We start from the raw sequence: 144,179 nt of genomic DNA on the forward strand, positions 1-144,179 counted from the left end.
TCAATGTATATAAACTCTGCAAATCCAGAGTATACAAAATGCATTTTTCTGTGTCAAGAGCAATACTTTCCAGTTTATTAATGAATTCACCCGTATCCTTAATGAATGAGGACAATTCTCAACATAGGGTTGCAAAATTCTATCCAAAAATTTAGAAATGTTTGCTGCCTGGGATTTTCATGCTATTACTTTGGCAGAGTATTTCAAAGTTAAAAGAATACCAAGAGGACTAAGGATGAGTACCAGTCCTACCCTCTTAAAACATTATAAGGACTACTGCGACAAATTTGAAAAGATTTTAAATAAATGCTCCTATGATTTGATTGTGTTTATGGTTGAATTCCTACAGAAGGAGATTGAATCTCAACAACAGCTGATTGGCGAAATCAAAGATGAGCTGAAAAAAATCGATGTCAGTTGGTGCATACAATAAAATAATTAATGATACAGATGAAATTATTACCGCCCTGAAAACGGAACTCCAAGAGGGGAAGAAGAAAAAGTTTGCTCGTGATGGGCTAGATTACTCACAGGGAAGAGTTTACCAGTGGCGCAGTGCCGATACCGGAAGTTGGAATAACGTCACTTCCAGTTACAGCAGGAGGAGAGCTGACAGGAGACACTGTCATGGTGCTGAGTCAGCTAGTGATACCGGTTCTTCTGGTGAGTCTTTTTCCGACAGCACCAACTCAGGAGGCAACACCATGGGGGCCACAGCAACAGAGCGGGGAGCCACAAGAAGAGGGGTGCCTCACGCTCCGGGATGAACACCCACAATTGGCGACAGTTGGAGAGGAGGTAAAGGATCAACAGGCATTAGTTATTAATGCCTCACAGGTAGAACTGAGCCCTTTTGAACTGCAATTGCTTGAGAGGGGCCTATCATTCTGCCCCATATAAACAATTGATTTATTTGAGTTGTAGAAGGACTTGCATTGTTTTTGTAGGGCTTTAAGACTAAAAAGCTTATTTGCTGATTCTGTAGAGAGTACTAATGGCTAAGGTGATAATTAGTATCCTAAATTTATGGCCAAAGGGTGGGCCTTAGAATTAAGAGTAAATTGATGCCACCTCACACTAATGATTCTGTTCAAACATTTATTAAATTAATGTTTAAAGATTTTGAAATAATGAAACATCGGTTATGTCAACAGTCTGTTAAGGGTAATAAATTTATTGAGCATAATTTGAAACAGGAGGAGTTTAATGCAATCTCTACCCTTAAGGATAAGAAAGATAAAATTGTGTTGAAAACTGCCGATATGGGTGGGGCTAACATTGTATTAAATAAGAGTGACTATATGAGGAAATGTCATAGACAACTGGGTGACTCTGTTGTATATAGTGTACTTAATAGGGATCAAAAATTTAAGATCCAACAGGATAATAATTAGATTATTGGTATTTGCTGAAAGAAATTGTTTGATAAATAAAGATCTTAAGAAATTTTTGGTAATTGATTACCCAATTACTCCAATTTTTGATACCCTTCCTAAAGTCCACAAGAACATCAAGTGTCCCCCTGGCCATCCCATTGTGGCTAGCACTGAATCAAACATTTCTAAATTTTTGGATAGAATTTTGCAACCCTATGTTGAGAATTTGTCCTCATTCATTAAGGATACGGGTGACTTCATTAATAAACTGAAAAGTATTGCTCTTGACACAGAAAAAATGCATTTTGTATACTCTGGATGTGTAGAGTTTATATACATCGATAAAGCATGAGAGTGGCATTGCCAGTGTCAAGAAGTTATTGTACAATACTGGGAGATATAATATGCAACAATTAGTATTTATGGAAGAACTTTTGAGACTAGTTCTGTTTAACAACTATTTTTTATTTCAAGATACATGGTACATCCAGAACCAGGGGACTGCAATGGATTCTAATGTTGCCCCCTCATATGCAAACATATTTATGGGTAATTTTGAAGATAAGTATGTATATGAGAATCCATTATATATAAAATTTGGAGCCACATGGTGGTGTTTTATTGATGATAAGTTTGTAGCTGAATTGAATTTGGTAGTTAAGGGTATTAAATTTACCCTTACGTGGCATGAGACTACTGTTGCCTTCTTAGATACTAGAGTTGTGAAGGAAGGTTGTAATATGCGATGTGATATGCATACTAAAACCACAGATAGAAATAATTTACTCCGCTACCATAGTTTTCACCCAGAAGTACTTCTTAACTCCTTACCCAGAAGTCAGGTAATTAGGGTTAAGCATATTGTTAGCTAGGATGGCATCATACAAAACAGATTAAGAGAAATGGGGAACAAATTCTTGGATAGGGCCTATCCGAAAACCCTTTTTGATAAAGAAATTGCAGTAGTAAGTAATATTGATAGGGCTTCCTTGCTTGTCAGAAACAAGGATAAAAAGGAGAGAAATAAAGAAGATAGATTGTTCCTTGTTTCTAAATACAGTAAAAATAGTAGAGAGATTAAAAACATGGTTTACAGACATTGGTATATCCTGAAAGATTGTAATCTGAATATTAGTAGTTTTTAACATATCCCTATGATGGCCTACAAAAGAAATTGTAACCATAAAGATATGCTTGTGCAGACAGACATAGGTACTAATAAAAAGTCTACCCAGAGTTATATAACAGAGAAAAACCTGGGTTGTTGCCCTTGTCTGGGCTGTAATAGCTGCAATTCAATGATTAAGGGGGCCACGTTTGCCCATCCCAGATCTGGTAAAATGTATAGGATAAGGGATCATTTTACTTGTAATTCCACCTTTATAATTTATTTAATCAAATGCCCATGTTCTAAAATTTACATTTGGGAGACCACCAGAAAGGCTGGTGATCTAATAAGGGAACATAAATCTAATATTAGGTGTGGGGATAAGGATGCACCAGTGTCATCCCATTTTCTTGAAGCTAAACATTCCAGCAGCCAATTAAGGTGGCAAGTAATAGATCAGATAAAATGCCCAGGAGGGGGGAGATAGGGAATTATTATTAAAGAGAAGGGAGTTATATTGGATTTTTATGTTGAATGCCCTTAGACTACAGGGAATGAACAAGGCATAGCATATGATATGTCTTTTTACATTTAACATCGGTATATGTGATTGGCTTTTTAAGAGATACAAGTAAATGTTATAGTCACTAAGTACAATTTAATAAGCAAATTCAATACTGTCTCAATGATTATTTCTGTTCTGTTTTCACAAAAGATTGTGAAGATTGAATGTCTATATTAAAGGGATGCTACTTTGCTACAAAAAATGGAAATGAGCTTAGCACTAATCTTTTTACAGAGAATGAGGTTTTGTTGGCATTATCAAAAATAAATATAAAAAAGTGAGTGGGTCCTGATAATATTCATCCAAGGGTTTTAAAGGTACTTTGATGAGTGCTAACTGTTCATTTTTCTTTTTAATCAGTCACAATTGACAGGAGTTGTTCCAGATGATTAGAGCATAGTAAATGTAGTACCTCTTTATAAAAAGGGTGGAGGGGAAGAATCTGGTAACTACATGCCAGTTAGTTTAACTTCAGTAGCAGAAAAATTAATGGAAAGTCTCTTAAAAGAACAAATTATGACTTTCATAAAGACAAACAATTTAGATGACTAAAATCAGCATGGTTTTTCTTCAGGAAGATCATGTCAGACTAATCTGATTGACTTATTTGATTATGTAACAAAAGTATTAGACCAGGGTGAAGCAGTTGATGTAGCATATCTAGATTTCAGCAAAGCATTTGATACCGTCCCACACAACAAACTCCTTCACAGACAATCTCCTTGGTCTAGACTCAAAAATTGTGAACTGGGTAGAATGCTGGCTTAAAGATAGAAAAAAGAGAGTCTTAGTAAATGGAGTACCTTCAACAGAGGGGGCTGTTACTAGTGGTGTTTCTCAGGGGTCAGTTCTGGGGCTTGTTTTGTTTAACATATTATCAGATATATCAGATATATCAGCAAAGGGCTACAGATATATATCAGATATATCAGCAAAGGGCTACAGGGATAGTATGTCTGTTTGCAAATGATAAAAAAATGTGTAATAGAGTAGATGTTCCAGGGGGGATATGAGAAGTGATAAACAACAATTGGAGGATTGGACAAATGACTGAGATCTAAACACTGCAAATGGCAAAATTTTGCATTTAGGGAAGAAAAATTCAAACGGTAATAATAGACTCAATGGCACGTTACTGCCTGGGGAACGGGACATGGTAATTATAATTTTAGATGATGTAACATGTTGTAACAATGTTGTATTGCAGAGTAAGTCCAGTGGAATGCTTGAATGTATTGGTAGAGGTATTTGCAGCAGAAATAGAAAGGTTCTTATACCACTTTACACATCATTAGCTAGGCCTCACCTTGAGTATTGTGTGCAGTTCTGGAGGCTATGGGCCCCATGTACTAAAGGTCGAGGGGAAAAGCTTCTCAACTCAAGAAGTTGTCCGCTCACCTTTGCAATGTACGGGCAGCTGACGAACAGGATCCGCTGCCCGTAAATATATCATAACACACACATGTGAGCGTGTAATGCCCGCCCCTTCTCTCGCGTGAGAGAAGGCACTGTAAATTACCGAGAGCAAGCAAGCTCTCAGTGACTTCCGCTCGCCACATCAGAGGTGGTGCAGAGTGTAAGAAGCAGCGGTCTTATGACCGCTGTTTCTTACATTGCGGGAAGCACTCTCGCATATGCGAACCTGCCCTGCAAGAGCTCCGAAGCAGCTTTTGCTGCTTAGTACATGAAGCCCTATATTTCCAGAAGGATATAAACAAACTGGAATCTGTGCAAAGGAGGGCTACCAAAATGGTACATGGTCTAAAAAATAAAATGTACCAGGAAAGGCTCAATGACCTAAGTATGTATAGCTTAGAGGAGAGAAGGGAAAAAGGGTATATGATAGCAGCTTTAAAATATAATAAAAGGATTAGTAAAGCTGAGACTGTGAGTATTTTTCATAATCATGATCTCAAGCTGAAGGTTAGTAGATTCAGAAGTAATTTTTGGAAGCACTTATTTACAGAAAGGGTGATTGATTCATGGAATAAACTTGGTAATCACAAACACTTTTTGGGATTTAAGAATAACATAAGGCTATCCTACAGACTAGATAAGTTTATACTTTTAGGAAATAATTGGGGCAGACATGCTGTGCCTATGGCTCTTATCTGCCATAAAAGTCTATCGGCTAGATTACGAGTTTTGCGTTTTGAGTGGCTCAGTGCTAACTTGCAAGTTATTTCCACCGCTCACCTCCCTATAGAGCTGTTATTACAGGTTTGCAAAAACCCGGCGTTATCAGGCAATATGTCAGCATTGAGCTCCATACTGCACACAAATACCAGCGCTGCTTTAAGCTGTTTTTTACGTGCTCATGCACAATTTCCCCATAGACATCAATGAGGAGAGCCGGCTGAAAAAAAGCCTAACACCTGCAATAAAGGAGTGTAAAGCTCCGTAACGCAGCCCCATTGATTCCTATGGGGAAAGAAATTTTATGTTTACACCTAACACCCTAACATAAACCCAGAGTCTAAACAACCCTAATCTGCTGCCCCCAACATCGCTGCCACCTACATTACAGTTATTAACCCCTAATATGCAGCCCCCCCAATGTCGCTGCCATCTACATTACACTTATTAACCCCTAATCTGCTGCCCTTAATGTTGCCACTACCTACACTTATTAACCCCTAATCTGCCGCCCCCAACATCGCAGCAACTATACTAAAGTTATTAACCAATAAACCTAACCCTAAGTCTAACCCTAACACCCACTAACTTTAATATAATTAAAATAAATCTAAATACAAATTACTATCATTAACTAAATAATTCCTATTTAAGACTAAATACTAAAATAAACCCCAAGGTAGCTATAATATATCTAATAGTTACATTGTAGCTATCTTAGGTTTTATTTTTATTTCACAGGCAAGTTTGTATTTATTTTAACTAGGTAGACTAGTTATTAAATAGTTATTAACTATTTACTAGCTACCTAGTTAAAATAAATACAAATTTACCTGCAAGATAAAACCTAACCTGTCTTACACAACTAACCTTACACTACAATTAAATAAATTACATTAATTAAATACAATTAACTAAATTACAAAATAAAAACACACTAAATTACACAAAATAATTATCAAATATTTAAACTAATTACACCTAATCTAATAGCCCTATCAAAATAAAAAAGCCCCCCCTAAATAAAAAAAAACCCTAGCCTAAACTAAACTGCCAATAGCCCTTAAAAGTGCCTTTTGCGGGGCATTGACCCAAAGAAATCAGCTCTTTTACCTGTAAAAAAAATACAAACAACCCCCCCAACAGTAAAAACCACCACCCACACAACCACCACCCCCCCAAATAAAATCCTATATAAAAAAAACCTAAGCTCCCCATTGCCCTGAAAAGGGCATTTGGATGGGCATTGCCCTTTTTCAGCCCAAACCTTAATCTAAAAATAAAACCCACCCAATAAACCCTTATAAAAACCTAACACTAACCCCCGCAGATCCACTTACAGTTTTTGAAGACTGGACATCCATCCTCATCCAGCCAGGAGAAGTCTTCATCCAAGCGGCAAGAAGTCCTCAATGAAGCCAGGAGAAGTCTTCATCCAAGCAGCAAGAAGTGGTCCTCCAGATGGGCAGAAGTCTTCATCCAGACGGCATCTTCTCTCTTTATTCTTCCGACGCGGGGCGGCTCCATCTTCAAGACATCCGATGTGGAGCATCCTCTTCTTTCGACGTCTACTGAAGATTGAAGGTTACTTTAAGGGACATCATCCAAGATGGCGTCCCTTGAATTCTGATTGGCTCATAGAATTCTATTAGGCAATTCGAATTAAAGTTGAAAAAATCCTGAGCTTCAATCATATTGGCTGATCCAATCAGTCAATAGTTTTGAGCTTGCCTTGTATTTGCTGATTAAAATGCATGATTAACAGTGACAGGGAGAAGGCTGAGATACTAAACCAGTTTTTTTCTTCAGTATACACAAGAGAGGAATCATTGGATGATACTTTGGAACAAAATAGAACATACCATTAATTGGGTTATGTATAGAGGGTATCAGGAACAAATTGGATAATTTTAAAGTAAATAAAACTCCAGGCCCAGATGGAATACACCCAAGGGTGTTAAGGGAACTTAGCACTGTTATAGACAAACCTCTACTCAGGCATGGTACCCAAGGATTGGCGTAAAGCTGATGTGGTGCCACTCTTCAACAAGGGAAGTAGGGATGATCCAGGAAGCTATAAACCATTTAGTCTGAAATCTATAGTGGGGAAGATATTTGAAGGGATTGTAAGGGATTATATTGATGAGCATATTCGTGTAAACAAGATTCTGACTTCTAATCAGCATGGTTTTATGAGAAATAGATCATGTCAAACTAATCTAATTTGATTCTACGAGGAAGTAAGTAAAAATATAGATAAAGGGGAATCAGTTGATGTGATATACTTAGATTTTGCAAAGGCGTTTGATACAGTGCCACATGAGAGATTAATGCACAAAATTAAGGAACTGGGAATAGCTGAAAATGTTAGTTTATGGATAAATAACTGGATAAAAGATAGGGAGCAATGAGTAGTAGTAAATGGATCATACTCAGACTGGACAAAGGTAGTCAGTGGAGTACCCCAGGGATCAGTGCTGGGCCCTATTCTTTTTAAATTTTTTATAAATGACTTGGAGCTAGTATTAAATAGCGACATCTCTATTTTTGCAGATGATACTAAGTAAGGTTATTAGGTCAGCGCAGGATGAACTTTCGTTACAAAGGGACCCGCAAAAATTAGAAGTATGGGCAGGTAAATAGAAAATGAGATTTAATACGGGAAAATGCAAGGTTCTACATTTTGGAAGTAAAAATAAGCAGGCAACGTATTATTTAAATGGGACAAGATTTAGCCAAACACAGGAGGAAAGGGATTTGGGGGTAGTAATAGATAACAAGCTAAAGATGGGTGCACAATGCAGGGCAGCAGCTTCAAAGGCTAATAAGAAACTAGCATGTATTAAAAGAGGCATTGATTCAAGGAAGGAAAGCATAATTATGTCACTATATAAAGCCCTGGTAAGACCTCACCTTGAGTATGGAGTGCAGTTCTGGGGACCAATCGCAAAAAAAGATATTGCAGAACTAGAAAAAGTTCAGAGAAGGGCCACAAAGCTAATAAGGGGATTGGAGAATTTAACCTATGAGGAGAGGCTAGCCAAACTGGGTCTGTTTTCTTTAGAAAAAAGGCACTTAAAAGGTGACATGATTACTTTATATAAATATATTCAAGGCCCATATACAGAGATGACAGAAACTCTGTTTATTACAAGAAAATTGTTTGTGACCAGAGGTCACAATTTAACGTTGGAGGAAAGGAGATTTAATCTCCTGCAATGGAAACGTTTTTTCACTGTAAGAGCAATAAAATTGTGGAACTCATTACCAAAGGAAGTAGTGAATGCCAATACCCTAGATATATTTAAAAATTGTTTGGATACATTTATGTCAATAAACAAAATTCATAGATATGATTGCTAGTATTAAATGGTTAACCTTTTAGTGGGATTATTTAAGCTTAACTGGAGCTTTTTGTATATATTTTAGATTTGTATAGGTTGAACTCGATGGACTTCGTTTTTTTTTCAACCTCATCTACTATGTTACTATGTTACTATTGGCTGATTGCATCAGCCAATAGGATTTTTTCAGCTTTAATTCCGATTGGCTCATAGAATTCTATCAGCCAATCGGAATTCAAGGGACGCCATCTTGGATGACGTCCCTTAAAGGATCCTTCATTCTTTGGTAGACGTCGAAAGAAGAGGATGTTCTGCGCCGGATGTCTTGAAGATGGAGCCGCTCCATGTCAGAAGGATAAAGATAGAAGATGCCGTCTGGATGAAGACTTCTGCCCGTCTGCAGGACCACTTCTTGCCGCTTGGATGAAGACTTCTCATGGCTTCGTTGATGACTTCTTGCCGCTTGGATGAAGACTTCTCATGGCTTTGTTGAGGATGGATGTCCAGTCTTCAAAAGCTGTAAGTGGATCTTCTGGGGTTAGTGTTATGTTTTTTAAGGGTTTATTGGGTGGGTTTTATTTTTAGCTTAGGGTTTGGACTGAAAAAGAGCTAAATGCCCTTTTAAGAGCAATGCCCATCCAAATGCCCTTTTCAGGGCAATGGGGAGCTTAGGTTTTTTTAGATAGGATTTTATTTGGGGGGGTTGGTTGTGTGGGTGGTGTATTTTACTGTTGGGGGTTGTTTGTATTTTTTTTAACAGGTAAAAGAGCTGATTTCTTTGGGCCTGGCAAAAGGCCCTTTTAAGGGCTATTGGCAGTTTAGTTTAGGCTAGGTTTTTTTTTATTTGGGGAGGGGGGCTTTTTTATTTTGATAGGGCTATTAGATTAGGTGTAAGTAGTTTAAATATTTGATAATTTCTTTTTTATTTTGTGTCAGTGTTTTTTATTTTTTGTAATTTAGTTAATTGTATTTAATTAAGGTAATTGATTTAATTGTAGTGTAATGTTAAGTGTTAGTGTAACTCAGGTTAGGTTTTATTTTACAGGTAAATTTGTATTTATTTTAACTAGGTAACTAGTAAATAGTTAATAACTATTTACTAACTAGTCTACCTAGTTAAAATAAATACAAATTTAGCTGTAAAATAAAAATAAAACCTAAGCTAGATACAATATAACTGTTAGTTATATTGTAACTAGCTTAGGGTTTATTTTACAGGTATTTAGTTTTAAATAGGAATTATTTAGGTATTAATTGTAATTTTTATTTAGATTTATTTTAATTATGTTAAAGTTAGTGGGTATTAGGGTTAGACTTAGGGTTAGATTTAGGGGTTAATAACTTTAGTATAGTGGCGGCGATTTCGGGGGCAGCAGATTAGGGGTTAATAACAGTAATGTAGGTTGCGGCGATGTTAGGGACAGCAGATTAGGGGTTAATAATATTTAACTAGTGTTTGCGAATCAGGAGTACGGCAGTTTAGGGGTTGATATGTTTATTATAGTGGCAGCGATGTCGGGAGCGGCAGATTAGGGGTTAATAATTTTATTTTAGTGTTTGCGATGCAGGAGGGCCTTGGTTTAAGGGTTAATAGGTAGTTTATGGGTGTTAGTGTACTTTGTAGCACTTTAGTTATGAGTTTTATGGTACAGCTTTGTAGCGTAAAACCCATAACTACTGATTTTCAGTTTACGGTATGGATCTTGACGGTATAGGCTGTAGCGCTCACTTTTTGGCCGGATAGGCAAACTCGTAATACCGGCGCAAGGGAAGTCTCATTGAAAAAGGACTTTTTGAAATCTGCGGTAGTTACGTTGCGTTACAGACAAAAAAGTGTGCGGTGTACCTATACCTGCAAACTCGTAAAAGCGGTAGTGAAAAAGCAGCGTTATGAGGCTTTTCCACTCATAACGCAAAACTCGTAATCTAGCCGTTTGTTTCTATGTTTTTGAGCATATATAAACTGAAAACAGTAAAAAAAACAACATATATAAAACAGTTCAATCTAACAGAGTATGTAGAAAAAACTTTTAAAAGAAAGCTAAAGAAAACTAACAAAAAAAAATCTAGCCTTGAAATAGATTGTAAGACAAGATATTTTACATGGGCACAGTCTTTACAAATTCAGTATGCTTGGTGTTAGTCTAGGAGAAAAATCCTGACCACACCTTCGGAATGCCAACAGTTGGCCCCTTGTTTGTGTGAAGAGGTCTCTAAGATACCTTCTGTTCTACCTTACAAGACTACTTTTTTTTAATCACAAAATGGACATGTAAATAATTTATCCTCACAAACTTTTTTATTTGCTATGTTTCAAGCTTGTTTAAACTTTAAATTGGTTTTCAATATTTTTATGTATTAGGCACTAATACAACTAACAATACTAATGACAGGAATCCTCACTAAAAAAATGATGTGAATGATGTGATCACTATGAAAAAGATTTATAAATGCATTTTTACCTACCACTTATTTAACACGAAAATGCGTCTTATGCTATGTCATATGTTGTGTCCTATACTAAAGTTACCTTATAACATCATACAATCATAATCATTACCAATATTCAAATATCCCAATGTATTAATAATTTTTATAACGTAATTAATAGTTTAATTCATTTTATTTTAAGAAAAATTATAATGCAAAAATGAAGTTCTGTTTTCTTAGTGTATGTAATTTTTGCATTATTAACCCTATATTCCTATAACTAGTTCTCACATCACCTATCACCATCACTGCAGACTATACAAAGGGATCAATAATATACAGGCGATGTAATCAATAAACCCATAATAGCGCTATTTTATTTGTCTTTAATAGTATATAAAAAAAAAAATATTGGAAGATTTATGAAAAAAATTATGATTTTGTGGTTTTTTTTGGCTGGTAACTATCTCCTGCTTAAAGGGTATTAATGGCAGAAGCATTTTGTAATAGTAATTGCTGGAAAAACAAATTTATAATACCATCTGACATTCAGAAATCATTATCTGCTAAAAACAAGCAACATTTGGGATAACCCCCTATAAGTTTAACCCCCACCAAAGCAAAGTAGAGTTCAGATGTGGCGGTCTCCAGTCACTGGGGCCTATTTATTAAATACGCTCTCCGCATTCAGCATTGCACCAGCAGATCTTGTGAACTGCTGGTGCAACACCGCCCCCAGCAGGGGGTATCAATCAACCCGATCGTATTCGATTAGGTTGATTTCAAGAGAGTTCTGTTCGCCTCCTCAGAGCAGGCGGACAGGTTATGGAGCAACGGTCTTTAGACCGCTGCTTCATAACTGGTGTTTCTGACGAGTCTGAAGGCTCGCCAGAAACACGGCCCTTCAAGCTCCATATGGAGCTTGATAAATGGGCCCCACTGGCTTTACCCTCATTGGTAGTTACCTATCGCATAGATTACGAGTTTTATGGTAACAGGGGTGCGGTGCTAACGAGCAGTTTCTGCTCACTGCTCACCTACAGACAACGCAGCGTTAGCCGCAGAAAAGTGAGCGGAGAGCAAAATTTTGCTCCATATCTCACCTCAATACCAGCGCTGCTTACGGTAGCGGTGAACTGGCAAAACGTGCTCGTGCACGATTTCCCCATAGGAATCAATGGGGGAGAGCTGGCTGAAAAAAAACCTAACACCTGCAAAAAAGCAGCGTAAAGCTCCTAACGCAGCCCCATTGATTCCTATGGGGAAATAACAGTTATGTCTACACTTAACACCCTAACATTAACCCCGAGTCTAAACACGCCTAATCTTACACTTATTAACTCCTAATCTGCCGCCCCTGACATCGCTGACACCTGCATTATATTATTAACCCCTAATCTGCTGCTCCGGACACCACCGCCACCTACATTATACTTATGAACCCCTAATCTGCTGCCCCCAACATCGCCGACACCTACATTATATTTGTTAACCCCTTATCTGCCACCCCCAATGTCGCCGCAACCTACCTACATTTATTAACCCCTAATCTGCCGCCCCCAACGTCGCCGCCACTAAACCCGCTCTAGCTACAATATAACTAATAGTTACATTGTATCTATCTTAGAATTTATTTTTATTTTACAGACAACTTTGTATTTATTTGAACTAGGTAGAATAGTTATTAAATAGTTATTAACTATTTAATAACTACCTAGTTAAAATAAAGACAAATAAAGACTAAGTTACAATTACACCTAACACTATACTACAATTAAATTAATTCCCTAAATTAACTACAATTAATAAAATTATCTAAAGTACGAAAAAAACAAACACTAAATTACAGAAAATAATAAAATAATTACAAGTTTTTAAACTAATTAAACCTAATCTAATCCCCCTAATAAAATAAAAAAGCCCCCTAAAATAATAAAAAGCCCTACCCTATACTAAATTACATATAGCCTTTTGCGGGGCATTGCCCCAAAGTAATCAGCACTTTTACCCGTAAAAAAAAGTACGGAGTTCAGGATGAAAGTACATGTCTTTGGAAACAGCCCTTCTCCAGCCATAGCCATTTATGGTCTAAGACAAATAGCAAGGCAAGGAAAAAGTGAGTATGGCGATGATGTAGAACAGTTTATCTTGAGGAATTTCTATGTAGATGATGGACTCGCATCTGTGCCTACTGAAGCTGAAGCAGTCAGTCTCCTGCAGAGGGCTAAGGACATGCTTGCAGGATCAAATCTCAAGCTACATAAGGTGGCGTCCATCAAAAGTTCAGTAATGGAAGCATTTCCCGCAGATGACAGAGCTAAAGATCTTAAGGACCTTGTTTTAGGTGTCGATCCTCTACTCCTTCAAAGGAGCTTAGGAGTAAGTTGGAACCTACAGACCGACAGTTTCACTTTTCAAGTGTCTAAAGAGGTAAAAACGTTCAGACAGAGATGTATCCTGGCTACAGTAAACAGTCTTTATGACCCACTTGGGTTTGCTCCAATCACTATGCAAGGTAAATCTTTAGTCAGAGAACTCTCAACAGATCAATGTGACTGGGATTCCCCACTCTCACCAGAAGCTGAATGGAGAGCAGGGACAGAAGACTTGATCCATCTTGAAGATCTTAGTATTCCCAGACCCTATGTGCCGGTGTCACTATCATCCACAGTGAGAAAGGAGGTATGTGTTTTTTCTGATGCTTCTACTGTAGCGATAGCAGCTGTGGCATATCTCCGAGTCATAGACAGTAATGGTCAATGTCATGTAGGCTTTATTATGTGCAAATCTAGACTAGCTCCAAGACCAGCCCATACAGTGCCATGTTTAGAATTACGTGCAGCTGTTTTGTCAGTGGAACTAGCTAAACCTATTACTGAAGAAGTGGACTTTGAACTTTATGCCGTTAAATATTACACTGCCAGCAAAATTCTGTTAGGTTATATTCACAATACTTGTAGGAGATTTCATGTATATGTCTCAAACAGAATAATTTGTATTAGAAAATCTACTAATCCAGATCAGTGGCATTATATTAACACCAGTCAGAATCCAGCAGATCATGGTACTAGACCAATTCAGGCAGCTCACCAAAAACATACCAACTGGTTCTCAGGTCCAGATTTCTTACGTCAGGCAGATACAAGTGATCAATCTGAAGCTAAAGTATTTGACCTCATTGAACCAGATTCTGACAGTTATATCAGACCTGAAGTTACAGCTATAATGAACGCTAGACCATTGGTTTCCATTTCAACAGAGCCTGAGAGACCTAAAATTCTTACACCAGCAATGCTCTTGACTCACAAGGCTTGTGCAACATCAGCTCCACCTGGTAAGTTCACCTTGAAAGAACTTTACACGTTTCATTGGAAGCAAGTTCAGAATCTTGCTGATACCTTTTGGAAACATTGGAGGCAAGAGTACCTGTCATCAATCCAAACAAGAAGAAAGTGGAAAGAGGAAAAACCAAATGTTCAAGAAGGAGATCTTGTATTGTTGAAAGACTCTCAAGTAAAGCGCAATGAATGGCCAATGGGTCTTATTGTAAAAGCCATTCCTGGTGGTGATGGTAAAATTTGCAGGGAGAGGTCAAAATTATTAAACAAGGGACTGCTAAAGTATATCTCAGACCTGTGTCAGATTTGATTGTTCTTTTTTCAAAGTAAAGAGTTATCTGGTTAAATGTAATAGTAATTTATAGATCATGTAGTAGTGGTATATGTTTATACCAGGCAGGGAGTGTTCTGTCTAGTATATGGTTATTATGTTGATGACATCTGGTGGTTTTTTATTGCAATTACACTTTAGTTCCTCTCAAGAATGAAACAGGAAGTGTTAATAAAGTTTGTTAATAAAGTTTCACAGCGCTTAATATTTGTCTCTAGATATACATATACATTTAAGTTATTTATTGTTGGCTAAGAGTGCCTTGTACATTTGAATTGCATTGTTATTTTGCTCTAAGGTTTCTCTGTATTAGAAACATGTGTAAGTACATATTGTAATTTCAACTTTTCTTATTGTATTGCAGTTTTACAAAATAACTATTCAGAAGTAAAATCAGTTTGGAATAAACACAAGGCTATTTATGTCTGTTTTGTTAACTAGCTGTCTAGCTATCAGTAGTGAGGACAGTATACCAACAAACACACGTATCCACGATACCAATAATGCCATAGTTAAAATCTCAACAATCCTAACAATTTCCAGCATGAGGGGTATTAATGACAGACGTATTTAAAGATTATGATTACTAGAAAAACATGTTGATTGTACTGTCTGACTAGTGATATCGCGAACCTAAAATTTTGTGTTCGCGAACAGCGAACTTCCACAACTGTTCACGAACGGGCGAACCAGGCGAACCGCCATAGACTTCAATAGGCAGGCGAATTTTAAAACCCACAGGGACTCTTTCTGGCCACAATAGTGATGGAAAAGTTGTTTCAAGGGTACTAACACCTGGACTGTGGCATGCCGGAGGAGGATCCATGGCAAAACTCCCATGGAAAATTACATAGTTGATGCAGAGTCTGGTTTTAATCCATAAAGGGCATAAACCACCTAACATTCCTAAATTGTTTGGAATAACGTGCTTTAAAACATCAGGTATGTACACTACTGTTACACCACATATGAGTTGCACTGGGGTGAGACTGTGCCCTGGCAGGCAGGCACTTAAACGCACACATGTGAAGGAAACTGACTGCTATTATTTAACACAGTCAAAAAAGTATTATTATTTTTTAAATCTACACTACTGTTACACCACATATGAGTTACACTGGGGTGACACTGTGCCCTGGCAGGCAGGCACTTAAACGCACACGTGTGAAGGAAATTGACTGCTATTATTTAACACAGTCAAAAAAGTGTTGTTTTTTTTAAATCTACACTACTGTTACACCACATATGAGTTGCACTGGGGTGACACTGTGCCCTGAAACGTACACGTGTGAAGGAAACTGACTGCTATTATTTAACACAGTCAAAAAAGTTTTTTTTTTTTTAAATGTACACTACTGTTACACCAGATATGACTGGTGGCACTGGGCAAGTGGGCACAGTATACACTGTGAGCCTGACACACACGCTGGCAGGCAGGCAACTGCAATTAGATTACACAGGAAAAAAAAAAAAAGCAGACTGATGTTCTAGCCCTAAAAAGGGCTTTTTGGGGTGCTGTCCTTACAGCAGAGATCAGATGAGTCCTTCAGGACTGTAGTGGACACTGAATACACTAGCCTAGCTATAGATTTCCCTATTCAATCAGCAGCAGCTACACTGTCCCTCCTCTCACTAACAATGCAGCTTCCGAATGAATCTAAAATGGATGCTGTCCAGGAGGTAGGAGGGTCTGGGAGGGAGGGTCTGCTGCTGATTGGCTGGAATGTGCCTGCTGACTGTGAGGTACAGGGTCAAAGTATTACTCAATGATGACGAATAAGGGGCGGATCGAACATCGCATATGTTCGCCCGCTGCAGCGAACACGAACATGCTATGTTCGCTGGGAAATATTCGCCGGCGAACAATTCGCGACATCACTATGTCTGACATTCAGAAATCATTATCTACTGAAAACAAGCACAAGATTGTGATCAACTCCATGGTTATGTACGTATCTAACAATTAGGAGCATGTTATTTTGCATGTGATTGTCCCTTTAAACACAATTGCTTGTAAATATGCTTGCATACAAATTAAAGGGACATTAAACCCAAAAATGTTCTTTCATGATTCACATAGAGAATACCATTTTAAACCACATTCCAATTTATTTATATTATCTAATTTGCTTTATTCTTTAGATATAATTTGTTGAAGAAATAGCAATGCACATGGGTGAGCCAATCACACAAGGCATCTATGTGCAGCAGCCAATTAGCAGCTACTGAGCCTATCTCGATATGCTTTTTAGCAAAGCATATCAAGAAAATAAAGCAAATTAGATAATAGAAGTAAATTAGAAAGTTGTTTACAACTGCATGCTCTTTCCAAATCATGAAATAAAAAATGTGGGTTTTATGTCCCTTTAAGAAAAAGAAAAAGGGCATCCTTACAAACATATCACTGCCAAGGGCCAGGGTGGGCATAACCATCAATCAGTTCCTGGATAAATACTGAAATTGCAGTTGAATAAAAATTATTATTGTTTTAAGCCTCTTTAAATGAAAAAGTTGAAGCAAAACAGATATATTATTTAGTCTCAAATCATACATGTCGCTGGGTAAAGGCATCAAACATCCAAACTAAAAAGCTACTAAGATTTCTTCTAATAAATCAAATACATTTAATGCATGCATTATAAATTAGGCTGCTAATTAAAACTTTCATTTAGTTAATAGAAGGGAATGGCAGGTTGAAATGATAGGTCTTCCTTGAGGGTCATATGTGAATTTATAGCTTTTATGGAAGTCTGCACACTGGCAACAGTCATGAATTCTAAATTATAAAATGCTCTTCTAGGGGATTTTTGTATGGAAAAGTACTTTGTCATTCAGCATATTTAGTAAAAATGAATCTGGTGCACAGACTATAAACAAACTAGAAAGCACTAGGTTGACATCTGTATTTTCATTGTAGCTATAGTGACACAATTCACTTACACATAGTAACATATTAAGTGATTTAAAAAGGATGTCCTTTTAGTTCTCTGCTTTTGTATGCAAATAGTTGCCAGTTTACTTCATTTCTTTCCACTTCCCCTTTACAAAAAAATATAAGTAGAAAATTACTTTCTTCATGGGTCACCTCCTAACATGTGACAGCTAAAATAACAATCGCCTAGATTTAGAGTTCTACGTCAGCCGTCAAAACCAGCGTTAAGGGGTCCTAACGCTGCTATATACCGCTCGCTGGTATTTAGAGTCAGTCAGGAAAGGGTCTAACGCTCACTTTCCAGCCGCGACTTTTCCATACCGCAAATCCCCTTATGCCAATTGCGTATCCTATCTTTTCAATGGGATCTTCCTAACGCCGGTATTTAGAGTCTTGGCTGAAGTGAGTGGTAGACCCTCTACTGACAAGACTCCATCCGCAGAAAAAAATCAGGAGTTAAGAGCTTTATGGGCTAACGCTGGTTTATAAAGCTCTTAACTACTGTGCTCTAAAGTACACTAACACCCATAAAGTACCTATGTACCCCTAAACCGAGGTCCCCCCACATCGCCGCCACTATAATAAAAAATTTTAACCCCTAATCTGCCGAACGCACACCGCCGCCACCTACATTATCCCTATGAACCCCTAATCTGCTGCCCCTAACATCGCTGACACCTTCATAATATTTATTAACCCCTAATCTGCCCCCCCCAACGTCGACGCTACCTTACCTACATTTATTAACCCCTAATCTGACGACCGGAACTCGCCGCCACTATAATAAATGTATTAACCACTAAACCGCCTCACTCGCGCCTCGCAAACCCTATAATAAATAGTTTTAACCCCTAATCTGCCCTCCCTAACATCTGCGACACCTAACTTCAAGTATTAACCTCTAATCTGCCGACCAGACCTTGCCGCTACTCTAATAAATGTATTAACCCCTAAAGCTAAGTCTAACCCTAACCCTAACAAATAAATTATTTCTTATTAAAAAAAATGTATCCTATTTAAAGCTAAATACTTACCTGTAAAATAAACCCTAATATAGCTACAATATAAATAATAATTACATTGTAGCTATTTTAGGATTTATATTTATTTTACAGGCAACTTTGTATTTACTTTAACTAGGTACAATATCTATTAAATAGTTATATACTATTTAATAGCTACCTAGTTAAAATAATTACAAAATTACCTGTAAAATAAATCCTAACCTAAGTTACAATTAAACCTAACACTACACTATCAATAAATTAATTAACTAAACTACCTACAATTACCTACAATTAAATCAACTAAACTACAAAAAAAAAACCCACTAAATTACAAAAAAAAAAAGATTACAAGAATTTTAAACTAATTACACCTACTCTAAGCCCTCTAATAAAATAACAAAGCCCCCCAAAATAAAAAAATGCCCTACCCTATTCTAAAATAAAAAGTTAGTTTCCTACATTAATTCCGATTGGCTGATAGAATCCTATCAGCCAATCGGAATTCGAGGGACGCCATCTTGGATGACATCATTGAAAGGAACCTTCATTCGGTGTTAGGACAGTGGAAGAAGAGGATGGATCCGCGCCGGCTGCTTCAAGATGGACCCGTTCCGCTCCGGATGGAAGAAGATAGAAGATGCCGTCTGGATGAAAACTTCGGACCCTCTGGAGGACCTCTTCAGGCCGGATAGGATGAAGACTTCGGACCCTCTTCTGGACAGATCGGATGGTACCCGGCTGGGTGAAGACAAGGTAGGAAGATCTTCAGGGGCTTAGTGTTAGGTTTTTAAGGGGGGTTTGGGTGGGTTAGATTATGAGTATGTGGGTGGTGGGTTGTAATGTTGGGGGGGTATTGTATGCTTTTTTTACAGGCAAAAGAGCTGATTTCTTGAGGGCATGCCCCGTAAAAAGCCCTTTTAAGGGCTGGTAAGGTAATAGAGCTGTTAACTTTTTATTTTAGAATAGGGTAGGGCATTTTTTTTTATTTTGGGGGCTTTGTTATTTTATTAGGGGGCTTAGAGTTGGTGTAATTAGTTTAAAATTCTTGTAATCTTTTTTTTTTTTTTGCAATTTAGTGTTTTTTTTTTTGTAATTTAGTTTAGTTGATTTAATTGTAGGTAATTGTAGGTAGTTTAGTTAATTAATTTATTGATAGTGTAGTGTCAGGTTTAATTGTAACTTAGGTTAGGATTTATTTTACAGGTAATTTTGTAATTATTTTAACTAGGTAGCTATTAAATAGTAAATAACTATGTAATAGCTATTGTACCTAGTTAAAATAAATACAAAGTTGCCTGTAAAATAAATATAAATCCTAAAATAGCTACAATGTAATTATTATTTATATTGTAGCTATATAAGGGTTTATTTTACAGGTAAGTATTTAGCTTTAAATAGGATTAATTTTTTAATAAGAAATAATTTATTTCGTTAGAATAAAAATATATTTAACTTAGGGGGGTGTTAGGGTTAGGGTTAGACTTAGCTTTAGGGGTTACTACATTTATTAGAGTGGCGGCGAGGTCCGGTTGGCAGATTAGTGGTTAATACTTGAAGTTAGGTGTCGCAGATGTTAGGGAGGGCAGATTAGGGGTTAATACTATTTATTATAGGGTTTGCGAGGCGGGAGTGCGGCGGTTTAGGGGTTAATACATTTATTAGAGTAGCGGCGACGACCAGTCGGCAGATTAGGGGTTAATAAGTGTAGGTAAGGTAGCGGCGATGTTGGGGGGGCAGATTAGGGGTTAATAAATATAATATAGGGGTTGGCGATGTTGTGGGCAGCAGATTAGGGGTACATAGGTATAATGTAGGTTGCGGTGGTGTCTGGAGCGGCACATTAGGGGTTAATAATATAATGCAGGGGTCAGCGATAGCGGGTCAGCAGATTAGAGGTTAATAAGTGTAAGGTTAGGGGTGTTTAGACTCGGGGTACATATGCCTGAACGCTCCCTTTTTGGAGCCTAACACAGCCCTTCAGAGAACTCTAAATACCAGCGTTATTTAATAGGTGCGGGGGGATAAAAACACGCGTAGCTAATGCACCCCTTTGGCCGCAAAACTCTAAATCTAGCCGAATGTAAAAAGCAGGCAAGGTTTTCAGTGGTTATGTGTTCTCCCCTTGTCTGCCCTTACTGTGATAACTATATATATATTTATTTTGAACATGTGGTCCTGTTGCCTGTATCCATAACACAAATAATAATCACCTAGATTACGAGTTTTGCGCTAAACAGGGTGCGAAAATAACAGCAAAAAATTTGCGTTATTACACTCTCCATAGCGCTGCCATTACGAATTACTGAAAAACCTCCTTGTGCTGTGGGTTATGGTGCGTTAAGCTCCATCCCGCACAAAAGTCAAGGGCTGAATTTACGTGCTCGTGCACGCTTTCCCCCATAGACACCTGCGATCAAGGAATGGCAAATCAGCCATAACGCAACCCCATTAATGTCTATGGGGGAAAGAAAGTTAAGTTTAAACCTAACACCCTAACATAAACCCCTAGTCTAAACACCCCTAACCTGCCACGCCCCAACAATGCCAACACTAATAAAAGTTATTAACCCCTAATCTGCCGCTCCCCAACATCGCTGACACTAATAAAAGTTTTTAACCCCTATCCGCCGCTCCCTAGCATCGCCGACACTAATAAAAGTTATTAACCCCAATCCGCCGCCCACCAACATCGCTGACACCTAAATAAGCCTATTAAACCTTAAACTGCCCCCCCCCCACATTGCCAACACCATCATAAAGTATTAACCCCTAAACCTCCAGCCCCCCACATCTTAACTACTAAACTAAACCTATTAACCACTAATCCGCTGGCCCCCCACATCGCAAAACACTACATTAAACTATTAACCCCTAAACCTAACACCCCCTTAACTTTAAATTAAAATTACAATGTAACTATCTTTAAAAAAATAAAAACTTTGTTTAAACTATAAATTAACCTAACATTACTATTCTAATAAAATAAAATAAAATACCAATTAAAAACCTAAATTTAAAATTTAAGAAAACCTAACACTGTGAAAAAATTTTTAAAATCTAACATTACGAAAAATAAAAGATTACAAAAAAATAATCACAAAATTATTAAGAATAAAAAAAATTGCACCTCATCTAATAGCCCTATAAAAATAAAAAAGTCCCCCAAAATAACCCCCAACCTACAATAAACTACCAATAGCCCTTAAAAGGGCCTTTTGTAGGGCATTGCCCTAAGTTAAACAGCTATTTTACCTTAAAAAATTACTAAGTCCTCCCTAAAAGTAAACCCACCACCCAACCAACCCCCCCAAAATAAAAAATCAGCCAATCGGATTTCAGACGCTCTCATTTCAGAAGTTCTCATCCTATTGGCTGATTTGAATTTGAAGAATCAAATCAGCCAATAGGAATGCAAGGCACGCCATTTTGAAATGGGTACCTTGCATTCAACTTCAGTGTACGGGGGTGACCGTATGAAGAGGAAGCTTCGCACAGGATGTCATAGCCCTCCAGGATAGCTCCGCTCCGTGCCCCCGGAATGAAGATAGAAGATGTCCCGAGATGGATGAAGGTGTCACCGCCTGGATAAAGACTTCTCAACACCTGGATGAAGATGGATGTCCGGCCTTCAGGAACCATGAGTAGATTTTATGGGGTTAGTGTTTGTTTAAAAAAACTTTTGGGGGTTTTTATTTTTAGATTAGGGATGGGCACTTGTAAAAGAGCTGAATGCCCTCTTAAGGGCAGTAAAAGAGCTGAATGTCCTTTTAAGGGCAATGCCCATACAAATGACCCTTTAGGGGCAATGGGTATCTTAGGATTTTTTAGATTTAGGTTTTTATTTTGGTTGGGTGGAGGGGCATTACTTTTAGGGGGGACTTAGCAATTTTTTAAGATAAAAGAGCTGTTTAACTTAACCTTTTAAGGGCTATTGGTAGTTTATTGTAGGTTAGGGGGTGTTTTTATTTTGGGGGGCTTTTTATTTTTATAGGGCTATTCGATTAGTTGTAATTATTTTTATTTTTGATAATTTTGTTTATTATTATTTTTTGTAATTTAGGGTTTTTTATTTGTTTTCGTAGTATTCGTTTTGTTTTTTTTTTAATTTAGGTTTTTAATTGGTAGATGTTAGTTGTTAGGTTAATTTATAGTTTAACCCCTTAACGACTGAGGACGTGCAGGGTACATCCTCAGAAAAAAGGCAGTTAACGCCTGAGAACGTACCCTGCACGTCCTCAGTGTGGAAAGCAGCTGGAAGCGATCCTGCTCACTTCCAGATGCTTTCCGGTTATTGCAGTGATGCCTCGATATGGAGGCATCCTGCAATAACCTTTGTAAGCCATCCGGTGCAGAGAGAGCCACTCTGTGGCGCTCTCTGCACCGGAGATCGGTGGCTTACTGCGTTGGTGGGTGGGAGCCGGACCGGGAGGCGGGTGGCGGCCATCGATGGCCCTGGTTGTGTGAAGGGGGGCGGGATCGTGGGCGGGGGTGGCTGGGGGCGCGCACTGGCGCGCGCGCGTGCACGGGAGGGTGGGGGCGGGCGCGTGCACGGGGAGGGAGCGGGTGGGAACCGCTACACTACAGAAAATGCTGAAATAAAAAATAGAAAAAAAAATATAAATAATGTAAAAAAAAAAACGATCAGCAAGGTGGTGGGGGTTTGTCTGTGTGTGGGGGGGGGGGGTAAGCTACAAAGCTACACTACAGAAAAAAACAAAAAACAAAAAAAAAGCACTTTTTATTGCAAACTGGGTACTGGCAGACAGCTGCCAGTACCCAGGATGGCCCCCAATAAGGCAGAGGGGAGGGTTAGAGAGCGGTTTTGGGGGGGATCAGGGAGGTTGGGGGCTAAGGGGGGGATCCTACACAGTAGCATATGTAAATATGCTAAAAAAAATGTATTTATTTTTTTAAAACCCTTTTATTTTAGTACTGGCAGACTTTCTGCCAGTACTTAAGATGGCGGGGACAATTGTGGGGTGGGGGAGGGAAGGGAGCTGTTTGGGAGGGATCAGGGGGTGGGATGTGTCAGATGGGAGGCTGATCTCTACACTAAAGCTAAAATTAACCCTGCAAGCTCCCTACAAACTCCCTAATTAACCCCTTCACTGCTAGCCATAATACACGTGTGAGGCGCAGCAGGATTTAGCGGCCTTCTAATTACCAGAAAGCAACGCCAAAGTCATATATGTCTGCTATTTCTGAACAAAGGGGATCCCAGACAAGCATTTACAACCATTTGTGCCATAATTGCACAAGCTGTTTGTAAATGATTTCAGTGAGAAACCTAAAATTGTGAAAAAATTTACGTTTTTTTTAATTTGATCGCATTTGGCGGTGAAATGGTGGCATGAAATATACCAAAATGTGCCTAGATCAATACTTGGGGTTGTCTACTACACTACACTAAAGCTAAAATTAACCCTACAAGCTCCCTAAAAGCTCCCTAATTAACCCCTTAACTGCTGGGCATAATATACTTGTGGTGCGCAGTGGCATTTAGCGGCCTTCTAATTACCAAAAAGCAACGCCAAAGCCATATATGTCTGCTATTTCTGAACAAAGGGGATCCCAGAGAAGAATTTACAACCATTTATGCCATAATTGCACAAGTTGTTTGTAAATAATTTCAGTGAGAAACCGAAGGTTTGTGAAAAAGTGAACGATTTTTTGTATTTGATCGCATTTGGCGGTGAAATGGTGGTATGAAATATACCAAAATGGGCCTAGATCAATACTTTGGGATGTCTACTAAAATAAAATATATACATGTCAAGGGATATTCAGGGATTCCTGAAAGATATTAGTGTTCTAATGTAACTAGCGCTAATTTTGGAAAAAAATGGTTTGGAAATAGCAAAGTGCTACTTGTATTTATGGCCCTATAACTTGCAAAAAAGCAAAGAACATGTAAACATTGGGTATTTCTAAACTCAGGACAAAATTTAGAAACTATTTAGCATGGGTGTTTTTTGGTGGTTGTAGATATGTAACAGATTTTGGGGCTCAAAGTTAGAAAAAGTGTGTTTTTTTCCATTTTTCCTCATATTTTATCATTTTTTTTATAGTAAATTATAAGATATGATGAAAATAATGGTATCTTTAGAAAGTCCATTTAATGGCGAGCTAAACACAAACACCGCAAAAATGTAAAAATAGCCTTGGTCCCAAACGGACAGAAAATGGAAAAGTGCTGTGGTCATTAAGGGGTTAATGTTATTTTTTTTTTATTTCACAGGTAAGATTTTATTTATTTAGAGATAGTTATATTGTAATTTTAATTTAAAGTTAGGGGGTTGTTAGGTTTAGGGGTTAATATTTTAATTTAGTGTTTTGTGATGTAGGTGGACAGCGGTTTAGGGGTTAATAGGTTTAGTTTAGTAGTTACAATGTGGGGGGCTGTAGGTTTAGGGGTTAATACTTTATTATAGTGTTGGCGATGTGTGGGGCTGGTGGTTTAGGGGTTAATAGGTTTAGTTTAGTAGTTACAATGTGGGGGGCTGTAGGTTTAGGGGTTAATACTTTATTATAGTGTTGGCGATGTGTGGGGCTGGTGGTTTAGGGGTTAATAGGTTTAGTTTAGTAGTTACAATGTGGGGGGCTGTAGGTTTAGGGGTTAATACTTTATTATAGTGTTGGCGATGTGTGGGGCTGGTGGTTTAGGGGTTAATAGGTTTATTTAGTGTCGGCGATGTCGGGGCAGCAGATTAGGGGTTAATAGGTTTATTTAATAGTCACAATGTGGGTGGACGGAAGACTAGGGGTTAATAAGTTTAATATAGTGTTTGCGATGCGGGAGGGTGGCTGTTTAGGCGTTAATAGGTAGTTTATGGGTGTTAGTGTACTTTGTAATATTTTAGTTATGAGTTTTGTGAAACATTTTTGTTTTACAAAATCCATAACTACTGCTCTCAGATGGCGGAATGAATTGTGTTGGTATAAGCTGGTATAGGACCACACAACCTGTTATATGGGCGCAATGAAAATCCCGCACTCAAACGTCTTTTTTTGAGTGCGGAAAGAATGTTACGTTACAGCAGGCTAAAAAATAATATAGCTATACCGCCGCAACTCGTAATATGCGTTCCTGGCCATTCCACGTGCAATGGCCAATTTTTCAGCAGTGTAGCCTACCGCAAAACTCGTAATCTAGCCGAATGGTAATTTTTGCGGTTCTTATTTAACAGATTTGATTCAAAAGTGTATGTGTGTTCCAATTGGCCATGTCATGTGATCATTAATGTCATAATTTATAAAAGCAACTTATTGGCTGATTACATATGTTTCTATGTATGTTTTACATGGAGACAACATATTTCTAAAATTCCTGGCTATAATAGTATTCTAAGTGCTGCATAACTTTCCAATATTCTATATCGGTCATTGACTGGATAGTTACTGACTGTATTAGGGAGATATAATGATGCTTGATAACATTTTCTAATGTCTACATTTAAAAAAAAAAAAAAAAAAAAGATTCAGTTAATTCAGTCTCAACAAAATCCCAAAAATAAAATTTATTTATCAAATGCAGCAGTGTTTATCAGGGAAAACTAGGATTTCTTTAATATATGTTTTAAAGCTAAACTTATTACATAAATATTCTATTGTGCACTCAAATTGGTGTCTTGATGATGTTGGGACAGGAAACATTGACACCCGGCACCGCTTTAATGAAACAATGGTTAGATTTTTTTACACGTGTGAGACTGAGGATTATCTTGTAGGGAAGTAAAGGTCATGTTCAAAATTCACCTGTATTTTCTACAGCTTTCTTAGTGGGCATTCAAGTTATTAACATCTCAGATTGAGCAAGGAGCTCAAAATATGATATCTCACGGTGAAACAAGAATCTATTGCCAAGTGATTAAGACAATAAAAAACACATTAACTTCAGAAACACACTTGAAAGACATTTTTTTTTTAAATCTTTTATTGAGGTTGTCAGTAGTTATAACAATAAAGTAGACAAGTTACAGAAATAATATATGGTATAATTGGCATACAATTGTCATGGCACTGGTAAATATAAGCATTTTCATCCAACTCAAGTAACTAAATATTATATCTGCGCTTGACAATATAAATTGGAACCTCGTTTTAATATTTTTAATTCCTCAGTCTCTTTTTATTACCAGTCCGGCCCTGCCTCTTACACTTCAAAGGGTCAATCTTGTACCCCTGTAAACTAAAAACACGCTTAGAGGAAATTTAGTGATGAAGACTTGATATAATAAAACTAGATAGTGAGTTTACATATCTGCTCTTAGATAACAATAGATGAACAATGGGTCAGCTCAATTTATATGTGGGAGGACCTTCAAATATAATAGATAAATGTGTATATATAGTTGTTGGCTCCTTAAATAGAGATATTGTGATAAGATTCTCTGGTTTAGACTTTCCATGTATTCTTTCATATCAGAACATAGCACTATGATATCTAATTTTAAATAAGATTAGAATACCTCCCATACTAAACAGGGTCACTCTTATACCCAGGTGAGGGAAAATGAAACTGGGGATGATCTCGAATGACAGTTAAACACACTTATGGGAACCACATATGCTATCTATACAATAATAAATAAAATACCAATAATTTAGGTGGTTATAGTGATACAGCACTTGAGAAGAAGACTGGCATGAGGTGTTCTAGTATAACATAGGGAGTGAGAATCCCATGTAACTACAGATGTCTCTTGGATCTTACATTGCTGACCTGTATTGTATAATGCAGTCTGGCAGGTCTAAAGGGCCTCTCTGTGGACCAATTATGTAACGGTTTAATATTGGTTATACACCTTAGTGTAAGTAAATATTATAAGACAGGATGGAGATATAGGTAACTGTATCTGTTTCTACATAGGTTCATGAAGTAGGAGGGTAGGCATACCTAAGTTATTGTAACGGACATGCATAAATTTCAAAGCTAAATATAATGATGTGCTACTATAAGTAGGCGTGTATATCCTCTCGCTCCAAAGCAATTATGAAACAGATATATAGCTAAAGAAGCACATAGTATGTTTACAAGGGCTTGTGCTGTTCAAATGTTTCATTCTCCCTAAAAGTACAACTATGTAAAATAACTGATCTATGCATGCTACATCAAACTTGAGTGTAGGCTTAGGAGTGGCACCCTAGCCTCATGATGAACTGTGGGATGAGGAACAATTAAAGAGGCTTTCTCATTTGTCAGCACAGCGGGTTTTCCTTTTAGAAAACATATTAAAAAACAGAGGGTGCAAAATTATCTGATTGTCTATCGCCATACCTATTGGCAACACACCCCTAGAATAGAAAACAAAAAGCAATATAGTATGAAGATCTAATAGCTTCTAAGAGACACTTAATACCCTTTTATAGATTAGAAGTAAATAATATAAAAATTAAAAAGGTACAGCTCTGGTGTATAAGCTTCAGTTAAACAGTGTCTTTTGGATTGTGTTCTTAAGGACTCTTTACGGTCCATGCTAGAGCAGATTGGTAGTACTGGACCGTTCCTCAGAGTATTGTTTGACAGTCCCATGTTAACCCACACCACAATCATCGAAGTTGCACTGTTGCATTAGTACCTTCTCGTACCGCTAATATGCTGTATGTGCATGGCTAGGAACCGGGAGATTTCTTCTGCAGAGCAGCATTCAACCTGAATCAGTGAGGCTCCAGTGGGAGCGCCTTTAGTTCTCTATGGCCCGTTGAACTGAGCTACAGATTCTTTAGGTAGATGTTGTCTTTTATGGGACCTAGGAGCTGTAAATATGTAAAAAGATCCTTAGCAATCCTCTGTCTGATAGTGAGCCAAACGCGCCCCTTGCTCCAGCGGACCAGCTGGATACTCCGGAGCATGGGTCAACAGAGAGTAAGAGGATCCTTCAGTGTCACACTGATTTGGTATTGCTAAAGAATCTGGAAGATGAAAGAAACAAGAGAGGCGCCTGTGTGTACCAGTAGATAACCAAATGATAATTTTCAAAGAGCCCTAATCAGGGTACTCAGATTTGCAAAGAGCACTCAGACAGTGCTATTGGAAACAGGCTGGATGTTTGTCAGCAACCCAGCTCACTGATTGCAGAAAAAAAATTACATCAAATCTGGAGAAGATAAGATAAAACAGGGCGCCTGTGTGTACCAGTAATAGACCAAAAAGATATGTAGATTCTCATTCAGTATACTAACATTTGTGAAGAGCACTCAGACAGTGCTATTAGGCACAATCTGGATATTTAGCAGCAAACCAGCTTACTGATATGATAATAACACAGGCACTGGAACACAGGGACACAGGGACACAGGGACACAGGTACTCCAAAATATATAGAAAAGTCTCAAAGGATAGAGACTATAAACTAAAACTGCAGAATAGACTGCAACAAATGCAGCCTATAACTCCCTAAGGAGTAACAGTTAGGTAGGAAAGGCACGGTTCCAATGTATAATGAACAACATTTAAAATTGATTTATTGTAAATAAAAAAATTCAAAAAATACAGATAAAAATATAAAACAATGGAACCAGAAGGCAGGGGTTGCTAGCTACCCTCCTTCAAATATGCAACACGTTTCTCAGTGCTTTACCACATTGTTTCATCAGGCATATAAACTGAGCTGTGAATAGCCTTTAAATATCTTTCCTAACTAAACTATACTAACAAATTTGAATCCTGTACAAATTAACACACACACCTGTGATTAACCCCTCCTTCCATGGGGTGTTCCACAGGATTTTTAACCCTTTGTATGTTGTGTATGTTTCATCCTCCATAAACGATTCATAAATGGTCAGATATTGTTAATCATATTGTTGTTTACATATAAGTGTAAAAAAGGTTTTGAATAAAAAACTAAATAAAAAGTAAACTAAAATTAATTAATGGGACTCTCAAAAAATCTTTGCTTAAAGGGACACTGAACCCAAATTTTTTCTTTCATGATTCAGATAGAGCAGCCATTTTAAGCAACTTTCTAATTTACTCCTATTATGAATTTTTCTTCATTCTCTTGCTATCGTTATTTGAAAAAGAATGCATCTAAGTGTTTTTTTTTTGGTTCAGACTCTGGACAGCACTATTTTATTGGTGGATTCATTTATCCACCAATCAGCAAGAACAACCCAGTTTGTTCAACAAAAATGGGTGGGCATTTAAACTTATATTCTTGCATTTCAAATAAAGATACCAAGAGAATGAAGAAAATTTGATAATAGGAGTAAATTAGAAAGTTGCTTAAAATGTCATGCTGTATCTGAATCACAAAAGAAAACATTTGGTTTCAGTGTCCCTTTAATAAAGATTACATCTCAACTTTAAATATACACCTATGCACAGAGTCTCAAGGTAATTATATCAACACTCATGCAAGGGAATTATTTATTATTTCCAAAAACTCCCCACCTTTTTAACCCTATGATGTTGTCTGGGGTTCCATTCCTAATAAATATTGTTTTAAATGTGTTATTCAAACAGCCACGCTCCCATGGCTCTATTTTGTGTTGCAGAAAAACAATCACAAATATTTGATTATCTTATCTGTTGTGATCTTTATTAATATAGTTTTAGATACATTAGAAACATTCTTACTGTAAACCTGTCTCAATGTAAAGACAAATGGATCACTCATAAACTCTAAATGTAACATAAAATTACTGAACAAAATTAGCAGTGACTAACCAATCTGTGTAAAGATAGGGCGTGTGTCGTGTATGTACTAAAATCATTGGATTCTGGCAGTTAATATTAACCCTAAGAAACTAAATACAACTCACCAGCAGTAAACGCTATATTGTATTAGAATAAAGTTGTGTTTACACAAATACCACCTTGATAAGAGATACTAGCACTTAATATCAAATATTAATTTTAATAAATAAATAAATAAATATATTATTGGTGTAAGGATGTGCAGATTATCGCCTAGATTTAGAGTTCTGCGGCCAAAGGGGTGCGTTAGCTACGCGTGCTTTTTTCCCCCCGCACCTTTTAAATACCGCTGGTATTTAGAGTTCACAGAATGGCTGGGTTTTCAGTGCGTTAGGCTCCAAAAAGGGAGCGTAGAGCATAATTTAACGCCACTGCAACTCTAGATACCAGCGGTGCTTACGGACGCGGCCAGCTTCAAAAACGTGCTCGTGCACGATATCCCCATAGAAAACAATGGGGCAGTTTGAGCTGAAAAAAAACCTAACACCTGCAAAAAAGCAGCGTTCAGCTCCTAACGCAGCCCCATTGTTTTCTATGGGGAAACACTTCCTACGTCTGCACCTAACACTCTAACATGTACCCGAGTCTAAACACCCCTAACCTTACACTTATTAACCCCTATTCTGCCACCCCCGCTATCGCTGACACCTGCATATTTTTTTAACCCCTAATCTGCCGCTCCATAAACCGCCGCTACCTATATTATCCCTATGTACCCATAATCTGCTGCCCCTAACACCGCTGACCCCTATATTATATTTATTAACCCCTAATCTGCCCCTCACAACGTCGCCTCCACCTGCCTACACTTATTAACCCCTAATCCGCCTCACTCCCGCCTCAATAACCCTATAATAAATAGTATTAACCCCTAATCTGCCCTCCCTAACATCGCCGACACCTAACTTCAATTATTAACCCCTAATCTGCCGACCGAATCTCGCCGCTACTGTAATAAATGGATGAACCCCTAAAGCTAAGTCTAACCCTAACACTAACACCCCCCTAAATTAAATATAATTTTTATCTAACGAAATAAATTAACTCTTATTAAATAAATTATTCCTATTTAAAGCTAAATACTTACCTGTAAAATAAACCCTAATATAGCTACAATATAAATTATAATTATATTATAGCTATTTTAGGATTAATATTTATTTTACAGGCAACTTTGTATTTATTTTAACCAGGTACAATAGCTATTAAATAGTTAAGAACTATTTAATAGCTAAAATAGTTAAAATAATTACAAAATTACCTGTAAAATAAATCCTAACCTAAATTACAATTAAACCTAACACTACACTATCAATAAATTAATTAAATACAATACCTACAAATAAATACAATGAAATAAACTAACTAAAGTACAAAAAATAAAAAAGAACTAAGTTAAAAAAAATAAAAAAATATTTACAAACATTAGAAAAATATTACAACAATTTTAAACTAATTACACCTACTCTAAGCCCCCTAATAAAATAACAAAGCCCCCCAAAATAAAAAAATGCCCTACCCTATTCTAAATTAAAAAAGTTCAAAGCTCTTTTACTTTACCAGCCCTGAAAAGGGCCCTTTGCGGGGCATGCCCCAAAGAATTCAGCTCTTTTGCATGGAAAAAAAAACATACAATACCCCCCCCCAACATTACAACCCACCACCCACATACCCCTAATCTAACCCAAACCCCCCTTAAATAAACCTAACACTAAGCCCCTGAAGATCTCCCTACCTTGTCTTCACCTCACCGGGTCCCGATCTGTCCAAAAGAGGGTCCGAAGTCTTGATCCAAGCCCAAGCGGGGGGCTGAAGAGTGACGTCTATCCTCGGGCTGAAGTCTGGATCCAAGCGGCGGCTGAAGAACTCCATCACCGGGCTGAAGTCGGAAGTCCATCATCAGGATGAAGTCTTCTATCAAGCCGCATCTTCAATCTTCTTTCTTCCGGAGCGGAGCGGAGCCATCTTCTTCCAAGCCAACGCGGAACATCCTCTTCAACCGACGCCTACTCGCCGAATGACGGTTCTTTTAAATGACGTCATCCAAGATGGCGTCCCTCGAATTCCGATTGGCTGATAGGATTCTATCAGCCAATCGGAATTAAGGTAGGAATATTCTGATTGGCTGATGGAATCAGCCAATCAGATTCAAGTTCAATCCGATTGGCTGATCCAATGAGCCAATCAGATTGAGCTTGCATTCTATTGGCTGATCGGAACAGCCAATAGAATGCGAGCTTAATCTGATTGGCTGATCCAATCAGCCAATCGGATTGAACTTGAATCTGATTGGCTTATTCCATCAGCCAATCAGAATATTTCTACCTTAATTCCGATTGGCTGATAGAATCCTATCAGCCAATCGGAATTCGAGGGACGCCATCTTGGATGACGTCATTTAAAGGAACTGTCATTCGGAGAGTAGGCGTCGGTTGAAGAGAATGTTCTGCGTCGGCTTGGAAGAAGATGGCTCCGCTCCGCTCCGGAAGAAAGAAGATTGAAGATGCGGCTTGATAAAAGACTTCATCCCGATGATGGACTTCCGACTTCAGCCCGATGATGGATTTCTTCAGCCGCCGCTTGGATCCAGACTTCAGCCCGAGGATGGACGTCACTCTTCAGCCCCCCGCTTGGGCTTGGATCAAGACTTCGGACCCTCTTCTGGACAGATCGGGACCCAGTGAGGTGAAGACAAGGTAGGGAGATCTTCAGGGGCTTAGTTTTAGGTTTATTTAAGGGGAGTTTGGGTTTGATTAGGGGTATGTGGGTGGTGGGTTGTAATGTTGGGGGGGGTATTGTATGTGTTTTTTTTACAGGCAAAAGAGCTGAATTCTTTGGGGCATGCCCCGCAAAGGGCCCTTTTCAGGGCTGGTAAGGTAAAAGAGCTTTGAACTTTTTTATTTTAGAATAGGGTAGGGCATTTTTTTATTTTGGGGGGCTTTGTTATTTTATTAGGGGGCTTAGAGTAGGTGTAATTAGTTTAAAATTGTTGTAATATTTTTCTAATGTTTGTAAATATTTTTTTATTTTTTGTAACTTAGTTCTTTTTTATTTTTTGTACTTTAGTTAGTTTATTTAATTGTATTTATTTGTAGTTATTGTATTTAATTAATTTATTGATAGTGTAGTGTTAGGTTTAATTGTATTTATTTGTAGGTATTTTATTTAATTTATTTATTGATAGTGTAGTGTTAGGTTTAATTGTAACTTAGGTTAGGATTTATTTTACAGGTAATTTTGTAATTATTTTAACTATTTTAGCTATTAAATAGTTCTTAACTATTTAATAGCCATTGCACCTGGTTAAAATAAATACAAAGTTGCCTGTAAAATAAATATTAATCCTAAAATAGCTACAATATAATTATAATTTATATTGTAGCTATATTAGGGTTTATTTTACAGGTAAGTATTTAGCTTTAAATAGGAATAATTTATTTAATAAGAGTTAATTTATTTCGTTAGAATAAAATTATATTTAACTTAGGGGGGTGTTAGGGTTAGGGTTAGACTTAGCTTTAGGGGTTAAAAAATTTATTAGAGTAGCGGTGAACTCCGATCGGCAGATTAGGGGTTAATACTTGAAGTTAGGTGTCGGCGATGTTAGGGAGGGCAGATTAGGGGTTAATACTATTTATTATAGGGTTATTGAGGCGGGAGTGAGGCGGATTAGGGGTTAATAACGTTATTATAGTAGCGGTGCGGTCCGCTCGGCAGATTAGAGGTTAATAAGTGTAGGCAGGTGGAGGCGACGGTGAGGGGGGCAGATTAGGGGTTAATAAATATAATATAGGGGTCGGCGGTGTTAGGCGCAGCAGATTAGGGGTACATAGCTATAATGTAGGTGGCAGCGGTGTACGGAGCGGCAGATTAGGGGTTAATAATAATATGCAGGGGTCAGCGATAGCGGGGGCGTCAGATTAGGGGTTAATAAATATAATATAGGGGTCGGCGGTGTTAGGGGCAGCAGATTAGGGGTTCATAGGGATAATGTAGGTGGCAGCGGCGTGCGGTCGGCAGATTAGGGGTTAAAAAATTTTAATAGAGTGGCGGCGATGTGGGGGGACCTCGGTTTAGGGGTACATAGGTAGTTTATGGGTGTTAGTGAACTTTAGAGCAAAGTAGTTAAGAGCTTTATAAACCGGCGTTAGCACAAAAAGCTCTTAACTACTGACTTTTTTCTGCGGCTGGTGTCTTGTCGTTAGAATTCTAACGCTCACTTCAGACACGACTCTAAATACCGGCGTTAGAAAGATCCCATTGAAAAGATAGGATACGTAATTGACTTAAGGGGATCTGCAGTATGGAAAAGTCGCGGCTGGAAAGTGAGCGTTAGACCCTTTAATGACTGGCTCCAAATACCAGAGGGCGGTAAAAACCAGCGTTAGGAGCCTCTAACGCTGGTTTTGACGGCTACCGCCCAACTCTAAATCTAGGCCTAAGGAAGCCATAAAAGTGTGTACATATACCAGTGGGGAAATATAGTGACCCAAATCTCACAATTGAGATCTCCTATTAATAAGTGCTATGGTCTCAACTGAATTTGGAAACTGCAAAACTTTGTGCATACATACATAATATATATATATATATATATAGTCCATGTAAAAAACAAGGTAACAGCACCACAGCACACAATCTTCTTTTAAAGGTGAAAAATCTTTATTTGAGGTTTAGCAACCAGTAAAAAGCGACGTTTCGGACCTACATAGTCCTTAATCATGCATGATTAAGGACTATGTAGGTCCGAAACGTCGCTTTTTACTGGTTGCTAAACCTCAAATAAAGATTTTTCACCTTTAAAAGAAGATTGTGTGCTGTGGTGCTGTTACCTTGTTTTTTACATGGACTGTATACACTGGAGTTTGGCTGATACTCCTTGGTAACGTGCACACAGGTGGGAAAGAAATTTTACTAAAACCTATGGTGCTGGATTCAACTCACTTACTTCTTATATATATATATATATATATATATATATATATATATATATATATATATATAATATAATAATCACCTCATATATCTATATTCTATTATGGGAAATTCCAAAAGTAGGACTAAATAAAAAAATAATAGTGACTACAACGCAGGGGAGATTGAAACAACAACCCATATACATGAAGATGCACATACATCAATCGTAAATAAATACATCCGTATGAATTGTCCGTGTAGATACCTAGCCTGACTAAAATCAGATAATAATAACTAATAACTTAAAAAGGTGAAAAAATTGAAACAACAACCCATATACATAAAGATGTGCAAACATACACAAAAAATATATAATATAATAAGCACCTCATATATCTATATTCTATTATGGAAAATTCCAAAAGTAGGGGAAAAAAAAAAAAAAATAATTTAAAAACGTTTTAATTTTTTTTTAAAAAGAGTTTTGTTAAAAGATGGGGATGAAACATACACAATCATACTCCAGTGTACATGTGAGTACCTATATTAAAATAAATAGAGACGGAGTTAATTAAAATGCAGCAGAGTCAATAACTTAATTTAGACCTATGGGATATAGGGATTGGAATTTATATATCCAGAATGTTTCTCTATGTCTGAGTTTAGTGTACCAATTGGTGTAATATTGGTGTAATATTGAAACTACAAGGTTCTCCATAATGAGTCTGCACATGATGTCTGGGTACACTATGGAGAAGAGATTTTTTCTTAATATTACGTAAATGTTAACTCCATCTCCTGCAAATTTTTCGGGTCGTGAGACCCAAATATTGAAGGCCACATTTACTATACAGAACATAAACCACAAAAGCTGTATTACATGTAATTCTACTCTCAATCTTAAGCGTTTCTCCTGTGGTGGTTGCAGTTATAGTAGTCGCCCTATTATTGGCATAGTTTACACATGGGTGTCCGCATTTATAAATTCCAGGGGAGGAAGTCTGCAATGTCTTCTTAACACCCAATCTTTTGGACATCACAACCTTCCTAGGTGCAAGTTTTTAAGAGTGGGAGCTCTCCTGAAAGTTATTAAAGGCTGGGAATCTGTTTCAGAATGGGATTTTTTTTGCAAAATATACCAATGATTAGTCATAGATTTCTTAATAGCTCTATAATTTGAATTGTATTGTGTTATAAACCGAGGTTGTGAGATATGTCCAAATCATTTCCCAAATTGGGGTTTTTAGGTTGACCCTTTAATTGTCCTGAAAATGGCATTTGGATGGGCATTGCCCTTAAAAGGGCATTTAGCTCTATTGTTGTCCAAATCCCTAACCTTAAAAATAAAACCCACCCAATACACCCTTAAAAAATCCTAACACTAACCCCGAAGATTCACTTACCGGGAGATGTCTTCATCCAAGCGGCAAGATGTCCTCAACGAAGCCGGCAGAAGTGGTCTTCCAGATGGGCAGAACTGATCCTCCAGATGGGCAGAAGTCTTCATCCAGACGGCATCTTCTATCTTCATCCATCCGGCGCGGAGCAGCTCCAACTTCAAGACATCTGGCGTGGAGAATCCTCTTCTTCCTATGTCTTCTTCTGGAATGACAGTACCTTTAAGTGACGTCATCTAAAATGGCATCCCTTAGATTCCGTTTGGCTGATAGAATTCTATCAGCCAATCGGAATCTAAGGGACGCCATCTTGGATTACGTCATTTAAAGGTACCTTCATTCATCAAGAGGACGTCGTTGGAAGAGGATGCTCCGCGCCAGATGTCTTAAAGATGTAGCCGCTCCGCGCCGGATGGATGAAGATAGAAGATGCCGTCTGGATGAAGACTTCTGCCCGTCTGGAGGACCACTTCTGCCCATCTGGAGGACCACTTCTGCCGGCTTTGTTAAGGACATCTTGCCGCTTGGATGAAGACTTCTCCCGGTAAGTGAATCTTCGGGGTTAGTGTTAGGATTTTTTAAGGGTGTATTGGGTGGGTTTTATTTTTAGGTTAGGGCTTTGGGCCGCAATAGAGCTAAATGCCCATTTAAGGGCAATGCCCATACAAATGCCCTTTTCAAGACAATGGGGAGCTTAGGTTTTTTAGTTAGGCTTTTATTAGGGGGGGTTGGTGTTGTGGGTGGTGGCTTTTACTGTTGAGGGGTATTTTGTATTTTTTTTACAGGTGAAAGAGCTGATTTCTTTGGGGCAGTGCCCCGCAAAAGGCCCTTTTAAGGGTTATTGGTAGTTAAGTTTAGGCTAGGGTTTTTTTTTATTTTGGGGGGGCTTTTTTATTTTGATAGGGCTATTAGATTAGGTGTAATTAGTTTAAAGATCTTGTAATTTGTTTTTTATTTTCTGTAATTTAGTGTTTTGTTTTTTTTGTAATTTATTTAATTTTATTTAATTTATTTAATTGTATTTAATATAGGGAATTTATTTAATTGTAGTGTAGTGTTAGGTGTTATTGTAACATAGGTTAGGTTTTATTTTACAGGTCAATTTGTATTTATTTTAATTAGGTAGTTATTAAATAGTTAACCCCTTAATGAACGCAACACTTTTCCATTTTCTGTGCGTTTGGGACCAAGGTTATTTTTACATTTTTGCAGTGTTTGTGTTTAGCTGCAATTTTCCTCTTACTCATTTACTGTACCCACACATATTATATACCATTTTTCTTGCCATTAAATGGACTTTCTAAAGATACCATTATTTTTATCATATCTCATAATTTACTATAAAAAAAATTAAAATATGAGGAAACAATTGAAAAAAAACACACTTTTTCTAACTTTGACCCCCAAAATCTGTTACACATCTACAACCACCAAAAAAACACTGATGCTAAATAGTTTTTAAATTTTGTCCTGAGTTTATAAATACCCAATGTTTACATGTTCTTTGCTTTGTTTGCAAGTTATAGGGCCATAAATACAAGTAGCACTTTGCTATTTCCAAACCACTTTTTTTCAAAATTAGCGCTAGTTACATTGGAACACTGATATCTTTCAGAAATCCCTGAATATCCTTTGACAGGTATATATATATTTTTAGAAGACATCCCAAAGTATTGATCTAGGCCCATTTTGGTATATTTCATGCCACCATTTCACAGCGGCCATAGTACACCAAGTTACGCACCCAGCTTGAGCCATAAATATATTGTTCTTCAAATGCTCCCATATACAAGTTAGCAAAGCTGGGTGCGAACCTCGTGCCCATGGCCGTCCCTCTGGTCTGCAAATACTATTCATTCTAAGAATTGAAAATAATTTAAAATAATTATGTTTTAAAATAAACTGGATCACCGTAATCAAGAATTCCCTTCGTACAGATGGCATATATGTCTTGATTTAATTTGGTATTGCAGTGGTGACCCTGTTCACAATCTGTGAGTGAACGTAAGTATTCTGTACATCCTGCTGCCGCTCAGCAAAAGTCTCCTGCTATGTAAAAGGAATGTTGATGTTATCCTATCTTGCATCTGGAGAGCTGATGCAAGTTAAGAGCTGATTAAATCTGGTTGCCATCAACTTCTCAAAATCTTCTTAAAGGGACTTTACTGTTTCAAGGTCTTCCCTTCTGCCACCAGAAAAGCCAGATTATAAATAGGCGATAGTAGGAAGATAGTTGATTCTTACTCCTGTGAGCAGTTGAACAGATACTTTCTTTCTGCTTTACCCGGAGAGCCGGGAGGGGGGGGGGATGTTGGAGTCAGCAAGTTAGGCTGCCACCTAAGGTCCAACGGCTCAGATCAGTTCATGAGAGTTATAATGCATCAAACAATATATTTCCTGGTTTAGAGCAGTTTCATGAGTCTGGATATATTATTGCTCTGGGTGGATTACAGAGTATTCCGGTGATAAATGGCTGATTATCTTGGGGACTCTCAGAGCTTCAATTTTTTTCTGTCTTTCATGGCTGCCACCTGGACATGCCCCCCTTGAAAGACATGTTTGCATGATTGCTATGTTATATAAAAGTAGTCTCACTATGTAATGGCATGAATAAGGTGCTAACCATGGGTATTCCTACTGCTTTGGCACGATTTTCAACTACATTAACACCAAACATGTTGAATTCATGAAGACTGTATTGACCTGTGAAGTATCTCAACTTACAGTTGTGGTTCACTATCTAAAAGCTAATGAGCCGTAGACTATTTTATACAGAATGTTTTTTTTTCTGTTTTTATTTATTTGTTCAGTAACAATTTGATGGTGTTTTTACAATGCCTTCACATTGGATTTTGTTCTACACACCAGGCAGTTACAAGATAGATGCTGCTTCATTGATTATAATGGAGACATGATCACAATTTGTGAATGTGACGAGGGGTAGGCATCTTTTTGAACCCTGCAATTTTTTAATTGTGATGTTGCAAGTGTCTTTCCATGAGATATGTTTCATGTGGTTTATTTAATCTGACCAATGTTTCCCAACTTTTTTATTTGTATTATTTTATATATATATATATATATATATATATATATATATATATATATATATATAAAAATATATATATATATATATATATATATATATATATATATATATATATATATATAAACAAAAAATTAGAATGTCTGATGGCAAAAAAAGTCACCTGACAAGCCCGAAAAGCGCTCACACTTACAGTAGTCCCATTCTGTGGTATATAGATTCTATTATTTATTTATAATATATACCCATACAGAAAGCACTATGCAGCCAGTCTCAAAAAGTTTATGGCAAGTTCCTCAGACTTGTCAGAGAGATAATGATACAAAGGATGTGAGATGGCGTGATAATGATACAAAGGAATATATATATATATATATATATATATATATATATATATATATATATATTTAAATTGGGGTTTAAGAAATTACAAAATATTAGGTGTGCTCATTACGCATACAGAGAGAAGATGATATGACAAGTTCAGATACATGACTACATCAATGTACATGAACAACATTAGGTTTTTACAGACACATTCATTTGTCACAGTACAAAATAAACCACTCATCAAATATTTAAAGAGCCCCCATGAACACCCCTCTTTTTTGCCCTCATTAACAACTGAGGCAACATTTGGACCCCAAGTATCATAGCTCTTTAAAATGAGGGTTTTTAGGTGACGCAGGCCACTTTTGGACCTGCACATTTTCTATATATAGCTAACAGGTATAAAAGTTATAGAACTATAGATAGTAGAATAAAATAGCCATGGCAGATATATTAAGATATAGTATAATTATAAAATATATATCTCCAAAACAACTAAAGCCACTTTTGGGCTTCTGGTAATATTAAGACAACTCAGTAGGACAGTGTTTTTCAACCAGTGTGCCGTGGCACACTAGTGTGCCGCGAGAGATCCTCAGGTGTGCCACGGCAGACTGACAACAGTGCGGGGGTTGTCCCTCTTTCAAATTTTGAATTATTGGGAGTTATGTGACAGGCTCATCAGGCATCATTTACAACCATGACATTGACATTCATTCACAGACAAATGTATATGTATATATATATATATATATATATATATATATATATATATACTGTATATATATCCTGTATTAGGCTACAATGTGTGATTTTGTAAAATTTTGGGATGGTGGTGTACCACAGGATTTTTTAATGTAAAAAAGTGTGCCATGGAAAAAAAAGGTTGCAAATCACTGCAGTAGGAGATACAGTTTCTAGCTCACAGGCCACTTTTGGACCTCAGTAAATATGATGCTCTACAACTGCTTGATAAATTACATATTCAGATAAACAGATATATAAGCGTTTAAATAAGGAAATGAGTAACCCCAAATGAAAAATACAGCCTCTCTTGGGCTGTGTAAGGCAGTAACTCACTGAGAGAGAGGAGTTTCAGAAGAAAAATAATGATGGGACCACTCTTAGGTCCTGAGATATGATATATATCAGCTAAATGGACAAATAATCTTATCTGCGCTTACAGGAGGAAAATGTAAATGGACACCTAACAGTTAAGTATACCAAGGTTAAAGTGTGAACTGCCCTAAGCACCCTTTTTCTTAGTAGTCTAGAAACTATAAATTAATTATTAGCAGAAAAAGCTGGTAAATAATGTCAGGATCTATGTATTCCCTTATATAGGTACTAAGGGCTATAAACTGCTTCTAAGCACAGATGTACTAGCCACATAATAGCACCCTCACAAATTAAGTATTTGACAAAAAATATCCCCAAGAGACAGCATCTTACCAAGGGCCTCATAGGGGAATTATGGGTAGTCATTAAATACATTTAGACATATCCTGTTGTTTTATAATACCATAAAAACAATTGCATGAGACTCACATTAAAGATTTACAATTCATAAACCCTCACAATAAGTGTTAAGTCAAATGTGATGAAATTCTTGTTGTGCCATTGATACCAGTAGTAAGCAGTTAATATGTACTATTAAGTGTAACTATGATGTTTGGCTATTATTACTATAACCAGCTGTAAATGTGACACCATAAGCTTATGCAAAATCTACATTAGACACAAACACACCAGTTGCATTAAGCATTTTGGAAAAGAGAAACAGTACATAAATAAAAATAAATGCAAAACAAAAAATATTGAGTATACATGGATAACTTATTACAGTTAAACTGCTAACCGAATAATATTATCAAGGTGAAATTTTTCATCCCACTAACTAAATGAAAAAGCACAGTTGTAAAATTGCCTGTCAGATCCCAAGATCGTCATTTATATGAGCAAAAGAATTTGCAAAAACTCCCTCAGGATTTCAACAACACAGATACAGTTTACCCAACACCAATCCGGGTGTCAGCTTCAAAGAGGTCCCTGAAGCATGAACAGCTATCAAAGCATTTAGGGAGGAAACAGCATGAGGCATAAACATCTGACAGATAAATGTTCCTTTGCACTGTGTGACGCAGGCTAGTATTATCTTTGAGCACTCCTTGCTCCCTCCAGTCCCACAGGGGTAATAAACAGATTTAAGTGTCCAGATAGAAATTAACACTCACGGTTGTCATCTTATTTTCATGGGGGCATTTGGGATGTGGGAAAACATTGATTTGCTGATCAAAGTTCCAATTATCATTTTGTATGTCCCTTCTACCTGAGACTTCACCCTGGATGTGTAAATGTTGTTGTTCCTTTAATGCAGGGCCGGCCGGATCCCAACAGTCAGGTCCACAACGATACGGATCCAGACTGGATGGTCATGCAGACAGCAAATATATATAAATTGATCTCTTCATCTTGAGATAATACACCAGAATATATACTTGAGGACTGTTGATGCTGTCAAATTCCGCAGATAACCGGCGGATTAGCAGAATCTTGATACCAGTCTCAGATATTGCGACCTGCTAAGGTCACCGCCCAGACACGCCCCCCTTTATTTGTATTTTTGATTTTTATTTTATTGATATATCAAATGTTCTCATAAAAAGGTGGTTATCAATTGTGTGCATTTGGCTCCAACTTTAAAAATCTTTACTCATTCTCTTAGGATGTTTGCTCCTCCCTAGATAATGCATTGGAAGTAGTGATGTCCCGAACGCGTTTGTGGGCGAACACATGGCGATGTTCGATCCGCCCCTATGTGTCATCATTGTGGAAACTTTGACCCTTTATGTCACAGCCGCCTGACACATTAGAGCCAATCAACATCAGACACTCCCTCACAGACACTCCCAGCTACTCGGAATCCGCCATTTTAGACTCATAACGACCTTGCTTTTTTAATGATAGGACGTGTTATGTTTTTGCTCCTGACATTCATAGGAAAAACATAGCTAGGCTAGTGTATTTACAGTACAGAAGGACTCCACTCATCTCTGCTGCAAGCACAGCACCCCAAAAAGCCCTTTTTAGGGCTATATTTCGTGCCGTTTTTTTTTTATTTCTTTTTTTTTATTATTAGCATTTGCCTGGCTTTCAGCTGTGTGTTTAAGACTCACAGCATATGCTGTGACTACTGCCACCACTGATATCTCCCTAACAACATTAGTTTAAATTTAACTAACCCAAAAATATAATTATTTTTCTAGTGTAATTTTTTTTCATTTTCTATCAGGCCAGTGTCACACAGCATATACTCTGGTTCATTGCTCTGTGCCAGCCAGCAGCCAGCAGTGTTAATATCCATTTATAACATTATTTTTAATTTAAAAAAAATATTTTTCTAGTGTAATCTAATTACATTTACTATCATGCCTGTGTCTGTCAGGCTCACACAGCATTAATATACCTCTTTTTTTTCAGTGTTTTGGTTAATTGGTCTGTGCCAGGCAGCCACCCAGCACTCATATCTATTTTTCTTTCACCTTAATTTTAATATAAAAAAAAAAAGTTTAAATTTGTTTGCTAGTGTAATCAAATCTAATTTTCTATCCGGCCTGTGTGTTTTGCTGACATAGGCCTAGATTTGGAGTTTGGCGGTAAAAGGGCTGTTAACGCTCCGCGGGCTTTTTTCTGGCCGCACCATAAATTTAACTCTGGTATCGAGAGTTTAATCAAATGCTGCGTTAGGCTCCAAAAAAGGAGCGTAGAGCATTTTTACCGCAAATGCAACTCTCGATACCAGAGTTGCTTACGGACGCGGCCGGCCTCAAAAACGTGCTCGTGCACGATTCTCCCATAGGAAACAATGGGGCTGTTTGAGCTGAAAAAAAACCTAACACCTGCAAAAAAGCAGCGTTCAGCTCCTAACGCAGCCCCATTGTTTCCTATGGGGAAACACTTCCTACGTCTGCACCTAACACTCTAACATGTACCCCAAGTCTAAACACCCCTAACCTTACACTTATTAACCCCTAATCTGCCGCCCCCGCTATCGCTGACACCTGCATATTTTTTTTAACCCCTAATCTGCCGCTCCGTAAACCGCCGCAACCTACGTTATCCCTATGTACCCCTAATCTGCTGCCCTAACATCGCCGACCCCTATATTATATTTATTAACCCCTAATCTGCCCCCCTCAACGTCGCCGACACCTGCCTACACTTATTAACTCCTAATCTGCCGAGCGGACCTGAGCGCTACTATAATAAAGTTATTAACCCCTAATCCGCCTCACTAACCCTATCATAAATAGTATTAACCCCTAATCTGCCCTCCCTAACATCGCCGACACCTAACTTCAATTATTAACCCCTAATCTGACGACCGGAGCTCACCGCTACTATAATAAATGGATTAACCCCTAAAGCTAAGTCTAACCCTAACACCCCCCTAAATTAAATATAATTTACATCTAACGAAATTAATTAACTCTTATTAAATAAATTATTCCTATTTAAAGCTAAATACTTACCTGTAAAATAAATCCTAATATAGCTACAATATAAATTATAATTATATTATAGCTATTTTAGGATTAATATTTATTTTACAGGCAACTTTTTAATTATTTTAACCAGGTACAATAGCTATTAAATAGTTAAGAACTATTTAATAGTTACCTAGTTAAAATAATAACAAATTTACCTGTAAAATAAATCCTAACCTAAGATATAATTAAACCTAACACTACCCTATCAATAAATTAATTAAATAAACTACCTACAATTACCTACAATTAACCTAACACTACACTATCAATAAATTAATTAAACACAATTCCTACAAATAAATACAATTAAATAAACTAGCTAAAGTACAAAAAATAAAAAAGAACTAAGTTACAAAAAATAATAAAATATTTACAAACATAAGAAAAATATTACAACAATTTTACACCTACTCTAAGCCCCCTAATAAAATAACAAAGCCCCCCAAAATAAAAAATTCCCTACCCTATTCTAAATTAAAAAAGTTACAAGCTCTTTTACCTTACCAGCCCTGAACAGGGCCCTTTGCAGGGCATGCCCCAAGGATTTCAGCTCTTTTGCCTGTAAAAAAAAACATACCATACCCCCCCCCCAACATTACAACCCACCACCCACATACCCCTAATCTAACCCAAACCCCCCTTAAATAAACCTAACACTAAGCCCCTGAAGATCTTCCTACCTTGTCTTCACCATACCAGGTTCACCGATCCGTCCTGGCTCCAACATCTTCATCCAACCCAAGCAGGGGTTGGAGATCCATCATCCGGTGCTGAAGAGGTCCAGAAGAGGCTCCAAAGTCTTCCTCCTATCCGGCAAGAAGAGGACATCCGGACCGGCAAACATCTTCTCCAAGCGGCATCTTCAATCTTCTTCCATCCGGTGCGGAGCGGGTCCATCTTGAAGCAGGCGACGCGGATCCATCCCCTTCTTCCGTTGTCTCCCGACGAATGAAGGTTCCTTTAAGGGACGTCATCCAAGATGGCGTCCCTCGAATTCCGATTGGCTGATAGGATTCTATCAGCCAATCGGAATTAAGGTAGGAATTTTCTGATTGGCTGATGGAATCAGCCAATCAGAATCAAGTTCAATCCGATTGGCTGATCCAATCAGCCAATCAGATTGAGCTCGCATTCTATTGGCTGATCGGAACAGTCCGGATGTCCTCTTCTTGCCGGATAGGAGGAAGACTTTGGAGCCTCTTCTGGACCTCTTCAGCACCGGATGATGGATCGCCAACCCCCGCTTGGGTTGGATGAAGATGTTGGAGCCAGGACGGATCGGTGAACCTGGTATGGTGAAGACAAGGTAGGAAGATCTTCAGGGGCTTAGTGTTAGGTTTATTTAAGGGGGGTTTGGGTTAGATTAGGGGTATGTGGGTGGTGGGTTGTAATGTTGGGGGGGGGGGGTATGGTATGTTTTTTTTTACAGGCAAAAGAGCTGAAATCCTTGGGGCATGCCCCGCAAAGGGCCCTGTTCAGGGCTGGTAAGGTAAAAGAGCTTGTAACTTTTTTAATTTAGAATAGGGTATGGAATTTTTTATTTTGGGGGGCTTTGTTATTTTATTAGGGGGCTTAGAGTAGGTGTAATTAGTTTAAAATTGTTGTAATATTTTTCTTATGTTTGTAAATATTTTATTATTTTTTGTAACTTAGTTCTTTTTTATTTTTTGTACTTTAGCTAGTTTATTTAATTGTATTTATTTGTAGGAATTGTGTTTAATTAATTTATTGATAGTGTAGTGTTAGGTTAATTGTAGGTAATTGTAGGTAGTTTATTTAATTAATTTATTGATAGGGTAGTGTTAGGTTTAATTATATCTTAGGTTAGGATTTATTTTACAGGTAAATTTGTTATTATTTTAACTAGGTAACTATTAAATAGTTCTTAACTATTTAATAGCTATTGTACCTGGTTATTATAATTATAATTTATATTGTAGCTATATTAGGATTTATTTTACAGGTAAGTATTTAGCTTTAAATAGGAATCATTTATTTAATAAGAGTTAATTAATTTCGTTAGATGTAAATTATATTTAAGTTAGGGGGGTGTTAGTGTTAGGGTTAGACTTAGCTTTAGGGGTTAATACATTTATTAGAATAGCGGTGAGCTCCGGTCGTCAGATTAGGGGTTAATAATTGAAAGTAGGTGTCGGCGATGTTAGGGAGGGCAGATTAGGGGTTAATACTATTTATGATAGGGTTAGTGAGGCGGGTTAGGGGTTAATAACTTTATTATAGTAGCGCTCAGGTCCGCTCGGCAGATTAGGGGTTAATAAGTGTAGGCAGGTGTCGGCGACGTTGAGGGGGGCAGATTAGGGGTTAATAAATATAATATAGGGGTCGGCGGTGTTAGGGGTAGCAGATTAGGGGTACATAGGGATAACGTAGGTGGCGGCGCTTTGCGGTCGGAAGATTAGGGGTTAATTATTTTAAGTAGCTGGCGGCGACGTTGTGGGGGGCAGGTTAGGGGTTAATAAATGTAATACAGGGGTCGGCGGGGTTAGGGGCAGCAGATTAGGGGTACATAAGTATAACGTAGGTGGCGGTCGGCAGATTAGGGGTTAAAAATTTTAATCGAGTGGCGGCGATGTGGGGGGAGCTCGGTTTAGGGGTACATAGGTAGTTTATGGGTGTTAGTGTACTTTAGGGTACAGTAGTTAAGAGCTTTATGAACCGGCGTTAGCCAGAAAGCTCTTAACTCCTGCTATTTTCAGGCGGCTGGAATTTTGTCGTTAGAGCTCTAACGTTCACTTCAGAAACGACTCTAAATACCAGCGTTAGAAAGATCCCATTGAAAAGATAGGATACGCAAATGGCGTAGGGGGATCTGCGGTATGGAAAAGTCGCGGCTGAAAAGTGAGCGTTAGACCCTTTAATCACTGACTCCAAATACCAGCGGGCGGCCAAAACCAGCGTTAGGAGCCTCTAACGCTGGTTTTGACGGCTACCGCCGAACTCCAAATCTAGGCCATAGAGAGCCTACTGTGTTTACTTGCTGCCCTCCCTAGTCTATGAGCCACGACTCATATGTGTTTAACCTTTTTTTTAATTTCCCCCCCAAAAAATAATTTCAATCATTTTTCTAGTGTAATCTAATAGTATTTTCTATCAGGCGTGTGTGTATCCGACATACATAGCCTACTGTTTTTAATAGCTGCCCTTCCAAGGCTATCAGCCACGACTCATATGTATGTGCTTAACCTTTTTCTTAAAATTTCCAAAAAAAAGTCTTTAAATCATTATGCTAGTGTAATCTAATTGTATTTTCTATCAGGCCTGTGTCTAACTGTCTATCTGACTTACACAGCATACTGTTGTTATAATTGCTGCCCTACGTAGCAGCCAGCCAGTGCGACCACTCATAGAGTCATATGTGCATTGCACTTCTTAACATAATTTTAATATTAAAATCTAAAATTTTAAAATATTTTGCTAGTGTAATGTAACTTAATTTTCTATCAGTCCTGTGTTTTTGTCACTTACACAGCATACTGTGTTAAATTACTGCCCTACCTACCATCCACGACTCATATCTGCCAGCCTGTCTGCCAGGCCCAAGTAGCCAATTAGTGGCACCAATCACAATTCTTGTAACAGTAATAAAAAAAACAAAACCATAATTTTTTGGACTGCAAATATTCAGTCTCCTAGGGCCATTGAATTTCATTTACCTCCTGCCTGCCACTGCCAGCCTTTTGTGCCAGGCCATCTAGCCAACTATTTACACCAATCATAATTGTTGTCACAGTCAGACAGTATAGTTATTAATTTAAATAAAAAATTTTTTTAGTGTTGATCTTAACCCTCAGTTTGCTCGTGCCTTTGAATTTCACTTTTCTACAGCCTTCCAAGCCTGTGTGCCAGGCCTACTTAAAAAATATTTACACCAATCATATTTGTTGTGACAGTATTCTAATAATTAAAAATTAAAATTTTTGGTAATAGTTGCTGTGATTTGAATCCTCAGTTTGCTGGTGCCATTGAATAGCACTTTCCTCCTGCCTTGCAGCCTGCTGTGAGCCAAGCCCACCTAGCCAATTGTTGTCAGCAATCATATTTCTGTTAACAGTATTGCAAAAATTGTCAATCATCACTGTTTACACTGTCAGTAATCAGTCTCCTAGTGTCCTTGAATTGCATCTCCCTCCTGCCTGCCATGCTTTTGTGCCAGGCCGTCTTGCCAACTATTTACACCAATCCTAATTTTTTGTCACAGTATAGTTACTAATTAAAATTAAAAAAATCTTTATTGTTGATGATCTTAACCCTCAGTTTGCTCGTGCCTTTGAATTGCACTTTTCTACAGCCTTCCAAGCCTGTGTGCCAGGCCTACTTAAAAAATATTTACACCAATCATATTTGTTGTGACAGTATTCTAATAATTAAAAATTAAAATTTTTGGTAATAGTTGCTGTGATTTGAATCGTCAGTTTGCTTGTGCCATTGAATAACACTTTCCTCCTGCCTTGCAGCCTGCTGTGAGCCAGGCCTACCTAGCCAATTGTTGTCAGCAATCATATTTCTGTTAACAGTATTTCAAAAATTGTCAATCATCACTGTTTAGACTGTCAGTAATCAGTCTCCTAGTTTCCTTGAATTGCATCTCCCTCCTGCCTGCCATCCTTTTGTGCCAGGCCGTCTTGCCAACTATTTACACCAATCCAAATTTTTTGTCACAGTATAGTTACTAATTACAATTAATAAAATCTTTATCGTTGATGATCTTAACCCTCAGTTTGTTCGTGCCTTTGAATTGCACTTTTCTACACGCTTCCAAGCCTGTGTGCCAGACCTACTTAAAAAATATTTACACCAATCATATTTGTTGTGACAGTATTCTAATAATTAAAAATTAAAATTTTTGGTAATAGTTGCTGTGATTTGAATCATCAGTTTGCTGGTGCCATTGAATAGCACTTTCCTCCTGCCTTGCAGCCTGCTGTGAGCCAGGCCCACCTAGCCAATTGTTGTCAGCAATCATATTTCTGTTAACAGTATTGCAAAAATTGTCAATCATCACTGTTTACACTGTCAGTAATCAGTCTCCTAGTGTCCTTGAATTGCATCTCCCTCCTGCCTGCCATGCTTTTGTGCCAGGCCGTCTTGCCAACTATTTACACCAATCCTAATTTTTTGTCACAGTATAGTTACTAATTAAAATTAAAAAAATCTTTATTGTTGATGATCTTAACCCTCAGTTTGCTCGTGCCTTTGAATTGCACTTTTCTACAGCCTTCCAAGCCTGTGTGCCAGGCCTACTTAAAAAATATTTACACCAATCATATTTGTTGTGACAGTATTCTAATAATTAAAAATTAAAATTTTTGGTAATAGTTGCTGTGATTTGAATCGTCAGTTTGCTTGTGCCATTGAATAGCACTTTCCTCCTGCCTTGCAGCCTGCTGTGAGCCAGGCCTACCTAGCCAATTGTTGTCAGCAATCATATTTCTGTTAACAGTATTTCAAAAATTGTCAATCATCACTGTTTAGACTGTCAGTAATCAGTCTCCTAGTTTCCTTGAATTGCATCTCCCTCCTGCCTGCCATCCTTTTGTGCCAGGCCGTCTTGCCAACTATTTACACCAATCCAAATTTTTTTGTCACAGTATAGTTACTAATTACAATTAATAAAATCTTTATCGTTGATGATCTTAACCCTCAGTTTGCTCGTGCCTTTGAATTGCACTTTTCTACACGCTTCCAAGCCTGTGTGCCAGGCCTACTTAAAAAATATTTACACCAATCATATTTGTTGTGACAGTATTCTAATAATAAAAAATTAAAATTTTTGGTAATAGTTGCTGTGATTTGAATCATCAGTTTGCTGGTGCCATTGAATAGCACTTTCCTCCTGCCTTGCAGCCTGCTGTGAGCCAGGCCCACCTAGCCAATTGTTGTCAGCAATCATATTTCTGTTAACAGTATTGCAAAAATTGTCAATCATCACTGTTTACACTGTCAGTAATCAGTCTCCTAGTGTCCTTGAATTGCATCTCCCTCCTGCCTGCCATGCTTTTGTGCCAGGCCGTCTTGCCAACTATTTACACCAATCCTAATTTTTTGTCACAGTATAGTTACTAATTAAAATTAAAAAAATCTTTATTGTTGATGATCTTAACCCTCAGTTTGCTCGTGCCTTTGAATTGCACTTTTCTACAGCCTTCCAAGCCTGTGTGCCAGGCCTACTTAAAAAATATTTACACCAATCATATTTGTTGTGACAGTATTCTAATAATTAAAAATTAAAATTTTTGGTAATAGTTGCTGTGATTTGAATCCTCAGTTTGCTGGTGCCATTGAATAGCACTTTCCTCCTGCCTTGCAGCCTGCTGTGAGCCAGGCCCACCTAGCCAATTGTTGTCAGCAATCATATTTCTGTTAACAGTATTGCAAAAATTGTCAATCATCACTGTTTACACTGTCAGTAATCAGTCTCCTAGTGTCCTTGAATTGCATCTCCTTCCTGCCTGCCATGCTTTTGTGCCAGGCCGTCTTGCCAACTATTTACACCAATCCTAATTTTTTGTCACAGTATAGTTACTAATTAAAATTAAAAAAATCTTTATTGTTGATGATCTTAACCCTCAGTTTGCTCGTGCCTTTGAATTGCACTTTTCTACAGCCTTCCAAGCCTGTGTGCCAGGCCTACTTAAAAAATATTTACACCAATCATATTTGTTGTGACAGTATTCTAATAATTAAAAATTAAAATTTTTGGTAATAGTTGCTGTGATTTGAATCGTCAGTTTGCTGGTGCCATTGAATAGCACTTTCCTCCTGCCTTGCAGCCTGCTGTGAGCCAGGCCTACCTAGCCAATTGTTGTCAGCAATCATATTTCTGTTAACAGTATTTCAAAAATTGTCAATCATCACTGTTTAGACTGTCAGTAATCAGTCTCCTAGTTTCCTTGAATTGCATCTCCCTCCTGCCTGCCATCCTTTTGTGCCAGGCCGTCTTGCCAACTATTTACACCAATCCAAATTTTTTGTCACAGTATAGTTACTAATTACAATTAATAAAATCTTTATCGTTGATGATCTTAACCCTCAGTTTGCTCGTGCCTTTGAATCGCACTTTTCTACAGCCTTCCAAGCCTGTGTGCCAGGCCTACTTAAAAAATATTTACACCAATCATATTTGTTGTGACAGTATTCTAATAATTAAAAATTAAAATTTTTGGTAATAGTTGCTGTGATTTGAATCGTCAGTTTGCTGGTGCCATTGAATAGCACTTTCCTCCTGCCTTGCAGCCTGCTGTGAGCCAGGCCCACCTAGCCAATTGTTGTCAGCAATCATATTTCTGTTAACAGTATTGCAAAAATTGTCAATCATCACTGTTTAGACTGTCAGTAATCAGTCTCCTAGTTTCCTTAAATTGCATCTCCCTCCTGCCTGCCATCCTTTTGTGCCAGGCCGTCTTGCCAACTATTTACACCAATCCAAATTTTTTGTCACAGTATAGTTACTAATTAAAATTAAAAAAATCTTTATTGTTGATGATCTTAATACTCAGTTTGCTCGTGCTTTTGAATTTCACTTTTCTACAGCCTTCCAAGCCTGTGTGCCAGGCCTACTTAAAAAATATTTACACCAATCATATTTGTTGGGACAGTATTCTAATTATTAAAAATTAAAATTTTTGGTAATAGTTGCTGTGATTTGAATCGTCAGTTTGCTGGTGCCATTGAATAGCACTTTCCTCCTGCCTTGCAGCCTGCTGTGAGCCAGGCCTACCTAGCCAATTGTTGTCAGCAATCATATTTCTGTTAACAGTATTTCAAAAATTGTCAATCATCACTGTTTAGACTGTCAGTAATCAGTCTCCTAGTTTCCTTGAATTGCATCTCCCTCCTGCCTGCCATCCTTTTGTGCCAGGCCGTCTTGCCAACTATTTACACCAATCCAAATTTTTTGTCACAGTATAGTTACTAATTACAATTAATAAAATCTTTATCGTTGATGATCTTAACCCTCAGTTTGCTTGTGCCTTTGAATCGCACTTTTCTACAGCCTTCCAAGTCTGTGTGCCAGGCCTACTTAAAAAATATTTACACCAATCATATTTGTTGTGACAGTATTCTAATAATTAAAAATTAAAATTTTTGGTAATAGTTGCTGTGATTTGAATCGTCAGTTTGCTGGTGCCATTGAATAGCACTTTCCTCCTGCCTTGCAGCCTGCTGTGAGCCAGGCCCACCTAGCCAATTGTTGTCAGCAATCATATTTCTGTTAACAGTATTGCAAAAATTGTCAATCATCACTGTTTAGACTGTCAGTAATCAGTCTCCTAGTTTCCTTAAATTGCATCTCCCTCCTGCCTGCCATCCTTTTGTGCCAGGCCGTCTTGCCAACTATTTACACCAATCCAAATTTTTTGTCACAGTATAGTTACTAATTAAAATTAAAAAAATCTTTATTGTTGATGATCTTAATACTCAGTTTGCTCGTGCTTTTGAATTTCACTTTTCTACAGCCTTCCAAGCCTGTGTGCCAGGCCTACTTAAAAAATATTTACACCAATCATATTTGTTGGGACAGTATTCTAATTATTAAAAATTAAAATTTTTGGTAATAGTTGCTGTGATTTGAATCCTCAGTTTGCTGGTGCCATTAAATAGCACTTTCCTCCTGCCTTGCAGCCTGCTGTGAGCCAGGCCCACCTAGCCAATTGTTGTCAGCAATCATATTTCTGTTAACAGTATTTCAAAAATTGTCAATCATCACTGTTTAGACTGTCAGTAATCAGTCTCCTAGTGTCCTTGAATTGCATCTCCCTCCTGCCTGCCATCCTTTTGTGCCAGGCTGTCTTGCCAACTATTTACACCAATCCAAATTTTTTGTCACAGTATAGTTACTAATTACAATTAAAAAAAATCTTTTTTGTTGATGATCTTAACCCTCAGTTTGCTCGTGCTTTTGAATTGCACTTTTCTACAGCTTTCCAAGCCTGTGTGCCAGGCCTACTTAAAAATATTTACACCAATCATATTTGTTGTGACAGTATTCTAATAATTAAAAATTAAAATTTTTGGTAATAGTTGCTGTGATTTGAATCGTCAGTTTGCTGGTGCCATTGAATAGCACTTTCCTCCTGCCTTGCAGCCTGCTGTGAGCCAGGCCCACCTAGCCAATTGTTGTCAGCAATCATATTTCTGTTAACAGTATTGCAAAAATTGTCAATCATCACTGTTTAGACTGTCAGTAATCAGTCTCCTAGTTTCCTTGAATTGCATCTCCCTCCTGCCTGCCATCCTTTTGTGCCAGGCCGTCTTGCCAACTATTTACACCAATCCAAATTTTTGGTCACAGTATAGTTACTAATTACAATTAAAAAAATCTTTATTGTTGATGATCTTAATCCTCAGTTTGCTCGTGCCTTTGAATTTCACTTTTCTACAGCCTTCCAAGCCTGTGTGCCAGGCCTACTTAAAAAATATTTACACCAATCATATTTGTTGTGACAGTATTCTAATAATTAAAAATTAAATTTTTTGGTAATAGTTGCTGTGATTTGAATCGTCAGTTTGCTGGTGCCATTGAATAGCACTTTCCTCCTGCCTTGCAGCCTGCTGTGAGCCAGGCCCACCTAGCCAATTGTTGTCAGCAATCATATTTCTGTTAACAGTATTGCAAAAATTGTCAATCATCACTGTTTACACTGTCAGTAATCAGTCTCCTAGTGTCCTTGAATTGCATCTCCCTCCTGCCTGCCATGCTTTTGTGCCAGGCCATCTTGCCAACTATTTACACCAATCCTAATTTTTTGTCACAGTATAGTTACTAATTAAAATTAAAAAAATCTTTATTGTTGATGATCTTAACCCTCAGTTTGCTCGTGCCTTTGAATTGCACTTATCTACAGCCTTCCAAGCCTGTGTGCCAGGCCTACTTAAAAAATATTTACACCAATCATATTTGTTGTGACAGTATTCTAATAATTAAAAATTAAAATTTTTGGTAATAGTTGCTGTGATTTGAATCGTCAGTTTGCTGGTGCCATTGAATAGCACTTTCCTCCTGCCTTGCAGCCTGCTGTGAGCCAGGCCTACCTAGCCAATTGTTGTCAGCAATCATATTTCTGTTAACAGTATTTCAAAAATTGTCAATCATCACTGTTTAGACTGTCAGTAATCAGTCTCCTAGTTTCCTTGAATTGCATCTCCCTCCTGCCTGCCATCCTTTTGTGCCAGGCCGTCTTGCCAACTATTTACACCAATCCACATTTTTTGTCACAGTATAGTTACTAATTACAATTAATAAAATCTTTATCGTTGATGATCTTAACCCTCAGTTTGCTCGTGCCTTTGAATCGCACTTTTCTACAGCCTTCCAAGCCTGTGTGCCAGGCCTACTTAAAAAATATTTACACCAATCATATTTGTTGTGACAGTATTCTAATAATTAAAAATTAAAATTTTTGGTAATAGTTGCTGTGATTTGAATCGTCAGTTTGCTGGTGCCATTGAATAGCACTTTCCTCCTGCCTTGCAGCCTGCTGTGAGCCAGGCCCACCTAGCCAATTGTTGTCAGCAATCATATTTCTGTTAACAGTATTGCAAAAATTGTCAATCATCACTGTTTAGACTGTCAGTAATCAGTCTCCTAGTTTCCTTAAATTGCATCTCCCTCCTGCCTGCCATCCTTTTGTGCCAGGCCGTCTTGCCAACTATTTACACCAATCCAAATTTTTTGTCACAGTATAGTTACTAATTAAAATTAAAAAAATCTTTATTGTTGATGATCTTAATACTCAGTTTGCTCGTGCTTTTGAATTGCACTTTTCTACAGCCTTCCAAGCCTGTGTGCCAGGCCTACTTAAAAAATATTTACACCAATCATATTTGTTGGGACAGTATTCTAATTATTAAAAATTTAAATTTTTGGTAATAGTTGCTGTGATTTGAATCCTCAGTTTGCTGGTGCCATTAAATAGCACTTTCCTCCTGCCTTGCAGCCTGCTGTGAGCCAGGCCCACCTAGCCAATTGTTGTCAGCAATCATATTTCTGTTAACAGTATTTCAAAAATTGTCAATCATCACTGTTTAGACTGTCAGTAATCAGTCTCCTAGTGTCCTTGAATTGCATCTCCCTCCTGCCTGCCATCCTTTTGTGCCAGGCCGTCTTGCCAACTATTTACACCAATCCAAATTTTTTGTCACAGTATAGTTACTAATTACAATTAAAAAAATCTTTATTGTTGATGATCTTAACCCTCAGTTTGCTCGTGCCTTTGAATTGCACTTTTCTACAGCCTTCCAAGCCTGTGTGCCAGGCCTACTTAAAAATATTTACACCAATCATATTTGTTGTGACAGTATTCTAATAATTAAAAATTAAAATTTTTGGTAATAGTTGCTGTGATTTGAATCGTCAGTTTGCTGGTGCCATTGAATAGCACTTTCCTCCTGCCTTGCAGTCTGCTGTGAGCCAGGCCCACCTAGCCAATTGTTGTCAGCAATCATATTTCTGTTAACAGTATTGCAAAAATTGTCAATCATCACTGTTTAGACTGTCAGTAATCAGTCTCCTAGTTTCCTTGAATTGCATCTCCCTCCTGCCTGCCATCCTTTTGTGCCAGGCCGTCTTGCCAACTATTTACACCAATCCAAATTTTTGGTCACAGTATAGTTACTAATTACAATTAAAAAAATCTTTATTGTTGATGATCTTAATCCTCAGTTTGCTCGTGCCTTTGAATTTCACTTTTCTACAGCCTTCCAAGCCTGTGTGCCAGGCCTACTTAAAAAATATTTACACCAATCATATTTGTTGTGACAGTATTCTAATAATTAAAAATTAAAATTTTTGGTAATAGTTGCTGTGATTTGAATCGTCAGTTTGCTGGTGCCATTGAATAGCACTTTCCTCCTGCCTTGCAGCCTGCTGTGAGCCAGGCCCACCTAGCCAATTGTTGTCAGCAATCATATTTCTGTTAACAGTATTGCAAAAATTGTCAATCATCACTGTTTAGACTGTCAGTAATCAGTCTCCTAGTTTCCTTAAATTGCATCTCCCTCCTGCCTGCCATCCTTTTGTGCCAGGCCGTCTTGCCAACTATTTACACCAATCCAAATTTTTTGTCACAGTATAGTTACTAATTAAAATTAAAAAAATCTTTATTGTTGATGATCTTAATACTCAGTTTGCTCGTGCTTTTGAATTTCACTTTTCTACAGCCTTCCAAGCCTGTGTGCCAGGCCTACTTAAAAAATATTTACACCAATCATATTTGTTGGGACAGTATTCTAATTATTAAAAATTAAAATTTTTGGTAATAGTTGCTGTGATTTGAATCCTCAGTTTGCTGGTGCCATTAAATAGCACTTTCCTCCTGCCTTGCAGCCTGCTGTGAGCCAGGCCCACCTAGCCAATTGTTGTCAGCAATCATATTTCTGTTAACAGTATTTCAAAAATTGTCAATCATCACTGTTTAGACTGTCAGTAATCAGTCTCCTAGTGTCCTTGAATTGCATCTCCCTCCTGCCTGCCATCCTTTTGTGCCAGGCTGTCTTGCCAACTATTTACACCAATCCAAATTTTTTGTCACAGTATAGTTACTAATTACAATTAAGAAAAATCTTTTTTGTTGATGATCTTAACCCTCAGTTTGCTCGTGCTTTTGAATTGCACTTTTCTACAGCTTTCCAAGCCTGTGTGCCAGGCCTACTTAAAAATATTTACACCAATCATATTTGTTGTGACAGTATTCTAATAATTAAAAATTAAAATTTTTGGTAATAGTTGCTGTGATTTGAATCGTCAGTTTGCTGGTGCCATTGAATAGCACTTTCCTCCTGCCTTGCAGCCTGCTGTGAGCCAGGCCCACCTAGCCAATTGTTGTCAGCAATCATATTTCTGTTAACAGTATTGCAAAAATTGTCAATCATCACTGTTTAGACTGTCAGTAATCAGTCTCCTAGTTTCCTTGAATTGCATCTCCCTCCTGCCTGCCATCCTTTTGTGCCAGGCCGTCTTGCCAACTATTTACACCAATCCAAATTTTTGGTCACAGTATAGTTACTAATTACAATTAAAAAAATCTTTATTGTTGATGATCTTAATCCTCAGTTTGCTCGTGCCTTTGAATTTCACTTTTCTACAGCCTTCCAAGCCTGTGTGCCAGGCCTACTTAAAAAATATTTACACCAATCATATTTGTTGTGACAGTATTCTAATAATTAAAAATTAAAATTTTTGGTAATAGTTGCTGTGATTTGAATCGTCAGTTTGCTGGTGCCATTGAATAGCACTTTCCTCCTGCCTTGCAGCCTGCTGTGAGCCAGGCCCACCTAGCCAATTGTTGTCAGCAATCATATTTCTGTTAACAGTATTGCAAAAATTGTCAATCATCACTGTTTACACTGTCAGTAATCAGTCTCCTAGTGTCCTTGAATTGCATCTCCCTCCTGCCTGCCATGCTTTTGTGCCAGGCCGTCTTGCCAACTATTTACACCAATCCTAATTTTTTGTCACAGTATAGTTACTAATTAAAATTAAAAAAATCTTTATTGTTGATGATCTTAACCCTCAGTTTGCTCGTGCCTTTGAATTGCACTTCTCTACAGCCTTCCAAGCCTGTGTGCCAGGCCTACTTAAAAAATATTTACACCAATCATATTTGTTGTGACAGTATTCTAATAATTAAAAATTAAAATTTTTGGTAATAGTTGCTGTGATTTGAATCGTCAGTTTGCTGGTGCCATTGAATAGCACTTTCCTCCTGCCTTGCAGCCTGCTGTGAGCCAGGCCTACCTAGCCAATTGTTGTCAGCAATCATATTTCTGTTAACAGTATTTCAAAAATTGTCAATCATCACTGTTTAGACTGTCAGTAATCAGTCTCCTAGTTTCCTTGAATTGCATCTCCCTCCTGCCTGCCATCCTTTTGTGCCAGGCCGTCTTGCCAACTATTTACACCAATCCACATTTTTTGTCACAGTATAGTTACTAATTACAATTAATAAAATCTTTATCGTTGATGATCTTAACCCTCAGTTTGCTCGTGCCTTTGAATCGCACTTTTCTACAGCCTTCCAAGCCTGTGTGCCAGGCCTACTTAAAAAATATTTACACCAATCATATTTGTTGTGACAGTATTCTAATAATTAAAAATTAAAATTTTTGGTAATAGTTGCTGTGATTTGAATCGTCAGTTTGCTGGTGCCATTGAATAGCACTTTCCTCCTGCCTTGCAGCCTGCTGTGAGCCAGGCCCACCTAGCCAATTGTTGTCAGCAATCATATTTCTGTTAACAGTATTGCAAAAATTGTCAATCATCACTGTTTAGACTGTCAGTAATCAGTCTCCTAGTTTCATTGAATTGCATCTCCCTCCTGCCTGCCATCCTTTTGTGCCAGGCCGTCTTGCCAACTATTTACACCAATCCAAATTTTTTGTCACAGTATAGTTACTAATTAAAATTAAAAAAATCTTTATTGTTGATGATCTTAATACTCAGTTTGCTCGTGCTTTTGAATTGCACTTTTCTACAGCCTTCCAAGCCTGTGTGCCAGGCCTACTTAACAAATATTTACACCAATCATATTTGTTGGGACAGTATTCTAATTATTAAAAATTTAAATTTTTGGTAATAGTTGCTGTGATTTGAATCCTCAGTTTGCTGGTGCCATTAAATAGCACTTTCCTCCTGCCTTGCAGCCTGCTGTGAGCCAGGCCCACCTAGCCAATTGTTGTCAGCAATCATATTTCTGTTAACAGTATTTCAAAAATTGTCAATCATCACTGTTTAGACTGTCAGTAATCAGTCTCCTAGTGTCCTTGAATTGCATCTCCCTCCTGCCTGCCATCCTTTTGTGCCAGGCCGTCTTGCCAACTATTTACACCAATCCAAATTTTTTGTCACAGTATAGTTACTAATTACAATTAAAAAAAATCTTTATTGTTGATGATCTTAACCCTCAGTTTGCTCGTGCCTTTGAATTGCACTTTTCTACAGCCTTCCAAGCCTGTGTGCCAGGCCTACTTAAAAATATTTACACCAATCATATTTGTTGTGACAGTATTCTAATAATTAAAAATTAAAATTTTTGGTAATAGTTGCTGTGATTTGAATCGTCAGTTTGCTGGTGCCATTGAATAGCACTTTCCTCCTGCCTTGCAGCCTGCTGTGAGCCAGGCCCACCTAGCCAATTGTTGTCAGCAATCATATTTCTGTTAACAGTATTGCAAAAATTGTCAATCATCACTGTTTAGACTGTCAGTAATCAGTCTCCTAGTTTCCTTGAATTGCATCTCCCTCCTGCCTGCCATCCTTTTGTGCCAGGCCGTCTTGCCAACTATTTACACCAATCCAAATTTTTGGTCACAGTATAGTTACTAATTACAATTAAAAAAATCTTTATTGTTGATGATCTTAATCCTCAGTTTGCTCGTGCCTTTGAATTTCACTTTTCTACAGCCTTCCAAGCCTGTGTGCCAGGCCTACTTAAAAAATATTTACACCAATCATATTTGTTGTGACAGTATTCTAATAATTAAAAATTAAAATTTTTGGTAATAGTTGCTGTGATTTGAATCGTCAGTTTGCTGGTGCCATTGAATAGCACTTTCCTCCTGCCTTGCAGCCTGCTGTGAGCCAGGCCCACCTAGCCAATTGTTGTCAGCAATCATATTTCTGTTAACAGTATTGCAAAAATTGTCAATCATCACTGTTTAGACTGTCAGTAATCAGTCTCCTAGTTTCCTTAAATTGCATCTCCCTCCTGCCTGCCATCCTTTTGTGCCAGGCCGTCTTGCCAACTATTTACACCAATCCAAATTTTTTGTCACAGTATAGTTACTAATTAAAATTAAAAAAATCTTTATTGTTGATGATCTTAATACTCAGTTTGCTCGTGCTTTTGAATTGCACTTTTCTACAGCCTTCCAAGCCTGTGTGCCAGGCCTACTTAAAAAATATTTACACCAATCATATTTGTTGGGACAGTATTCTAATTATTAAAAATTAAAATTTTTGGTAATAGTTGCTGTGATTTGAATCCTCAGTTTGCTGGTGCCATTAAATAGCACTTTCCTCCTGCCTTGCAGCCTGCTGTGAGCCAGGCCCACCTAGCCAATTGTTGTCAGCAATCATATTTCTGTTAACAGTATTTCAAAAATTGTCAATCATCACTGTTTAGACTGTCAGTAATCAGTCTCCTAGTGTCCTTGAATTGCATCTCCCTCCTGCCTGCCATCCTTTTGTGCCAGGCCGTCTTGCCAACTATTTACACCAATCCAAATTTTTTGTCACAGTATAGTTACTAATTACAATTAAAAAAAATCTTTATTGTTGATGATCTTAACCCTCAGTTTGCTCGTGCCTTTGAATTGCACTTTTCTACAGCCTTCCAAGCCTGTGTGCCAGGCCTACTTAAAAATATTTACACCAATCATATTTGTTGTGACAGTATTCTAATAATTAAAAATTAAAATTTTTGGTAATAGTTGCTGTGATTTGAATCGTCAGTTTGCTGGTGCCATTGAATAGCACTTTCCTCCTGCCTTGCAGCCTGCTGTGAGCCAGGCCCACCTAGCCAATTGTTGTCAGCAATCATATTTCTGTTAACAGTATTGCAAAAATTGTCAATCATCACTGTTTAGACTGTCAGTAATCAGTCTCCTAGTTTCCTTGAATTGCATCTCCCTCCTGCCTGCCATCCTTTTGTGCCAGGCCGTCTTGCCAACTATTTACACCAATCCAAATTTTTGGTCACAGTATAGTTACTAATTACAATTAAAAAAATCTTTATTGTTGATGATCTTAATCCTCAGTTTGCTCGTGCCTTTGAATTTCACTTTTCTACAGCCTTCCAAGCCTGTGTGCCAGGCCTACTTAAAAAATATTTACACCAATCATATTTGTTGTGACAGTATTCTAATAATTAAAAATTAAAATTTTTGGTAATAGTTGCTGTGATTTGAATCCTCAGTTTGCTGGTGCCATTGAATAGCACTTTCCTCCTGCCTTGCAGCCTGCTGTGAGCCAGGCCCACCTAGCCAATTGTTGTCAGCAATCATATTTCTGTTAACAGTATTGCAAAAATTGTCAATCATCACTGTTTACACTGTCAGTAATCAGTCTCCTAGTGTCCTTGAATTGCATCTCCTTCCTGCCTGCCATGCTTTTGTGCCAGGCCGTCTTGCCAACTATTTACACCAATCCTAATTTTTTGTCACAGTATAGTTACTAATTAAAATTAAAAAAATCTTTATTGTTGATGATCTTAACCCTCAGTTTGCTCGTGCCTTTGAATTGCACTTTTCTACAGCCTTCCAAGCCTGTGTGCCAGGCCTACTTAAAAAATATTTACACCAATCATATTTGTTGTGACAGTATTCTAATAATTAAAAATTAAAATTTTTGGTAATAGTTGCTGTGATTTGAATCGTCAGTTTGCTGGTGCCATTGAATAGCACTTTCCTCCTGCCTTGCAGCCTGCTGTGAGCCAGGCCTACCTAGCCAATTGTTGTCAGCAATCATATTTCTGTTAACAGTATTTCAAAAATTGTCAATCATCACTGTTTAGACTGTCAGTAATCAGTCTCCTAGTTTCCTTGAATTGCATCTCCCTCCTGCCTGCCATCCTTTTGTGCCAGGCCGTCTTGCCAACTATTTACACCAATCCACATTTTTTGTCACAGTATAGTTACTAATTACAATTAATAAAATCTTTATCGTTGATGATCTTAACCCTCAGTTTGCTCGTGCCTTTGAATCGCACTTTTCTACAGCCTTCCAAGCCTGTGTGCCAGGCCTACTTAAAAAATATTTACACCAATCATATTTGTTGTGACAGTATTCTAATAATTAAAAATTAAAATTTTTGGTAATAGTTGCTGTGATTTGAATCGTCAGTTTGCTGGTGCCATTGAATAGCACTTTCCTCCTGCCTTGCAGCCTGCTGTGAGCCAGGCCCACCTAGCCAATTGTTGTCAGCAATCATATTTCTGTTAACAGTATTGCAAAAATTGTCAATCATCACTGTTTAGACTGTCAGTAATCAGTCTCCTAGTTTCCTTAAATTGCATCTCCCTCCTGCCTGCCATCCTTTTGTGCCAGGCCGTCTTGCCAACTATTTACACCAATCCAAATTTTTTGTCACAGTATAGTTACTAATTAAAATTAAAAAAATCTTTATTGTTGATGATCTTAATACTCAGTTTGCTCGTGCTTTTGAATTTCACTTTTCTACAGCCTTCCAAGCCTGTGTGCCAGGCCTACTTAAAAAATATTTACACCAATCATATTTGTTGGGACAGTATTCTAATTATTAAAAATTAAAATTTTTGGTAATAGTTGCTGTGATTTGAATCGTCAGTTTGCTGGTGCCATTGAATAGCACTTTCCTCCTGCCTTGCAGCCTGCTGTGAGCCAGGCCTACCTAGCCAATTGTTGTCAGCAATCATATTTCTGTTAACAGTATTTCAAAAATTGTCAATCATCACTGTTTAGACTGTCAGTAATCAGTCTCCTAGTTTCCTTGAATTGCATCTCCCTCCTGCCTGCCATCCTTTTGTGCCAGGCCGTCTTGCCAACTATTTACACCAATCCAAATTTTTTGTCACAGTATAGTTACTAATTACAATTAATAAAATCTTTATCGTTGATGATCTTAACCCTCAGTTTGCTCGTGCCTTTGAATCGCACTTTTCTACAGCCTTCCAAGCCTGTGTGCCAGGCCTACTTAAAAAATATTTACACCAATCATATTTGTTGTGACAGTATTCTAATAATTAAAAATTAAAATTTTTGGTAATAGTTGCTGTGATTTGAATCGTCAGTTTGCTGGTGCCATTGAATAGCACTTTCCTCCTGCCTTGCAGCCTGCTGTGAGCCAGGCCCACCTAGCCAATTGTTGTCAGCAATCATATTTCTGTTAACAGTATTGCAAAAATTGTCAATCATCACTGTTTAGACTGTCAGTAATCAGTCTCCTAGTTTCCTTAAATTGCATCTCCCTCCTGCCTGCCATCCTTTTGTGCCAGGCCGTCTTGCCAACTATTTACACCAATCCAAATTTTTGGTCACAGTATAGTTACTAATTAAAATTAAAAAAATCTTTATTGTTGATGATCTTAATACTCAGTTTGCTCGTGCTTTTGAATTTCACTTTTCTACAGCCTTCCAAGCCTGTGTGCCAGGCCTACTTAAAAAATATTTACACCAATCATATTTGTTGGGACAGTATTCTAATTATTAAAAATTAAAATTTTTGGTAATAGTTGCTGTGATTTGAATCCTCAGTTTGCTGGTGCCATTAAATAGCACTTTCCTCCTGCCTTGCAGCCTGCTGTGAGCCAGGCCCACCTAGCCAATTGTTGTCAGCAATCATATTTCTGTTAACAGTATTTCAAAAATTGTCAATCATCACTGTTTAGACTGTCAGTAATCAGTCTCCTAGTGCCCTTGAATTGCATCTCCCTCCTGCCTGCCATCCTTTTGTGCCAGGCTGTCTTGCCAACTATTTACACCAATCCAAATTTTTTGTCACAGTATAGTTACTAATTACAATTAAAAAAAATCTTTTTTGTTGATGATCTTAACCCTCAGTTTGCTCGTGCCTTTGAATTGCACTTTTCTACAGCCTTCCAAGCCTGTGTGCCAGGCCTACTTAAAAATATTTACACCAATCATATTTGTTGTGACAGTATTCTAATAATTAAAAATTAAAATTTTTGGTAATAGTTGCTGTGATTTGAATCGTCAGTTTGCTGGTGCCATTGAATAGCACTTTCCTCCTGCCTTGCAGCCTGCTGTGAGCCAGGCCCACCTAGCCAATTGTTGTCAGCAATCATATTTCTGTTAACAGTATTGCAAAAATTGTCAATCATCACTGTTTAGACTGTCAGTAATCAGTCTCCTAGTTTCCTTGAATTGCATCTCCCTCCTGCCTGCCATCCTTTTGTGCCAGGCCGTCTTGCCAACTATTTACACCAATCCAAATTTTTGGTCACAGTATAGTTACTAATTACAATTAAAAAAATCTTTATTGTTGATGATCTTAATCCTCAGTTTGCTCGTGCCTTTGAATTTCACTTTTCTACAGCCTTCCAAGCCTGTGTGCCAGGCCTACTTAAAAAATATTTACACCAATCATATTTGTTGTGACAGTATTCTAATAATTAAAAATTAAATTTTTTGGTAATAGTTGCTGTGATTTGAATCGTCAGTTTGCTGGTGCCATTGAATAGCACTTTCCTCCTGCCTTGCAGCCTGCTGTGAGCCAGGCCCACCTAGCCAATTGTTGTCAGCAATCATATTTCTGTTAACAGTATTGCAAAAATTGTCAATCATCACTGTTTACACTGTCAGTAATCAGTCTCCTAGTGTCCTTGAATTGCATCTCCCTCCTGCCTGCCATGCTTTTGTGCCAGGCCGTCTTGCCAACTATTTACACCAATCCTAATTTTTTGTCACAGTATAGTTACTAATTAAAATTAAAAAAATCTTTATTGTTGATGATCTTAACCCTCAGTTTGCTCGTGCCTTTGAATTGCACTTATCTACAGCCTTCCAAGCCTGTGTGCCAGGCCTACTTAAAAAATATTTACACCAATCATATTTGTTGTGACAGTATTCTAATAATTAAAAATTAAAATTTTTGGTAATAGTTGCTGTGATTTGAATCGTCAGTTTGCTGGTGCCATTGAATAGCACTTTCCTCCTGCCTTGCAGCCTGCTGTGAGCCAGGCCAACCTAGCCAATTGTTGTCAGCAATCATATTTCTGTTAACAGTATTTCAAAAATTGTCAATCATCACTGTTTAGACTGTCAGTAATCAGTCTCCTAGTTTCCTTGAATTGCATCTCCCTCCTGCCTGCCATCCTTTTGTGCCAGGCCGTCTTGCCAACTATTTACACCAATCCAAATTTTTTGTCACAGTATAGTTACTAATTACAATTAATAAAATCTTTATCGTTGATGATCTTAACCCTCAGTTTGCTCGTGCCTTTGAATCGCACTTTTCTACAGCCTTCCAAGCCTGTGTGCCAGGCCTACTTAAAAAATATTTACACCAATCATATTTGTTGTGACAGTATTCTAATAATTAAAAATTAAAATTTTTGGTAATAGTTGCTGTGATTTGAATCGTCAGTTTGCTGGTGCCATTGAATAGCACTTTCCTCCTGCCTTGCAGCCTGCTGTGAGCCAGGCCCACCTAGCCAATTGTTGTCAGCAATCATATTTCTGTTAACAGTATTGCAAAAATTGTCAATCATCACTGTTTAGACTGTCAGTAATCAGTCTCCTAGTTTCCTTAAATTGCATCTCCCTCCTGCCTGCCATCCTTTTGTGCCAGGCCGTCTTGCCAACTATTTACACCAATCCAAATTTTTTGTCACAGTATAGTTACTAATTAAAATTAAAAAAATCTTTATTGTTGATGATCTTAATACTCAGTTTGCTCGTGCTTTTGAATTGCACTTTTCTACAGCCTTCCAAGCCTGTGTGCCAGGCCTACTTAAAAAATATTTACACCAATCATATTTGTTGGGACAGTATTCTAATTATTAAAAATTAAAATTTTTGGTAATAGTTGCTGTGATTTGAATCCTCAGTTTGCTGGTGCCATTGAATAGCACTTTCCTCCTGCCTTGCAGCCTGCTGTGAGCCAGGCCTACCTAGCCAATTGTTGTCAGCAATCATATTTCTGTTAACAGTATTTCAAAAATTGTCAATCATCACTGTTTAGACTGTCAGTAATCAGTCTCCTAGTTTCCTTGAATTGCATCTCCCTCCTGCCTGCCATCCTTTTGTGCCAGGCCGTCTTGCCAACTATTTACACCAATCCAAATTTTTTGTCACAGTATAGTTACTAATTACAATTAATAAAATCTTTATCGTTGATGATCTTAACCCTCAGTTTGCTCGTGCCTTTGAATCGCACTTTTCTACAGCCTTCCAAGCCTGTGTGCCAGGCCTACTTAAAAAATATTTACACCAATCATATTTGTTGTGACAGTATTCTAATAATTAAAAATTAAAATTTTTGGTAATAGTTGCTGTGATTTGAATCGTCAGTTTGCTGGTGCCATTGAATAGCACTTTCCTCCTGCCTTGCAGCCTGCTGTGAGCCAGGCCCACCTAGCCAATTGTTGTCAGCAATCATATTTCTGTTAACAGTATTGCAAAAATTGTCAATCATCACTGTTTAGACTGTCAGTAATCAGTCTCCTAGTTTCCTTAAATTGCATCTCCCTCCTGCCTGCCATCCTTTTGTGCCAGGCCGTCTTGCCAACTATTTACACCAATCCAAATTTTTTGTCACAGTATAGTTACTAATTAAAATTAAAAAAATCTTTATTGTTGATGATCTTAATACTCAGTTTGCTCGTGCTTTTGAATTGCACTTTTCTACAGCCTTCCAAGCCTGTGTGCCAGGCCTACTTAAAAAATATTTACACCAATCATATTTGTTGGGACAGTATTCTAATTATTAAAAATTAAAATTTTTGGTAATAGTTGCTGTGATTTGAATCCTCAGTTTGCTGGTGCCATTAAATAGCACTTTCCTCCTGCCTTGCAGCCTGCTGTGAGCCAGGCCCACCTAGCCAATTGTTGTCAGCAATCATATTTCTGTTAACAGTATTTCAAAAATTGTCAATCATCACTGTTTAGACTGTCAGTAATCAGTCTCCTAGTGTCCTTGAATTGCATCTCCCTCCTGCCTGCCATCCTTTTGTGCCAGGCCGTCTTGCCAACTATTTACACCAATCCAAATTTTTTGTCACAGTATAGTTACTAATTACAATTAAAAAAAATCTTTATTGTTGATGATCTTAACCCTCAGTTTGCTCGTGCCTTTGAATTGCACTTTTCTACAGCCTTTCAAGCCTGTGTGCCAGGCCTACTTAAAAATATTTACACCAATCATATTTGTTGTGACAGTATTCTAATAATTAAAAATTAAAATTTTTGGTAATAGTTGCTGTGATTTGAATCGTCAGTTTGCTGGTGCCATTGAATAGCACTTTCCTCCTGCCTTGCAGCCTGCTGTGAGCCAGGCCCACCTAGCCAATTGTTGTCAGCAATCATATTTCTGTTAACAGTATTGCAAAAATTGTCAATCATCACTGTTTAGACTGTCAGTAATCAGTCTCCTAGTTTCCTTGAATTGCATCTCCCTCCTGCCTGCCATCCTTTTGTGCCAGGCCGTCTTGCCAACTATTTACACCAATCCAAATTTTTGGTCACAGTATAGTTACTAATTACAATTAAAAAAATCTTTATTGTTGATGATCTTAATCCTCAGTTTGCTCGTGCCTTTGAATTTCACTTTTCTACAGCCTTCCAAGCCTGTGTGCCAGGCCTACTTAAAAAATATTTACACCAATCATATTTGTTGTGACAGTATTCTAATAATTAAAAATTAAAATTTTTGGTAATAGTTGCTGTGATTTGAATCGTCAGTTTGCTGGTGCCATTGAATAGCACTTTCCTCCTGCCTTGCAGCCTGCTGTGAGCCAGGCCCACCTAGCCAATTGTTGTCAGCAATCATATTTCTGTTAACAGTATTGCAAAAATTGTCAATCATCACTGTTTAGACTATCAGTAATCAGTCTCCTAGTGTCCTTGAATTGCATCTCCCTCCTGCCTGCCATCCTTTTGTGCCAGGCCGTCTTGCCAACTATTTACACCAATCCAAATATTTTGTCACAGTATAGTTACTAATTACAATTAAAAAAATCTTTATTGTTGATGATCTTAACCCTCAGTTTGCTCATGCCTTTGAATTGCACTTTTCTACAGCCTTCCAAGCCTGTGTGCCAGGCCTACTTAAAAAATATTTACACCAATCATATTTGTTGTGACAGTATTCTAATAATTAAAAATTAAAATTTTTGGTAATAGTTGATGTGATTTGAATCGTCAGTTTGCTGGTGCCATTGAATAGCACTTTCCTCCTGCCTTGCAGCCTGCTGTGAGCCAGGCCCACCTAGCCAATTGTTGTCAGCAATCATATTTCTGTTAACATTATTGCAAAAATTGTCAATCATCACTGTTTAGACTGTCAGTAATCAGTCTCCTAGTGTCCTTGAATTGCATCTCCCTCCTGCCTGCCATCCTTTTGTGCCAGGCCGTCTTGCCAACTATTTACACCAATCCAAATATTTTGTCACAGTATAGTTACTAATTACAATAAAAAAAATCTTTATTGTTGATGATCTTAACCCTCAGTTTGCTCGTGCCTTTGAATTGCACTTTTCTACAGCCTTCCAAGCCTGTGTGCCAGGCCTACTTAAAAAATATTTGCACCAATCATATTTGTTGTGACAGTATTCTAATAATTAAATATTAAAACATTTTTTAATAGTTGCTGTGATTTGAATCGTCAGTTTGCTGGTGCCATTGAATAACACTCTCCTCCTGCCTTGCAGCCTGCTGTGAGCCAGGCCCACCTAGCCAATTGTTGTCAGCAATCATATTTCTGTTAACAGTATTGCAAAAATTGTCAATCATCACTGTTTAGACTGTCAGTAATCAGTCTCCTAGTGTCCTTGAATTGCATCTCCCTCCTGCCTGCCATCCTTTTGTGCCAGGCCGTCTTGCCAACTATTTACACCAATCCTAATTTTTTTGTCACAGTATAGTCACTAATTACAATTAAAAAAATCTTTATTGTTGATGATCTTAATCCTTAGTTTGCTCGTGCCCTAGAATAGCACTTTTCTACAGCCTTCCAAGCCTGTGTGCCAGGCCTACTTAAAAAATATTTACACCAATCATATTTGTTGTGACAGTATTCTAATAATTAAAAATTAAAATTTTTGGTAATAGTTGATGTGATTTGAAACCTCAGTTTGCTGGTGCCATTGAATAGCACTTTCCTCCTGCCTTGCAGCCTGCTGTGAGCCAGGCCCACCTAGCCAATTGTTGTCAGCACTCATATTTCTTTTAACAGTATTGCAAAAATTGTCAATCATCACTGTTTTGACTGTCATTAATAAGTCTCCTAGTGTCCTTGAATTGCATCTCCCTCCTGCCTGCCATCCTTTTGTGCCAGGCCGTCTTGCCAACTATTTACACCAATCCTAATTGTTGTCACAGTATAGTTACTAATTAAAATAAAAAAAATCTTGATGGTTGATCTTAATCCTCATTTTGCTTGTGCCATTGAATTGCACTTTTCTACAGCCTGCCAGCCTGTGTGCCAGGCCCAACTATCCAATTAGTGCTAGCAATCATATTTCTTTTAACAGTATTGCAAAATTTGTCAATCAACACTGTTTTGACTGTCAATCTGCAGTCTACTAGTGCCCTTGAATTGCATTTTCCTCCTGCCTGCCTGCCTGTGTGCCAGTTCCAACTATCCAATTAGTGCCACCACTCATATTTATTGTAACAGGATTGGAATTTTTGTTAATCATAACTGTTTTGACTGTGATTCTTCAGTCTCCTAGTGCCATTGAATTGCAGTTTCCTTTCTCCCAGCGTGTGTGCCAGACAGGCTCATTTGCCAAATAGTGCCAAACAATCATATTTGTTGCCACAGTACTAGTAATATTTCAAAAAATTAACAATTTGTGATTTTTAAAACATCTGTCTTTTATGTTGTTGTCAGTCTCACAGCGTATACTGTGCCCACTTTCACAGTGCCACCACTCAATTGGTGTAATAGTATTGTTAGTGTCCATTTAAAAAAAAATGACAGGCAGAGGCAGGACACCCCGCAGGTTCCGTGGTCGTGGTCGTGGTGCTGTGATTCCTTTAGACCCTACAAATATGCACATTGTTCAGACGCCGGGTGCCAGGGGGGATGCAAAAACTTCTGAGGAGGACCTAGTTGAATGGCTAACACAGGAAACCCAATCTTCTTCAGCTTCCGCTGCTAGTCCTCCTAACCTTGACGCACCATCTAAGTCCAGCTGTGCTTTGGGCAGGTCTCAAGTGACCAGTGACACTCCGCCGCCTGTCGCCACCACCAACACTAGCACCACAGCCGCTTCACTTGATCTGTCACAGGAGTTATTGACACATCATTTTGAAGAAATGAGTGATGCGCAACCATCATTGACAGAGGATGTAGATAATAGTGATCAGTCTCAGTCAGGCAGCATTACCGACATGGAGGTACGGTGTGATGATGATGGTGATGTTGTACCCGCTGCTGCTTCCTTTCTTGATGTTTCAGATACAAGTGAAGCGGTTGATGATGATGTGTCGGTGGATGTCACGTGGGTGCCTGCTAGAAGAGAAGAAGAAGAGGGGGAAAGTTCAGATGGGGAGACAGAGAGGAGGAGGAGACGATTTGGAAGCACGGGGAGGTCGTCTCAAGGAGCTAGTGGCACAGTCAGACAGCATGCATCGTCACCAGGGGTCAGCCAGACAGCCCGCCGACGCCCATCAACGCATGCTGTTGCCACCACCAGAATGCCGTCATCGCAGAGCTCAGCAGTGTGGCATTTTTTTGTGTGTCTGCCTCTGACAACAGCGATGCCATTTGCAACCTGTGCCAAAAGAAACTGAGTCGTGGGAAGTCCAACAGCCACCTAGGTACAACTGCTTTGCGAAGGCACATAGTCTCCCATCACAAAGGCCGATGGGAAGAACACATGAGTAGAAGCAGCACAGAAAGTGAAAGCCGCCCTCCTCCTCCTGCTCCAGCATCTTCAGCCACGTCAACCAGTGCTGTCATCCTTGCCCCCTCTCAACCATCCTCCACTCAGTCTCTCTTACGTAGCAGTTCCTGGTCATCTGCCCACAGTCAGGTGTCTGTCAAGGACATGTTTGAGCGTAAGAAGCCAATTTCTCAAAGTCACCCCCTTGCCCGGCGTCTGACAGCTGGCTTGTCTGAACTCTTAGCCCGCCAGCTTTTACCATACAAGCTGGTGGAGTCTGATGCTTTCAAAAAATTTGTATCTATTGGGACACCGCAGTGGAAGGTACCTGGCAGAAATTTCTTTTCACAAAAGGCAATCCCAAACCTGTACTCTGTTGTGAGAAAGGAAGTTATGGCATGTCTGGCACACAGCGTTGGGGCAAGGGTCCATATGACCACGGATAGCTGGTCTGCAAAGCATGGTCAGGGCAGGTATATCACCTACACTGTGCATTGGGTAAACCTGCTGACTTCTGACAAGCATGGAATGCGTGGCTCTGCAGAAGAGTTGGTGACACCGCCACGACTTGCAGGCAGGCCTGCTGCTACATCCTCTACTCCTCCTACTCCATCCTCTTCCATAACCTCTTCCTCGGCTGAGTCCTCTTCAACTTCTGCGTCTTGCTCCACATCTATGGCACCCCCCCAGCTAACCAGGTACTGTGCTACATCCCGGGTACGGCAGTGTCACGCCGTCTTGGGGTTGACTTGCCTGAAAGCGGAGAGTCACACCGCACCAGCACTCCTGACAGCCCTGAACGCACAGGTGGATCAGTGGCTGACTCCGCACCAACTGGAGATTGGCAAGGTTGTTTCTGACAATGGAAGTAATTTGGTGGCGGCATTGAAATTGGGCAAGTTGACACATGTGCCGTGCATGGCACATGTGTGTAATCTGATTGTACAACGATTTGTCCATAAGTACCCAGGCTTACAGGACGTCCTGAAGCAGGCCAGGAAGGTGTGTGGCCATTTCAGGCGTTCCTACACGGCCATGGCACACTTGTCTGATATCCAGCGTCGAAACAACCTGCCAGTGAGGCGCTTGATTTGCGACAGCCCAACACGGTGGAATTCAACACTCCTAATGTTTGACCGCCTGCTCCAACAAGAAAAAGCTGTTAATGAGTATTTGTATGACCGGTGCTAGGACAGCCTCTGGGGAGCTGGGGATATTTTTGCCAAATTACTGGACGCTCATACGCAATGCCTGTAGGCTCATGCGTCCTTTAGAGGAGGTGACAAACCTTGTCAGTCGCACCGAAGGCACCATCAGCGACATCATACCATTTGTTTTCTTCCTGGAGCGTGCCCTGCGAAGAGTGCTGGATCAGGCAGTAGATGAGCATGAAGAGGAAGAGTTGTGGTGTCCATAACCCCCACAAACAGCCAAATCAGCATCGCTTGCTGGACCTGCGGCAACGCAGGAAGAGGATTGTGAGGAAGAGGAGTCAGAGGAGGAATATGGCTTTGAGGAGGAGGAGGAAGACCGAGCACAAAAGGCATCCCAGGGTGCTCGTTGTTGTCACCTCTCTGGTACCCGTGGTGTTGTACGTGGCTGGGGGGAAGAAGATACCATCAGTGAGATCAGTGAGGAGGAGGAACGCGACATGATTAGCTCAGCATCCAACCTTGTTCAAATGGGTTTTTTCATGCTGTCGTGCCTGTTGAGGGACCCTCGTATAAAAAAGCTGAAGGAGAACGACCTGTACTGGGTGTCCACGCTCCTCGACCCCTGGTATAAGCATAAAGTGCCTGAAATGTTACCAAATTCCCGCAAGTCGGAAAGGATGGAGCATTTTCATAATAAATTAAAAACTATGCTTTACACAGCGTATAAGGGTGATGTCACAGCACCACGGGAATGTAACAGGGGAAGAGATGAAATTAATCCTCCTCCTCCCACAACCACGGCGGCAAGGACCGGGCGCTTTCCTGACGTTTTGTTGATAGAGGACATGCGTACCTTTTTAACTCCCATGCACCATCAGAGCCTTTCGGGATCCAGCCTTAGAGAAAGACTCAACCGACAGGTAGCAGACTACCTAGCTTTAACTGCGGATCTCGACACTCTCAGGAGCGATGGACCCCTTGACTACTGGGTGTGCAGGCTGGACTTGTGGCCTGAGCTATCCCAATTTGCAATGGAACTTCTGGCCTGCCCCGCTTCAAGTGTCCTGTCCGAAAGGACTTTTAGTGCAGCAGGAGGTTTTGTCACTGAGAAGAGAAGTCGCCTAGGTCAAAAAAGCCTTGACTATCTCACTTTTATAAAAATGAATGAGGGCTGGATCCCGAAGGGACTGACATTGGGCGATACATTTGAATAAAAAACTACTGATGATGATATGAGCTGCCTTGGGCTACAACTGGTACACAGGCTGGCCTTTTTTTTTTGGTTATAAAGACGGAGGACTTGCTTGACTTATCCGCCAACAACTAGTGTTCAAGCCACAAGCTTTTAGGGCACTTTATAAATGTTTTACAAACATCGATTTTTCTGGCCGCTGCTACAGCAGTTGCTCCAACAATACCCCAATGTTTCAGTCATTTGTACATTCCTAATTTTTCTGTCCTCTGCTGCATCTCTGTGGGTACAAAACTCAAATAAAAAAATAAGACACATAACACTAATGATTAAACTGTTACGAATTGTACAACTTTACACACCACTCATATCCGGTGGACCATTCAATTGAACGCAAAATGCAACAAATTTGAAAGAGTAGGACCGAACAAGCATCTTTATCAGTCTCTTGGTTGCTCTAAATTATCTCCGTGTTCCATCTATGACATACCTGTACTCTATTGTGCAAAAGGGTGGCATATGTTTTGTTTCATGCTGTTGTGCCTGTTGCGGGTCGTGGCCCATGATATAAAAAGGCTGAAGGAGAATGACCTGTAGTAATGGTTGCCCCATCCAGTTTTTATAAAAATGTTCATGGTTCCTCTCAATTATCTTTGGGTTTCTAAAATGGATGCCATACCTGTACTCGCTTGTGCAAAAGGATGGCATATGTGGTGGTGTTTCCTGCAGTTGTTTCTGTTGAGGGTGCTGGACCCTCTTATAAAAAAGCTGAAGGAGAACGACCTGGAGTGGGAGTCCAAGCATGGTTTTTGGTGCTATTTCACTTTTACAAACAATTATCTGTGGGTTTCACAAATCAATGCCGTACCAGTACTCTATTGTTCCAAAGTATGCCATATGTTCTCTTTCCTGCTGGTATTTTGTTTGAGGGTCCTGGACACTCTTATAAAAAGGCCTAAGGTGAAAGAGGTGTACTGGGTGTCCACTCATTTTTATTTTCTATTTCTCATTTGACCAAAATTATCTCTGGTTTTGTAAAATCAATGCCGTACCTGTACTCTATTGTTCAAAAGGATGCCATACGTCCTCTTTCCTGCTGGTGTTTTTTTTGAGTGTCCAGGACCATCTTATAAAAAGGCCTAAGGAGAAAGAGGTGTACTGGTTGGCCACTCATTTTTATTTTTCTATTTAACATTTGACCAAAATGATCTCTGGGTTTGTAAAATCAATGCTGTACCTGTACTCTATTGTTCAAAAGGATGCCATATGTCCTCTTTCCTGCTGGTGTTTTTTTTGAGGGTCCAGGACCCTCTTATAAAAAGGCCTAAGGAGAAAGAGGTGTACTGGCTGTCCATCGAATCATTTTTTTTATTCAAATTTCCATTTTAAAAAAAATTCTATGGGTTTCTAAAATCTATGCCTTTCCTGTACTCTATTGTTCAAAAGTATGCCATATGTCCTCTTTCCTGCTGGTTTTTTGTTTGAGGGTCCTGGACCCTCTTATAAAAAGGCCTTATGGATAAAGAATTGTACCTGGTGTCCATCCAATAATTTTTTTTAATTAAAATTCACGGTTGCAACAAATTATCCCCGGGTTTCTAAAATCAATGCCTTTCCTATAATCTTTTTTTCACAAAGGATGCCATATGTCCTCTTTCCTACTGCTGGTTTTGTTGAGTGTCCTGGAGCCTCTGCTAAAAAGGCCGAAGGATAAAGAAGTGTACTGGGTGTCTATTCAATGTTTTTTTAGATTTCCCAGTTGTAACTTATTTTTTCTGTCTTTCAAAAATCAATGCCTTTCCTGTAATCTATTTTTCAAAAGGATGCCATATGTCCTATTTCATGCTGTTCTTTCTGTTGAGGCTCCGGGACACTCTTTTAAAAAGGCCTAAGGATAAAGAAGTGTACTGGGTGTCTAATTTATTATTTTTTTTTCTATTTCCCGGGTCATATAACTGATCTCTGTGTTTCTAAAATCAATGCCTTTCCTGTAATCTAATTTTCAAAAGTATGCCATATGTCCTCTTTCCTGCTGGTGTTTTTTTTGAGGGTCCAGGACCCTCTTATAAAAAGGCCTAAGGAGAAAGTAGTGTACTGGGTGTCCATCGAATCATTTTTTTGATCCAAATTTACATTTGCAAAAAATTATCTATGGGTTTCTAAAATCAATGCCTTTCCTGTACTCTTACTCTATTGTTAAAAAGTATGCCATATGTCCCCTTTCCTGCTGGTGTTTTGTTTGAGGGTCCTGGACCCTCTTATAAAAAGGCCTAGGGAGAAAGAATTGTACTGGGTGTCCATCCAACCATTTTTTTTATTCAAATTCACGGTTGCAACAAATTATCCCCGGGTTTCTAAAATCAATGCCTTTCCTATAATCTTTTATTCACAAAGGATGCCATATGTCCTCTTTCCTACTGCTGTTTTTGTTGAGTGTCCTGGAGCCTCTGCTAAAAAGGCCGAAGGATAAAGAAGTGTACTGGGTGTCTATTCAATGTTTTTTTAGATTTCCCAGTTGTAACTTATTTTTTCTGTCTTTCAAAAATCAATGCCTTTCCTGTAATCTATTTTTCAAAAGGATGCCATATGTCCTATTTCATGCTGTTCTTTCTGTTGAGGCTCTGGGACACTCTTTTAAAAAGGCCTAAGGATAAAGAAGTGTACTGGGTGTCCAATCAATGTTTTTTTTTCTATTTCCCGGGTCATATAACTGATCTCTGTGTTTTTAAAATCAATGCCTTTCCTGTAATCTAATTTTCAAAAGTATGCCATATGTCATCTTTCCTGCTGGTGTTTTTTTTGAGGGTCCAGGACCCTCTTATAAAAAGGCCTAAGGAGAAAGTTGTGTACTGGGTGTCCATCGAATTATTTTTTTGATTCAAATTTACATTTGCAAAAAATTATCTATGGGTTTCTAAAATCAATGCCTTTCCTGTACTCTTACTCTATTGTTAAAAAGTATGCCATATGTCCCCTTTCCTGCTGGTGTTTTGTTTGAGGGTCCTGGACCCTCTTATAAAAAGGCCTAGGGAGAAAGAATTGTACTGGGTGTCCATCCAACCATTTTTTTTATTCAAATTCACGGTTGCAACAAATTATCCCCGGGTTTCTAAAATCAATGCCTTTCCTATAATCTTTTTTCACAAAGGATGCCATATGTCCTCTTTCCTACTGCTGGTTTTGTTGAGTGTCCCGGAGCCTCTGCTAAAAAGGCCGAAGGATAAAGAAGTGTACTGGGTGTCTATTCAATGTTTTTTTAGATTTCCCGTTTGTAACAATTTTTTTCTGTCTTTCTAAAATCAATGCCTTTCCTGTAATCTATTTTTCAAAAGGATGCCATATGTCCTCTTTCATGCTGTTCTTTCTGTTGAGGCTCCGGGACACTCTTATAAAAAGGCCTAAGGATAAATAAGTGTACTGGGTGTATAATCTATGTTTTTTTAGATTTCACGGTTGCAACTAATGATCTCTGTGTTTCTAAAATCAATGCCTTTCCTGTAATCTAATTTTCTAAAGTATGCCATATGTCCTCTTTCATGCTGCTGGTTTTGTGGAGGGTCCTGGAGCCTCTGCTAAAAAGGCCTAAGGATAAATAAGTGTACTTGGTGTGTAATCAAAGTTTTTTGTGATTTCACAGTTGCAACTAATGATCTCTGTGTTTCTAAAATCAATGCCTTTCCTGTAATCTAATTTTCTAAAGGATGCCATATGTCCTCTTTCATGCTGCTGGTTTTGTGGAGGGTCCTGGAGCCTCTGCTAAAAAGGCCTAAGGATAAATAAGTGTACTTGGTGTATAATCGAAGTTTTTTGTGATTTCACGGTTGCAACTAATGATCTCTGTGTTTCTAAAATCAATGCCTTTCCTGTAATCTAAGTTTCTAAAGGATGCCATATGTCCTCTTTCAAGCTGATGGTTTTGTGGAGGGTCCTGGAGCCTCTGCTAAAAAGGCCTAAGGATAAAGAAGTGTACTGGGTGTATAATCTATGTTTTTTTAGATTCCACGTTTGCAAAAAATTATCCACGGGTTTCTAAAATCAATGCCTTTCCAGTAATCTATTATTCACAAGGATGCCATATGTACTTTTTGATGCTGTTGTTTCGGTTGAGGCTCCAGGAGCCTCTTATTAAAAAGGCCTAATGAAAAATAAGTGTACTGGGTGTCTAATCAATGTTTTTTTCGATTTACCGTTTGCAACTAATGATCTCTGTGTTTCTGAAATCAATGCCTTTCCTATAATCATTTTTTCCAAAGGATGCCATATGTCCTCTTTCCTGCTGCTGGTTTTGTCGAGGGTCCTGGAGCCTCTGCTGCGCATAATAAAGAAAAAAAAAATTAATTTAACTTGACTTAATAACTGAAGCATGACTTCAGGAGTCAGGTGTGGTCGTAGGTAGTGGTTGTTGTTAGCAGATTATTTTTATTGCAAATTGCGATTGCCACAGCGTGCATAAAATGTGCGTCACTAGTCCAAATTTAAATTTTTTTTTTTCATTCATGATTAGTTTGGGGTACGGCGCAATATTGGAAAGGCAAAAAACAGGTCTCGGTACCCGTTGATATAAGGGGTGACTACTAGTGCTTTTACCAGGCTCCTCTTGGATAGCCCCAGAAAGTGTGAGTATGAATCCCAAAAAGAAAATTAAATTAAGGTTGAAAAATTACTCCTAAGTAAATTGTAAGACCTGGAGCTCCTCAAACACACGTCCTACCGCAACAGGTATAGGCTCCGCCCACCCAAATCTTACCTTTTTAATGCCAATTGATATTGCCACAGCTGGAATAACAGTAACTAACATGTGCGTCACCACAGTCTCCGAATCTATTGTCGGATGTATACAAAAACAACAATAAAGAATTCCTTTTGGGGCGCAAAGAGATGGCTACCGGAACACTCCAGGAACTTCACAAAAGTGGCTGTCTTGTGTTTCTGGTGATGTTGTAGACATCTGGGTAGTGTACAGGGAGGGCAAAAATCCTCTCCATCTCTGTGCACCACAGGACAGGACGTCCTTGTCATCCATAAGCACATGAAATTGCTGGCATTTTCGTTGCTTCAAGAAGTTCAGTTTTTGTGGTGATAGTACAGAATTAAATAAACTTTGGTTTCCTACCATACTCAAGACAATCTTGTAGTTCAAGCTTCGGACTTGCTGTGGGAAACAGTGGGCTGTCCATAGCAGGAAGATGATTTAGACAGAAGTAACGGGCTCTGCTTGCAGGTGACACATGTTTATCGTCAATCATCAAAGGGGTTGCGTGCAGAATATGGCTGATGGCCCCTTATTCACATGTTTGTCCAGAGCAACAACATTTGCAAACAGCCAGAAGAGACGGTTGCAACTAATGATCTCTGTGTTTCTAAAATCAATGCCTTTCCTATAATCATTTTTTTCAAAAGGATGCCATATGTCCTCTTTCCTGCTGCTGGTTTTGTCGAGGGTCCTGGAGCCTCTGCTGTGCATAATAAAGAAAAAAAAATTAATTTAACTTGACTTAATAACTGAAGCATGACTTCAGGAGTCAGGTGTGGTCGTAGGTAGTGGTTGTTGTTAGCAGATTATTTTTATTGCAAATTGCAATTGCCACAGCGTGCATAAAATGTGCGTCACTAGTCCAAATTTTAATTTTTTTTTTTCATTCAGGATTAGTTTGGGGTACGGCGCAATATTGGAAACGCAAAAAACAGGTCTCCGTACCCGTTGATATAAGGGGTGACTACTACTGCTTTTACCAGGCTCCTCTTGGATAGCCCCAGAAAGTGTGACTATGAATCCCAAAAAGAAAATTAAATTACGGTTGAAAACTAACTCCAAAGTAACTTGTAAGACCTGGAGCTCCTCAAACACACGTCCTACCTTAACAGCTATAGGCTCCCCAACCCACAAATCTTAACTTTTTCATGCCAATTGATATTGCCACAGCTGGAATAACAGTAAATAACATGTGCGTCACCACAGTCTCCGTAGCTGTTGTCGGATGTATACAAAAACACTGATAAAGTATTCCTTTAGGAGCGAAAAGAGATGGCTACCGGAACACCAGGAACTTCACAAGAGTGGCTGTATTGTGTTTCTGGTGATGTTTGAGACATCTGGGTAGTGTACAGGGAGGGCAAAAATCGTCTCCATCTCTGTGCACCAAAGGACATGACGTCCTTGTCATCCATAAGCACATGAAATTGCTGGCATTTTTGTTGCTTCAAGAAGTTCATTTTTTGTGGTGATAGATAGTACTGAATTCAAAATTCGTACTTGCTGTGGGAAACAGTGGCCTGTCCATACCAGGAAGATGATTTAGACAGAAGTAACGAGCTCTGCTTGCAGGTGACACATGTTTATCGTCAATCATCAAAGGGGTTGCGTGCAGAATATGGCTGATGGCCCCTTATTCACATGTTTGTCCAGAGCCACAACATTTGCAAACAGCCAGAAGAAAGGTCGTTTCTCACCAGCCTAAGTTGAGCTTCATTTACCAAATGCTGATATTCAAAAAAATAGACAAACAGTGCCTTAAATAACACATTTGCGATATGGATTCACCAGAGCAAGGTCATTGCAAGTACTAAGTTCCCACGATAACAAAATTAAAATGCCACAACTATGCAATCTTCACCTTCAGATTATTATTGTCACACTCCATTGTACTCCTATGCCCAGCTCCCTGCTCTTGTTTTTGTTGAGGGTCCTGGAGCCTCTGCTGAAAAGGCCTATGGATAATAAAGTGTACTGGGTGTCTGTTCAATTTTTTTTTTATTTCCCGGTTGCAAGTAATTATCTCAGTGTTTCTAAAATCAATGCCTTTCCTGTAATCTATAATTCAAAAAGATTGACATATGTCCTCTTTCATGCTGTTGTTTCAGTTGCGGCTCCGGGACCCTCGTATTAACAAGGCCTGAGGATAAATAAGTGTAACCGGTGTCTAATGAATGTTTTTTTCTATTACACGGGTCATATAAATGATCTGTGGGTTTCTAAAATCAATGCCTTTCCTGTAATCTTTTATTCAAAAGTATGACATATCTCCTCTTTCATGCTGTTGTTTCGGTTGAGGCTCCGGGACCATCGTATTAAAAAGGCCTGAGCATAAATAAGTGTCACGGGTGTGTAATCAATTCTTTTTTCTAATTTCACGGTTGCAAATAATGATCTGTGGGTTTCTAAAATCAATGCCTTTCCTGTAATCTTTTATTCAAAAGGATGACATATCTCCTCTTTCATGCTGTTGTTTCGGTTGAGCCTCCGGGACCCTCGTATTAAAAAGGCCTGAGCATAAATAAGTGTCACGGCTGTGTAATCAATGTTTTTTTCTAAATTCACGGTTGCAAATAATGATCTGTGGGTTTCTAAAATCAATGCCTTTCCTGTAATCTTTTGTTCAAAAGGATGACATATCTCCTCTTTCATGCTGTTGTTTCGGTTGAGGCTCCGGGACCCTCGTATTAAAAAGGCCTGAGCATAAATAAGTGTCACGGCTGTGTAATCAATGTTTTTTTCTAATTTCACGGTTGCAAATAATGATCTGTGGGTTTCTAAAATCAATGCCTTTCCTGTAATCTTTTATTCAAAAGTATGACATATCTCCTCTTTCATGCTGTTGTTTCGGTTGAGGCTCCGGGACCCTCGTATTAAAAAGGCCGGAGCATAAATAAGTGTCACGGGTGTGTAATCAATGTTTTTTTCTAATTTCACGGTTGCAAATAATGATCTGTGGGTTTCTAAAATCAATGCCTTTCCTGTAATCTTTTATTCAAAAGGATGACATATCTCCTCTTTCATGCTGTTGTTTCGGTTGAGGCTCCGGCACCCTCGTATTAAAAAGGCCTGAGCATAAATAAGTGTCACGGCTGTGTAATCAATTTTTTTTTCTAAATTCACGGTTGCAAATAATGATCTGTGGGTTTCTAAAATCAATGCCTTTCCTGTAATCTTTTATTCAAAAGGATGACATATCTCCTCTTTCATGCTGTTGTTTCGGTTGAGGCTCCGGGGCCCTTGTATTAAAAAGGCCTGAGCATAAATAAGTGTCACGGCTGTCTAATCAATGTTTTTTTCTAATTTCACGGTTGCAAATAATGATCTGTGGGTTTCTAAAATCAATGCCTTTCCTGTAATCTTTTGTTCAAAAGGATGACATATCTCCTCTTTCATGCTGTTGTTTCGGTTGAGGCTCCGGGACCCTCGTATTAAAAAGGCCTGAGCATAAATAAGTGTCACGGCTGTGTAATCAATGTTTTTTTCTAATTTCACAGTTGCAAATAATGATCTGTGGGTTTCTAAAATCAATGCCTTTCCTGTAATCTTTTATTCAAAAGGATGACATATCTCCTCTTTCATGCTGTTGTTTCGGTTGAGGATCCGGGACCCTCGTATTAAAAAGGCCTGAGCATAAATAAGTGTCACGGCTGTCTAATCAATGTTTTTTTCTAATTTCACGGTTGCAAATAATGATCTGTGGGTTTCTAAAATCAATGCCTTTCCTGTAATCTTTTATTCAAAAGGATGACATATCTCCTCTTTCATGCTGTTGTTTCGGTTGAGGCTCCGGGACCCTCGTATTAAAAAGGCCTGAGCATAAATAAGTGTCACGGCTGTGTAATCAATGTTTTTTTCTAATTTCACGGTTGCAAATAATGATCTGTGGGTTTCTAAAATCAATGCCTTTCCTGTAATATTTTATTCAAAAGGATGACATATCTCCTCTTTCATGCTGTTGTTTCAGTTGAGGCTCCGGGACCCTCGTATTAAAAAGGCCTGAGCATAAATAAGTGTCACGGCTGTGTAATCAATGTTTTTTTCTAATTTCACGGTTGCAAATAATGATCTGTGGGTTTCTAAAATCAATGCCTTTCCTGTAATCTTTTATTCAAATGGATGACATATCTCCTCTTTCATGCTGTTGTTTCGGTTGAGGCTCCGGGACCCTCGTATTAAAAAGGCCTGAGCATAAATAAGTGTCACGGCTGTGTAATCAATTTTTTTCTAAATTCACGGTTGCAAATAATGATCTGTGGGTTTCTAAAATCAATGCCTTTACTGTAATCTTTTATTCAAAAGGATGACATATCTCCTCTTTCATGCTGTTGTTTCGGTTGAGCCTCCGGGACCCTCGTATTAAAAAGGCCTGAGCATAAATAAGTGTCACGGCTGTCTAATCAATGTTTTTGTCTAATTTCACGGTTGCAAATAATGATCTGTGGGTTTCTAAAATCAATGCCTTTCCTGTAATCTTTTATTCAAAAGGATGACATATCTCCTCTTTCATGCTGTTGTTTCGGTTGAGGCTCCGGGACCCTCGTATTAAAAAGGCCTGAGCATAAATAAGTGTGACAGGTGTGTAATCAATTTTTTTTGCTAAATTCACGGTTGCAAATAATGATCTGTGGGTTTCTAAAATCAAATCCTTTACTGTAATCTTTTATTCAAAAGGATGACAGTACTACCAAAATACAGCCAATGAAGGGCCTTAGGAAGACTGAGCCAAGGTTGGATTGTAGTATTTGGTTAGGCTAATCATGATGGCCATGTAGACCACCACCACCGAGAGTCCTGGAAGTAACAGGGATGATTAGATGAAAGAGCTAAGAATAGTAGAACTTGAAACAACAGAGTTAGCCATGGGTGTTAGTGCAAAACCGCTTGGCTTTTTTTTGGCTTTGGGTGTGGCTATTCATGCAGGCCATATAGAGCTGACAACATTCGGTGTCGTATCAGCTATTAAACTAATAAGAACAGTACTACCAAAATACAGCCAATGAAGGGCCTTAGGAAGACTGGGCCAAGGTTGGATTGTAGTATTTGGTTAGGCTAATCATGATGGCCATGTAGACCACCACCACCGAGAGTCCTGGAAGTAACAGGGATGATGAGATGAAAGAGCTAAGAATAGTAGAACTTGAAACAACAGAGTTAGCCATGGGTGTTAGTGCAAAACCGCTTGGCTTTTTTTTGGCTTTGGGTGCGGCTATTCATGCAGGCCATATAGAGCTGACAACATTCGGTGTCATATCAGCTATTAAACTAATAAGAACAGTACTACCAAAATACAGTCAATGAAGGGCCTTAGGAAGACTGAGCCAAGGTTGTTTGTAGTATTTGGTTAGGCTAATCATGATGGCCATGTAGACCACCATGTAGTAATAAGAACAGTACTACCAAAATACAGCCAATGAAGGGCCTTAGGAAGACTGAGCCAAGGTTGGATTGTAGTATTTGGTTAGGCTAATCATGATGGCCATGTAGACCACCACCACCGAGAGTCCTGGAAGTAACAGGGATGATGAGATGAAAGTGCTAAGAATAGTACTACTTGAAACAACAGAGTTAGACATGGGTGTTAATCCAAGACCGCTTGGATTTATTTTTGTAATTGGGTGCAGCTAATCATGCAGGCCATATAGAGCTGACAACATTCGGTGTTGTATCAGCTATAAAAATAATAAGAACTGTACTATCAAAATACAGACAATGAAGGGCCTATGAAGACTGAGCAAAGGTTGGATTGTAGTATTTTGTTCGGCTAATCATGATGGCCATGTAGACCACCCGTAACAGGGATGAAAGTGCTAAGAATAGTACTAATTGAAACAACAGAGTTAGCCATGGGTGTTAGTCTAAGACCACTCTGCTTTTTTTGGGGTTTGGGTGCAGCTAATCATGAAGGACAGATAGACCTGCCACCATTTGGTGTTGTAACAGGTATGAAAATGCAAAGAACAGTACTACATAACACAACCTACTTACCATGGGTCCCAGAACATATGTTTGGTTGTTATATTTTGTAAGGGTAATCATGCAGGCCATATAGACCTCCACCGATAGGGTGAGTATGAGTAACAGCTATTAAAATGCGAAGGACATTACTAATTAACACAACATAGTTACCATGGGTCGCAGACCAAGAGCAGATGTCTTATTATTATATTTTGTATGGGTAATCATCCAGGCCGTATAGACCTCGCCAAATAGGGGGAGTTACAGAGATTAAAGTGCTAAGAATGGTAGTACTTAAAACACAACCTCGTTAAAATAGGTAGCAGACCACATGTCTTATTATTATAATTTTTCAGGGTAATCTGGCAGGCCATATAGAACTCCCCCGATATGGGGGGGGGGGAACAGGGATTAAAGTGCAAAGAAAAGTACTAATTGACACAAGCTAGTTGGGTCCAAGAACGCATGTTTGATTATTAGAATTTATTAGGGTAATTATATATCTATCAAATCTATCTATTTCTCTTCTATCGATTCTATCTAACTATCAATCTATGTATATCTATCTATCCTATCTATCACTATCAATCTATCTTCTGTCCGGGATGTTTTGAGACAGCCACTTTGGGAATGTTAGTTGATTTAGACCCATTATGGCTTAAAAGCAGACTCTGCATCAACTATGTAATTTTCCATGGGAGTTTTGCCAGGGATCCCCCTCCAGCATGCAACAGTCCAGGTGTTAGTACCCTTGAAACAACTTTTCCATCACTATTGTGGCCAGAAAGAGTCCTTGTAGGTTTTAAAGTTCGCCTGCCTATTGAATTCAATGGTGGTTCGCGCGGTTCGCGAACCGAAAATGTTAGGTTCGCGACATCACTAATTGGAAGTGGACTTTGTATCGTCATTACTGACAAAAATATGGTATTTTATGGCTTGTTATATTTAAAATGTGTCAAATTGGTCAATGCATAGCAAATAATGCTTCATTTTGTTTGCAAAATCAAAAGTAAGTGGTCAAATGTATTATTCTTAAGTATGGGTGAGTTTTCAATGGGTATAGTGTATCACGCTTTAGCATGTATATTTATATGCAGATATCTTTTGAAAAGGACCATTATTTGTTTATTAATACATTTTATCTTATATTTTATTTTACATTTTTCTTTCCATTCTACTTCTTATCCTATTTACTAATAATCATCTTAAAACAAAGGAATATTACTAGATGAATCCTATTTCTAATAGATTCAATTAACAGATAAGAGCTAACCAACACTACAATCCATAAGAGTGGGAAAAATATATCAAATAAAAATATTTCTATGAGATAAGATGCTAATCCTCCAAAATAACAATTAAATTACACATAAAGACAAAGTAGGGGGGCTTACAGCACTGTTCCCTATTAATAAAACATAGTCTTTATCAATAAATTAAAATCATTGACAGAAGGTAATATCACATCTAATCACCCTGCTCACATACCATCCTTCCACTGGGTAAGGTTATATAATACAGAAAAAAGAAGAGAAAAAATAAACAGAAAAAGTTAGAAAAGAAAGCATCACACTAATCCCAAAGAGTCCTGGCTGATATACTAGAACCTCGGCATAGGGTAGGATAGTGGAGAGGCAAGTTAGAAAACATAGGCCTAGATTTAGAGTTTGGCGGTAGCCGTGAAAACCAGCGTTAGAGGCTCCTAACGCTGGTTTTAGGCTACCGCCGGTATTTGGAGTCAGTCAGGAAAGGGTCTAACGCTCACTTTTCAGCCGCGACTTTTCCATACCGCAGATCCCCTTACGTCAATTGCGTATCCTATCTTTTCAATGGGATCTTTCTAACTCCGGTATTTAGAGTCGTGGCTGAAGTGAGCGTTAGAAATCTAACGACAAAACTCCAGCCGCAGAAAAAAGTCAGTAGTTAAGAGCTTTCTGGGCTAACGCCGGTTTATAAAGCTCTTAACTACTGTGCTCTAAAGTACACTAACACCCATAAACTACCAATGTACCCCTAAACCGAGGTCCCTCCACATCGCCGACACTCGATTAAATTTTTTTAACCCCTAATCTGCCGACCGCCACCTACGTTATCCTTATGTACTTCTAATCTGCTGCCCCTAACACCGCTGACCCCTATATTATATTTATTAACCCCTAACCTGCCCCCCACAACGTCACCACCAGCTACCTACAATAATTAACCCCTAATCTGCCGACCGCAAAGCGCCGCTACTTACGTTATTCTTATGTACCCCTAATCTGCTGCCCCTAACACCGCCGACCCCTATATTATATTTATTAGCCCCTAATCTGCCCCCCTCAACGTCGCCTCCACCTGCCTACACTTATTAACCCCTAATCTGCCGAGCGGATCTCACCACTACTACAATAAATTTATTAACCCCTAATCCTCCTCACTCCCGCCTCAATAACCCTATAATAAATAGTATTAACCCCTAATCTGCCCTCCCTAACATCGCCGACACCTAACTTCAAGTATTAACCCCTAATCTGCTGACTGGAGCTCACCGCTATTCTAATAAATTTATTAACCCCTAAAGCTAAGTCTAACCCTAACACTAACACCCCCCTAAATTAAATATAATTTAAATCTAACGAAATAAATTAACTCTTATTAAATAAATTATTCCTATTTAAAGCTAAATACTTACCTGTAAAATAAACCCTAATATAGCTACAATATAAATTATATTTATATTATAGCTATTTTAGGATTTATATTTATTTTACAGGTAACTTTGTATTTATTTTAACCAGGTACAATAGCTATTAAATAGTTAAGAACTATTTAATAGCTAAAATAGTTAAAATAATTACAAAATTACCTGTAAAATAAATCCTAACCTAAGTTACTATTAAACCTAACACTACACTATCAATAAATTAATTAAATAAAATACCTACAATTACCTACAATTAAACCTAACACTACACTATCAATACATTAATTAAATACAATATCTACAAATAAATACAATGAAATAAACTAACTAAAGTACAAAAAATAAAAAAGAACTAAGTTACAAAAAATAAAAAAATATTTACAAACATCAGAAAAATATTACAACAATTTTAAACTAATTACACCTACTCTAAGCCCCCTAATAAAATAACAAAGACCCCCAAAATAAAAAAATGCCCTACCCTATTCTAAATTACAAAAGTTCAAAGCTCTTTTACCTTACCAGCCCTGAAAAGGGCCCTTTGCGGGGCATGCCCCAAAGAATTCAGCTCTTTTGCCTGTAAAAAAAACACATACAATACCCCCCCCCAACATTACAACCCACCACCCACATACCCCTAATCTAACCCAAACCCCCCTTAAATAAACCTAACACTAAGCCCCTAAAGATCTTCCTACCTTATCTTCACCATACCAGCTTCACCGATCGATCCAGAAGAGCTCCTCCGATGTCTTGATCCAAGCCCAAGCGTGGGGCTGAAGAGGTCCATGATCCGGCTGAAGTCTTCATCCAAGCGGGAGCTGAAGAGGTCCATGATCCGGCTTAAGTCTTCTATCAACGGCATCTTCAATCTTCTTTCTTCCGGATACCATGTTCATCCCGCCGACGCAGAACATCCATCTTCACCGACGACTTGCCGACGAATGACGGTTCCTTTAAGGGACGTCATCCAAGATGGCGTCCCTTGAATTCCGATTGGGGGGGGGGTATGGTATGTTTTTTTTTACAGGCAAAAGAGCTGAATTCTTTGGGGCATGCCCCGCAAAGGGCCCTGTTCAGGGCTGGTAAAGTAAAAGAGCTTTGAACTTTAGTAATTTAGAATAGGGTAGGGCATTTTTTTATTTTGGGGTCTTTGTTATTTTATTAGGGGGCTTAGAGTAGGTGTAATTAGTTTAAAATTGTTGTAATATTTTTCTGATATTTGTAAATATTTTTTTATTTTTTGTAACTTAGTTCTTTTTTATTTTTTGTACTTTAGTTAGTTTATTTCATTGTATTTATTTGTAGATATTGTATTTAATTAATGTATTGATAGTGTTGTGTTAGGTTTAATTGTAGGTAATTGTAGGTATTTTATTTAATTAATTTATTGATAGTGTAGTGTTAGGTTTAATTGTAACTTAGGTTAGGATTTATTTTACAGGTAATTTTGTAATTATTTTAACTATTTTAGCTATTAAATAGTTCTTAACTATTTAATAGCTATTGTACCTGGTTAAAATAAATACAAAGTTACCTGTAAAATAAATATAAATCCTAAAATAGCTATAATATAATTATAATTTATATTGTAGCTATATTAGGGTTTATTTTACAGGTATTTAGCTTTAAATAGGAATAATTTATTTAATAAGAGTTAATTAATTTCGTTAGATTTAAATTATATTTAATTTAGGGGGGTGTTAGGGTTAAAGTTAGACTTAGCTTTAGGGGTTAATAAATTTATTAGAGTAGTGGTGAGCTCCTGTCGGCAGATTAGGGGTTAATACTTGAAGTTAGGTGTCGGCAATGTTAGGGAGGGCAGATTAGGGGTTAATACTATTTATTATAGGGTTATTGAGGCGGGAGTGAGGCGGATTAGGGGTTAATACATTTATTATAGTAGTGCTCAGGTCCGGTCGGTAGATTAGGGGTTAATAAGTGTAGTTAGGTGGAGGCGACATTGGGGGCGGCAGATTAGGGGTTAATAAATATAATATAGGGGTCGGCGATGTTAGGGCAGCAGATTAGGGGTACATAGGGATAATGTCGGTGGCGGGGGTGTACGGAGCGGCAGATTAGGGGTTAAAAATAATATGCAGGGGTCAGCGATAGCGGGGGCGGCAGATTAGGGGTTAATAAGTGTAAGGTTAGGGGTGTTTAGACTCGGGGTACATGTTAGAGTGTTAGGTGCAGACGTAGGAAGTGTTTCCCCATAGGAAACAATGGGGCTGCGTTAGGAGCTGAACGCAGCTTTTTTGCAGGTGTTTGGGTTTTTTTCAGCTCAAACAGCCCCATTGTTTTCTATGGGGGAATCGTGCACGAGCACGTTTTTGAAGCTGGCCGCGTCCGTAAGCAACTCTGGTATCGAGAGTTGCAGTGGTGGTAAATATGCCTGTACGCTCCCTTTTTGGAGCCTAACGCAGCCATTCTGTGAACTCTCAATACCAGCGGTATTTAAAAGGTGCGGCCAGAAAAAAGCCAGCGTTAGCTACGCGGGTCGTTACCGACAAAACTCTAAATCTAGGCCTATGTGCAGCAAACAAGTTTCGGCCATTCACAGCCTTTTTCAATGCTAAAATCAACCAGATTGCTCTCCTAATCTGCTATAAATAAAATATATATATATATACCAGATTGCTCTCCTAATCTGCTATAAATAAAATATATATATTTTGTGTGCTCCCCCCCCCCTCTTTTGTGCTATCTCCCCCCTTTTTTGTGCACTCTTCCCCATCTTTTGTGCTCTCTCCCCCTCTCTTTTGTGCTCTCTCCCCCCTCTCTTTTGTGCTCTCTCCCCCCTCTCTTTTGTGCTCTCTCCCCCTCTTTTGTGCTCTCTCCCCCTTCTTTTTATGCTCTATCCCCCCACTCTTTTGTACTCTCTCCCCCCTCTCTTTTGTGCTCTCTCCCCCCTCTTTTGTGCTCTCTCCCCCTCTCTTTTGTGCTCTCTCCCCCCCTCTCTTTTGTGCTCTCTCCCCCCTCTATTTTGTGCTCTCTCTCCCCCCTCTCTTTTGTGCTCTCTCCCCCTCTCTTTTGTGCACTCTCCCCCCTCTCTTTTGTGCACTCTCCCCCCTCTCTTTTGTGCACTCTCCCCCCTCTCTTTTGTGCACTCTCCCCCCTCTCTTTTGTGCACTCCCCCCTCTCTTTTGTGCTGTCTCTCTCCCTCTCTTTATCCCCCTTCTTCTGCTCTCTCTATCCCCCCTCGTCTTTAGAGCTCTCTGTTGGCCCGGCATCTGGCCCCGCCCGTGTCATGCCCGGCCCCGCCCGCGTCACGCCCGGTCATGCCCACTCCACCACACGCCAGGTCAGTTGGAAGGCCAGGTGTGTTTGTCCTTGCATGCATTCTCTACTGCGCATGACAGCTTCGGACAAACACACTTGGCTGTTTATTATGTAGGATATATATGATCATATCTCCATGACATCTTGTAAATTAAATCAGAATTATGTGTAAGTGTCATCTCGATCATATTGAATATATATTACTCATTTTGTCCCTTCAAATGGGCTGACTCTAATGCACATCAAGTGCCAATCCACAAACAGACATCCCAATCATAATATGTGTTTACGGAGACAGAATTGGTTGCTATGTGTAAGTGTTGTCTTGATTATATTGAATATACATGACCCATTTTGTCCCTTTAAATGGGTTGACCCTGACACACATCAAGTGCCACCCGCCACCAACACACCTATCAGTCATAAAGTGTTTATGGTGATAAAACTAGGTGCTTTTCAGAATATTATATTGATATTGTATAATAAGAGACAGATAAAAAAAAAATCTCTATTCATTATTAGTAAGGTAAAAAACTTTACCCATAAAATATATATTTATTTATTAGAATATCTCCATGACATCATGTAAATTAAGTAAGTTTTATGTATAAGTGTTGTCTCGATCATATTGGATATATATGACCCATTTTGTCCCTTCAAATGTGCTGACCCTGATGCACATCAAGTGCCAGTCCACCAACATACATATCAGTCATAACCTGTGTTTATGGAGATAAAATTAGGTGCTATTCAGAGTTATATTTCCACTTGTAGATCGTAATGATGTCATTTCAGACCTGTTAAAACACCTAAGATATTGCCTCCTACAGGCCGATCTCACTATTAAATAGTGACTATAAATTGTTCATGTATATTATAGCAACAAGAATAAAAGCAGTTCTTGGACCACTTATACTTAAAGATCAAGTAGGCTTTATGCCAGAAAGGAACTCTACACGTAATCTTCATAAATTACAAAAAACCACCTAAAAATAGATCCAATAATTGTTAAATTCATTCATACAATATGTATGTACTGTATTCATTATGTATGTCTACTTAGATTCCTTTTTTAACAGTCTTGGTTCAGGGTCACCTCCCTATATACCTATTTTTACTTTTTCCAGACCCCAACATTTAAATTTGTTGGTATTTGAGTTGTGCATCTGCATGAAATGTCTGGCCACCAATGAGATGACCCTCCATTGTCTATATCATCCTGGGCATTGCAAATATTACCTATATGTTCTAAAATTCTAGTAACCATGTTTCTGGTAGACATTCCTATATAAAAAAAATCCACATTCACAAGTTAGGCAGTATACTATACGTTTAGTTTTACAATGAATGAATTAATTGATTTTCTTGTTATGCCCAAAGTGATTAGTTACTTGAGTTTTCACCATATATTGGCATGCTTTACAGTGCCCACATGCCAATGATCCCTGGAGAATATGTTTCTTTTTTGCATTGGGATTGAAATTGCTTTAAGTTAGGAGATCTTTTAAATTATTAGATCTCCTATATGTAAATTGAGGCTTTGATATGATCAAGGTTTTCAATTCCAAATTGATGAATGTGCCAATGTTTGTTAAGAATCGCACAAATCTTAACTGAATGTTGTGAATATGTGGATATAAATCTGGTAACAGATTCTGCAGATATGGACCGTGGTTTAAGTAAGTCTCTCTTTGCTCAATACTTTATTATAAGTTCTAGCTAGCAATTTACGGGAATAACCACGTTGTAAAAGTCAGGATCTTAATTTGTTAGCTTTTTCTTTAAAAGATAGAAAGGTGGTGCAACTGTGCCTGGTTCTAATAGATTCAAGTATTTTGAAGCAAAAAAATAAATAAAAAACTACAAAACCTTTTTTTATTACCAATCTATACAATATTAGAGTCACGTTGATTGGAGTAGCGGTATTAGTCCAAAGATTTAGATATCAAAATAACAAGAGTATTGCATTGAACAATGATACTTTTTATTGGACTAACTATACATTTATAAGTTGACAAGCTTTCAGAAAAGTTCCTTCCTTTATCAAGTCTGAAGCAATACTGACAAATTTAATGGAATTTACAGATTATATCTTAAAACACAGAATAGCTAAGAAGACAGAAAGTGCAGGGAGAGGAGGAGGTGTCGTAAAAATCATGAGGGGGGCTTAGGTTACAGGCAGACAGTGCCCAGTGTAGGAGAACAGACAGGGGAAATATATAGCTTTACATAGAGCATATACTGACATAAAGTTATATATCAACATTGAATCAATATCTATAAAGATGTGAAATTGTATATACAGGGGGAATACAAAAGTTAAAAAAAGTCAAAAGTGTGGACATAGGCTTACCTGTGTACCTATGTATAAAGAATGTGGAATATACAATGTAGTCCAGAATTAAACAGGTTAAAGTGCATTATCATTTTAATTTCAAAGGTTTTTCTTTCCAATTTTGTTTTTGAAGTTGCCTCTGAGAATTTTGATTTTGAGGTTTTGGATGGATTGGTCAGGTTGGGTGAAATGGTGACCAACAGGGGTGCAGTATTTTGTTTCACAGTGATTTTTGATTGAGTGTCTGTGTAAGTTCATCCGAAGGTGCAGTTTTTGGCTTGTTTCTCCAATATAGCATCCCTCTTCACATGCAGTGCAATGTATCATGTATACCACATTTGCAGATATACATGAATATGCCCCTTTAATGTTATAAGATTTATTATTGTGATTTGCTGTGCTGCTTTCACAAACGTGTTGACACATATATAATCTGTAAATTCCATTGAATTTGTCAGTATTGCTTCAGACTTGATAAAGGAAGGAACTCTTCCGAAAGCTTGTCATCTTATAAATGTATAGTTAGTCCAATAAAAAAGTATCATTGCTCAATGCAATACTCTTGTATAAGGAGGAAGTGGATGGGTATATACACTTCAATAAACCAGCAATGTCGTTAGGTAGGCAGGGTTCTTTATACTTAGGGAATTCTCCTGAGAAAGATATTAAAGGTGGAATTGATGGTAAAGGTAGGCATGTCTGATAAGGTGGAAGGATACATGACAGGTTCTAACTTTGTGTGGCAAAAGCTGGGGAAAGCTATTTCTTGTTCCATCATGACTCTACCCCTGTGTACAAAGGGAGGTCCATGAAGACATAGGGGGTGAATTATCAAGCGGCGGGCGGACATGATTCCCTGTGGCAACATCGCTAAATGCCGACAGTATTTCTGGTGAAATGCTTGTGCAATGCTGCCCCCCTGCACATTCCTGCCCAATCGGCCGTTAGCAGGGAGTGTCAATCAATCATCCCGATCGTATCTGATCGGGATGATTGCTGTTCACCACCTTAGTTAGAGAGCGAGTGAGACTTTCAGACAGTATTTATGTGGCTCGCTTCAGACACAAGTATTCTGCGCACCACTGCGCTGCACTGCACGTGTAAAGTGGTGGCAGTTTGGTCTCTAGCCCTGGGTGTGTCAGTGCGGCTCTGAACAACTCCGCCCTTCTCAATAAGGATTCATTGCAAGTCAGTCAGTGTCGGACAGAGTGTGAGTGAGGACGCAAGAGGAAATGGAATCCTTGCTTCATCTCTCAGTGGAGTCTGAGTAAGTCAGTAAGTGACTATGTGATCTGAAGCTGATCTAGTGTATGTGTGTGTGGGGGGTGTGGCGGCCGCCAGTAGCCATCCATGGAAAAGGCTGCTCGGCCGGGAGATATCTTGTTTATGTTATGTAAGGGAAAGCAGCAAGCAGGGAATCAGAAGGAGGAAGCTCAGGCAGTGCCGGTCACGGTGCTCTGCTGGCAATCAGGAAGTGTGTGAGTGTCAGTACTGACTCTGAGTAAGTTGAACTTGGTACACTAAGGGTGACCGGAAGGGAGGAGGTGCTGCTTTGACTGAGGCTGCAGTGCATGAGAGTGGGTTTCACTTGCGGTTTGGCAATAATTATCTAGTTCACGTGATGTGCCAGTGTTGCTGAGCTGGGGAAATTAAAATAAATATTTTTTAGCACAACAGCTCAGCAGGGGTGTCCTTGACTCACTGACAAGGCAGTGCGCTGAGTACACATAGGGTAGAGCTGCATATGTGATTACAATACAGTGGCATGTGAAACAATAACATATAGAAATATAGTGTATATTTTTGCAGAGCATCACTTCAGTGTTTTATCTTCTAACTAAAATAAAGGGTTAACATTGTTTAATTTAATATGAAGGAGTCTCACTTAAGAGACTTATAGCTACAAGGAGATTTAAAATGACATGTTGGTAATATGTAGCCTAAAGAGAAGCTGTTAATCATTTTGTAGAACAAAAAAAAAAATGAATGATGTATACTTCATTATTTCCAGCCCTGGGTATACACGGACTAGGAAACCCCTCCATAAATCTGGCAAGATAAAATGTTTATTAAAAGGGCATTCTAAAGTAAAAAAAAAATCCCTCTTATACTATTTGTTTATTTAACTCCCACAAAGGGGTTAAACCTATATATATAGAAAGGAAAAGGGTTAAATTTGCACGGGATGAAACGGACTATGCCAACAACAGAGTGTATCAGTGGTCACATGACCAGACGTCACGACGCGAGGGCCCACGCTGGAGGAGACAGCCGAGAATTACAGCAGCGCAAGAAAAGGAAGACAGCTCATCATCCGGCGAGAGTTTTTTAGACACAGGCTCAGAAGGCGACACCGGAGGGGAGGGCGGAAGCACCGCCGATCAAAGGGAGTACAAGATGCACACACGGAGTTCCTGGAACCAGCAAGGGCAGCCGCAGCGGTCACGGAGAGGAGCCAGACATCGCAGGGGTATGAGAAAACAACAATAGAGGTAAAAAAGTTGCCGGTTGTTAACCCCTTACTGTTTAACAAAAATGAACTGCCTGTTACTAACTTTATAAAGGGAAATGAACGGAACGAACTGTCTAATATTGCTAGTACTCCAGTGTTATCTGAAAATCCACTTGAGGGAAATGAACTGCCTGAGATTAACCTCTTAGAGTGTGGTATAATAAGGGGAAATGAACTGCCTGAAATTAACTCCCTAGAGTGTGACATAGTAGATAGTACACTGTCTGAGTTTATACCTGTGATACCCAATGCTAGTCCACAGGCAAATGTTGAAACTAATCTGGTTATTAATATTTCGAAATATAAGCTTACAGATAATGAGCATAGCTTATTAATGAAGGGCTTGTCATACTGTCCAGTGAAAGATTGTGATGAGTTTGAAATTGACAAAGATCTATACAAATTTTTCAGACTTCTAAGGTTGAAATCAATATATGGTGGTAAAAATGTAGCCAATGTAAGTGAAACTAATGCAATAAATGAAGATGATATGCAGAGTGAATGTTTGAATTTGAAAAAGTTAAATCTGCACAAAAAATCTTCATATGTACCTCCAACAAGCAACTCAGGTGTAGAAACATTTGTTAAATTTGTTCAACAAGATGTTGCTAATCTAATGAAAAAAACTAGATTAAATCCTTACACAAAACAACATAACCTCACAAAAGGGGAATGGGAGGCTATATCTACTTTGAAAAATAACAAAAATATCACCATAAAAAATGCTGACAAGGGCGGAGCAATAATAGTGTTAGACACTGACTATTATGTGCAGGAGATATTACAACAGCTGTCAGATGGAGGGGTTTATGAAATATTGGATCATGATCCTCTTAAAGAAATACAAAGAGAGCTTAAGGGCATATTAGATAGAGCTTTGACTCATAACATTATTTCTAAACAGGTCTATGATTTTCTGTATAATAAATACCCCATAACACCAATTTTTTATACATTACCCAAAGTCCATAAAAGCTTATTACATCCACCAGGACGCCCTATTGTGGCCTGTACCGATTCTATTTTTTCTAATATCTCTATCTTTCTGGACAAAGTCCTCTTTCCATTTGTCAAACAGCAAAAATCCTTTATTAAGGATACAAATGATTTTCTTTCAAAACTTATGGGGATTGAAATAGAGGATACTTGGTTAATTTTTTCACTGGATGTGGTAAATCTATATACCTCTATTCCCCATGAGGCAGGTCTATTGACTGTGAAAAGTTTTTTGAGTGACAGTGGCTTATATAATCTATCCCAGATTGACTTTTTTGATGACATGTTGAGACTTGTCCTATATTGCAATTATTTTCTCTTTCAAGACACTTACTACATGCAAAAGCGGGGAACAGCCATGGGCTCCAATGTAGCCCCCTCATATGCCAATTTGTTCATGAGTGGCTTTGAGAACAAATTTGTCTACACTAATCAGCCATTCATCAGCCATTGTAAGCTGTGGCTAAGGTATATAGATGATATTTTTGGCATATGGGGGGGCTCATTGGAGTCCCTGATACAGTTTGTTGAGGATATTAATGCCTCTATGACAGGTCTAAGATTTACCCTTACTTACTCTATCCAAAAGATTAACTTTTTGGATACAACTGTATATCGACATGGAAATACATTAAGTACAGATCTATATGTAAAACCCACAGATAGAAATACTCTGCTGCGATATGAAAGTTTCCACCCTGATACTGTTTTTAAATCCATACCCAGGAGTCAACTTTTGCGTACTAAAAGAATAGTTAGAGATCAAAAAGTATTGCCAGAAAGACTAGTGTCTATGGGCAATAAATTTATCCAAAGAGGATATCCAAAAGAAAATATCGCTAAAAACATTCAGGATTTGGATAGAGTACATGATAAAAAACCAACAGAGAAAGGAACAGATAGATTAGTGCTTTCTATGGAATACAGTGACAAGAGCAATGACATCTTTAGAATAGTAAGAAAACACTGGCATCTTTTGTCAAAATATAATCCAGAGATAGAATCATTTAAACTCCCCCCTATGCCATCATATAGAAGGGTAAAAAATCTTAGGGATCACATAGTAAAAGCTGATATAGGTACATCTAAAATGTCTGATGTAAATTATCTAACTACCCCTAATAAAGGCTGTTACCCCTGCTTACACTGTGCTCAATGTAATTCAGTTATTAAAGGGAAATTCTTAGCACAAAATGACAAAAGAAAGCAATATACAATCAATGGGTTATATACATGCCAAACCAACTATGCAATCTACCTACTTAAATGCCCATGTGGTCTTTGTTACATTGGCGAGACCACCCAAGCCGCCAGGGATAGGTTTAGTCAACATAAAGCATCCATTAAATCAAAAGATATGTCACTTCCAGTATCAGCACATTTTACAAATATGGGTCATACAGTAAGCCAGCTTCGCTTTCAAGTGATTGACCATATCCCCCATCATAGAAGAGGGGGTAATAGGGAACTAAAATTAAAACAGAAAGAAGTATGGTGGATTAAACGTCTGAACACATTACATCCATATGGTCTGAATAGAGATTATGATTTGTATTTGTTTTTATAATGGTTTTAAATGATGGAACATATTCTGGTACCACTAGAGGTCACTGTGTTGTTGAAATTTACAAACCTGGATAGGTATGGGTTAAACCAATTAACACTGAGAATTGAAGCATGATTGGTCCAGATACCCTTTTTAAAGTCAGTTTGTTTGATTGTAACTTATGCATGATTAAGGACTATGTAGGTCCGAAACGTCGCTTTTTACTGGTTGCTAAACCTCAAATAAAGATTTTTCACCTTTAAAAGAAGATTGTGTGCTGTGGTGCTGTTACCTTGTTTTTTACATGGACTGTATACACTGGAGTTTGGCTGATACTCCTTGGTAACGTGCACACAGGTGGGAAAGAAATTTTACTAAAACCTATGGTGCTGGATTCAACTCACTTACTTCTTGTTCATGGAATCAGCAGAGTCACAAGCACCTGTAGTGAGTGAAAACACAATGGAGGACAAGCAGCCTTCTACTTTCTCCTATTCAGACATAGATGCAGCACGCATCACCTCACTGGCCCTGGGATCAAGGAATTTTTTAAGGGTCACTGCAGAAGCAGACACTAAAAAAGAGTATGAGAGAACAAAAAGAAAATTGATATCTCTGGAACTGCATTCTGTGACACTTGCAGAATACTACCGTATTAAAAGGATCCCCAGAGGCTTAAGAGTTAAACTGAGGCCCACCATTCTATCTAACAATGAAATGTATAAAAGTAAATTTGAGAGCATTCTGAATAAGTGCTCATTTGACCTTATCGTCTTGACCGTGGAGTGCCTACAACTGGAAATTGAGAAACAGAAAAAAACCGTATCAGAAGTGGAAAGAATGATGGAAACTAAACTCACCCTGGATATGCTGAAAACTACTAAAGAAGAAGTAGATGCATTACTTGCACAATACCGTTCAGACCTGGAAGAAAGGAAAAGGGTTAAATTTGCACGGGATGAAACGGACTATGCCAACAACAGAGTGTATCAGTGGTCACATGACCAGACGTCACGACGCGAGGGCCCACGCTGGAGGAGACAGCCGAGAATTACAGCAGCGCAAGAAAAGGAAGACAGCTCATCATCCGGCGAGAGTTTTTTAGACACAGGCTCAGAAGGCGACACCGGAGGGGAGGGCGGAAGCACCGCCGATCAAAGGGAGTACAAGATGCACACACGGAGTTCCTGGAACCAGCAAGGGCAGCCGCAGCGGTCACGGAGAGGAGCCAGACATCGCAGGGGTATGAGAAAACAACAATAGAGGTAAAAAAGTTGCCGGTTGTTAACCCCTTACTGTTTAACAAAAATGAACTGCCTGTTACTAACTTTATAAAGGGAAATGAACGGAACGAACTGTCTAATATTGCTAGTACTCCAGTGTTATCTGAAAATCCACTTGAGGGAAATGAACTGCCTGAGATTAACCTCTTAGAGTGTGGTATAATAAGGGGAAATGAACTGCCTGAAATTAACTCCCTAGAGTGTGACATAGTAGATAGTACACTGTCTGAGTTTATACCTGTGATACCCAATGCTAGTCCACAGGCAAATGTTGAAACTAATCTGGTTATTAATATTTCGAAATATAAGCTTACAGATAATGAGCATAGCTTATTAATGAAGGGCTTGTCATACTGTCCAGTGAAAGATTGTGATGAGTTTGAAATTGACAAAGATCTATACAAATTTTTCAGACTTCTAAGGTTGAAATCAATATATGGTGGTAAAAATGTAGCCAATGTAAGTGAAACTAATGCAATAAATGAAGATGATATGCAGAGTGAATGTTTGAATTTGAAAAAGTTAAATCTGCACAAAAAATCTTCATATGTACCTCCAACAAGCAACTCAGGTGTAGAAACATTTGTTAAATTTGTTCAACAAGATGTTGCTAATCTAATGAAAAAAACTAGATTAAATCCTTACACAAAACAACATAACCTCACAAAAGGGGAATGGGAGGCTATATCTACTTTGAAAAATAACAAAAATATCACCATAAAAAATGCTGACAAGGGCGGAGCAATAATAGTGTTAGACACTGACTATTATGTGCAGGAGATATTACAACAGCTGTCAGATGGAGGGGTTTATGAAATATTGGATCATGATCCTCTTAAAGAAATACAAAGAGAGCTTAAGGGCATATTAGATAGAGCTTTGACTCATAACATTATTTCTAAACAGGTCTATGATTTTCTGTATAATAAATACCCCATAACACCAATTTTTTATACATTACCCAAAGTCCATAAAAGCTTATTACATCCACCAGGACGCCCTATTGTGGCCTGTACCGATTCTATTTTTTCTAATATCTCTATCTTTCTGGACAAAGTCCTCTTTCCATTTGTCAAACAGCAAAAATCCTTTATTAAGGATACAAATGATTTTCTTTCAAAACTTATGGGGATTGAAATAGAGGATACTTGGTTAATTTTTTCACTGGATGTGGTAAATCTATATACCTCTATTCCCCATGAGGCAGGTCTATTGACTGTGAAAAGTTTTTTGAGTGACAGTGGCTTATATAATCTATCCCAGATTGACTTTTTTGATGACATGTTGAGACTTGTCCTATATTGCAATTATTTTCTCTTTCAAGACACTTACTACATGCAAAAGCGGGGAACAGCCATGGGCTCCAATGTAGCCCCCTCATATGCCAATTTGTTCATGAGTGGCTTTGAGAACAAATTTGTCTACACTAATCAGCCATTCATCAGCCATTGTAAGCTGTGGCTAAGGTATATAGATGATATTTTTGGCATATGGGGGGGCTCATTGGAGTCCCTGATACAGTTTGTTGAGGATATTAATGCCTCTATGACAGGTCTAAGATTTACCCTTACTTACTCTATCCAAAAGATTAACTTTTTGGATACAACTGTATATGGACATGGAAATACATTAAGTACAGATCTATATGTAAAACCCACAGATAGAAATACTCTGCTGCGATATGAAAGTTTCCACCCTGATACTGTTTTTAAATCCATACCCAGGAGTCAACTTTTGCGTACTAAAAGAATAGTTAGAGATCAAAAAGTATTGCCAGAAAGACTAGTGTCTATGGGCAATAAATTTATCCAAAGAGGATATCCAAAAGAAAATATTGCTAAAAACATTCAGGATTTGGATAGAGTACATGATAAAAAACCAACAGAGAAAGGAACAGATAGATTAGTGCTTTCTATGGAATACAGTGACAAGAGCAATGACATCTTTAGAATAGTAAGAAAACACTGGCATCTTTTGTCAAAATATAATCCAGAGATAGAATCATTTAAACTCCCCCCTATGCCATCATATAGAAGGGTAAAAAATCTTAGGGATCACATAGTAAAAGCTGATATAGGTACATCTAAAATGTCTGATGTAAATTATCTAACTACCCCTAATAAAGGCTGTTACCCCTGCTTACACTGTGCTCAATGTAATTCAGTTATTAAAGGGAAATTCTTAGCACAAAATGACAAAAGAAAGCAATATACAATCAATGGGTTATATACATGCCAAACCAACTATGCAATCTACCTACTTAAATGCCCATGTGGTCTTTGTTACATTGGCGAGACCACCCAAGCCGCCAGGGATAGGTTTAGTCAACATAAAGCATCCATTAAATCAAAAGATATGTCACTTCCAGTATCAGCACATTTTACAAATATGGGTCATACAGTAAGCCAGCTTCGCTTTCAAGTGATTGACCATATCCCCCATCATAGAAGAGGGGGTAATAGGGAACTAAAATTAAAACAGAAAGAAGTATGGTGGATTAAACGTCTGAACACATTACATCCATATGGTCTGAATAGAGATTATGATTTGTATTTGTTTTTATAATGGTTTTAAATGATGGAACATATTCTGGTACCACTAGAGGTCACTGTGTTGTTGAAATTTACAAACCTGGATAGGTATGGGTTAAACCAATTAACACTGAGAATTGAAGCATGATTGGTCCAGATACCCTTTTTAAAGTCAGTTTGTTTGATTGTAACTTATGCATGATTAAGGACTATGTAGGTCCGAAACGTCGCTTTTTACTGGTTGCTAAACCTCAAATAAAGATTTTTCACCTTTAAAAGAAGATTGTGTGCTGTGGTGCTGTTACCTTGTTTTTTACATGGACTATATATATATATATATATATATATATATATATAGTGTGTATGTGTATGTATGTATAATTATATATATATATATATATATTGTGTGTGTGTGTATATATATATATATATATATAAACACACACACTATATATAACTTAAAATTGAGTTACATATCCCTTTAACTAGCAATGGGGATGGTATGTAATAATTGGGGGGGGCAGCAAAATGTATCCTCGCCTGTGTGGCCAAAAATCCTAGCACCGGCCCTGCCAATAACTACTCCTTCTCTTGAACAACCCATGGACATAAGTTTCATAAGAGGTCCCCTTACACCCCAAGAGAAGGATAGACGCCGAACTAATAACATTTGCATGTACTGTGCAGCAACTGACCATCTGATCAAGGTATGTCCTATCCTACTCAAGCAGAAACTTGGTGAGACACGACACACCAACAATCTCACACCTAGATTTAGAGTTTTGCGTTAGAAGGGGTGCGTTAGCTACGCGTGGTTTTTTTACCCCGCACCTTTTAAACAACGCTGGTATTTAGAATTCTCTGAAGGGCTGCGTTAGGCTCCAAAAAGGGAGCGTACAGGCATATTTGTGCTCGTGCACGATTCCCCCATAGGAAACAATGGGGCAGTTTGAGCTGAAAAAAAAAATTAACACCTGCAAAAAAGCAGTGTTCAGCTCTTAACGCAGCCCCATTGTTTCATATGGAGAAACACTTCCTAAGTCTGCACCTAACACCCTAACATGAACCCCGAGTCTAAACACCCCTAACCTTACACTTATTAACCCCTAATCTGACGCCCCCGCTATCGCTGACCCCTGCATTACACTTTTAACCCCTAATCTTCCGCTCCGGACACCGCTGCAACCTACATTATAGCTATGTACCCCTAATCTGCTGCCCCTAACATCGCCGACACCTATATTATATTTATTAACCCCTAATCTGCCCTCCCTAACATCGCTGACACCTAACTTCAAGTATTAACCCCTAATCTGCCGACCGGACCTCACCGCTACTCTAATAAATGTATTAACCCCTAAAGCTAAGTCTAACCCTAACCCTAACACCCCCCTAAATTAAATATAATTTTAATCTAACAAAATAAAATAAATCTTATTAAATAAATTATTCATATTTAAAGCTAAATACTTACCTGTAAAATAAACCCTAATATAGCTACAATATAAATAATAATTACATTGTAGCTATTTTAGGATTAATATTTATTTTACAGGCAACTTTGTATTTATTTTAACCAGGTACAATAGCTATTAAATAGTTAATAACTATTTAATAGCTACCTAGTTAAAATAATTACAAAATTACCAGTAAAATAAATCCTAACCTAAGTTACAATTAAACCTTACACTACACTATCAATAAATTAATTAAATAAACTACCTACAATTATCTACAATTAAATCAACTAAACTAAATTACAAAAAAACAAACACTAAATTACAAAAAACAAACAAACACTAAATTACAAAAAATAAAAAAGTTTACAAGAATTTTAAACTAATTACACCTACTCTAAGCCCCCTAAAAAAATAACAAAGCCCCCCTTAATAAAAAAATGCCCTACCCTATTCTAAAATAAAAAGTTTACAGCTCGTTTACCTTACCAGCCCTTAAAAGGGCCTTTTGCGGGGCATGCCCCAAAGAAAACATCTCTTTTGCCTGTAAAAAAACATACAATACCCTCCCAACATTACAACCCACCACCCACATACCCCTAATCTAACCCAAACCCCCCTTAAAAAACCTAACACTAAGCCCCTGAAGATCTCCCTACCTTATCTTCACCACGCCGGGTATCACCGATCCGTTCAGAAGAGGCTCCGAAGTCTTCATCCTATCCGGCAAGAAGAGGTCCAGAAGAGTCTCAGAAATCTTCATCCTATCCGGCAAGAAGAGGACATCTGGACCGGCAAACATCTTCATCCAAGCGGCATCTTCTATCTTCATCCAACCGACGAGGAGCGGCTCCATCTTCAAGACCTCTGGCGCGGAACATCCTCTTCTTCCGGCGACTCCCGACGAATGAAGGTTCCTTTAAGGGACGTCATCCAAGATGGCGTCCCTCGAATTGCTATTGGCTGATCCAATCAGCCAATCAGATTGAGCTTGCATTCTATTGGCTGTTCTGATCAGCCAATAGAATGCCAGCTCAATCTGATTGGCTGATCCATTCAGCCAATCGGATTGAACTTGAATCTGATTGGCTGATTGAATCAGCCAATCAGATTTTTCCTACCTTAGTTCCGATTGAAACTTGGAATTTGAGGGACGCCATCTTGGATGACGTCCCTTAAAGGAACCTTCATTCATCGTCTAGTCGTTGGGAGAAGAGGATGTTCCGCGCCGGAGGTCTTGAAGATGGAGCCGCTCCTCGTCAGTTTTATTTTACAGGTATATTTGTATTTATTTTAACTAGGAAGTTATTAAATAGTTAATAACTATTTAATAACTATTGTACCTAGTTAAAATAAATACAATCTTGCCTGCAAAATAAAAAATAAACCCTAAGATAGCTGCAATGTAACTATTAGTTATATTGTAGCTAGCTTAGGGTTTATTTTACAGGTAAGTATTTAATTTTAAATAGGAATAATTTATTTAATGATAGGAATATTTATTTAGATTTATTTAAATTATATTTAAGTTAGGGGGTGTTAGGGTTAGGGATAGACTTAGGTTTAGGGGTTAATACATTTAATATAGTGGCGGCGATGTTGGGGGTGGCAGATTAGGGGTTAGTAAGTATAATGTAGGTGGCAGTGGGCTCCGGGAGTGGCGGTTTAGGGGTTAAACACTTTAGTTGTGGCAGGGTCCGTGAGCTGCGGTTTAGGGGTTAATACATTTATTAGAGTTGCGGTGGGCTCCGGGAGCGGCGGTTTAATAACTTTATTTAGTTGCGGCAGGGTCCGTGAGCAGCGGGATAGGGGTAAAACAGTGTAGTATAGTGGCAGTGTTTAGTGGCTGTATACCAATAAAGCTGGGAAAAAGCTGAAGAGCAGCAAGATCGATGACTGTTAACAACAGTCCGCTGCTCATCGCCCCGTACTTGGTGCGCAGCTTTTTGACAGCTTTTTTGGTAATTTTGGAGAACGTATTCAGGTCTCTGGCAGCGATGTTAAGCGATCTTAGGTGAGCGTATTGGTGACATCGAATGCAAGTAAGTTGATGGCTTGATAAATAGATACCATGGTCTTTTTGAGTTTACTGTTATGCCTTTCGGTCTTTGCAATGCACCGTCAACATTTCAAATTTTTTTTAATGATATCTACCGCAACATTCTAGACACTTTTTTAGTAATATACCTTGACAACATTCTTATTTACTCTAAAAATATTACTGACCACATAACACATGTTAGAGTAGTTTTATCCAGCTTGAGATCACATTGTTTATACGTCAAATTAGAAAAATGCATTTTCCACAAACGATAAATCTCATTTCTAGGATATATTATAAACCAAAATGAGATTAAAATGGAGAACAATAAGATTTTTGTCATATCTGATTGGCCTATACCGAAGAACAAAAAAGATGTTCAACGTTTTTTAGGTTTTGCAAATTTATATAGACGTTTTATACAAAGCTTTGCTAGTATAACGAAAGCTCTCACATAATTAACAAAAACTCAAGTCAATTTTGTCTGGGACAAAGCCTGTCAAAAAGCTTTTGACCACTTCAAAACAAGTTTCGTCACAGCTCCTGTTCTACAGATTCCTGATACCTCCTGCCATTTCGTATTGGAAGTTGATGCTTCAGATTATGCAATAGGTACTGTTTTTTCCCAAAGAACGACCCTCAATGATCCGTTGCATCCTATCTCATATTTTTCCAGAGTATTAACCCCTACTGAATTGAATTAACCCGTCAGGGAAAAATAATTACTTGCAATCAAGTATTCCTTTGATCAATGGAGACATCTCCTAGAGAGAGCTGAACACCCAGTCATCATTTACACAGACCACAAAAACCTCCAATATCTCCAAACAAATTGCACATTATCAGCCCGTCATTTACCTTGGAACCTGTATTTCCCTAGATTCTCAAATATCATAACCTATCGTCCAGGCACAAAAAACAGGAAAGCAGACGCATTGTCCAGAAAAGATCAGAGGCCACCAAAAGTCACCCAACCCTCCACTGTCATTCCGAAGACCAACATGTTAGCTCTCCTACCAGACTCTTTACTAGACTTGAAGACAACACAGCAAAATGATACAAGCAAACCTTCTAATTACCTCACACCTGATAGTGATGGCATACTTTGTTTTGGTAACAAACTTTATATTCCACCTAGTCTTCATAAGGAGGTTTTATATGCTACTCATGACTCCCCATTGGCTGGTCATTTAGGCATCCATAAAACTTATGACCTTCTTCAAAGGTCCTTTTGGTGGCCTAATATGAGATCATCAGTCAAAACATGTATCTTCCTGTGTCATTTGCACTACTTCAAAGTCTACACATTCAAAACCACTTGGCTTGTTACAACCCTTAACCATACCAGACCGTTCATGGTCCACTGTATCCAAGGACTTTATTATTGAACTCCTCTGGGTATACAGTCATTTGCGTAGTTGTAGACTTATTCTCTAAGATGGCTGATTTTATTCCTATGAAAACCCTTCCTACAGCTCAAGTAACTGCTGACTAATTCCTAAAATAAATAATTTGTTTACATGGAACTCCAAGTACTGTTTTGAGTGATAGGGGCAGCCAGTTCACATCAAGGTTTTGGAAGACATTGTGCACTTCGCTCCAGATACTACAAAAACTAACATCTTCCTACCATCCACAAACGAATGGGCAATGTGAAAGGACAAACCAATGGCTAAAACAATTTCTTTGGTGTTTTTGTTCCCACAAACAAGAAAGCTAGTCTTACTACTTATGCTCCGCAGAGTTGGCTTATAACAACACCTCAAACACAACTACTAGATATTCTCCCTTCTACATTAATTCTGGTGTTCATCCACGTTTCCATTACCTCTCATGCTCTACATCACCCTTTATTTAAGTTACAGATTTGATAAATTATATTAATCAAACATTCAAAATTGTTAGTGACATGCTCAAGCCACACAAAAGATGTACTACGATCTTCAACATAGACCTCATCCTGAGTACAAGGTTGGACAAAAAGTATGGTTGGCAACAAAGAACCTAAGGATACATAATTCCTGCAAAAAATTGAATACATTTTTCATTGGTCCCTTCCCCATTATAGCCATCCTCAATCCTATGACTGTTATACTACAGTTACCAACTCACTATCGTATCCATCCAACTTTCCACATATCCTTGATTAAGCTTTATGAATTCTCTACACCTTCTACAATACATCCTGTTGATCCACCACAACCAGACCATGAAGTAGAAGCCATGATTGACATTACAGAGGACAACTACAGTACCTGGTTCATTGGTCCGGCTGCAATTCACCTGAGGACTCCTGGAAACCTGCTACCAACATTGCCGCTGTTCCAACATCATAACCAGAAAGACCAGTTCCTTGAAACCCTTTCAGGGTTTCCTTCTGGGGGGAATTTGTAATGTATCCTTCCTTAACAAACATGTCTACCTTTACCATCAATTCCACATTTAATATCTTTCCCAGGAGAATTCCCTAAGTATAAAGGGCCCTGCCTACCTAACGACATCGCTGGTTTATTGAAGTGTATATACCCATCCACTTCCTCCAGCTCTAAAGTTTCCTATAAGATTCAAAGTTACTAACGTACCTTCTTAAGACTACAGCTAATTGTGCCTAAGTTCCCACAGCAGTTACTGCAGCTGAGCCCTGACGTCATCGGACGCTGTTTTCCTCCTATGCTACGGATTCTAAGTATTCCTGTTGGATCAGCGTTCACTGCACACTATAACGGGAACACTCTGCTGACTTCATGGCTGAGTGATCCAACAATAGAGGTTATCTAACCTGCAGGTCTTGAGTAGTATATCTGATAAAGAATCTGACTTCACAGTACTTTTGGCTGAATTGTTTCCAGCAGAGTAGTATTTTTTAGTTTCATCAGCATATGTGCTATTCCTCTTTTCTGAAATATTTCCATAAGACTCATTATTCACTGTGTTAACCTAACGCTCAGCAGCATAAGCAACTCCTATTTAACCTTAAGGTACATGCCTGCAAAATCCTGTTGATGTTATATACTACAGTTATATATATCATCTATGTTGTTAGCAGGCTAAACTATACTCATTTATGTTAACATTGTTTGCTGATAAGCAGACTCCCTAATATTCTTGACACAAACTAATATTTACAGGAGGGTTCATTCAGTAGGCAGTCTCTATTATCATTATACATAATTTCCAGCTTAAAGTCTAGCTCAGCACACCGCATCCATTATAGAACTACACAATTGTTTAAACTGCCTTTACATCCTATAAAATTAAGATAACACTTCACTGGACCTAAGGGGCCTAGCCACAACCCTAAAAAATAACTCCAGACCATTATCTGTCATGGTGCCAGGAATCAGACTGAGACGAGAAGTGCAAAAATAATCACACCTTTATTAATAGCAAAAAATAATAAAAAGTCCACAAGTCAAATAACAAGCCAGGAGACAAAACCAGAGCTGGTAGTCAGACGAGCCGAGTCAAGAGCCAAAGCAAATAGTCAGATGTGCTGGAATCAGGAACAAGGAAAACAGCAGAGTCAGGAACAAGCCAGGGATCAGGAACCAGGAAGGACGTCAGGCAGCCAGGTAAAACACAGGAGCTCTCACAAACAGGTCTAAGAAAACACAAGGGCAAAGCATACTGAACAGAGGCCCTTTAAATAATAAGTGATGACATCCTGTCTCACATGGATGATGCACAACAGTCTGGCCATAAAAGGAAGTGCAGGCAATGAGGTGAGTAAAATGGCTGCCAGCAGCACATGGCAAACACAACAGGGAAAAAACCCTGACAGTACCCTCCCCTCAACGACCCCTCCCCCACGGGAGGACAAAATGTTTATTGGGGAAACGGGCATGGAAGGCACGGAGGAGGGCAGGAGCATGAACATCAGAGGAGGGAACCCAAGAACGCTCCTCTGGACCATGGCCCCTCTAGTGAACCAAATACTGTACACGGCCCCTGGACATACGAGAGTCAATGCTGCTGACCTCATACTCCTCATGGTTGTCAACAAGGATAGGATGGGGACAAGGCAACACAGTGGTAAACTGATTACAAACCAATGGTTTCAAGAGGGAGACATGAAAAACATTGGAGATGCGCATAGCAGGAGGAAGGTCAAGAGCGTAAGCCACAGGATTAACCCGTCGGAGTATTCGAAAAGAACCAACATAACGGGGAGCCAATTTATTGGAAGGCTCATGAAGGTTCAAGTTGCGGGAGGACAGCCAAACTCTCTCACCAACCTGGTAGGATGGTGCGGGGAGACGCCTACGATCAGCCTGGAACTTTTGGCGCTGAATAGAACGATGAAGGCAATCCTTAATCTGCACCCACGTGGAACGGAGTTGCCAGAGATGCTCCTCCAAAGCTGGAATACCCTGAGACATGAATGAATCTGGCAACAAGGATGGTTGAAACCCATAATTCGCCATGAACGGGGATAACTTGGAGGAAGCATTAATAGCACTATTACGAGCAAACTCTGCCCAAGGTAACAGTTCAGGCCAATTATTGTGGTGATCTGAGACATAGCAATGGAGGAACTGTTCCAGAGCTTGATTAGACCGTTCCGCAGCCCCATTGGATTGAGGGTGATATGCTGAGGAGAAGGAAAGCTGGATCCCCATTTGAGCACAAAAGGAATGCCAAAATCTGGAGACAAATTTGCTACCCTGGTCCGGCACTATCTCCTTGGGTAACCCATGTAAACGGAAGACCTCCCGGGCAAAAATTGAAGCAAGCTCCTGAGCGGTATGCAGCTTCATCAACGGAATGCAATGTGACATTTTAGAAAAACAGTCAACCACCATAAGGATAACAGTATTGCCATTGGAAACAGGGAGCTCGACAATGAAGTCCATGGAAAGATGTGTCCAAGGACGCTCACCATTAGAAATAGGTTGAAGAAGACCCACAGGAAGACGTTGAGGAGTCTTATTCTGTGCACAAATTGAGCAGGAGACAACATACGCAGCAACATCAGAACGAAGACCTGGCCACCAGAATTGTCAAGTGACAGACCAAATCATTTGGTTCTTGCCTGGGTGACCTGCGGCTTTAGGATAGTGGAAAGTGTGCAAAAGTTTAGTTCGAAGATTCTCAGGAACAAAACACTTACCACTAGGTTTCTCAGGAGGTGAATTGGTTTGTGCAACCAGGATCTCCTCTCCCAAGGGAGAAGTCAAATTAGTACGTATGGTAGCCAAAATATGGTCAGGAGGTATAACAGGAGTAGGTACAGACTCCTCCTTGGACAGAGGCGAAAATTAACGAGAGAGGGCATCAGCCCAAACATTCTTATTACCAGGCAGATAGGAGTCCACATAATTAAACCGAGACAAAAATATCGCCCATCTGGCCTGTCGGGGAGACAAACGTTTTGCTTCAGAAAGATAAGTTAAATTCTTGTGGTCAGTAAGAATGAGCACTTGCACGCTAGTACCCTCGAGAAGATGCCTCCATTCCTTAGGTGCCAAAATTATAGCCAGTAATTCCCTTTTGCCAATGTCATAATTGCACTCCGCTGGAGACAGTTTCCTAGAGAAGAAACCACACAGATGCAAAGAACCATCAGGTGTAGGACGTTGAGACAAGAGGGCACCTACTCCAGTCTCAGACGCATCGACCTCAAGAACGAAAGGCAGGACAGGGTTAGGATGAGCCAAAACTGGAGCGGCAGCAAAGGCAGTTTTAAGACTATCAAAGGCCTTAATAGCAGTAGGTGACCAATGGAGTGGATCATTCTCTGTCTGTGATAGGTTTGACCAAGGAAGAAAAGTTTTTAATAAACTTTCTATAGTAATTGGCAAACCCCAAAAAACGTTGAATAGACCGAAGACCAACTGGGCGAGGCCACTGCAGAACTGCAGATAACTTGTCAGGATACATGGAGAACCCTGCAACGGAGATAACATAACCTAGGAAGGTTACTTGAGTCTGATGGAACTCACATTTCTCGAGTTTACAAAACAGGTTGTTCTCATGTAGTCTCTGAAGTACCCGTGTAAAATCAGAACGATGAGCCTCAAGTGTGAGTGAGTGTATGGGGATGTCGTCTAAGTACACCACAACACACTGTTGCAACATATCTCGTAGGACATCATTAATAAATTCCTGGAAAACAGCAGGAGCATTACATAGGCCAAAGGGCATTACAATATACTCCTGGCGTTAAATGCTGTTTTCCATTCGTGACCCTCCTTAATCCTAACGAGATTGTACGCTCCTCTCAAATCAAGTTTAGTAAAGACCGTAGCTCCCTTGAGGCAGTCAAAGAGTTCCGTAATAAGCGGAATAGGGTAAGCATTCTTAATGGTAAGATGATTAAGACCCCTATAATCGAAAAGGTCTTAACTCGCCACCCTTTTTCTTCACAAAGAAGAAGCCAGCCCCTGCAGTAGAGCAGGATTTGTGGATGATCCCCGCGACAAAGCATTGGCAACATACTCCGTCCTCCATAGCACAATTCTCTGCAACAGACAGAGGGTACACCCGGCCCCGAGGAGGAATAGCTCCGGGTTGCAGGTCTATGGCACAATTGTTGAGGAGGCAACGTACCAGCACACACCTTGTCAAACACGTCTAGGAACTTTCGGTACTCCTCTGGCAATTGAGATACCAAAGAAGTGCACAAGACTTTAACTGGTTTCCCAAGACAAGTTGAAATACATTGCGGGGACCATGACAAAATTTCGGACCTGCGTCAGTCAAGACTGGGATTTTGCTTTTGGAAAAAAAATGTAAAAATGAAGCTCTCCAAAATGCCAAAGTTTCAGTGCTTTATTTTAGAAAGTGCAGAGTCAAACAGCCACTGTTTGACTCTGCACTTTCTAAAATAAAGCACTGAAACTTTGGCATTTTGGAGAGCTTCATTTTTACATTTTTTTACTATTGTTGGGGAGTTTTGTAGTGACTCCTTGAAGCTCTGACCTGTGAGTATTGCTGCTGGATGTATTGCACTATTTTGCTTTTGGAGCCAGGGATAACCCAGAACAACCGGAAAATGTGGAGAGTTTATCACCTGGAACTGGAGGGTTTCAAAATGGAGAGCCCCAACAGCCATTGACAACAGAGCAGTTTCATGAGTAACGAGTGCGGGCTGAAGGGGCCTGCCATCAATGGCCTCAATAGCAAGCGGAACGGACCAAGGCAAAACAGGAATGGAGTGCTTTGATACAAAAGCACTGTCAATGAAATAGCCCACAGCACTGGAGTCAACAAGAGCCTGGGTGACTATGGAGGAGTCCACCCAGGAAAGGACAACCGTGACCAAAGGTTTCTCCTTAAGCAGTTCCGGGGACGAGGATAAACCACCCAAGGTCTGCCCTCAACAGGACCTTAGGTGTGAGCGCTTCCCGGCCGTGTAGAACAAGACTTCAAAAGGTGGCCCTATAACCCACAATAGAGGCAGAGCCCCTCCCTCCTCCTAAAGGCCCTCTCCGCCGCAGAGAGACGAGTGAATCCCAGCTGCATCAGTGCAGCAGTACCTGGTGACTCGGGACCAGGAGGCATGGGAGGAGAGGGAGGCATGGGTGGGAATGAACACGTAGGAGACAATGGAACAGGAGGCTTCCGCAAGCGCTCCTTGAAAGAGGGCCTCTCTCTGAGTCTGATGTCAATTAGGATAAAAAAAGACACCAATGCCTCGAGATCCTCTGGTAAATCTCTGGCAGGAACTTCGTCTTTGATCGCATCAGAGAGCCCATGAAAGAAGGTGGCAACAAGGGCTTCATTGTTCCAACCTACCTCTGCGGCAAGCGTACGGAACTCAATAGCATACTGAGCAACAGATCTTGTACCTTGCTGAATGGACATGAGTCGTTTAGCAGCAGAGGAGGAGCGAGCCAGAACATCAAATACCCTTCGAAAGGAGGCCACAAATTCAGGGTAATTTGAAATCACAGGTTTATTAGTCTCCCACAAGGGATTAGCCAAGGCAAGAGCTGTGTCAGAAAGTAACGAGATGAGAAATCCCACCTTAGCTCTGTCAGAGGGAAATGCCTGAGGTAACATCTCAAAGTAAATACCCACCTGGTTCAAAAACCCTCTGCACTGAATATGATCGCCTCCATATCGCTGAGGTAGAGGTGCAGAACCGGACATGCTCCTGGTAGGCATAGGTGCAGCAGCGGAAACAGGAGCAGCCATAACTTGCGGGACACTTTGGTCCAAATGTGCAGTGTGAGTCAGCAGGGTTTGCAGGGCTAGTGCAAATTGATCCAAGCGGTGATCCTGTTCATCCATCCTGGAAATGATGGCAGGTAAAGGTGGATTATTAGCACCATCAGGATTCATGGCCCTTGCGTAATGTCAGGGTGCCAGGAATCAGACTGAGACGCGAAGTGCAAAAATAATCACACCTTTATTAATAGCAAAAAATAATAAAAAGTCCACAAGTCAAATAACAAGCCAGGAGTCAACACCAGAGCTGGTAGTCAGACGAGCCGAGTCAGGAGCCAAAGCGAATAGTCAGATGAGCCGGAATCAGGAACAAGGAAAACAGCAGAGTCAGGAACAAGCCAGGGATCAGGAACCAGGAAGGACGTCAGGCAGCCAGGTAAAACACAGGAGCTCTCACAAACAGGTCTGAGACAACGCAAGGGCAAAGCATACTGAACAGAGACCCTTTAAATAATAAGTGATGACATCACAATTCTGAGACCGCATCCTGTCTCACATGGATGATGCATAACAGTCTGGACATAAAAGGAAGTGCAGGCAATGAGCAGCATCCCCCACAATGCACCAAGACAGGAAGAGAGGTGAGTAAAATGGCTGCCAGCAGCACATGGCAAACACAACAGGGAAAAAACCCTGACAATTATCCCTCCAAAACCTAACTTTACAGTAGGCATTATGTATTCTGGTAGGATGGTTCTCCTGGTATCAGACACACACAGATTAATTTATCAGACTGCCAGATAGTGAAGCATGATTCATTGCTCGGAAGACCAGTAGTAGCGTACTTTACAGTAGTCCAACTGATGATGTTGTGAGGTTTGTCTACAGCTGTTCAGCCATTGAATGCCATTTCATCATGCTCCTAATGCAAAGTTCTTGTGCTGATGTTTCTTCCAGAGGCAGTTTGAAACTCTGTAGTGTGTGATACAGCAGATAATAGGTGATTTCTTAAGTTTTGTCAATGTAATTATTCCCACATTGCTAACAGTTTCTAGATTGTGTGAGATATCATGTATTTGTGCAATAAAAGGAACAGTCTAGTCAAAATGTAACTTTCATGATTCAGATAGAGCATGCAATTTTAAACAACTTTCCAATTTACTTTTATCATCACATTTGCTTTGTTCTTTTAGTATTATTTTTTGAAAGCTAAACCTAGGTAGATTCAAACTGATTTCTGTTAGTATATAGAAAGGTTAAAAAAGTATTATTTATTATTATCTAAGCAGTAACCTCCAATAAAATGTTGTATATATTATCTCAGCAGTTGCCAACCAATAAAATGTATATACATAACAATATATTTATTTAAAGCAATATTTATTCCTTAATTCTAGATTAGTTACCTTTATAGACACCTTGAATTATATTTATGTAGAAACTAGATTATGAACCATTTATGTGTCTATGCTGTTACAATATTCTTTACAAAGCAAACCAAAATATATCTCTAAAATTAACCTTACTCACAATGAATCACATTAAAATACCCCAAATGATAATACCAGAATCGTCTATAATTAACAATAACTCTAATGCTGAACTTATAACCATCAGAGAAATTGTATATTATTAATATGATAACCAATTTATATGCAATTTATAAGAGATTTCACAATAAGTAAGATTGACTTATAAATTTAAAAGTACAAATTATTTTCTAGCAAATAAAATTATTTAGCATTAATATGACTAGTTCTAAACTACACTAGGCTATGGAACTAAGCTTTAAAATACAAAGTACCTCTTTAAAGTCCTGGCTTCAATTAAACTATAGCTTTAGAATACCTTGATTTAAATATTAAAAATATAGAGCAACCGTATACATTACAACATAACCAGATAAGTGTTCAGCTCCCAGAGTTTCATGTGTGTCATCTAAGAAGGATTTAGTCCACTATTACAAGGATTCTAAGAAAGTGTCCCAAAATTTTAGAGAAAATACTTCGAACAAGTCTGTGTGTTTTCTCTCTCAGTCAAATTGACTCTCCCTCTTTGAGTCTGTGTGTCTGCTTGAGTCTGTGTGTGGCAAAATGTATCCAATGATAAACCACTCATATTCTTTAATCATTCCCACAAGAATTGGATAGGCCCTTACCGAAGCTGTCTTTCCATTGGCCCTCGAATCTGAACATTTCATTGGCTTACTGGGAATGTATGGGTTGTAACAGTCAACCCATTTGGCTGTAATTCTCGCATAAACCACTAGAGGGCATCAGACAACCAGAAATGCAGTCTCACCATTAATACTGCTAACAGTTTAATATCTATCTTTATTAAATACACTTTAATTTCCAGTATCAGCATATGTGTCCAATATGTATGGGATTATTTTATACTATTTAATTTGAGTATTTTCATACTAAACATGAGTTTATTCCTTATATGGTACTTAAAATGATTTTAATACTTTCAGCATGGATCTAATTAATATTTTCTCAGTTTATCATTTCCATCTTAATATCACATACATAGCTTGTGATTGGCAGTCTGATATAATTTCATATAGCTATGTTTACACTTGATTATTATCCCATATTAATATAAATATTGCATATCTGTGGATAATATTTTAATATTTAGTGTATATGCTATATGGTATGATTTAGGGAACATATTACATAGGCATTCATATATTAATATCTACTAGTCATATCTGGAATCTAGTTTGTATTTCAGATGCCCGGAAAACAAATAGAATGTTATTTATTTTGAAATAAATTGGACATTTTAAATTGACCATATAGCTACTTACTCAATTTAGCAGATACTTATCTACTATGTTACTGTTAGGCATTTCTCTCAGATCCATATATAGATCTATATATATCATTTATACAGTCTGAGTATCAAGGAAACATTTGAAAATGACACAATTAATTTTACATGAACTTCTAATTTCCCCTTTTAAAATCAAGATTTACATTTCCAGTTTGTCTGGGGGAAGTTGTGTACTGTAGGTAAGATTCAAGGAATAATTAGCATTCAAGTGTAATGTTTACCTTCCCTGTGGAGTTTTGGGTTTCAAAGGTTGGTCTCAGATTGGGCGGCTGTTCTTGTATAGGGTCATTATCTATTTGGACTTTTATTAGGGCAATAATTTGGGACAAATGTTTGTTCTTTAGAAGTCCTGTTTAATGAAACTCTGAACAGCAGGTGGTCTGAGTAAAAAAAAATTCTGTGCAGTGAAACTTACAGTAATAACTTGATACCATTAGCTTCATATATGATATCTATTTCAATATATATATATATATATATATATATATATATATATATATATATATATATATATTTGTGCACATAGCTTCCACTGATATCTCACCTTTAACATTACATTATCCCTGCTTTCAATTTTAATTATATGTAGGACACATGTAATGGAAATTGACTGAAAACCCATGTAATTGGGGAGGGTATTTACATTATATGCATTATAGACAGTCTTATTATGAAGAGAGTCCGTCATTCCCCCCCTCTATGGCTTTTAGTTAGGATTTAGGATGGCACGCTTAAAACTGATTAATATGGACCAATTTATCCATAAAAGGTATCATTTTTAGAGATCCTAATTTTATAGGCAATCATAATAGGTTTTAGCGGCAGTTGCAACCGTCTCTATGTTCCTTTGAGCAAATGCAAAGGCATATTGCAGATGCTTCCTTAGGTTCTCCACATATTGATATGTATTGGCAGCATTTATCAAGTTCTGGGCTGATGTACGGTACTTTAGATGCTGAGGTAGAACCATTTTTCTACCAGTCATAAATTCAAAAGGTGACATCTTAGTAGCACTACTTGGAGTTGCTCTTAATGCCATTAGGACTAGAGGTAATTTTACATCCCAGTCTTTAGCTGTTTCACTCACAAACTTTTTGAGGATTTTCACAATGGACTGGTTGTAACGCTCTACACCACCACTATAGGCAGCTCTATATGCAATATGGAGCTTTCTTTTGACTCCTAGTATTTTTCACATTTTGGTCATCACTTCGCTAGTGAAGTGCGTCCCCCAATCGGATTTGATTCACTGGGGTAAACCAAATCTGGAAAACACGTGGTTTATGAGCAATGCTGCGCATGTTTTAGCACTATTATCAGGTGCACTGATGCACTCTATTCATTTAGTAAACAGGCATGTCACTGTTAACATGTATTTGTTACCTCTAGATGACCTAGTTACTGGACCAATAAAATCAATTTTGATATTTGACCATGGCATTACCATCCCCCTTTTCTGCAATGGCGCTCAACACGTTGCGCAGTGGGTTGGAACTGTGGACAGATTAAACAACCTTGACAGTAGGTTTGAACATCCTTCAACATATGTGGCCAAAAGGCGTAATTACGCAATATTTCATATGTTAATTTGGCACCACGATGACCAGATGTGGGAGCATCATTGGCATCCATTGTGGGATGCCAGTTTTGGAGGTTCTAATTAACAAACCATCCTGTAACTTGAATTGTGATTTGAATTTCATTAAGATTCTAAGATCTTCCTTACTAATACTGTCCTCTTTTGAGATGGGGTTGTTTTCAGCATCTTCTATGTGTTTATAGACGATACCTATAATGGGGTCTTCTTTTTGACTAGTGATCAGGTCTTCACTAGGAGAATCCTGACTCCAGTGTACCAGGTTAGACTCATTTTGTTGTTTAGCCTGGTTTCTGGTAATGGTTTTTACCTCAACTGCATCCATTAAGTGTTCGACAGTATTAATTTCGTCGACTAAAACTAGACTAAAATGAGTATAAAACTTAAAAAAATTCTGATGACTAAAATATGACTAAAACTAAAATGACAATTTAGCCAAAAGACTATGACTAAAACTAAATCAAAATGACATTTTAGTCAAAAGACTATGAGGGATATTTATCAAGCCGTCAACTGTGCTGCATTCGCGGTACCAATACGCTCACCTAACATCGCCTCACATCGTGGCCGCGAACCTGAATACGCTCTCCTTATTTATAAAAAAAGCTGTGCACCAAGTACGGGCAATGAGCAGCGGACTGTTGTTAACTAACAGTCATCGATCTCGCTGCTATTCGGCTTTTTCCAAACTTTATTTATACCCTGTCACTAAACACTGCCACCATACTAAAATGTTTAACCCCCTATCCCACTGCTCCCTGCTGCAACTAAATAAAGTTATTAACCCCTATTCCGCTGCTCCCGGACCCTGCAGCAACTAAATAAAGTTATTAACCCCTATTCCGCTGCTCTAGAACCCAGCCGCAACAAAATAAAATTATTAACCCCAGGCCTCCCCACATCGACATAAACTAAATTAAGTTATTAACCCCTTAACCTAACAACCCATTAACTTTACATTAAATATTAACTCATCCCTATCTTATAATAAATTTAAACATACCTTTAGAATTAAAATAAACTATATTAAACTACTAATGAACCTACCATAACTAGTATACTAAAATTACATTAAACTATATTAAACTATTAATTAACCTACCCTAACTAGTATACTAAAATTACATTAAACTATTAATTAACCTACCCTATTATACTAAAATTACATTAAACTACATTAAACTATATTAAACTATTAATTTACCTACCCTATTATACTAAAATTACATTAAACTAACAATTAAATTAACTATATTACATATTTAAACACCTAACACTACTCAAATTATTTAAATCTACAATTAAAAATTACTAAGATACAAAAAAATAACAACTAAGTTACAAAAAATAAAAAACACTAAGTTACACAAAATAAAAAACACTAAGTTACACAAAATAAAAAATACATTATCAAATATTTAAACTAATTACACCTAATCTAATAGCCCTATGAAAATAAAAAAGCCCCCCCCCCCCCAATAAAAAAAACCCTAGCCTACAATAAACTACCAATGGCCCTTAAAAGGGCCTTTTGCCGGGCATTGCCCCAAATAAATCAGCTCTTTTATCTGCAATCTAAACAAATCAAAATAGAGGGCGCCACATAGTGCAGATCTATAAGATACTTCAAAAAAGATACGAGAAGAGCTGAAGAATCCTACTCACAAGTAGATATGTGCAATTCGGTTCGGTTCGATTCGGAAATTCTGAAAATTCGGCGATTCGGATCGAACCGAATTTCCGAATTAAAATACTGCCGAATTTACCGAATAAATCCGAATTAGTTTGGATTTATTCAGTAAATTCGGATGGCCATGGATTACACAAGTATTGTACAGTATATGAGCTTATATCACTCTGCTATGGGTTACACCTAATATACAGTACATAATACTAGTCTAATCCCTCCGAACACTTACCGAAATTCCGAATTTCTGAACCGAACCGAATCGAACCAAACCCAGCCGAACTTCTTCAAATCTGAAACGAATTGATTCAAAATTTTCAGAATACGAATCGATCCGAACCGAACCTAATTTTTTCGCCATGCACATGTCTACTCACAAGATGTAAAGCACTGATGTGCAATACCAGCAGTCCGGAACCACCCATCGTCCGGTAGACCAGTTAGTGATGTCACAAATGGGGATCCTCGTCTCACCAGGGAGAGTCCAGAGATACCGCAAGGGGGGAGCCTGTACAGCAGTGGTCAGCCCAGCAGGTCCAAAGATCCACCAATTAGGAGGGTTAAGAGGCTATAGCTCCAGATTGGTGGAAAAGTTCCAGGATTTGAGAAAATAATAAGTCGGCAGCAGATGGAGAGTTAAAAGGATTTTAAAAATGTATTAAAAAGATAAAAACAACAGCAACGCGTTTCTCAGTGTAACACATTGTTTCATCAGGCTAAAGATGAAGACTTGTGCCAGGTTGGATGAAGACTTCGGCCTGCTTGGATGAAGACTTCTGCCGGCTTCATCGAGGACTTCTGCCGCTTCGTTGAGGATGGATGTCCTGTCTTCAAAAACTGTAAGTGGATCTTAGGGGGTTAGTGTTAGGTTTGGTTGTGTGGGTGGTGGGTTTTACTATTGGGGGAGTTGTTTGTATTTTATTTTACAGGTAAAAGAGCTGATTTCTTTGGGGCAACCCCCTGAAAAAGGCCCTTTTAAGGGTCATTGGTAGTTTATTGTAGGCTAGGGTTTTTTTTTTTTTGGGGGGGGGGCTTTTTTATTTTCATAGGGCTATTAGATTAGGTGTAATTAGTTTAAATGTTTAATAATTTCTTTTTTATTTTGTGCAACTTAGTGTTTTTTTATTTTGTGTAACAGTGTTTTTTATTCTTTGTAACTTAGTTGTTATTTTTTGTAACTTAGTAATTTTTTAATGTAGATTTAAATAATTTGAGTAGGGTTAGGTGTTTAAATATGTAATATAGTTAATTTAATTGTTAGTTTAATGTAATTTTAGTATAATAGGGTAGGTTAATGAATAGTTTAATATAGTTTAATGTAATTGTAGGATAATATTTAGGGTAGGTTCATTAGTAGTTTAATATAGTTTGTCTTAATTCTAAAGGAAAGTTTAAATTTATTATAAGATAGGGATGAGTTAATATTTAATGTAAAGTTAACGGGTTGTTAGGTTTAGGGGTTAATAGCTTAATTTAGTTTATGGCGATGTGGGGGGCTGGCGGTTTAGGGGTTAATAGGTTTAGTAAGTGGTAGTGATGTGGGAGGCCAGGGATTTAGGGGTTAATACATTTATTTAGTTGCGGAGGGCTTCGGGAGTGGCAGGATAGGGGTTAATAACTTTATTTAGTTGTGGTGGGCTCCGGGAGCAGCGGGATGTAGATTAATATATTTATTTAGTTGCGGTGGTGTCAGGGAGCAGCAGATTAGGGGTTAATAATTTTATGTAGGTGGCAGCGATGTTGGGCAGCAGATTAGGGGTGTTTAGACTGGGGGGTTATGTTAGGGTGTTAGGTGTAAACGTAATTTTTATTCTACCATAGAAATCAATGGGATATTGGGCAGCATCTAACACAAGCTTTCGCTGCTTTCAGACTCCCATTGATTCCTATAGCATCCGCCGCCTCCAGGGTGGCGGATTGAAAACCAGGTACGCTGGGCCGGAATACTCTGCAGTTCATTTCTCATAAATTATTTTAGGGTTTCCATGATTTCATTATTTACATTGCTAATAGAGGGGGTTTCATTATGGCGAGATTGTCTTTTTAATTCACTTCATTCTTTTTTCTATAAGGTGGGTGTACATTTCATCAATAATGCATATTACAAGGGGCCAGGATTTGAGTTTTAGTTCATCATGCTTTTTAAAAATTTTGCATTGATTAATTTTTAATAATTCCTGGATTAAAATGTTGTATATATTACCTCAGCAGTGGCCAACCAATAAAATGTATATACGAAACAATTTATTTATTAAAATCAATATTTATTCCTTAATTCTAGATTAGTTACCTTTATATACACCTTGAATTATATTTATGTAGAAATTAGATTATGAACCAATTATATGTCTATGCTGTTACAATATTCTTTACAAAGCAAACAAAAATACTGTATATCTCTAAAATTAACCTTACTCACAATGAATCACATAAAAATACCCCAAATGATAATACCAGAATAGTCTTTAATTAGCCAATAACTCTAATGCTGAACTTATAACCATCAGAGAAAATGTATATTGTTAACACAATAACCAATTTATATGCAATTTCTAAGAGATTTCATCATTCCCACAAGAATTGGATAGGCCCTTACCGAAGCTGTCTTTCCATTGGCCCTCAAAGCTGGCTGGCTATTGGCTTACTGGGATTGTTTGGGTTTTAACAGTCAAACCGTTTGGCTGTAATTCTCGCATAAACCACTAGAGGGTAGCAGACAACCAGAAATGCAGTCTCACCATCAATACTGTTTATTAAATATACTTATATTTCAAGTATCAGCAAACAATTGTTCCAATATGTATGGGATTATTTTATACTATTTAATCTGAGTATTTTCATACTAAACATGAGTATATTACTTATATGGTACTTAAAAGGATATTAATACTTTCAGCATGAATCTAATATTTTCTTAGTTTACAATTTCCATATTAATATCACATACATAACTTGTGTTTGACAGTCTGATGTAATTTCATATATCTATATTTACACTTGATCATTATCCCATATTAATATAAATATTGCATATCTGTGGATATTATTTTAATATTTAGTGTGTACTCATGGATTAGTATCTACTAGTCATATCTGAAATCTAGTTTGGAATCTAGTTTGTATTTCAGATGCATTGAAAACAAAAAGAATGTTGTTTATTTTGAAATAAATTGGACATTTTAAATTGAATATATAGCTACTTACTCAATTTAGCAGATACTTATCTATATTTCTCTCAGATCCAAATATAGATCTATATACTGTATATATATATATATATATATATATATATATATATATATATATATATATATATATATATATAAATATATAATTTATACAGTCTGAGTATCAAGGAAACATTTGAAAATAACACAATTCATTTTATATGAAGTTCTAATTTCCCCTTTTAAAATCAAGATTTACATTTCCAGTTTGTCTGGGGGAAGTTGTGTACTGTCGGTAAGATTTAAGGAATAATTAGCATTCAAGTGTAATGTTTATCTTCCCTGTGGAGCTTTGGGCTTCAAAGGTTGGTCTCAGACTGGGCGGCTGTTCTTGCATGGGGTCATTATCTATTTGGACTTTAATTAGGGCAATTATTTAAATCATAGCTTTTGATCCGAGCAAAGGTATTGAATATAGACTCTGTAGTTTCAGACAAATGTTTGTTATTTAGAAGTCCTGTTTAATGAAACTCTGAACAGCAGGAGGTCTGAGTAAACATTTTTTTTTCTGTGTAGTAAAACTTACAGTAATAACTTGATACCATTAGCTTCATATATGATATCTATTTCAATATATATATATATATATATATATATATATATATATATATATATATATATATATATGTGTGTGCACAAAGCTTCCACTGATATCTCACCTTTTACATGACATTTCTAAACCGTTGAAAACTGCCTGTTACCTCAGTGCATTTTGACAGTTTTTCACAGTTAAACAGTGATAGTACATTTGTATCATATAGATAATACTGTGCTCACTCAAGTGGAATTATCTATGAGCCAGCACTGATTTGCTAAAGTTAATGTGTGTTAAAATAACTGAAATAAGGGGGCAGTCTGTAGAAGCTTTGATACAAGGTAATCACAGAGGTAAAACATGTATTAATATAATTGAGTTGGTTATGCAAAACTTGAGAATGGGTAATAAAGGCATTATCTATCTTTTAAAAAAATAAAAATTCTGGAGTAGACTGTCCCTTTAATGCTTAAATGCTAAAAAATATTAGTTGAAAGGGGGAACTTAGCCTTGCTGAATCTTTAATGAGAGCTAGCACCTTGGTAACCTAACAACATTTATTAATCTAGCCCAATTCATGTTATTTTACTGAAATAACCATCAGCATTTTCTCTTTGTTGTGCTGTAATAATAATCAAACTGCAATATCTGATTCTTTGATGTGTTCTACTATAACCTTTCTATAACTTACAGTTACCAGATGGTTACAGGCTGTGTAGAGAGAATCAGGAATGCTTCATATCCTCTTCTATCTCCTACTTATTTTCCTTTGAGTCTTTCTGCAATATTTTAGATTCTTTGATACTTTATGTTGTTTCCAGTCTGAAACTAACTGCCAAATTTCATGTATTTTCAATTTACTTTTCCTTATTTAGAAGTACTTAAAAGATACAACCTTATAATAGGAGCTTGGCTCACGCTTAAAGCTGCATGAGATAAACTGTCAAGGTTTAAGGTACAGTGATGGTGATCTATATTCTCTATGATTCAATATAAATTCTACACTTCATCTAGGTTGTTTAATTCAACCTAAACATTTTGGCCTAAAGTGGAGCGCTATTTTGAGATCCCGATTAATAGAGCTAGGGTGAAATTAATATGGTGAGTATGATAAAGTTAGCAAGTAAAACGTTCCCCACTGTTAAGTTTCCATACACCTACCAATTTAATGTAAAACCAATGCAAATCTTTAATACAATGGACCTTTAGCAAACTATCCTTTAAATTACAGGTGTTTGGATTAATACCTTTGTATAGTGGGAAATGACAAATTAGTTTGTAATCTATTTAAGCTGAGGCATAAATATAATGAACATGTGTAATTGCATATCATACTTTTTTGTTTTTTTAAAAATGTACTTAATTTAAATAATGTGCTTTTTAATATTGAGAGATTTTTTTTTCTAATGAAGATTAACAGCACAGAACAAAGTGGTCTCAATTTTATTTACAGTAGTGGATTTTAAACAGTTCTCACACTATAAACTGTGTTTCTTTTTTAAGACATGATGAGTCCACGGATCATCTTAATTACTAATGGGATATTCACCTCCTGGTCAGCAGGAGGAGGCAAAGAGCACCACAGCAGAACTGTTAAATAGCTCCTCCCTTCCCTCCCACTCCAGTCATTCTCTTTGCCTACGTTGGTGATAGGAAGAGGTAAAGTGAGGTGTTAGATTAGATTCTTCAATCAAGAGTTTATTATTTTTAAAGTAGTGCCAGAGTGTGCTGCTTTGTTTTAGGGTGTAGCCATAGTCCATATCAGTCTCTACAGTAGAGCTTTTGGTGGCTTTAGAGCAATGGGAACTTGTGGGATATAATTCTCACTTCACATATTTTGATGCTGCCCTGGCTTTGGAAAACCTGAGAGATTCTAACTCAGGACTTTATCTTCATCCTCAAGTCCATGGGAGGGATAGGACCTCTTAAACCTGGAATCTGCCTTGCTGCCAGACAGAAAATGAGGTAAGTGCTGACTTTTTTTCTGGGGGATTTGGAAAGTCTCAGAAAAAAGAGGACAGTTTATTTTATACATAAGCCTCATTATTACTTTCATACGGCTAGATCACGAGTTTGGTCGATAAGGCTGTGCGGTGCTAACAAGCCTTTTTTTCTTACCGCTCCCTTAAGACAACGCTGGTATTACAAGTTTTCTTTAAGCCGGTGTTAGCCTCAGAAAAGTGAACGTAGAGCAAAATTTAGCTCCACATCTCACCTCGATACCAGCGTTGCTTAAGTCAGCAGTAAGCTGGCTGAACGTGCTCGTGCACGATTTCCCCATAGAAAACAATGGGGCTGAGCTGGGTGAAAAAAACCTAACACCTTCAAAAAAGCAGCATTCAGCTCCTAACGCAGCCCCATTGTTTCCTATGAGGAAATTAATTTTATGTCTGCACCTAACACCCTCCCCTAAAACTCCCTAATTACACACGGAATAGGGGGATACACATACAGATTAAAGTTTAAAAAAATTGCAACATAATAAGCGCTTGACAGAATATCAAGGATCACTGGTTACATTATAACTATATTGAAACAGCTACGATCACAAGTGTGACATAGGAAAAGTCACATGACATATTTTTAAATACCAGTCTCTCACTAACGGACCGGTAACACACACCCGCCACAATAGCGGGGAGGTCATCTTGTTTGGATCTTTAAGTTTTTTTAATCCAATTTCTGGACATTATCATTTGTTACACTATATAACAGGTACCTGATTATCAAATAGCGGAAATATATACTACAGTTATTCAATTGTTTTCTCTGATGAAATCGATGTTATAAGGGAAACGTCCCTTTTTATTATATGTATGCTTTTAACAAGTTATTAAATTTCTGTCTAATTATACAAATGTTTTATTAGTTTTTATATATAGATAAGAAGCTCACATTAGACAACAAGTTTATATATATATCAGTTGTATATATCTGTTTACATCTTTTTATTAACTGAATGTTGATAAATACTTAGGATTACATACAATAAATATATAATAACAACATTGCAGTACATACACTAAACATTTATCCAATCACAAAATACAATATATTCAAATTATAGAATTTAACTAAATACTCTACCCGTGATAATCTAGCGCTGGACTACATTCACTACATATGCACCTAACACCCTAACATGAACCCCGAGTCTAAACACCCCTAATCTTACACTTATTAACCCCTAATCTGCTGCCCCCGCTATCGCCGAAAGCATTATAATTATTAACCATTAATCTGCCGCTCCGGACTCCGCCGCCACCTACATTATACTAATGAACCCCTAATCTGCTGCCGCTAACATCGCCGAACCCTACATTATATTTATTAACCCCTAATCTGCCACCCCCAACGTTGCCGCAACTATATTAAATTAATTAACCCCTAATCTGCCGCCGCCAACGTCGTCGCCACTATAATAAAGTTATTAACCCAAACATATTTCATATGAAAATCTGCCTTAAAAAAGACTGAGAGAGATGGGTGATCGCTTTTTAGAAAGGGGTTACCCTAGGGATATAATTGAGACTGAGTTAAGGAATGCCCTTGCAACATCTAGACAGTCCCTTTTAATTAAAAAAAACAGTGTGGAAAAAGAAAAAGAAAAATCTGACAGATTGGTTTTTATTAGCCAATACTCTCCTTTAAGTTTAAAAGTACAAAAAATTTTCCTTAAACACTGGCATGTCTTGCAGACTTGTGAATCTGATATTTTGGAATTTTGTAAACCTTTTATGCCTGCCTATAAAAGAGGCAGAACTTTTAAAGAATCATTAGTCAGGGCAGACATTGGCCCCTTTAAGAAGATGGGGGTACAGAGCTATATAGGCAAGAAAAATTGGGGTAATTTCCCCTGCTTAGGTTGCTCTAATTGCAATAGTATGATTAAAGGCCCCACCTTTAGCCATCCTAGGACTGGTTATAAATTCTCTATTAGAGATTATTTTACATGCAATACAGAATTTGTAATTTATATGATTAAGTGTCCATATGGTTTGGGGTACGTTGGGGAGACCACCCGTAGTATCCGTGAACGTATTGTTCAACACAAGAGCAGTAATAGGACTAAGAAATTAGATGAACCAGTAGCACATCATTTTCTATCTGCAGGACATAACGTTAATCAGTTGAGATTCCAGGTTCTAGAACATATTCCAACTCCTAGAAGGGGTGGGAACAGGGTTAAAATTCTTAAAAGTAGAGAAATGTTCTGGATTAATAAATTGGGGACATTGTATCCAAATGGGATGAATAGGGATTTTGACCTTTCTGTTTGCCTTTAATTACATACCATTGATAATTGTTTAATTATTTTTTCTTTTCTGTTTCAGATGGTTCTGTTTTTTTTTACTTTTTATATAAATATGTATGATTGTATTCCAATATATATCATTAGCTATGTTTAGCTTAAATGGGACTCTAATATGTAGTTGTGTCCTTATTATAACTTTCCTGTGTGTTAGCAATAGGCTGTACATGACTAAGGACTGTGTCCGAAACGTTGTTGTTTGAATCTTTATGGTCTGGCTACTCCTCAAGCTGAATAAAGCTGCTTGAAGAAACAATTTGGTGGTGCTGCTTGATCTTTGTTTGTGCTTACTTTTTGGGTTTTGGCAGGAACCTGGTTGCTGGCACACCTTTTCATATTCCCTGTTTGTGCTGGATACTTGAGACTATTTAAAGTTATTAACCCCTAAACCTAATTCTAACCCTAATCCAAACACCCCCCTAATTTAAATATAATTTAAATACATCTAAATAAAATAACTACAATTAACTAAATTATTCCTATGTAAAACTAAATACTTACCTATAAAATAAACCCTAAGATAGCTACAATATAACTAATAGTTACATTTGTATCTAGCTTATGATTTATTTTTATTTTACAGGCAACTTTGTATTTATTTTAACTAGGCACAATAGTTATTAAATAGTTATTAACTATTTAATAGCTACCTAGCTAAAATAAGTACAAAATTACCTGTAAAATAAATCCTAACCTAAGTTACAATTACACCTAACACTACTCTATAATAAATAAATTAACTAAATTAAATTAAACTAATTACAATTAAATGAAATAAACTAAATTACGGAAAAAAAAACACTAGATTACAGAAAATAAAAAAGAATTACAAGAATTTTAAACTAATTACACCTAATCTAATCCCCCTAATAAAATAAAAAAGCACCCCCAAAATAATAAAAAGCCCTACCCTATACTAAATTACAAATAGCCCTTAAAAGGGCCTTTTGTGGGGCATTGCCCCAAAGTATTCAGCTCTTTTACCTGTAAAAAAAAATACAATACCCCCCAACATTACAACCCACCACCCACATACCCCTACTCTAAAATCCACCCAATCCCCCCTTAAAAACCTAACACTAACCCCCTGAAGATCACCCTACCTTGAGCCGTCTTCACCCAGCTGAGCACAAGTGGACCTTCAGACTGGCAGCAGTCTTCATCCGATTGGGGCAGAAGAGGACATCCAGAACGGCAGAAGGCTTCATCTTCTATCTTCATCCTTCCGGAGCGGAGCGGAGCCATCTTCTATCCAGCCAATGCGAAGCCATCCTCTTCAATCGAAGTCCTAAGGAAGAATGAAGGTTCCTTTAAATGTCGTCATCCAAGATGGCGTCCCTCGAATTCCGATTGGCTGATAGGATTCTATCAGCCAATCGGAATTAAGGTAGGAAAAATCCGATTGGTTGATTTAATCAGCCAATCGGATTGAATTTCAATCCGATTGGCTGATTGGATCAGCCAATAGAATTGACCTCGCATTCTATTGGCTGATCCAATCTTCAATCCGATTGGCTGATAGCATCAGCCAATCGGATTTTTCCTACCTTAATTCTGATTGGCTGATAGAATCCTATCAGCCAATCGGAATTCGAGGGACGCCATCTTGGATGACGACATTTAAAGGAACCTTCATTCTTCCTTAGGACTTCGATTGAAGAGGATGGTTCTGCTCCGGAAGGATGAAGATAGAAGATGCCGCCTGGATGAAGCCTTCTGCCGGTCTAGATGTCCTCTTCTGCCCCGATCGGATGAAGACTTCTGCCAGTCTGGAGGTCCACTTGTGCCCGGCTGGGTGAAGACGGATCAAGGTAGGGTAATCTTCAGGGGGTTAGTGTTCGTTTTTTTTAAGGGGGGATTGGGTGGGTTTTAAAGTAGGGGTATGTGGGTGGTGGGTTGTAATGTTGGGGGGGTATCGTATTTTTTTTTTTTACTTAAGGGCTATTTGTAATTTAGTATAGGGTAGGGAATTTTATTTTTTGGGGTGCTTTTTTATTTTATTGGGGGGATTAGATTAGGTGTAATTAGTTTAAAATTCTTGTAATTCTTTTTTATTTTCTGTAATTTAGTGGGGGGGGGTTGTAATTTAGTTTATTTCATTTAATTGTAATTAGTTTAATTTAATTTAGTTAATTTATTTATTTATAGAGTAGTGTTAGGTGTAATTGTAACTTAGGTTAGGATTTATTTTACAGGTAATTTTGTATTTATTTTAGCTAGGTAGTTATTAAATAGTTAATAACTATTGCACCTAGTTAAAATAAATACAAACTTGCCTGTAAAATAAAAATAAACCCTAAGATGGATACAATGTAACTATTAGTTATATTGTAGCTATATTAGGGTTTATTTTATCAATAAGTATTTAGTTTTAAATAGGAATAATTTATTTAATTGTAGTAAATTTATTTTGTTTAATTTAAATTATATTTAAGTTAGGGGGGATTAGATTTAGGGTTAGACTTAGGTTTAGGGGTTAATAAATTTATTATAGTAGCGGCGATGTTGGGGTCAGCAGATTAGGGGTTAATAAATGTAGATAGGAGTCGGCAATGTTAGGGATGGCAGATTAGGGGTTAATAAAATTTAACTAGTGTTTGCGAGGCAGGAGTGCGGCAGTTTAGGGGTTAATACATTTATTAAAGTGGCTGCGATATACGGTCGGCAGATTTGGGGTTAATAAGTGTAGTTAGGTAGCGGCGATGTTGGGGACAGCAGATTAGGGGTTAATAAATATAATGTAGGTGTCGGCGATGTTAGGGGCAGCAGATTAGGGGTTCATAAGTATAATGTAGGTGGCGGCGATGTCCGGTCGGCAGATTAGGGATTAAAAAAAATTATTATAGTGTTTGCGATGTGGGGGGGCCTCGGTTTAGGGGTTAATAGGTAGTTTATGGGTGTTAGTGTACTTTGTAGCACTTTAGTTAAGAGCTTTATGTTCTGGCGTTAGCCCATAAAACTCTTAACTACTGACTTTTAAATGCGGTAGAAGTCTTGCCAGGAGAGGGTCTACCGCTCACTTCTTCCAAGACTCGTAATACCGGCGTTAGGAAAATCCCATTAAAAAGATAGGATACGCAATTGACGTAAGGGGATTTGCGGTAGCCTCGATTCGCGGAAGAAAAGTAAGTGGTAGACCCTTTCCTGCCTGACTCGTAATACCAGCGGGCATTAAAAAGCAGTGTTGGGACCTCTCAATGCTGCTTTTTAAGGCTAACGCCAAACTCGTAATCTAGGCGATTGTTTCCCTTTAGACATAGGGGACATTTGGGCAGTTTTGCAGCAGGCACTGGGGCTTTAGGAGTCTCAAACATAAAGGAGACTCTTTATTTACTTATACACGAGCCTCATGTTTATCGTATAGTTTCCCCTTAGACATAGGAGACATTTGGGCAGTGTTGTAGACAGTGCTTGGGCTTTACGGAAATGGAGTCTCAGAGATAAAGGAGACTCTTTATTTTGTGCATGGGATGAGATAAAGGAGTCACTTTATTTATTTGTACATGGGACACGCCTAATTGTAATCGCATAGTCTCCCTTTAGACATAGGGGACATTTGGGCGAGGAGTCAGTATAGCAGCAGGCCCTGGGATTTATCGGGCAGCATTGCAACAGGCACTGGGGCTTTTATATGGCTTTTATATTATTGTTATTATACTTTTCCCGGTGGTTTGGTAACTTTGGTGCCGACCGGGAGATTTTTTATTAACCACGCCCAAGATGGGGATTATTTACGCGCCATTTTCACTCCACTTCAGAAAATGCAGTGTTACAGCCCAGTGAGATCTGGATTTTGCTCCCGGCGCCTTTCCTGAGAAATAATGGTGACCGGGAGATTACTTGGGTGATGCCCACGAGGGGCGGAGTTGATAAAAAGAAAAATGGCACCAATGTCAGTTATAAGTATAAGCTAGGAGTGGAGGATGGCGCCGTATAGTAATGTCTTCCTTTCTGTCACTTCCGGTTATCGAAAGAGAAACAAAGGAATTTCTGTCTAAAAGATTGCGCATCAGTCAGCGCTATTATGTGCTCAGTTCTTGTACTATAGACAGGCTGTCTGATGCCTCAGTACTGTCCTTCAGAACAAGCTGAGATTTTGATAGGGTTCTATAACTCTCTCATACATCTTCAATGTTCAACCTAGGAAAATAAAGATGTGTTAAAGAGCCAGTGTCACTTGCTACTGAGTTTATGAACAGCAATGTTGACATACTAATTTACTTGCTTCTGCACACAGAACTAAGAAATTACTTTTAAATTTTAAAGAGACAGTCACATGTAGTGCCCTGCGGTTCCTTGCAATTCCCATCTGGAATTGCTGCACAAGACATTGCTTCTTTAATGTCATGGCAATATTTATGAACAGCAAGGTTGAAATTCTAATTTATTTGCTTCTGCACACAGAAATAAGAAATTACTTTTACAGTTTAACCCCTTAATGACCACAGCACTTTTCCATTTTCTGTCCGTTTGGGATCAAGGCTATTTTTACATTTTTGCGGTGTTTGTGTTTAGCTGTAATTTTCTTCTTACTCATTTACTGTACCCACACATATTATATACCGTTTTTCTCGCCTTTAAATGGACTTTCTAAAGATACCATTATTTTCATCATATCTTATAATTTACTATAAAAAATTTTATAAAATATGAGGAAAAATGGAAAAAAACACACTTTTTCTAACTTTGACCCCCAAAATCTGTTACATATCTACAACCACCAAAAAACACCCATGCTAAATAGTTTCTAAATTTTGTCCTGAGTTTAGAAATACTCAATGTTTACATGTTCTTTGCTTTTTTTGCAAGTTATAGGGCCATAAATACAAGTAGCACTTTGCTATTTCCAAACCATTTTTTTCCAAAATTAGCGCTAGTTACATTAGAACACTAATATCTTTCAGGAAACCCTGAATATCCCTTGACATGTATATATTTTTTTTTAGTAGACATCCCAAAGTATTGATCTAGGCCAATTTTGGTATATTTCATACCACCATTTCACCGCCAAATGCGATCAAATACAAAAAATCGTTCACTTTTTCACAAATGTTTTCACAAACTTTCGGTTTCTCACTGAAATTATTTACAAACAACTTATGCAATTATGGCATAAATGGTTGTAAATTCTTATCTGGGATCCCCTTTGTTCAGAAATAGCAGACATATATGGCTTTGGCGTTGTTTTTTGGTAATTAGAAGGCCGCTAAATGCCACTGCGCACCACAAGTGTATTATGCCCAGCAGTTAAGGGGTTAATTAGGGAGCTTTTAGGGAGCTTGTAGGGTTAATTTTAGCTTTAGTGTAGTGTAGTAGACAACCCCAAGTATTGATCTAGGCCAATTTTGGTATATTTCATGCCACCATTTCACCGCCAAATGCGATCAAATAAAAAAAAACGTTACATTTTTCACAATTTTAGGTTTCTCACTGAAATCATTTACAAACAGCTTGTGAAATTATGGCACAAATGGTTGTAAATCCTTCTCTGGGATCCCCTTTGTTCAGAAATAGCAGCCATATATGGCTTTGGCATCGCTTTTAGGTAATTAGAAGGCCGCTAAATGCCGCTGCGCACCACACGTGTATTATGCCCAGCAGTGCAGGGGTTAATTAGGGAGCTTGTAGGGAGCTTGTATGGTTAATTTTAGCTTTAGTGTAGTATAGTAGACAACCCAAAGTATTGATCTAGGCCCATTTTGGTATATTTCATGCCACCATTTTACCGCCAAATGCGATCAAATTAAAAAAAAAAGTAACATTTTTCACAATTTTAGGTTTCTCACTGAAATAATTTACAAACAGCTTGTGCAATTATGGCACAAATGGTTGTAAATGCTTGTCTGGGATCCCCTTTGTTCAGAAATAGCAGACATATATGACTTTGGCGTTGCTTTCTGGTAATTAGAAGGCCGCTAAATCCTGCTGAGCCTCACACGTGTATTATGGCTAGCAGTGAAGGGGTTAATTAGGGAGTTTGTAGGGAGCTTGCAGGGTTAATTTTAGCTTTAGTGTAGAGATCATCCTCCCACCTGACACATCCCACCCTCTGATCCCTCCCAAACAGCTCCCTTCCCTCCCCCACCCCACAATTGTCCCCGCCATCTTAAGTACTGGCAGAAAGTCTGCCAGTACTAAAATAAAAGGGTTTTTAAAAAATAAATATTTTTTAGCATATTTACATATGCTACTGTGTAGGATCCCCCCCTTAGCCCTCAACCTCCCTGATCCCCCCCAAAACCGCTCTCTAACCCTCCCCTCTGCCTTATTGGGGGCCATCTTCGGTACTGGCAGCTGTTTGCCAGTACCCAGTTTGCAAAAAAAAGTGCTTTTTTTTTTTTTTTTTTTTTCTGTAGTGTAGCTTCCCCCCCACTCAGACAAACCCCCACCACCTTGCTGATCATTTTTTTTTTTACTTTTTAGACAGTTTTTTTAACATTTTTTATTGAAGCATTTTCTGTAGTGTAGTGGTTCCCACCCGCTCCCTCCCCGTGCACGCGCCCGCCCCCGCCCTCCCGTGAACGCGCGCGCATCCGTGCATGCCCCCGGCCACCCCCACCCACGATCCCGCCCCCCTCCACATCAGCAGAGCCATCGATAGCCGCCACCCGCCTCCTGGTCCGGCTCCCACCCACCAACGCAGTAAGCCACCGATCTCCGGTGCAGAGAGGGTCACAGAGTGGTTCTCTCTGCACCGGATGGCTTAAAAAAGGTTATTGCAGGATGCCTCCATATCGAAACCGGAAAGCAGCTGGAAGCGAGCAGGATCGCTATCCTCCTAAGGGAGGAGCTATTTAACAGCTCTGCTGTGGTGCTCTTTGCCTCCTCCTGCTGACCAGGAGGTGAATATCCCATTAGTAATTAAGATGATCCACGGACTCATTGTGTCAAAAAAGAAATACATTTATCAGGTAAGCATAAATTTTCTTTTTAGAAAAACATCATGATGTCCTAGATTAAAACTATTGAGGCAGTTTATTCATGCAAAACTGTTATTTCTCACTGTACAGATAGGGATACTGCAAGAAAACTGTGTTTTGTATAGTAAGAAAATTCCAAAACACCTTGAAATAGTATTAAAATAAAACAAACAGGTCAGTTCTGCTGAGAAGTCACTATAGCCAGCATTTGTCAACTGCCAGATGGAGAGTGTTCGCTCACGGGAACCTGTCTGCCCGGGATTGCAGAATTTCTGCAACACGATGCCGTATTTAACATTGTACAAGAATTTGCTTATGCAAAACTGCCCCCGGCTCGCACTAACCCAATGGCGCACAAATAGGGGGTTGTCAGTCACCCTGGTGCGAACGTCACCCTGGTGCGAATGTACCCAGAGTGATTTATTCTGACAGCTAATAGCTCGCATACATGTTAGGAAGTTGCAATCTGATGATACTTGAACCTGGGATTCGAACAGTAAAATGATTCCAACCTTGTGATATTGTTTGAATGACTCACAATAATGCTCCCCTCTATTCTAGGACTTTATCAGTAAGAGCATTGCATGTGATTTACCAAGGTATGTATCTTCACCTGGGTTCACCAGCCCTGAATGGTGTACTAACATATCCACTAATTCCCATATCAAGCTCAGGAACATCACAGAATCATGGGAGGAAAATAGTTTTAACTATGTATTTAATAACTTGCAAGGGTTAAACACACATGACTACAAGTGGGGCACAATTAATAGAGCAGGGTGGTTATCTTTTAATCAACTTTCTGCAAAAATAATGTGCAATCTGGTATAAAAAGTGGATTGTTAAGTACAGGAAAAGTAAGTACCAAAGCATCTTAATGCAGTCAAACCTTATTAAAGTTGTCCTATACTTTTAATGGATAGCACATGGAGCACTATCAGAACGCTTATTGCGCTTGTGGTAAATTAAGTGTTTTTTTCATTTGATCCAATTTCAAAATACTGCTGTAAAATGTAGCTCTTTTTAGGACCTGAATTAAATCATTAATATTATTAATACTCACCTAGATTACGAGTTTTGCGTTCGGGTTTGAACGCTGAAAAAATGGCCATTTCAGAATTAAAACAGCAACGCAGCCATTATGAGTCTTGTCGTTATAACTGTACCGCAAGCCTTTAAGCCTGTAATGCAACGTCAGTTCCGCACATTGAAAAAATTACGTTTTTGCATGGAATTTCCATAGCGCTGCCATTACAAGTTTTGTGGTGAGGCTAAAAAGCTTGCGCTACACCCTATAACGACACGATCCGTACCGCAATCTGAGACCAGTAGTTATGAGTTTTACACAACAAAACTGTTACACAAAACTCATAACTAAAGTGTTACAAAGTATACTAACACCCATAAACTGCCTATTAACCCTTAAACTTAGGCCCTCCCCCATCGCAAACACTATTTTAAAGTTAATAACCCCTAATCTGCCATCCCGACATCGCCGCCACTAATACAATTTATTTACCCTTTTTCCACCGCTCCCCAACATCGTCGCTACTATACTAAAGTTATTAACCCCTATTCCCCCACTTACCAACATTGCCCACACTATAATAAAGATATTAACCCCTATTCCGCCACTCCCCGATATCGCCACCACTAAATAAAGTTATTAACCCCTAAACCTCTGGCCTCCCACATCACTACCACTAAATAAACATTTTAACCCCTAAACCGCCAGCCCTCCACATCACCCAAATATTAACCCCTAAACCTAACAACCCAATAACTTTAAATTAACATTACAAGATCCCTATCTTAAAATAAATAAAAACTTACCTGTGAAATTAAAAAAAACTAAATTTAAACTATAAATTAAACTAACATTACTATTACACTAAAATTAAAATAACTACAAAGTAAATCAATTAAATTACACATTAAAAAAAACTTAACCCTACTAAATCTACAATTACAAAAAATAAAAAATACTAAATTACAAAAAATAAAAAAATACTAAAGTACAAAAAAATAACAAACACTAAATTACGAAAAATAACAAACAAAATTATTCAAAATAAAAACAATTATACCTAATCTAATAGCCCTATAAAAATAAAAAAGCTCCCCCAAAATAGAAAACAAAAACCTAACCTACAATAAACTACCAATAGCATTTAAAATGGCCTTTTGTAGGGCATTGCCCAAAAGAAATCAGCTCTTTTCCCTATAAAAATAAACAAAGACCCCCCCAACAGTAAAACCCACCAACTAACCAACCCCCAAATGAAAAAACCTAACTCTAAAAAAAATCTAAACTACCCATTGCCCTGAAAATGGCATTTGTATGGGCATTGCCCTTAAAAGGGCATTCAGCTCTTTTTCATTGTCCTTAAAAGGGAATTTAGCTCTTTTATGAAAGCCCAAAACCCTAATCTAAAAAAAAAACCCTAACACTAACCCCTAACGATCCACTTTTTTTGAAGTCCAGAAATCCAGGCGCCGAGAAGACTTCATCCAGGTGGCGAGGTCTTCATCCATCCAGGCGACATTTTCTATCTTCATCCAGGGGGCATCTTCTATTTTCAAGCCGGCGGCGCGGAGCAGGTTCATCCTGAAGACATCCTCTTTATACGGTTCAGGGGGTTAGTGTTAGGTTTTTTAAGGGTGTATTGGGTGGGTTTTATTTTTTAATTAGGGTTGTGGCGGCAAAAGAGCTAACTGCCTTTTTAAGGGCAATGCCCATCAAAATGCCTTTTTCAGGGCAATTGGGAGCTTAGTTTTATTTAGATAGTATTTTATTTGGGGGGTTGGTTGTGTGGGTGGTGGGTTTTACTGTTGGGGGGTTGTTCATATTTTTTTTACAGGTAAAGGAGCTGATTACTTTGGGGCAATGTCCCGCAAAAGGCCCTTTTAAGGGCTATTGGTAGTTTAGTTTAGGCTAGGGTTTTTTTTATTTTGGAGGGGCTTTTTTATTTTAATAGGGCTATTAGATTAGGTGTAATTAGTTTAAATATCTGTAATTTGTTTTTTATTTTCTGTAATTTAGTGTTTATTTATTGTACTTAAGCTAATTTAATTTAATTTAGGTAATTGTATTTAATTTAGTTAATTTATTTAATTGTAGTGTAGTGTTAGGTGTTAGTGTAACTTAGGTTAGGTTTAATTTTACAGGTAAATTTGTATTTATTTTAGCTAGGTAGTTATTAAATAGTTAATAACTATTTAATAACTATTCTACCTAGTTAAAATAAATACAAACTTGCCTGTAAAATAAAAATAAACCCTAAGCTAGATACAATGTAACTATTAGTATACTATATTGTAGCTAGCTTAGGGTTTATTTTACAGGTATTTAATTTTAAATAGGAATTATTTAGTTAATGATAGGAATATTTATTTAGATTTATTTAAATTATATTTAAGTTAGTGGCTGTTAGGTTTAAAGTTAGACTTAGGTTTAGGGGTTAATAACTTTAATATAGTGGCGGCGACGTTGGGGGCAGCAGATTAGGGGTTAATAAATGTAGGTAGGTGGCGGCGATGTTAGGGACGGCAGATTAGGGGTTAATAATATGTTAACTAATGTTTGTGAGGCGGGAGTGTGGCGGTTTAGGGGTTAATATGTTTATTATAGTGGTGGCAAAATTGGGGGCGGCATATTAGGGGTTAATAAGTGTAGGTAGGTGGCGGCGACATTGGGGGTGGCAAATTAGGGGTTAATAAATATAATGTAGGTGGCGGCAATGTTGGGGGCAGCAGATTAGGGGTTCATAAGTATAATATAGGTGGCAGCGGTGTCCGGAGTGGCAGATTAGGGGTTGATAAGTATAATATAGGTGTCAGCGATGTCGGGGGCAGCAGATTAGGGGTTAATAAGTGTAAGATTAGGGTTGTTTAGACTCGTGGTTCATGTTAGGGTGTTAGGTGTAAACATAACTTTTATTTCCCCATAGGAATCAATGGGGCTGCGTTAAGGAGTTTTACTCTGGTTTTTTGCAGGTGTTAGACTTTTTTTCAGCCAGCTCTCCCGTTGATTCCTATGGGGAAATTGGGCATGAGCACGTTACACCAGCTCACTGCTGACTTAAGTACCGCTGGTATTGGAGTGCGGTAATGAGCAAAATTTTGCTTAACGCTCACTTCTTGTCTTTTAACGATGGGTTTCTGAAACCCTGTAATACTAGCACTGTAGGTAAGTGTGCAGTGAGGGAAAACTGTTCGTTAGCACCACATAGCCTCTAACGCAAAACTCGTAATCTAGGTGTGTGTTTCTTAACATTTCTCAGCAGCACTTAAACTGAAAAGCCAATGCATGCTTTTTTAGCTAGGGGTGTTGCTACAAGTCAAATTTTAACTTTGACAGCTGCTTTAACACCATAGAGCCTGTATTCTCAAACTTGCATCAGTGATGCTGTAAAAAGTTATTTAGAGTTACAACAAAAGTTATTTAGAGTTACAACAACCTCCATCAATCATTTTGAGAGTGGAGGGCCCTTTAGTGGGTCTGTAACAACATTAAGGGATTACCAACTTGAAGTCTGGAGGATGGTAGAGTGTGTTTGTTACAATGTTGCAGGAGAGGAAGAGGTGTTTGTGCTTACCTTTATAGGTTCCTGCAGCAGGGTGTCCGGCCTCTTTTCGGTTCCAGACTTCAAGGAGAAAGTTTTCTGCTGTGTCCCTGAAGGAATAGTTGGAAATGGATAGATCCAGGAGGAAATCTCTGCCACCTAAGAGATACAGGGAGGTTGTGGAAATGGCGTCCAGAAAGAAAGGACCTGCAAGACAGATGGAGGAGCATGGGTCTGATGATGTGGTACCCCCCACCCCCCCTAAAGATAGGCCCCAGAGGAGTTTTAACAAGGGAAAGGGGCCTGCCAAGGGTGGGAGAGGGGGATCAGGGCCCAAGGCTGGAGTAGTTAATGTAGCCCCTGCTGGGGAGGGCCAATCTCGGCCAGGTGTAGGCCTGGATGAAGTTATGCCAGGGCCTAGTGGGGTCCATGAGGGCTCTGTGGTGTCAGGGACTGCTATCAGTGGCATGGGGGTGCTGGTAGGGAGCGAGGTGGCAGGGCAATTGGCTGCGCTCACACCGGCAGCCATGGCGGCGGTCATGGCCTTGGCCCAATCTTTGTCTGCAGCTATGCCCCCCTTCGGGCATGGGCGGAGCCGAATTGTGGCCCAGGCTGCCGGTGGTGGGTTGAGTGAGGAGGCCGGGTGTTTGGGGCCTAATGCGCAAGGAATTGCAGAGTGCGCAGTGGGACCCGCCCTCTCAGATGGCGGATCGCGCAAGATGTACTCCTCCAGTTAATCTGAGGAGGAGGATCTCGGCCGCCATCTTGGAGGGCGGGCTAGTGGAGGAGGAGAAGCCACACGCGACCGGAACGGCCCAGGTAACTTGGGGAGGCTTCTGGTCGCGGGTGGTGGGCCAACGGTGGGCTTAGGAGGGCAGCGGGCGCACTTACCAGGGGCGGCCAGGGCTGCTGGTGATGCGGAGACACAGAGAGGCAGTGGAGGAGAAGGGCCCAGTACAAGCGCGCATGCGCGCACGGCGACCAGAGGTCCTTGCAATACTGTGCAGGCGCACATGGGTATTGGCGCTTGCGGCCTACGATGTGAATCAAGTGTGGCTGGAGCAGATGTGCCAAGTGTGAGTCGGGAGGCTGGCCCAAGCGTGGTGGGATCCCATTCAGGGGCGCAGGCAGGCTTACATGGTGGCGCTAGCGGCCTCATTGGTATGGCTGGGTCTGCGGTGAGGTCACAGGGAGTTGTGGATGCGAATAGTGGGACACCTGAGGGGCATGCTACTAGGGGCAGAGGGTGGTCGCATGCGGGGATAACGCATGTTAGTGATGACAGGGCACAGTGTGACAGGAGTGTTGATGCAATACATGGGGGGCACAGATGTCTGGTATATGCGAACCGGGAGCAGTGTGATATGAGGCAGGTTTTGCCCAGGTGTGTTGCGAATGATGCCCAAGGGCACGGTGGTTTGGTGCAAGAGGAAATTATAAAAAAGGCAGTTGAGGCTGCACTGCGTGAGGTGGCTAGGCAACAGGCCCCCCAAGGGTTGAGTGCCCACGCCCTGGAGGGGCCTGGGCAGGAGGCCATAATAAAGTGGGCCGTTTCGACAGCTCTGGGGATGAATACTGGGGGGGGAGCAGAGGGTGGAAGGGAGGAGTAGTTCCTTTGACACACCACCTATCGGCCAGAGTACTCCCCAAGTTGTTTTGTCTCCACAGGTGCACAATAGGACTACGTGGACGATGACATCGGAGGCTTCCAGTGCACTGGTTGTGGCGGGACTGAGCAGGGAACAGTCGGTTTATCCAGGAACTTCGGCACAGGCACCCGTCGACGCAGACCGCCCTGGGAATCGTGAGTACTATGCACATCAAACATTACACACTGACACAGGGTCTTCAACTAGTGGGTCAGGTTCAGAGAGTGGGGAGGACCTGGGGCTGGTTGGGAAAGGGCAGCGTAGGATGTTTAGATGGATCAAGAAAATGGCGGCGGGGCATGCGAAGGATAGGGCTAAGGGGCCAGGGCCTGCGGAGGAGGAGCTCGGGCCTACGGGCCTGGGGGCAGCGTGCCTGGGGTCGCTGTGCCGCGTAAAGTGGCCACGCAAGGGGACACATACCCATGCCTAGTTCATTCATTGTATTACAAAAGTAGTAAAGAAGATACAGGAGGGTCGATATGTGAATATTTTCAACCTCTCACTGGATGCATTTCGGGCGAAAGAGAGAGCCATGGATGGGTCTGGGCCTAAGAGGGTGCGCAGGCCGGAAACATATGAAGAATGGCTTAAATGTTTAAGGGTGCTGGCGGCCTGTTACGTGGATAGGTGGCCGCTGCAGGGCCACAACCTCTTTAAGTACCAGGATACTATTGAGGATATCCACGCTAGATTTAAAGAGGGGGCATGGAGAGAGTATGACATGGCCTTCAGGAGGATAATGGTGGGGAATGCCTTACTGCATTTCGGCACACAGGACATGCACCTGTGGTCGAAATTAGGGCTGGAAGGGGGCACCACGCCACCAGCCCAGGCACGGCAGGGGTTGCCCCGGCCGGGCGCAAGGGCGAGTAGGCGGGGGCGCGAGTGCTGGAAATTCCAGGACAAGTTGTGCGACAGGGGGAGCAGTTGTTCCTTTCGGCACATCTGTAGATACTGCGGGGGGCCCCCACGCAGGGATTGATTGCATTAAACGCAAGGAGCAAGGCCAGCTTAAACCAGCTCAGAAACCAGGAGTTGCGGTCAAGGGCCCCAACCCTGCTTAAGCTGTCACCAATGCTAGCATGGCTAGCTAATTACCCAGACCGGGGGGCGGCTGAGCTGCTCCGGGCTGGTCTGGAATGGGGTTTCGAGATACCAGTTACAAGAGATGTCCTGGGAACAAAAGGGCACAAGAATTTAAAAACGGCTTAAGAATTCCCTCACGTGGTGAGAGAGAAATTGGCGAAGGAAGTGGCGATGGGGCGGGTGTCTGGCCCGTTCGCCGAGCCCCCGATTGAAGACCTGGTGGTCTCACCTCTGGGGGTGGTGCCAAAAAAGGAGCCGGGGAAGTTCAGACTGATTCATCACTTGTCTTTTCCGAAAGGGGGATCGGTCAATGACGCGATTGACCCCGAACTCAGCTCGGTGCATTATCAATCTTTTGATAATGCTCTAGAGGTGGTCAGGGCGTGCGGCCCTGGGGCAATGATGGCAAAGCTGGACATTGAGTCCGCATTTAGGCTGTTGCCGCTTCATCCTACAGCATTTAGGCTTATGGAGATGAAGTTTGAGGGTTACTACTACGTGTACAGGTGCCTCCCAATGGGGTGTTCCTTGTCCTGCTCGCTATTCGAGTGTTTCAGTTCATTTCTGCACTGGGTAGTCGAGACGGCGTCTGGGGGTGGGGCGGTTGCCCATTACCTCGACGACTTCCTTTTGGTGGGGGGAGCTGGTTGCACTGAGTGCGAACAACTCATGACAGTCATGGTTGACATGATGGCATGTTTTGGGGTACCACTGGTGGACGATAAGACGCAGGGTCCCTGTACGTGTATAACATTTCTGGGGATAGAAATTGACACAGTGCATGCATTCTGCAGATTGCCTGAGTACAAGGTGCAGCGGATGCTGCAGACGGTCAGATCAGTCAGGGGGAGCGAGAAGGTTCCCATTAGGGAGGTCCAGTCATTGCTGGGCCTCCTGAAATTTGCGGGGCAGGTGATCCCCATGGGTAGGGTTTTCAATCGCCGCTTGGAAGGCCAGTTGAAAGGTCCTTCTGGGCAGGCGAAATGAGCACGTGTAACAGCTGAGATAAAGGAGGATTTGAGGGTTTGGGAAAGCTTCTTGGTAAACTTCAACGGGGTTTGCCTTTGGAGGCACCCACCAGTTTCCAATCAAATCCTGCACCTCTTCACGGATGCGGCAGGGGGCTCCGGTTATGGAGCATACCTGGAAGGGGAATGGAGTGCGGCTCCGTGGCCCAGCGAGTGGATAGAGGCTGGGTGCATCAGGAACTTGACGCTATTGGAGCTGTTTCCGATAATTGTAGCGCTGGAAATATGGGGGGATAAGTTAGAGAACAGGTCTGTGGTGTTCTGGACAGATAACCTGAGTGTGGTGTACGCCATTAATAGGTTGTCTGCGACTTCACCTAACGTTGTATGCTATCTGAGACACCTGGTGCTGCGCTGCTTGCAGCTCAACATCTGTTTCACCACCAAACACGTCCCGGGAGTGCAGAACGTGATCGCTGATGCTCTCTCTCGACCCCATATAACAAGCGACTCCGGAGTGTGTAACAGGCTACTCACAAGAATTGTGATGAATGAAAGAGTAATGCTATAAAGCATATATACTGTGAGGTAACTTCTGTACAAAAGTTGAAGAAGTACCTTAAAGGGCCATAATACCCAAATGTTTAAACACTTGAAAGTGATGCAGCATAGCTGTAAAAAGCTGACTAGAAAATCACCTGAACATCTTGATATAAAAAAGTAAGATATTTTACCTCAAAAGTTCCTCAGTAGCCACATCCCATTGTAAAGGATTTCTAAGCAGCATATTAGTATGTCTGTCCCGGGACAGCTGAAGGGATGAGCCTCATGCACTCTCATGTTATTTCCCTATTCAGTTTAGGGAAGTTTACAATGAAATCTCATGACGTAGGGTTGCCACCCATCCCTTAAAATACAGAACACTTATAAGTTACACATGCTGCAGGGAGGAATATAAATAGTGCTGTCCAGAAACACAATACATGTTCCTCCCTGCAGCATGTGAAACTCATAAGTCTCCAGGAAAACATGGCTGAGGTGGTAACCCTACTCATGAGAGTTAAGTCAAATCTCATGAGATCACAGTAAAAGAGTTCATGACCTCAGCACTGCTGATGCTGATTGGCTGCTGTTCATCTCTTTATTTTTTTGTTTTTATTTTTTTTACCTGCAGCTGGGAGCAGCTGAGTTTAACTTTTTACACAGAACTTACTCTGCTGAGCTGAGGAGATTGTGAGGTAAAATATCTTCCTTTTTACATAGAGATGCTCAGGTGATATTTTCCAGTCAGCTTTTTACAGTTATAATGTATCAGTTTCAAGTGATTTAGCATATGATTATTATGTCCCTTTAACTTCTCTGCTAGGTTAAAAAGCAGCTCTGAATGAATGCTCCGTTCTCGGGTTACTTCCAATCACCTGATGTTGATGCAACCAATCAGAAAGGATCCTTCAGGGACTGACAGTCCAGACAATACTTTGATTTAGGAATAAAAACTTTGTTTAATAGATTAAATACACAGTTCTGCATTAGAGTGAGTGCCACAACGGGCTAATTCACAGAGCTTTAGCTGCCGTCCAGCTCACTATTCATGGATGATGTCAGTTGATGATCAAGTTAGTTGATGATCAGGTTAAGTGACATAGGTATAGGAATATATGGAGTGCCTCAACAGGAATTATGCATGTAATGAGCACTTGTTATACACAAAGTGATCGAAGCAGCTGTCCTGCTCCTATGTTTCCACCACATACACCAAACTGGATAAGTAAGCAAAAAGTCTATGCGTTTCGGCAGCGTTACCTGCCTTAATATAAACATATTGGTTATGCAAAACAGGGGAATGGGTAATAAAGGGATTATCTATCTTTTAAAACAATA

This window comes from Bombina bombina, chromosome 3 (genome assembly GCF_027579735.1).
Source record: "Bombina bombina isolate aBomBom1 chromosome 3, aBomBom1.pri, whole genome shotgun sequence".
In the NCBI taxonomy this organism is placed as follows: domain Eukaryota; kingdom Metazoa; phylum Chordata; class Amphibia; order Anura; family Bombinatoridae; genus Bombina; species Bombina bombina.